Here is a 144,179-nt window from a genome sequence, read left to right as displayed (position 1 = left end):
GACGTGGAAATAATAGACAGATTCTTAGAAAAGTTCAATCTTTCAAGACTGAACTGGGAAGAAATAGAAGCTATGAACAATCCAATTGCAAGCATTGAAATTGAAACTTTGATAAAAAATCTCCCCAAAAACTAAAGTCCAGGGCCGGATGGCTTCACAGGTGAATTCTATCAAACACTTAGAGAAGAGCTAATGCCTATCCTTCTAAAACTCTTTCAAAAAAATTGCAGAGGAAGGAACACTTCCAAGCTCATTCTATGATATCACTGTCACCCTGATAACAAAACCAGGCAAGGACAACACAAAAAAGGAAAATTACAGGTCAGTGTCACTGATGAACATAGATGCAGAAATTCTCAAAATTCTAGAGAAAAAAATTCAACAACACATTGAAAAGCTCATATACCAGAATCAAGCAGGGTTTATTCCAGGAATACAAGAATTATTCTTCAATATATGCAAATTAATCAATGTGATATACCATATTAACAATATTAACAAATTGAAAGATAAAAACCATATGATAATCTCAATAGATGCTGAAAAATCCTTTGACAAAATTCAGCATCCATTTATGATTAAAAAACAAACAAACAAACAAAAAAAAAAAACCTCTTCAAAAAATGGGAATAGAAGGAACCTACCTCAACATAGTAAAGGCCATAGGCAGTGCTAAGGCACAGTGTTAAGGCATATGCTAAAACCACAGACAGCATTATTTTCAATGGTGAAAAACTGAAAGCATTCCCTCTAAGATCAGAAATAAGAGATGTGTGCCTACTCTTACCACTATTATTCAACATAGTTTTGGAAAGCAATCAGAGAAGAAAAAGAAATAAAAGGAATCCAGATTGGAAATGAAGAAGTAAAACTCTCAGTGTTTGCGGATGACATGATATTATACATAGAAAACCCTAAAGATACTATTAGAAAATTACTAGAGCTAATCAGTGAATTTATCAAAGTCACAGGATACAAAATCAATACAGAAAAATCACTTGCATTCCTGTACACTAACAATGAAAAATCAGAAAGAGAAATTAAAGAATCAATCCCATTCACCACTGCAACAAAAGAATAAAATATCTAGGAAGAAACCTAAACTAAGGAGACAAAAGAACTCTACAGAAAATTGTAAGACATTGATGAAAGTAATCAAAGACAACACAAACAGATGGAGAGATACTCTATGTTCCTGGGTTAGAAGAATATTTCATTATTTTTGAAATTATGAAAATAACTGTACTACCAAATACAATCTACAGATTCAATGTGATCTGTATCAAATTACCAATGGCATTTTTCACAGAACTAGAACAAAAAATTTCACAATTCATATGGAAAAAAAAAGACGCTGGATAACCAAAACGATCTTGAGAAAGAAGAATGGAGCTGGAGGAATCAACCTTCCTGACTTCAGATTATACTACAAAGCTACAGTCATCAAGACAGTATGGTGCTGGCACAAAAACAGAAATATTGACCAATGGAACAATATAGAGAGCAAGAAATAGACCCACACACCTATGGGTACTTTATGTTTGACAAAGAAGGCAAGAATGTACAATGGGACAAAGATAGTCTCTTCAATAAGTGGTGCTGGGAAAACTGGAAAGCTACATGTAAAAGAAGGAAATTAGAACACTTCCTAACATCATACACAAAGATAACCTCAAAATGGATAAAATACCTAAATGTAAGACCAGAAGCTATAAAACTCTCAGAGGAAATCATACATAGGCAGAACACTCGATGACATAAATCAAAGCAAGATCCTCTATAACCCACCTCCTAGAGTAATGGAAGTAAAAACAAAAATAAACAAGTGGGACCTAATTAAACTTAAAAGTTTTTGCACAGCAAAGGAAACTATAAGCAAGGTAAAAAGGCAACTTTCAGAATGGGAGAAAATAATAGCAAATGAAACAACTGACAAAGGATTAATTTCCAAAATATACAAGCAGCTCATACAACTCAATATCACAAAAACAAACAACCCAATCAAAGAGTGGGGAAAAGACCTAAACAGACATTTCTCCAAATAAGACACACAGATGACTAACAAACTCATGAAAAGATGCTCAACATAGTTCATTATTCAGTTCAGTTCAGTTCAGTCGCTCAGTCGTGTCTGACTCTTTGCGACCCCATGAATCGCAGCACACCAGGCCTACCTGTCTGTCACCAACTCTCGGAGTTCACTCAGACTCATGTCCATCGAGTCGGTGATGCCATCCAGCCATCTCATCCTCTGTTGTCCCTTTCTCTTCTTGCCCCCAATCCCTCCCAGCATCAGAGTCTTTTCCAATGAGTCAACTCTTCACATGAGGTGGCCAAAGTATTGGAGTTTCAGCTTTAGCATTACTCCTTCCAAAGAACACCCAGGACTGATCTCCTTTAGAATGGACTGGCTGGATCTCCTTGCAGTCCAAGGGACTCTCAAGAGTCTTCTCCAACACCACAGTTCAAAAGCATCAATTCTTCGGCACTCAGCTTTCTTCACAGTCCAACTCTCGCATCCATAAATGACCACTGGAAAAACCATAGCCTTGACTAGACGGACCTTTGTTGGCAAAGTAATGTCTCTGCTTTTCAATATGCTATCTAGGTTGGTCATAACTTTCCTTCCAAGGAGTAAGTGTCTTTTAATTTCATGGCTGCAATCACCATCTGCAGTGATTTTGGAGCCCCCAAAATAAAGTCTGACACTTTTTCCACTGTTTCCCCATCTATTTCTCATGAAGTGATGGGACCAAATGCCATGATCCTAGTTTTCTGAACATTGAGCTTTAAGCCAACTTTTTCACTCTCCTTCACTTTCATTAGGAGGATTTTTAGTTCCTCTTCACTTTCTGCCATAAGGGTGGTGTCATCTGCATATCTGAGGTTATTGATATTTCCCCCGGCAAACTTGATTCCAGCTTATGCTTCATCCAGCCCAGTGTTTCTTATCATGTCCTCTGCATAGAAGTTAAATAAGCAGGGTTACAATATACAGCCTTGATGTACTCCTTTTCCTATTTGGAACAAGTCTATTGTCCATGTCCAGTTCTAACTGCTGCTTCCTGACCTGCATATAGGTTACTCAAGAGGCAGATCAGGTGGTCTGGTATTTCCATCTCTTTCAGAATATCCCACAGTTTACTGTGATCCACACAGTCAAAGACTTCGGCATAGTCAATAAAGCAGAAATAGATGATTTTCTGGAACTCTCTTTCTTTTTCGATGATCCAGCAGATGTTGGCAATTTGATCTCTGGTTCCTCTGCCTTTTCTAAAACCAGCTTGAACATCAGGAAGTTGACAATTAACATATTGCTGTAGCCTGGCTTGGAGAATTTTGAGCATTACTTTACTAGCGTGTGAGATGAGTGCAGTTGCGCGGTGGTTTGAGCATTCTTTGACATTGCCTTTCTTTGGGATTGGAATGAAAGCTGACCTTTTCCAGTCCTGTGGCCACTGCTGAGTTTTCCAAATTTGCTGGAAAATTTGAGGAAGGCTTTCTTATCTCTCCTTGCTATACTTTGGAACTCTGCATCCAGATGCTTATATGTTTCCTTTTCTCCTTTGCTTTTCACTTCTCTTCTTTTCACAGCTATTTGTAAGGCCTCCCCAGATAGCCATTTTAATTTTTTGCATTTCTTTCCCATGGGGATGGTCTTGATCCCTGTCTCCTGTACAATGTCACAAACCTCTGTCCATAGTTCATCAGGCACTCTATCTATCAGATCTAGTCCCTTAAATCTATTTCTCACTTCTACTGTAAAATCATAATGGATATGATTTAGGTTGTACCTGAATGGTCTAGTGGTTTTCCCTACTTTCTTCAATTTAAGTCTGAATTTGGCAATAAGGAGTTCATGATCTGAGCCACAGTCAGCTCCTAGTCTTGTTTTTGTTGACTGTATAGAGCTTCTCCATCTTTGGCTGCAAAGAATATAATCAGTCTGATATCAGTGTTGACCATCTGGTGATGTCCATGTGTAGAGTCTTCTCTTGTGTTGTTGGAAGAGGGTGTTTTCTCTGACCAGTGCGTTCTCTTGGCAAAACTCTATTAGCCTTTGCCCTGCTTCATTCCATATTCCAAGGCCAAATTTGCCTGTTACTCCAGGTGTTGCTTGACTTCCAACTTTTGCATTCCAGTCCCCTATAATGAAAAGGACATGTTTTTTGGGTGTTAGTTCTGAAAGGTCTTGTAGGTCTTCATAGAACCATTCAACTTCAGCTTCTTCAGTGTTACTGGTTGGGGCATAGGCTTGGATTACTGTGATATTAAATGGTTTGCCTTGGAAATGAACAGAGATCATTCTGTTGTGTTTGAGATTGCATCCAAGTACTGCATTTTGGACTCTTTTGTTGACCATGATGGCTACTCCATTTCTTCTAAGGGATTCCTGCCCACAGTAGTAGCTATAATGGTCATCTGAGTTAAATTCACCCATTCCAGTCCATTTTAGTTTGCTGATTCCTAGAATGTCGGCGTTCACTCTTGCCATCTCCTGTTTGACCGCTTCCAATTTGACTTGATTCATGGACCTAACATTCCAGGTCCGTGTGCAATATTGCTCTTGACAGCATCAGACCTTGCTTCTATCACCGGTCACATGCACAACTGTGTATTGTTTTTGCTCTGGCTCCATCCCTTCATTCTTCCTGGAGTTATTTCTCCACTGATCTCCAGTAGCATATTGGGCACCTACCGACCTGGGGAGTTCCTCTTTCAATAGCCTATCATTTTGCCTTTCATACTGTTCATGGGGTTCTCAAGGCAAGAATACTGAAGTGATTTGCCATTCCCTTCTCCAGTGGACCACTTTCTGTCAGACCTCTGCACCATGACCTGTCCGTCTTGGGTGGCCCCACATGGCATGGCTTAGTTTCATTGAGTTAGACAAGGCTGTGGTCCATGTGATTAGATTGACTAGTTTTCCGTGATTATGGTTTCAGTGTGTCTGCCCTCTGATACCCTCTCGAAACACCTACCATCTTCCTTGGGCTTCTCTTACCTTGGACATGGGGTTTCTCTTCACAGCTGCTCCAGCAAAGTGAAGCCGCTGCTCCTTACCTTGGACGAGGTCACTCCTCCTGACCTTGAACATGGAGTAGCACCTCTCAGCCCTCCTGCGCCCGTGCAGCCACCACTCTTTGGACGTGGGGTTGCTCTTCTTGGCTGCCGCCCCTGACCTCGGGTGTTCATTATTAGAGAAATACAAATCAAAACTACAATGAGATATCAACTCACACTGGTCAGAATGGCCATCATCAAAAAGTCTATAAGCAATACATGCTGCAGAGGGTGTTGAGGAAAAAGAACCCTCTTGCAGTATTGGTGGGAATATCAATTGATACAGTCACTATAGAAGATGGTATGAATATTCCTTAACAAACTATGGATGAAATTACCATAAGACCCAGCAATCCCATTACTTGGCACATACCCTGAGGAAATAAAAATTGAAAAAGACACATGTACCCTCAGTTTTCACTGTAGCACTATTTTACAATCACTAGAACATGGAAGCAACCTAGATGTCCATTGACAAATCATGGATAAAGAAGCTGTGGTACATACATATGATGGCATATTACTCAGCCATAAAAAGGAACACATCTGAGTCAGTTCTAATGAGGTGAATAAACCTAGAGCCTATTATATAGAGTGAAGTAAGTCAGAAAGAGAAAGATAAATAATATATACTAACACATATATGTGGAATCCAGAAGGATGGTACTAATGAAATTATTTGTAGGGTAGCTAAGAGTCAGACATGACTGAGAGACTTCACTTTCACTCTTCACTTTCATGCATTGGAGGAGGAAATGGCAACCCACTCCAGTGGGAATCCCAAGGATGGAGGAGCCTGGTGGGCTGCCGTCTATGGTGTCTCACAGAGTCAGACATGACTGAAGCGACTTAGCAGCAGCAGCGGCAGCAATAGAGACAAAGACACAGAGAACAGACTTATGGACACAGTGGTGGTGAGGGGATGGGGAAGGAAAGAAAGGATGAGATGTATGGAAAGTGTAACATGGAAACTTATATTACCATATGTAAAATAGATAGTGGGAATTTGCTGTATGACTCAGGGAACACAGTGTCTAGCAAACTAGAGGGGTGATGTGAGGAGGGAGATGGGAGGGAGGTTCCAGAAGGAGGGGAGGTAGTATACCTATGGCTGATTCATGGATTCATGTTGATGTTTGGCAGAAACCAACAAAATTCTGTAAAGCAGTTATCTTCCAATTAAAAAATAAATAAATAAAAATTAATCATATTATTTCAGTATAGTGGGTAATTGTTTTCCTTGGCTCTGTTGTGATTTGAAATATAAACGCATGTTGTTTGGGCTTCCAAGTTTGCCATCCAGAAGGTGTCCTGTGCCAAGGGCTGACTCAAGTCCCCCATCCCTTTTCTTCATTTAAATATGAGAAACTTCTCTCATAAGGTACACAGTGACATCACCTGGTCTTCATTTAGCTGAAATGCCTCACCTCTACATTAAATCCTCAACTGTTCTTTATTTTTACACTAGCCTGTAGTCAGGAGACTAGTTCATTATGTTACTCGCTGGCAGGAATTTGTTTCGTATTGTCAAATCGATCTCATTTATTAGTTAATATAAGAGACAAATTGCATGCTATGGAAAATTTTTTAATTGAAAACAATCATTCCAAAGAAAACTTGCATGTTTCTAAGTGGCAAAATAGTTTAATTTGAGTGTAACTGAGAATAAGAGACACGCATTTCGGTTCTGATTTCTGTTCTGATATTAGAACACTTAAGGTCTAGCTACTGACCTTAAATTTTATTTATTTTATTTTATATATTTTTGGCTGTGTGAGGTCTTTGAAGTTGCCCGAGCTTTTCTCTAGTTGTGGTGAGCAGGGGTTACTCTCTAGCTGTGGTGCATGACTTCTCGTTGCAATGGCTTCTCTCCTCGCACAGCACAGGCGCTAGGGCACGTTGGCTTCAGTAGGTGTGGCTCCTGAGCTCTAGAGCACAGGCTCAACAGTTGTGGCACCCTGGGCTTAGTTGCTCTGCTACATGTGGGATCTTCCCAAATCAGGAATTGAACTCGTGCCTCCTGCATAGGCAGGCGGATTCTTTACCACAGAACCTCCAGGTAAGCCCCTGGCTGCTGATCTAAGATCAGGCAAACATGCTTCCAATGCATTAAAACTTAAATGTGGCCACTTAAAATGACTCCTTATGGCTACTGTAAAGACAAATGGAGAAGTAGGAATTAAAACTGCATGATGCTGTTTGAAGATAAAGTGATTGTCTAGATGATAACTAATATGTTTATAGTAATTTTTAAGATCATCATCTGAAAGAAAATATAGACAAAGAATTTGTAGGGAACACGTGAAATTGAAACAGTAGATGACAGTAAAAATGCTACTATGTAAAACTCAGTTCTATTGTTCTATAATAGCCAATATCAGAGTTTTGTTTCTGTAACCAGAAACTGGGATAAAGCATATATACTGTTCAAAAACTGTATTTTTGACAATAAATGATTAAATGGAAAAAGAAAGAGAACTTAAAGACCCCCATTAGTCTAAGCCCCCTAGTTGAGAAACATTATTTCATATGAAAAGAATCAAAGTTTACAAATTCTGATGCTGTCTGGTGACCTGTTCATTCATCATCTGATTCCATTGTCCTTTCCTCTGTGTCCTCTGCTGTCTCGTCCCAGGGCCAAAGTGTACTTTTAACAGGGTCCTTGCTATTGCTCACAGAGATTTTAGGCTTTGCAGCTACACATGCAAAGTCTACTCCAAGTGTTGAGCTAAGAAGACTTGGCTGTCCTGTAACCAATGCTATAAAGGAATAGATGCCAGCTATAGGGCAGGATCACATTCGTCCACATTGGTTTCTGTTAATTATGTTAGTTGCTTACCCTGTGACCTTCTCCTCTTGGAGCTAGAGGATTGTGTGTGTGTGTGTGTGCTCAGTTGTGTCTGACTCTTTGTGACCCCATGGACTGCAGCACACCAGGCTCCTCTGTCCATGGAATTTCCCAGGCAAGAGCACTGGAGTCGGTTGCCATTTCCTCCTCCAGGGGATCTTCCCAACCCAGGGATGGGGGACGAGCATGTTTTGAGGCTCCAACATTGGTAGCTGGATTCTGCACCACCTGGGAAGCAATAAGAGATTTTATTGTCCCCCAAATAAAAAATGCAAAAGAACCAAAGAAGTACATTAAGCCCTTGCCTTTTAAATGTTGTAAAAGCCTCAACTGAAACACTGAGCAGGTTCATCAGCCCTTTTGCTCCCTGAAAGGGAGGGTCTTGGACATAGTTGGAGTAAAGTTAGAGGACAAGCAGAGAGCAAGATGCTGGTGAGGTGCCCTGAACAGGTTTGCTGTGCCCTGCTTCCCTGCCTTGTGGTTAGCTCCAACACTGGGAAGTGGATAGCTAATAGAACAATTTTCCCAACTGTGAGAAGCCCAGAGCAGAGGAGCCAGGGCCTCTGTTTTCTCTCCAGAACCCTGGGAAGTGCTCATTCAGCAGCAGGATCCCATGACAATCTGAGTTAGCCAACAGAGCTGTGATTGCCAAGGGGCTAGGATGTGGGGAAGGATGGATTGGGAGTTGGGGTTAATGGATGCAAACTGTTATGTAGAATAGATAAACAACAAGTTCCTACTGTATAATGCAGGAACTATATTCAATGTCCTGTGATAAGATATAATGGGAAAAATATGAAGAAGAATGTATATATGTATGTGTCTATCAGTTCAGTCACTTACTCATGTCCAGCTCTTTGTAACCCCATAGACTGCAGCACGCCAGGCTTCACTGTCCATCACCAACTCCCAGAGCTTACTCAAACTCGTGTCCATCGAGTTGGTTATGCCATCCAACCATCTCATCCTATGTCATTTCCTTCTGTACCCACCTTCAATCTTTCCCAGCATCAGAGTCTTCTCCAATAAGTCAGTTCTTTGCATCAGATGTCCAAAGAATTAGACCTTCAGCTTCAACATCAGTGCTTCCGATGAATATTTGGGACTGATTTTCTTTAGGATTAACTGGTTGGATCTCCTTGCAGTCCAAGGGACTCTCAAGCATCTTCTCCAACACTACACTTCAAAAGCATCAATTCTTCAGCACTCAGCTTTCTTTATAGTTCAATTCTCACATTCATACATGACTACTGGAAAAATCATAGCTTTGACCAGGTGGACCTTTGTTGGCAAAGTAATGTCTCTGTTTTTTAATATGCTGTCTAGGTTGGTCATAACCTTTCTTCCAAGGAGCAAGCATCTTTTAACAGCATGGTTGTAGTCACCATCTGCAGTGATTTTGGAGCCCCAAAGTCTCTCACTCTTTCCACTGTTTCCCCATCAATTTGCCTTGAAGTGATGGGACCAGATGCCATGATCTCAGTTTTCTGAATGTTGAGCTTTAAGCCAGCTTTTTCATTCTCCTCTTTCACTTTCATCAAGAGGCTCTTTAGTTCCTTTTCACTTTCTGCCATAAGGGTGGTGTCATCTGTATATCTGAGGTTATTGATATTTCTCCTGGCAATCTTGATTCCAGCTTGTGATGCATCCAGCCTGGCATTTCACATTATGTATTCTGCATATCAGTTAAATAAGCAGGGTGACAATATACATCCTTGATGTACTCCTTTCCTGATTCAGAACCAGTCTGTTTTTCCATGTCCAGTTCTAACTGTTGCTTCTTGACCTGCATACAGATTTGTCAGGAGGCAGGTCAGGTGGTCTGGTATTCTTGTCTCTAGAAGAATTTTCCAATTTGTTGTGATCCACACAGTCAAAGGCTTTGACATAGTCAATAAACCAGAAGTAGATGTTTTTCTGGAACTCTCTTGCTCTTTTGATGATCCAATGGATGTTGGCAATTTGATCTCTGGTTCCTCTGCCTTTTCTAAATCCAATTTGAACATCTGAAAGTTTACAGTTCACGTACTGTTGAAGCCTGGCTTGGAGAATTTTGAGCATTACTTTACTAGCGTGTGAGATGAGTGCAACTGTGCAGTAGTTTGAGCATTCTTTGGCATTGCCTTTCTTTGGGATTGGAATGAAAACTGACCTTTTCCGGTCCTGTGGCCACTGTTGAGTTTTCCAAATTTGCTGGCATATTGAGTGCAGCACTTTCAAAGCATTATCTTTTAGGACTCAATTCCAGTTGAAATAGCTCAACTAGAATTCCATCACCCCCACTAGCTTTGTTTGTAGTGATGCTTCATAAGGCCCACTTGACTTCACATTCCAGGATGTCAGGCTCTAAATGAGTGATCACACCATTGTGGCTATCTGGGTCATTAAGATCTTTTTATGTAGTTCTTCTGTGTATTCTTGCCACCTCTTCTTAATATCTTCTGCTTCTGTTAGGTCCATACCATTTCTTTATTGAGCCCATCTTTGCATGAAATATTCCCTTGATGTGTCTAATTTTCTTGAAGAGATCTCTAGTCTTTCCCATTCTATTGTTTTCTTCTATTTCTTTGCATTGGTCACTGAGGAAGGCTTTCTTATCTCCCCTTGCTGTTCTTTGGAACTCTGCATTCAAATGGGTATATCTTTCCTTTTCTCCTTTGACTTTTGCTTCTTTTCTTTTCTCAGCTATTTGTAAGGCCTCCTCAGACAACCATATTGCACTTTTGCATTTTTTGGGGGGTGGGGGGATGGTCTTGATCAGTGCTTCCTGTACAATGTCACGAACCCCTGTCCATAGTTCTTCAGGCACTCTGTCTATCAGATCTAATCCCTTGAATCTATTTGTGTATGTGTATATAGGAGATATACAAACTGAATCACTTTGTTGCACAGTAGAAATTAGCACAGCATTGTAAATCAACTATACTTCAAGAAAATAAATTAAAAATGAATTGAATATAAATAAAACTGAATCACTTTGTTGCACAGTAGAAATTAGCACAGCATTGTAAATCAACTATACTTCCTTCAAGAAAATAAATTAAAAATGAATTGAGATGGCTGCATGGGGAGCAGGGCTGGAGAGTCTCTGGTAGTCATAGCAGCTTCCCCCCAACCCATTTAGCAATGAGAAGGATTCAGAAGAAGTTGAGAGGAAAGCGGAATTTTTCCATACTCCAAGAAAAGCACAGAAACCACCTAAATGCAAACTGGCAAACCAGAAGTTGTTGTATCAATTCCAAGGGGATGTCATCAAAAGATCTCAGAGGATAGTAGGTCTAAAAGTCATGGAGAATGTGACCTCTTAGAAGATGCTGGCATAAAGTGTTGATGCCATAACCAGGTGAGACAATGGCCATGGTAATGAATGTCAATGTGGACAGGTGTCTAACAATAGATGCCTCCCCTGATGCTGTGATGGTACCTGAGCCCCAACATAGATGCCACCTCAGGAAAAGGAGGGCAGAGGACAATCCCCAGTGACTGACACTGAGATGACTACATGTATCTAGAACTGACTAATCATATTTTTTATTATTTTTCAGCATCTAAATATGGCAGCAATTCAAAAGAATTGAATCATAAATTGAATTAATGAGTTCTCTTCTATAAAAATATTTATCAAAGAAATATATCCTGAATGAAGGCAAAAAGGTACTATCTCTCTGGGCGAGATGGCGGGGTGAGAGGGGTCGGGGGACGAGGCTGGTATGAATTTGGGGCAGCCGCACTATAATTAATATAGGTATAGTTCATCATGTAGTTCATGAGAAATCTATGGTTGTAAAGCTATTTCTGTAATTCACACTGTCCTGTTCAAAAATTAACTGGAAAGAAATATTGCAATAAAACTTGACTATGCTAAGATTTGGAGAGGGCAATGGCACCCCACTCCAGTACTCTTGCCTGGAAAATCCCATGGACAGAGGAGCCTTGTAGGCTGCAGTCCATGGGGTCACTAAGAGTCGGACACGACTGAGCAACTTCACTTTCACTTTTCATTTGCATGCATTGGAGAAGGAAATGGCAACCCACTCCAGTGTTCTTGCCTGGAGAATCCCAGGGACGGGGGAGCCTAGTGCGCGGCCGTCTGTGGGGTCGCACAGAGTTGGACATGACTGAAGCAACTTAGCAGCAGTAGCAGCAGCATGCTAAGATTTATAAACTTGATGACCTATATTGTCCTTCACCATATTTCTTTTGTTAGGGCTTCCCAGGTGGCACAGTGGTAAAGAATCTGTCTACCAATGCAGGAGAGCAGGAGATGAAAGTTTGATCCCTGGGTTGGGAAGATTCCCTGGAGTAGGACATGGCAACCCACTGTAGTATTCTTGCCTGGGACATCCCATGGACAGAGGGGCCTGTTGGGCTGCAGTCTGTGAGGTCGCACAGTGTCTGACATGACTGAGGATGCACACATGCATGTTGCCTTTGTTGACTGCCCTGGAATATTACGATATTGCGATGACCCTATGCTGAACAATGCCTCAGTGATGGATGCCGCTTCTCTGTTGATAGCTGGTAATGAGTCTTGCCTTTTTATACTATTCATGGTCATCTCAATGCAAGAATACTGAAGTGGTTTGACATTCCCTTCTCCAGTGAACCATATTTTGACAAAACTCTCCACCATGACTCGTTTGTCTTGGCTCTACATGGCATGGCTCATAGTTTCATTGAGTTAGACAAGGCTTTGGTTCATATGATCAGTTTACTCCAACACTTTGGCCACCTGATGAGAAGAATTGACTCATTGGAAAAGACCATGATGCTGGGAAAGACTGAAGACAGGAGAAGGTGGCAACAGAGGATGAGCTGGTTGGATGGCATCACCAACTAGATGGACATGCGTTTGAGCAAGCTCCGGGAGTTGGTAATGGATAGGGCATGCTGCAGTCCATGAGATCGCAAAGAGTCGGACACAACTGAGTGACTGAACTGAACTGAATGAGTCTTGTTTTCAGCCTCAGACTTCTGAACACTTGACTGCTATGGAAATTATGAAACTGAAGCATATTTTGATTCTACAAAGTAAAATTGATTTTTTTTAAAAAAGCCAGACTAAAGAATGGTATGAACAGATCCTTGCATTTGTACAAGGTACAATAGCATAGAAAGAGCTCCTATTATTCCAATTTCTGCTCAGCTAAAATACAATATTGAAGTTGTCTGCAAATACATAGTAAAGAAATTTCCAGTGCCCCCAAGAGACTTCACTTAAGAACCCCAACTTACTGTTATTAGATCCTTTGATGTCAACAAATCTGGATGTGAAGTTGATGACCTTAAGGAGAATGTAGCTGGTGGTAGTGTTCTAAAAGGAGTATTAAATGTGGGTCAGGAGATGGAAGTCAGACCCAGTGTTGTTTCCAAAGATACTGAAGGAAAATTCATGTTTTCATCACTTTTTGCAGAGCATAACGATCTTCAGTATGCTGCTCTGTGTGTGTGCTGAGCCGCTTCCGTTGTGCCTGACTCGTTGCAACCCTGTGACTGTAGCCCAGCAGACTCCTCTCTCCATGGGATTTTCCAAGAAAGAATACTGGAGTGGGTTGCCATGCCCTCCGCTAGGGGATCTTCTCGACCCAGGGATTGAACCCATATCTCTTATATTTCCTGTATTGGCAGGCAGGTTCTTTACTGCTAGTGCTACCTGGGAAACCCTAATGTGCTGCTCTAGGAGGTCTTATTGGAGTTTGAACAAAAATTGACCCTACCTTGTGCCAGGCTGACAGAATGGTGTGGCAGTTACTTGGTGTGATTGAAACTTTACCTGAGAGCTTCACAGAATTGGAAATTTCCTATTTCCTATTTAGATGGCTCCTAGGTGGATGCACTGAAGGAGACAAGAAAGCAGCAAAAGTGCCAAAGCCATCAAAGAATGAAGTGCTTATGGTGAACACAGGATCCCTGTCGACAGGAGGAGGAATTAGTGCAGTCAAGGCTGATTTGGGCAAAATTGTTTTGACCAATTCTGTGTGCTTGGAAGTAGAAGAAAAAAATATCGGCCTTAGTCAAAGAGTTGAGAAACACTGCTTGGGGTCAAATAAGAAGAGGAGTGGCAATCAAGCCAACGATAGATGATGACTGAAGAATTAAATAACAGATATGGATGAAGTCAGAATTTCTCTTAACACCCTAGGGGTATATTTTCAAAGCAATAGTAGGGAATTAATTTCACAGTTCATTACCTTAGTAGTAGCTGTAAGGTTATTCTCATTTTTGAGTGATGAAAATTTAACCTTTAGTACTGAGACAGGGTCTACAATAAATGTAAAAGTTGGCATAATGTTGGATTGAATCTACATTTTACCAGAAATTAATCATTTCTAAACAATGTCCAATTTATACAGTGCAGGTTTGAAAGTAAACTGCTTGCTACAACGAGACTTTGCTGTAGCATACATTCCAATGAACCTGTTCAAAATAAAATCTTTCTTCTTAAAAAAAAAAAGATGCTATCTGAGAAAATATCTGGGCTTCTAAATTTTGCTCACTTCAATATAAAACTATTGAATTAAGATTTGAATTAAGAATGGTTTCAATTTAGCATTTCCTCTGAGCTTCCTGTATACATTAGCGCCTGCAGAGATTTTCTCAGGTGGATGAAGTTTACAGAACAGGATTATTTGAAAGTATTAATCATTTCAAACCTATTAACCACAAAATGTAAATCTGAGAAATATTTTAGGCATAACATTTCATAAACACCTTATTCAAAAAGATAAATTTGTCAAATGATAACAAGGCATGATAACTAGAGATAATAATGCTAAGAAAGGAATTAAAGCTCATGAATAAATCAAAAATGAATAATTTTTACATGTCTTTGCAAGGAACAGATTTAATTTCAAATTTTACTTGTGAGTAACATAAATATAGACATGAGCAAATTTAGAGTTACATAAACTGAAACCAGCAGCCAGCTGGAAAAACAGGCACTCCCAGGACCCCAGAAGCCTCCCTGAAGTTCCCATCTACCCCTCTCAGAGTACCCATTCTCCTAGCTTCTATCACCATAGATTAGTTTTGCCTATTCTATTCTTTAGTGTCTGTCTTCTTATGCTTAGTATTATATTTGTGAGATTCATCAGTGATTTTGTGTGTAGTTATATTTTGTATATTCTTGTTGCTTTGTTCCTCTATTATAAATATACTATGATTTTTTTATCCACTCTACTGTTGATGGATGTTGTGATGTTTTCAGTAGGGGAACTTTTATGAGGAGTGCTGTAAATGAATACATTCTTATATGTCTTTTGATAAATAAATGTACACGTCTATGTTGGGTCTATTCCCAACACAGAATCTATGGGTCTATGAGCGGAATTACTGGATCATGTAGTATACATATGGGCTTCCTAGGTGGCACTATGATAAAGAACCTGCCTGCCAATGCAGGACACCTAAGAGATGTGGGTTCAATCCCTGGATTGCAAAGATCCCCTGGAGGAGGGCATGGCAACCCACTCCAATACTCTTGCCTGGAGAGTCCCTTGGACAGAGGAGCCTGACAGGCTGCAGTCCATTGGGTCACACAGAGTTTGAAAGGGCTGAAGTAACTTAGCATGCACACACAGTATACGTATATTCGGCTATAGAAGATGCTGCCAAACACTTTGCAAAGCACTGGTACCTTTATGTCCAGGTGCTGCATCAATAGAGCCCCAGATGCTGAGTGTATCCTTATTAACATTTGCCTTTCTTCTCCTACTTCTTCCTTTCCTCTGTCAGAAGAAGACAGTCTTCTCTGTCTTCCCCGCTCCTTCTCCTGCTTCTATCCCCTCTTCCTTCTTCTTTCTCTTCCTTTCCCCCGCCCCCTCTCTTCTCTTTCTCTGCCTCCTTCTCCTTCTGTTTCTCTTCCCTCTCCTATCACCCATCCGAGCACTCCTCCTCATCTTCTTCCTTCTTTTTTACCCTTTCCGTCTGGTGGATGTCTACCGGTAACATATCGTGGATTTAATTTGCATTTCTTGGTATCTGAACTTGAGCGTGTTTCACATTCGGAGATTCCCTTTTGTGAAACACCATTTAGAAAAATTGTGTTGCCTACCTGTTTCTTATAGATATGTAGTTCTTTGTAGATTCTGGATATGAGCCGTTTGTCGTATACATGTATTTCAAATATATTCTCCCACCTGAAAATTACTATTAAATATGTGATATATATTTTAATTTTAAATACTCTACAAGAAAACAAATTTTCTTTGTCAGTCCTAATCTGCTAAAAGTTTATCATAAAAGAGCATTACATTTTATTAAGTGCCTTGCATCTTTCAAGTTGAACACATGCTTTTTCTCCTTTATTCTGATAATGTGGGTGACATATTATATACTGATTGCATTTGAAATGGTAAACCAGTTTCAAACTCTGGAAACAAACTCAACTTGTCCTTTTCTTTACACTTCAGAATCTCATTTGCTAATATTTTGCTTAAAGTTTTTGCATCTACCGAGAAAGACTGATCCATAATTTTCTTTTCTTTTGGTGTCTTTTCCCAGGATTAATATCCTCATACAGTTCAGTTCAGTTCAGTTCAGTTGCTCAGTCATGTCCGACTCTCTGCGACCCCATGAATCGCAGCACGCCAGGCCTCCCTGTCCATCACCATCTCCCGGGGTTCACTCAGACTCACATCCATTGAGTCAGTGATGCCATCCAGCCATCTCATCCTCTGTCGTTCCCTTCTCCTCCTGCCCCCAATCCCTCACATCATCAGAGTCTTTTCCAATGAGTCAATTCTTTGCATGAGGTGGCCAAAGTACTGGAGTTTCAGCTTTAGCATCATTCCTCACAACATGCCAGTAAATATTCTCTTCTTTTCTCTTTTCTGGAAAAAAATTTTAAGATTAATTATTTTTGTTTCCTAAAATGTTTGGATGAATTCATGCGTGAATCCAGCTAGATCCACAATTCTCTTGTGGAATGTTTTTAAAATGTAGATTTAATATCTTCAATAAATAAAATATTTTTTACTTTCAGTGTCATTTGGGGGAAATTGTATATTGACATAAATTATATATAATGTCTTTTTGTGATTTTAATTATCAGTAATATCCATAATGTGGTCTCTTTTCCATTCCTGATATTGTAATTTGTGTTTTTTTCTCCTTTTTCTTGACCAGGCTTCTTAAGACTTTATTCTTTTCATTAGTCTTCAAAGAACCTCCTTTGGATTTATTGAATATTTCTATAGTATACCAGTTGTAGAGCATTGTTACTTTATTAATTTTTTTCTCTTTATTATTTCTTTTTTCTATTTCCTATAATTTGCTATATTCTTAACTTCTCTTTATGGATACTATTAATTTAAACCTTTTGCCTATTTGAATATGTGCATTTAACACAATAAATTTCCTTAAAGAGCAGCAGTAGCAGCCTCCCACGTGTCTTGATATCCAATATCTTTACTAGCCTTTAGTTTAAAATATTTTCCAGTTTCTATTGTGATACATTCTTGATCCATATTTAATTTCTAAGCATCTGGAGATTTTTAACTTATCTTTTGTGGTTAATTTTGAGCTTAATTCCACTGTGTTATGAACATAACATATGAATCATACTTTGTATGATTTTTATATTTGAAAAGTTTTTGAGGCCTTGATGGCTCAGTTGGTAAAGAATCTACCTGCAATGAGGGAGACCTGGGTTCAACCCCTGGGTCATATATACCTGTATATATATGTATGTATATATAAGGAAAATTTTGTTAATCTCTGTTTGTTCAAATCTCTATGTCCTTTCTGATTTTTAATCAATTACTTAGAGATTCCAGCTAATATTTTCCATTATGTTTATGGATTTATCTATTTATCCTTTAATTAAAAGGAATTATTTTAAGTTTTATTTCTACCACCACATGAACTGACTCAGAGTATCCTACTGGAGAATGAGTATTTCGCTGTCATCCCAGTCATTCCAGCTAAGGTCTGAGACATGTAAGTGAACCCAGGCATAAATAGATGATCCTGGTCCATACTAGAATGACCACCCAGTTGTTCTCAGTCTAAATTGGTAACTACAGACTCATGAGCTAGGTAAATATTTTGTTGCTTTAAGCCACCAAGTTTTTGGTTGCTATGTTATGAAGCAATGAAAGTGAAAGTCTCTCAGTCGTGACTCTTTGTGACCCCATGGACTATATAATCCATGGAATTCTCCAGGCCAGAATGCTGGAATGGGTAACTTTTCCCTTCTCCAGGGTATGAAGCAATAGATAAAATTAATTAGCAAATTTTTGTAATTTGGGGGCCATGTCAGCATTTCCTTCCTGGGTTTGACACTCTAATTGGTCTCCTGGGGCATGTTGGAATGTAGTTAAACATCTGAAAGCAACAAGAGGTGGTATAGATGGAACATGAGGAGACTTTGAGCAAGAGCTATTTCAGACAGAGAATGAGAAGATGATTTTATTGTCAAAGAATGATCAGTAGAGTTGGGGAGATTCAGAATCATCTCATTCACCATTTTAATTTTCATGGTTCCACTCTTTCTCCGTCTATGCTCTGCTTTCACATGAAGTTGTAAGACAGTTTTCCAAACAACATGACACTCCACATTTGAGTTTTGACATATTTTTCTTGAGATAAAGAAATTCTCTTGTGATAATCTGAGAAACTGCCTGTTTCTCTGATCATGCCTTGATGTAAAAACTTACAAAATCGAGCATTGGATTTCCTTTCTTTAAGCTTCAAAGTATATTAGAAGCATCCAACCCTCAGTACCTCTCTTGCATTTCTTGTGCCTTTCACACTGTGCTGTGGAAGTAGCCCCTATCTGCCAAAAGTGCTAACAGACACTTACTGCATACAGCTTTAACGATGGTTTAAGTAGCTTTTTGACATTGCATGTTGTGAATGACAAATATTCCATTCCTTAATGGCAGTTGGATCTTCACTACCTTCCATCCACCAAATCAGAGAACTGGTCCCTATCAATTGAGGTACCCCCAGTAAAAATTCAGTAGAGTCAACTGAATCTATTCAAGCCAGTTTAAGCAGGAAGACATTCAGTGTAGGAAATTAGATGCTTTTTAAAACTTTGAAGGCTTAAGCTGAGCTTCTAGGAATGACTCCTTAAATGGTCTTGAAGACCTGATCTCTAAGTGAGCTTCTACGTTGATTACAAGCAGGAAGCTCAGAAAAGAAAAAGCTGCCATCACAACTACTGGTTCTAGGATGACTCCCACCCCTGCTCTCTTCCATGACATGGGCAGGTAAATGGATCCCCTTGCTCTCAGTACTCATAAAGCCAGAGATGGTCTTAAAAGACCAGCATCTTCTCTATCTGACAAAGAAATACCCCCATGACACTGTTTTCCAGAACTAACAGAGCAGAACTTTTCGCTTTCTAGATACCCTAGAATTTGAATCGTCCAAATCTCATGCAAATATATTTGTTGGCCTGAGCTCTGTGACTAGTTGAACTCCAAGGAATCAGGGACATTCAGCCCCTATTTTCTGACTGCACAAAGTGTATCTGTAGCCCTATGGCATCAGCAACATTTGTGAGGGAACAGAGATAAGCAAGCCCATTGCAGAACCTGACACAGGGGCCAGAGATATGCATGATGCTCAATTTATGTTAATTGTTACTGTTATTGGCCTGGCATTGCTCATCACGGGAATAAACAGAGGATGGAGTAAGGAAGCCTGAGGCTTCTTCAGGCCAGAGTAGCAACAAACCTTTATTTTGTTTCTCTTTTAAAAAATTTTTAAATTTAATTCTTACTCTTTTTTTAACTTTATTTATATTTTTTGGCTGTGCTGCATGGCTTGTGAGATTTTACTTCCCTGACCAGGGATTGAACCTGCAGCCTTTGTATTGAAAGTGCAGAGTCATAACCACTGTACCCCAGGGAATTTTTTTTGTTATGAGTGTCATGCTCTGATAAAAGGCATTCCCAAAATAGTGATGCTGAAAGGGGGCAGTTTTTGATGAGTAACTTTTCAGACTGTTTCTCTCTCATCATGAACTTCCTTCATAAATTAACTTCCCTATTGAAAAAAATTTTCACTTCCTGTCTCCCCTTTCCTTGTTTTCCCATTTCTGTTTCTTGGTTTTCAGCTCTCCCTCCAACTCTTTCTTGCTCTTTTCCTCCCTTTTTCTCTCTCTTTAATGACTTAAAGTTTTTATGTTATTAGAAACATTTTATTGTTTTTCTTCAGTAAGGCCTTTTGGATTTCACTAAAATGAATTAATATTTGTAAAGCATTTAAAATAGTCCAGACACACAGTAAGCATTGTCTGAATGTTCACTTTTATTTATTTACTGGCTTAAAAGAAGACCTGCTTCAGGCATACTCTGGGGTCCGTCTTTCACAGTAGGGTTTTTTTTTTTAAACCTTCAGGAATTAAACCATTTTGGATAGGATCCTACTTTTTTACAGCTATAAATAATATCTGTAGATATAATCAAAGCCTAACATTGTATTAGTTTGTGTACAACATAATGATTTGATATACGTATGCATTACAAAGTGATCACCTTAATGAACTTATCCATCACCTCACATAGTTACAATTTCTTTTCTTGTAATGAGAACATTTAAGATTCATTCTCTTTGCAACTTCCAGATACATAATGCAATATTTTTAACTGTAGTCACCATGCTATATACCATATCTCCAGGACTTATCTTATAACTGGAAGTTTGAACCCTTTGACCACCTTTACTCATTTTGCCCCGTCTCCCACCCACAGCATCAGCAATTGCCAGTCTCTTCTATCTTTGAGTTCAGCTTTTTCAGATCCCACATGTAAGTGACATACAGTATTTGTCTTTCTCTGACCAACTTATTTCATTTAGTGTAATGTCCTCAAGCTCCACCGATGCCATTGCAATTATTTTATACTAAATCTTGCTCTCAAGTGAAACACGTAAGACGGTGACTTCAGGGTTGCCAGGACAAAGTTTCTAAGCCTCTAGCTAATACATTGTAGGGAGAATAAAATGATGCTGAACATTTGGTCTAATTTAATGTGATTAAACCACATTTTATGAATAAAGATAACTCAGTTGCTTTAGGTGCTCAGTTTTGCATTTGTTTAACACCTTGTTTCACACCCACTTGCATGACTGCTTAACAAGACTGGATACTGACTTTCAAGAGAAACCCAATATAAATTGAAAGGAAACTACATATCTATTCATCATAGACATATTTATATATTGGACAATTTTAATTATAACCTATTTTTTTTAAAGGACTCTGAAAACGTCAAGAAAATAGAAGTACAGTGACAGTGAATAAACACTTTTGAGCCTGAGAGGATGTAGCAGAAACTGAAGGGCCCACATCATATCAGGGCAAACTTTGCCTGTGAAGATGTCCTTCAGATTTGTGGGAGACAGAGAGAGTGATTGTGAGTGGGGACCCCTGAGTCTGGCTCACTTGAGCCCTTACAGCAACTAGCTGATTTGTTTTCCTGCATTTCAGGCACAGTTGAGGTTAATGCAGTTGTTGCATGGTCTTTTCATCTACACATCCTTCCTTATGTTTTCCTCAGCTGTGACCAACCCAAATGGACACTGGGTGCCCCGCTTTCAGCCTCTGAGATAGCAATTTTATCTTTTAAGTCACTTGAAAGGAGCATTTTACAACCCCTGTCTCAGTTTCTTTAAGGTGGGGAAATGATCATTTTAAACAGGGTTGCAGTAGACCTCATGTTTGGCACCTTCTTTGTTAGATTTAGCCACTTTGGGAATAAAAAGAATGGCAGAGGAGGAGGTTCTCGACAAGAACAGTCATTAACAGAGCCCAATTCAAGAACTAACAGATCTTGATGTTTGCAAATCACCTCTTACATGAAATTACATAAATTCATCAGAATGTAAGTTCTTCAACAATGATGATGAAACTCCATCGATGACTTGTGGCCAAGCAAGGATCCAGCTGTTTTCTCCAACGTGACAGGGCTCTCTCCAGCATAGTCAGTGTGACTGACAGATGGCTACGTTATGATCATTACAGATGATCATTTAGCCCCATTTTCCAAGAGAATCCTGGTTTAGGCATATTGTCCCTGCACTCATCCAGTTAATAGCCCCATTCACTCTCATGTGTGTACAGATTTGGATGATACACTGTATGGACAACTTCTTTAAAAAACAAGCAAGTGGTCGGGAACAAGTCACACATGTGTGCATTATCTGCTCTTGTCCTACAGGGTTCCTGGAGTTCTGATAAACTGTGGTTTCTGCTAACTGAATCGGGAGCTTAATGGAATCTTCAGTGACAGGTGTGGGGAAAGTGCTCCCCACTCACCTGTACTCCCCCTCCAGCCTTCCATTAAAACTGTACAAGACAAGACCATTGGCATCATTTTTCTCACTTCCCATGTCCTCACTTCTGTCCTTTATTCCCTTTCTGCTGCTATTCCTTTTCTCTTTCTCTCCCTCCTCATCCCCCTCTTCTTACCTACCCTCCACTCCCCCTCACCATCCTCCTTCTATTTCTCCCTCTTTTTCTTCTCCTCCTCCTCCTTTTTCTTCTATTGTTCCAGATTATTTTAAAATCGCATTTTCTATTTTAGGAATCTTTGCTCAGCAATTGTAATACATATTACAGCTGCAATATAAGAAATTATTTGTCTTGATTACATGCTCTCCTGGTTACTTTTTCTATTTCTCCTATTCTTGCATTTTTTGTATATCTGTCATTCTTCTTCTTGGATTACATTTTTATTTTGGGTAATATTTTTCAGAGGGGTCTGTGGGTGGCAAAATTTCTAAATTGCTTGCGTGTTCAAAATTATCTTCTTTTGCTTTCAGACTTGAATGGCAATTCAGCTGGAAAAAATTTACAAACCCTTTTCCCTCAGAATATTTTGGTTATTTCTCCATGATTTTCTGACTTCTTCACTTGCTAATCAGAAGTCTGGTGCCAGATTCATTATAACTCCTTTGTGATATTCCTTCCCTTCTACCTTCTCTTTTTAAAAAATTTCTTCCACCTTCTCTTTTTTAAAAGTTTATAGAATTTTTTTTTTATCCTTGGAATTCATGAAAATCATCAGAATGTGAGTTTTCTTAATATTTGTGTAAAACATGCTAAACCCTTTTGATCTGAACATATGTCTTTCTTTAGCATATAGAAATTTCTTCCACTGTTTCTTTGATTTTATTTTTCCCTCCATGCTCTCGGTTCTCTCATTTTATTGGGTAAATATTTGAATGTATATTTATCTGGATATGGCTCCAAGTTTATTAATTTCTCATAGTTTTCATTTTTATTTTTTGAATTCTTAAAAAAGCCCTTAGCCTAAGCTTCCAGGTTGCTAAGTATGCCTGTAGTCCTCTCTGTTTCTGCATTCAGTTCTTCTACTGAGTTGTTAGCAACCAGAATTTTAACTCCCAAGAATTACTTTGTGTTCTCTTGCATTAATTTTGCTTCCCCTGATGATTTTTTTACTTCTCCCATTTATTGCTTTTCTTTCTGTTTTCTCAAATGGTGTCTGCTTCTATAGTAAGTGGGTTGATGTGATGAGTGGGCTTTTTCTGAAGTCCAGAGAAGCTTACCTTTAAGTGTGAGGCTGCATGTCCTCAGAGAAGCCAGAAATGACCTGGGACATTACACCACTTCTTTCTCTAGCCCAGTGGTTCATGCTGGGCACTTCCTACAAGTAAATCTATTGTCTAGAGAGGTATTTTTAGGACTTTAGACTGGGGTGAATGCTACAGGCAGTGACCTCAAAAGCAGATTCCCATATCCTGTTAGGTTTTGCGAACATCCAAGTCTAGTCCATCTGCTTTATACGATACAGAAATTACCTCATACTCTGGTCTGCTAACATCAGCTTTTTGGTTTACTAGTGCTTCTAAGGAGAAGGCAAGGGCACCCCACTCCAGTACTCTTGCCTGGAAAATCCCATGGACAGAGGAGCCTGGTAGGCTGAAGTCATGGGGTTGCTACGAGTCAGACACAACTGAGCGACTTCACTTTCACTTTTCACTTTCGTGCATTGGAGAAGGAAATGGCAACCTACTCCAGTGTTCTTGCCTGGAGAATCCCAGGGATGGAGGAGCCTGATGGACTGCCGTCTGTGGGGTAGCACAGAGTTGGACACGACTGAAGCGACTTAGCAGCAGCAGCAGCAGTGCTTCTAAGGATTTGGTTTTTATCCCTTCTATGGTATTGAGGGGACAGCAAGTAAGTAAGTAGTCCACCCATTTTTAGCTCTAAGGCACACCACTTCTCCAACTATTCTCATCCCAAAGATTTGCCCAATCTAAGCCATATAGATTGTATGGTTGATAAAGCTGAGCATAAAACACCTCTTATTATGTGCTTCTATTTACTGCTTTCTAATTATGGCTCCAATTTTGCATTTTTTCCCCCAATTTCTAACTCATTCATGCTGAAAAAAATCCTACAGTATGCTTCAACTGTATTATAAGGACATTATTACTAAGTTGAGCCAGTCACAAAAGACAAATATTGCATGATTCCACTTACACAAGGTGTCTAAAGTAGACAAATTCAGAGTGTGGTTGCCAGGGGCTGTGAGGAGGGAGAAAAAGTTGTACAATGGATACTGTTTTAATTTTGCAAGATGAAAAATTGCTAAGATGGTAAATTTTACATGTTTGTTAACCACACACAAAAAAATCATAGCTTTAAATCTCAGTTTAAGAGAAGCTTTAAATAATCCAGTAAGAGGGAAACAATTGGCTTGAATTTAACCATAGGTGTAAGAGACCAGTGTCAAGCCCTGTTCTAATAGCAGGTTTGCATAGCAGGAAGGGCTTCCCCAGTGGCTCAGTAGTAAAGAACCCACCTGCCAATGCAAGAGACTCAGGTTTAATCCTGGGGTCAGGAAAATGCCCTGGAGAAGGAAACGGCAACCCACTCCAGTGTTCTTGCCTGGGAAATCCTATGGATGGAGGAGCCTGGCAGGCTAGAGTCCATGGGGTTGCAAAAGAGGTGGACACCACTTAGCAGCTAAAACAGCAACAACAAAGGATGGTTGATAGCTGGAGGCTATGGGGCTTCTGAAGGGACAAAGTAGGCATAATGTGTTGCCAAAGGGTTAGAGAAATGCTGACTGTTATCCTGGAAAGTCAATGGCTGTTCTGATTCTGACACTTAGGGATTGAGCAACACAATGTTGAGTTGGTAGATGGCATTTCTGTCAAATGCCTTCAAGGAGTCAAAGGATGTTTGGAAAATGAATCCTATGGAATATTGTATGTTGTTCAGGAAGTTATGAGCTTCTTTTGAAGATTATGTGTGTATATGAATATGCTATGAAAAGTTAAAAATATACAAGGTAAAAGATTCGTGGAGACAAAATCAGCAAAATGGTTTTGACCTGCTTTTCCTTTTTAAGCCCCTTTCATCTAACTTTCCCTAGTCATCTAATTTGCTAAAAGCTAAATTTAAAACGCCTCTGTGTTACAGGACAACTCTTCACACTGCTGTTCTAATTGCATGTTTCCAATTTCATGGCACTGACACCACACTGAGTATCAAGGGGAAGTTATGAAATACCAAAATTCCAAATGACCTAACTAATATATGAAAATCAAGAAATACTAATGTTATCTTTTGATGAAAGATCATGAAAGCAAAAACAGAACACTCAAATTTCTAAGCTGGAGCCTTATTTGGAGCAGGAGGATTTTTGCTATGTGAAGTTAATGATTTTAAACACCAAGTTCAGTTCAGTTCAGTCACTCAGTCATGTCTGACTCTTTGAGACCCCATGGACTGCAGCATGCCAGGCTTCACTGTCCATCACCAACTCCCGGAACCTACTCAAACTCATGTCCATCGAGTCGGTGATGCCATCCAACCATCTCATCCTCTGTTGCCCCCTTCTCCTCCTGCCTTCAATCTTTCCCAGCATCAGGGTCTTTTCCAGTGAGTCAGTTCTTTGCATCAGGTGGCCAGAGCATTGGAGTTTCAGCTTCAGCATCAGTCCTTCCAGTGACTATTCATGACGGATTTCCTTTAGGACTGACTGGATCTCCTTGCAGTCCAAGGGACTCTCAAGAGTCTTCTCCAACACCACAGTTCAAAAGCATCGATTCTTTGGTGCTCAACTTTCTTTATAGTCCAACTCTCACATCCATACATGACTACTGGAAAAACCATAGCTTTGACTAGACAAACCTTGTCGCAAAGTAATGTCTCTGCTTTTTAATATGCTGTCTAGGTTGGTCATAGCTTTTCTTCCAAGGTGCAAGCGTCTTTTAATTTCATAGCTGCAGTCACCTTCTGCAGTGATTTTGGAGCCCTCCAAAATAAAGTCTCTCACTGTTTCCATTATTTCCCCGACTATTTGCCATAAAGTGATGGGACTGGATGCCATAATCTTCGTTTTCTGAATGTTGAGTTTTAAGCCAACCTTTCACTCTCCTCTTTCACTTTCATCAAGAGGCTCTCTTTATTTCTTCTTCATTTTCTGCCATAAGGGTGGTGTCATCTGCTTATCTGAAAGGGAAAACTAATCCAAAAGCCACCTTTTATTTCAGGAGGGTCTTGCTTAAGTGATTTTTTTTTGTCCTCCTATCTTCTCATTATTATGAATATTTGCTTATAAATGTATTCTCCCAAGTAATCAATATCAAAGTATCTGCAGATTTAGCATCTGGTGAGAGCCCTCTTTCTGGTTTGAAAGTGGCTTTGCCTCTTCATGGCAGAAAGAGAGAGAGAGCACACACTTGGCTCTCTTCTTCTTTGTATAAGGGCACCAATCCCATCATGAGAGTCTCACCCTCAGGACCTCATCTAAACTCAATTACCTCCCAACAGTTTTACCTCCAAATAAGCATCAGATTTGGAGATAGAGCATCAATGTATGACTTTGGAAGGGGTAAAAACATTCATTCCATCTCAGTGTGTGTGTGTGTGTTACTGATGAGAGAGAGCTACATGGGGCTGGGATGTGAAGAATTGCATAAGCCAGGAAGCTATGTCCTGGTCCTCTACTTTAATGTGAGATTCTGCCCAAACTTTTGGGCAATCTGTCTTTCAGGGAGATTTTCAAAGTATCACGGGAATTCAGCAATTTTGAGACTTTTACTTGGTAAGTTTTCCTCTAAGTTTTCCTTTAACTGAAGTCTCCTTCGTAGACTCAATGGGTCTCTGGTTCAGATCATTTCGTTTAATCAGTCCACCAGATGAAGGGCTTTGTTGCAGGGGGGTCTTTCCCAGGATCCCCTGGCAAGGGCTGGTAGCTACCACTCAAACCTTCGAAGCCTCACTTCATTTTTCTACTCTCCCATCAGCAGAGTTGGAGCTGGAGTTGGAAATAATACAATATAATTCAGTTAACTCTTATTCTAAACAAGTAGTGAAAATAATTACACAAAGCTCTACTAAATAATACTTCATTTCATAACATTATTAAACAGAAAATGATCTATGTGATGAGTATCCTCCATAAGTAAATAATTATTTGATGAAATAGTCTATCTTCTTTTCATTTTCTTTCATAGCAAGACATAAACTATTGTCATTTAAACAGCAGCTATATCCATTCAGCAACCCATCCTGGCCAAGATTTGTACCTTTAGGAAAAGAGAGAGATCCAAAATGGCAACTATTTTTAATCCTCTTTAAGTTGCTGAGTTAGTATAGGCTGAAAGAAATTCTGATTATTCATCTGAGGACAGAGGTTTGGTCTGTAGACCAAGTTTAGACAATATTTTACTCACAGAGTGAAACTTGGTGATTTTCCAAAGTTTTAAGGTGAAAAACTGGCAATAACGGAAAAAATATGCCCATCACTTTATGGAGAGCAATCAAGTTTTCCTTTGAGATGACAGTACCAGGAACAAGATCATAGAAGAATCAGTCTCATGTAGCTTATTCACAAATAACCCTGATTAAATTAGCCACAATCCTGTGCCAGGGAAGCTGAGCTATGAACAGCAAAGAATTGGGGTTCTGGCTTTCTCCCTGCACCCCCAGGGCTGGTGGAAATACTCCAGCTTAGTGACAGTTTCACTTAATGTCAAACTAAGAGTAAAGATTGTGGTCTACGAATCTTGTTGTTGGAGCTATATACTGTGTGATCCAGGATTGAGAATTACAAAGACCAGGAAGGCCAAGTGCAGTGTGGAGATGTTTTCAGTATTACCCCTTCATTCCTGGGCCCTCAATTTCCCTTTTATAATATTTTCTTCTTATGGGTCTACTAACTAACGAGTTAGATCAAAATAGGTCTGATTTGGAAAAAATTCATATTGCAGTGAGTTCATGTTTCATATGGTTACCTTCTGTAACCTTTCTTTGGCTGGTCTGGCCCCCTGCATCCTACCTCCAAAGCACACACAGACACACACACACACACATCACCACCACCACCATCATAGAATTAGAGTGGTACATGGTGGCAGTAATCAGACCATTGTGTTCTACCATGCATAGGAACTCTAAAAAAAAATGGAGCCTATGTCCTTTTTATCAAAGAATGTTAACAATGTTTTTTACAAAAGATATATTTTATTAAAGTTAAGATGTTTTAAAATTTTAAGATACACCATTATTTTATGAACCACTAGAAAAGGAAAATTTCTGTCAAACTAAAACACAATGCTTTATATATTTTCTCTTTTTATTTTGTCAGTCTTGGTAGAAGTTTATCAATTTTCAATTTTCCAAAGAATCAGTTTTTATCAATTTTCCTGTTGTTTTCTCTTTTTGTGTTTCCCTGATACATGCTCTTACCTTTGTTGTTTTTCTTCCTTCTGATTCCTTCTGGTTTATTTTGTTCTTTTTTTCTCCTGTTTCTTAACTTAGGAATTTAACTTATTGACTTGAGAGCTTTCCTCATTTCTAATGTAAACAATTTAGTGCTGCAAATTTTCCTCCCAGCACTGCATTAGATGCAGCCCACATCTTTTGATATGTTGTTTTTAAAAATTTTAGTCAGTTCTATGTATTTAAATTTTTCTTAGACACTTTTTCTTTGATCCAAGGAGGAAATAGAAGTGGGCGTTTAATTTCCATATCTTTCTGTTACTGACTTTTAGTTGATTCCATTAAGGTCAGAAAATACACTTGGTATGACTTCAACCCTCTTAAATTTGTTGAGGTTTGTTTTATGGTCCGTGATATGGTTTATCTTGGTTGGGGTTCTGTGAGTGCTTGAATGAAGTCTATGTGTTCTGTGGCTGGTGATAGCGTGTTTCATATGTACCAGTTAGAACCTTTTGGCCGACTATGTTATTCAGATGTCTATCTTTACTGATTTTCCGTCTAGTAGTTCTATCAGTCTCTGAGAGATGAATGTGGAGGTCTGCCACTGTAATTGTGGATTCATATTTCTCCTTCAGCTCCATCAGTTTTTACTTCATGTATTTTGAGGCTCTGTGGTGTTGGAGAAGACTCTTGAGAGTCCCTTGGACTGCAAGGAGATCAAGCCAGTCAATCCTAAAGGAAATCAGTCCTGAATATTCATTGGAAGGACTGATGCTGAAGCTGAAACTCCAATACTTTGGCCACCTGATGTGAAGAACTGACTCATTGGAAAAGACCTTGATGCTGGGAAAGATTGAAAGCAGGAGAAGAAGGGGGCCACAGAGAAAGAGATGGATGGAAGGCATCACCGACTCAATGGACATGAGTTTGAGTAAGCTCCAGGAGTTGGTGATGGACAGGAAAGCCTGGTGTGCTACAATCCATGGGGTTGCAAAGAGTTGGACATGACTGACTGAGTGACTGAACTGAATTGAACTGATTTTGAGGCTCTGCTGTTTGTTTTGTGCACACTTAGAATCGTATTTTCGGCCGCATTGATTATTTTATTGTTATTTACATGATAGGGACAAAGGGACATTGCTTTGTCTCTATTATTTTTCTTTCCTCTGAAATCTATTAGATATTGATATAGTCACATTTCTATTATTATTAATTTTTTGCATGTGTATATTTTTTCACCCTTTTGCTTTCAACCTATGTCACTGAACGTGAAGCAAGTTTCTTGTAATCAGCATGTAATTGAGTCATAATTTTTATTCATTCTTCTAATCTTTTTTAGATTGGTGTACTTAGATCATTTACATTTAAAGTAATTACTGGTATGTTATTGCTTCAGTCTGCCACGTTATTATTTCTTTTCTTGCTGTTCTTTCTGGTTCTCATTCTTCTATTTCTCTTTTATTGGCATCCAGTGTGCTAAACATTTTTGAGGAATTCATCTTGGTTTAGTTACAGTGTTTTTGAATGTGTTTGTTTGGATAGTTTTTGTAGTGGTTACTCTGGATATTGTAGAATACATATATGATTTATCACATTCAACTGGTATCAACATTTAATCATCTTGAGCAAATTGTGATTCACCATTCACCTTTTTTTAATTCACCTTCACCATTAAAAAAAGATATTACCTTGAGTATCAGATGGTATTGTAATTTTTTTTTCTCACAAAAGGTATTGACAAAACTCATGAAGAAAAGAAGCGTCTATTGTATATATACATATTTCTGGTCTTTCATTTGTTTCTTCTTTACTGATGCTCTAACATCTGTTCTTTTATCATTTGCTTTCTGTTTGAAGGATGTTCTTTAATCAATTTTTAAGACTAGGTCTGGAACAATTCGTTCAGTTTTCCTTTTTGGGGGGAGTGTTATCTCCCTTCATTTCTGAAGAATATAGAATTTGCAGTTGACAGTTCTTTTTCTCTCAGCACTTGAAAATTGCTGTGCTGCTTCTTCCTGATCTCCATAGGTTTGGTAGGAAATCCTGTAAGATTTGAACTGGTATTCCTCTGTAGATAACATTTTGTTTCTCTTGAAATGCTTTCAAGACTTTTTCCTCATCTTAACTTTTTAGAAATTTGACTATTATTTGTTGTGGATTTTTTTTTAATTTATCCTTTAGAGTGTAGCTTTGTATCTTTCACCAAATTTGGAAAATATTTAGTCATTATTTCTTTAAGTTGACTTTTAAAAGCCAATTTCTTCTCATTTTCTTCTAGAATTCCAATAGTACAAATGTTGACTTTTTGTTTTCATCACATACGTTCACAGCCCAGTTCTCTTATTTCCTTCTCTCTCTCTTTCTCACTCTCGTCTCTTCCCCTCCCTCCTTGCTCTCTCTTTCTCTCTTTCTTTCTTTCCCTAGTGCCTCTTTCCTTCCTTTCTTTTGTTCAGATTAGATGAAAGTGAAATGAAAGTGAAAGTGTTAGTCGCTCAGTTCTGTCTGACTGTTTGCAACCCCATGGACTGTAACCCTCCAGACTCCTCTGTCCATGGAATTCTCCAGGCAAGAATACTGGAGTGGGTAGCCCTTCCTTTCTTCAGGGGATCTTCCAAACCCAGAGATTAAATCTGGGTCTCCTGCATTTGCAAGCAGATTCTTTATTGTGTGAGCCACCAGGGAAGCCCTCAGATTAGGTGAATTCCATTGCTATTTGCTCAAGTTCACTGATTATATCCTTCATCATCTCCATTCTATTACCAAGAACATCAATGAATTTTTCTTTAAATTTCTGTTATTGTATTTTTCAGTTTATGATTTGCAGTTGATCCTTTTTTGAACTTCAGTTTCTTTGTTAAAATGTTCCATTGTTTTCCTCTGGCTTCAAGAGAGTTTATAATTGACCACTGAAGCATTTTTATGATGGATGCTTTAAAATCCTTGTCAAATAGTTCCAACATCTGATTTGTCTCAGTGTTGGCATCAGTTAATTATCTTTTTCAATCAAATTGTACTTTCCTTGGTTCTCGATATGACTAATGATCTTCAGTTGTGTGTCAGACATCCTGTCCATTTAAATCTTTTACTGTAGCAGGCTGTCACTCTCTTTCAATTGGACACATCGGTCCTGGTCTACTTTGTGACTGTAGTACTAGGCACAGTTTAATTTTAAGAATCTTTGTTGTTTTATTTGCTCTGCTTGATTTGTATGATTCTGCTGGAGCTTCTACTGATTCCTGCTGTTGCTGTGGTAAGATAAGAAAGGATATTTTTAAAGTCACTAAGTGTGTGGCAATTTATTATAGCAGTAAAAGGAATCTAATACATGGTTTGTGGAAGGCATGTGCATACATGTTTATGTGGGGAATGGGGAGGTCAATGAGATGAATCATGTTCTTGTGCATAATACTTGCTATTCCACTCCATCTTTTTACCTGATAACTCCAATTTATTCTTTAGGATTCAATTTATGGGGTATCTGTTGCCAGAAACCCATGACTACTCCTCTTCCCCAAGGCTGACTTGGGCACTCCCTTTAGTGGTTCCAGGGAATCCTGGGTATATACTAAAGCATTTTCCATTTTTTATTGTAACTATCTGTATACATGTTTTCCCTCCTCAAGAGCCCTTAAAACTCCTTGAAGATGAGTACTGTTCTGTATTCTTGTACCTAATGTGGAATCTGGCATGTTCTTCACTGAGTAAATGTTTATCCAGTAAATTACTCAACCTGAGCAGCAAGGCAGAGTTTTCCTCTGAAGCATTTGCCGTATCTGCTCACTTCCAGGACAAACTGCTGAAATTGTTGTTGCAATGTATGCTTTGTAACTTTCCCGTTGGAGAGAGTTCTTCCAGCACTCATTTGTGACTACTGCCAAATCTTTGCATTAAAGATATGATTATGTTATAAGACAGAATCTTCTGACATTTCCAGTGATTACAAGCTAAATGATCTTGGGAATTACATTATACAGAAATTATTCCAACAAATATGAGGAAACTAAAGCTCAATAAAATTAAATGACTTACCCAGAACATGGATATAGGACTCAAAACTTGGTCTCCTGGCTCTGCTACACTGTTTTCTTCAAGTCATCCTTTTCTCATCCCAGTCCCACCTCTGGTCAAGGTCTGTCCCATCCTTTGAGGGTCTGCTCCAGTCATTAACGACTATTCCCTAATTATGAATTGCACATTCATTTAATTATGCCTTTAGACTCAGCTTAAAATATAAAAATGTATAGAAATTGGCAGCATGGTTTATTTTCCAGAATAGAATTTGGCAGAAAGCCTTTTCTATTTCTGAAGAGTTTTTTCCTAATGATAAAAGGAATATATAATCTTCAAAGAAAATTTAGAAAATAATAGAAACATATGAAAATGAAAACTAACATTGCTAATCATTTTTCTACTTACAAATATCTACTTTTAACATTAGGTCACTTTCATTTCTTTTTTCTATTTCATGCTTTTATAATATATAAAATTGGGATAAGAAAGCTTTTATTCTTTTTTCACTTAATATTATACCATAGTTTTTCATTTTATTAATGAAAATATTTTTATTAAAATACTTTTGATGACTGCATCATAGTCCAGCCTATGAAGGTACTAGAATTTATTAAATGATTCCACAATTTTGTACATTTGTAATATTTCAGAACTATAAGATACTATACGTTGAAAGAAGACAGAGTATGTAATAGTCAATTCATTTTTCTGATTATTTCCTGAGAACAGAAATTAGTTAATCAACAGACATGAATATTGTATTCTATAGTTTCATATTGCTGTCATAGCCAAGTATCACAAGTTTAGCAGCTTAAAAAGGCACTCATTTATTATCTCACAGATCTTTAGATCACAAGTCTGGCTGGCTCAACAGAATATTCTGCTTAGGCTCTCCAGGCTCAAATCAAGGTATTGGTGCCCTAGGCTCCTACTTGGAAACTTAGGAGAAGAATCATCTTATTGTCTTATTTAAGTTGTTGGAAGAATTCATTTCCTTCACACGGTTTACACGTGGTCTCCTCCATTTTCAACTCAGCAATGGCAAGTTGAGCCCTTCTGATTTAAACATTTTTGACTTTAGCTGAAGAAAGTTCTCTGATTTTAAGGGCTTATGTGACTAGGTTATTCAGCATAATCTTCCTATTTTAAGATCTGTACTTCAATTCTATTTGCCAAATTCAATTTCCCGACATATTTTCATGTGCCAGGGATTAGAGTGTGAACATCTCTGAGGAAACTACTACAAGCATTTATGAGGATCTGTATAAGCATGGCCAGAATGAGCTCCACATAAGGCTAGCAAAAGAAAGATTTCTGTCACCAGAATGAGAGTGATTAACTCCTCACAGTCATTAAAACAGAACGTTGTCTTTTCTTTATTTTATTACTCTGACAAAGCAATTTTTTTAGTTATGTTTTTACTTGCCTGCAGTTGATTCATAGTGAGATCTAATTATTTGTGAATACGCATTCACCATTCATTTCTGTATAGATTTCATGTCTGTTGTCCATTCTTCTAATAGATTCTTGATAGATCTGTATTATCTCTTCAAACATTGAGGATATATTGGTCTGCATTTTGTAGTAGCTATTATCTTTGTTTATTCCTTAATGGACAGAATTATATTTTCCTGCTACATACTTATGTCTAATCATCATTGACTGCCTTTGTGCTTTTTGCCATTGTGCTTTACTTTCCCTGATGGCTCAGATGGTAAAGAATCCACCTGCAATGCAGGAGACCAGGGTTCAATCCCTGGGTCTGAAATATCTCCTAGAGAAGGGCATGGCTATTCACTCTATTATTTTTACCTGCCTTGCCTAAAGAATTCCAAGGACAGAGGAGCCCAGTGGGCTACAGTCCACAGTTGCATCACAAAGAGTTGGACACAACTGAGTGACTGATACCTACTTTCATATCCAGCTATCAAACAGTTTTTCCATAGATGTCTCCTCATTACTTTTTGGCTTTCATAATGATTTTGTTTCATTTTGGTGTTTGGTGTGAAGAAAAGCTCTAAACTGATTTTATTAAACTAATAATTTGTGCAACATTTTTTATTGAAAAAAAAAGACAGTCATGAGGATGCATGCTACAGAAGCAAAAACTATACAAACTGCTTCTGTACATGAAGGAAAATACAGAGTCAAGAGAAAATGGCAGGACTTCCAAGCTGCTAAATGAGAATCGAATAAACTAATTTCTCTTGTTTCCTCTATATGTGCCTATAGCAAGGGCTGAGGGATCTAGTAAAGTTGACTACAAGTAGCTGAAAAAGATGTTGGATGTCCTGGGCCTATATAGGCAGTACCAGGTTTCTGAACTAAGATTTAAAGTGACTTCAGGTCAGGTAAGATCAGGTCAGTTGCTCAGTCATGTCTGACTCTTTGAGACCCCATGAATCTCAGCACGTCAGGTCTCCCTGTCCATCACCAACTCCCGGAGTTCACTCAGACTCACGTCCATCGAGTCAGTGATGCCATCCAGCCATCTCATCCTCTGTCGTGCCCTTCTCCTCCTGCACCCAATCCCTCCCAGCATCAGAGTCTTTTCCAGTGAGTCAACTCTTTGCATGATGTGGCCAAAGTACTGGAGTTTCAGCTTTAGCATCATTCCTTCCAAAGAAATCCCAGGGCTGATCTCCTTCAGAATGGACTGGTTGGATCTCCTTGCAGTCCAAGGGACTCTCAAGAGTCTTCTCCAACACCACACTTCAAAAGCATCAATTCTTCAGCACTCAGCCTTCTTCACAGTCCAACTCTCACATCCGTACATGACCACTGGAAAAACCATAGCCTTGACCAGACGGACCTTTGTTGGCAAAGTAATGTCTCTTCTTTTGAATATGCTATCTAGGTTGGTCATAACTTTCCTTCCAAGGAGTAAGCATCTTCTAATTTCATGGCTACAGTCACCATCTGAAGTGACTTTGGAGCCCCAAAAAATAAAGTCTGACACTTTTTCCACTGTTTCCCCATCTATTTCCCATGAAGTGATGAGACTGGATGCCATGATCTTCATTTTCTGAATGTTGAGCTTTAAGCCAACTTTTTCACTCTCCACTTTCACTTTCATCAAGACGCTTTTTAGTTCCTCTTCTCTTTCTGCCATAAGGGTGGTGTCATCTGCATATCCGAGGTTATTGATATTTCTCCTGGAAATCTTGATTCCAGCTTGTGTTTCTCCCAGTCCAGCGTTTCTCATGATGTACTCTGCATATAAGTTATTATAATAAGCAGGGTGACAATATACAGCTTTGACGTATTCCTTTTCCTATTTGGAACTAGTCTTTTGTTCCATGTCCAGTTCTAACTTTTGCTTCCTAACCTGCATATAGGTTTCTCAAGAGGCAGATCAGGTGGTCTAGTATTCCCATCTCTTTCAGAATTTTCCACAGTTTATTGTGATCCGCACAATCAAAGGCTTTGGCATAGTCAATAAAGCAGAAATGGATGTTTTTCTGGAAATGTCTTGCTTTTTCTATGATCCAGCGGATGTTGGCAGTTTGATCTCTGATTCCTCTGCTTTTTCTAAAACCAGCTTGAACATCTGGAAGTTCACAGTTCACGTATTGCTGAAGCCTGGCTTGGAGAATTTTGTGCATTACTTTACTAGCGTGTGAGATGAGTGCAATTGCGCGGTAGTTTGAGCATTCTTTGGCATTGCCTTTCTTTGGGATTGGAATGAAAACTGACCTCTTCCAGTCCTGTGGCCACTGCTGAGTTTTCCATATTTGCTGGCATATTGAGTGCAGTACTTTCACAGCATCATCTTTCAGGATTTGAAATAGCTCAACTGGAATTCCATCACCTCCACTAGCTTTGTTCATAGTCATGCTTTCTAAGGCCCACTTGACTTCACATTCCAGGATCTCTGGCTCTAAGTGAGTGATCACACCATCATGATTATCTTGGTCATGAAGATCTTTTTTGTACAGTTCTTCTGTGTATTCTTGCCACCTCTTCTTAATATCTTGTTTCTGTTAAGTCCATACCATTTCTGTCCTTTACCGAGCTCATCTTTGCATGAAATGTTTCCTTAGTATCTCTAATTTTCTTGAAGAGATCTCTAGTCTTTCACATTCTGTTGTTTTCCTCTATTTCTTTGCATTGATCGCTGAGGAAGGCTTTCTTATCTCTCCTTGCTATTCTTTGGAACTCTGCATTCAGATGCTTATATCTTTCCTTTTCTCCTTTGGTTTTCACTTCTCTTCTTTTCACAGCTATTTGTAAGGCCTCCCCAGACAGCCAGTTTGCCTTTTTGCATTTCTTTTCCATGGGGATGATCTTGATCCCTGTCTCCTGTACAATGTCACGAACCTCCATCCATAGTTCATCAGGCATTCTATCAGATCTAGTCCCTTAAACCTATTTCTCACTTCCACTGTATAATCATAAGGGATTTGATTTAGGTCATACCTGAATGGTTTAGTGGTTTTCCCTACTTCCTTCAATTTCAGTCTGAATTTGGCAATAAAGAGTTCATGATCTGAGCCACAGTCACCTCCTGGTCTTGTTTTTGTTGACTGTATAGAGCTTCTCCATCTTTGGCTGCAAAGAATATAATCAATCTGATTTCGGTGTTGACCATCTGGTGATGTCCATGTGTAGAGTCTTCTCTTGTGTTGTTGGAAGAGGGTGCTTGCTCTGACCAGTGCGTTCTCTTGGCAAAACTCTATTAGCCTTTGCCCTGCTTCATTCTGTATTCCATGGCCCAATTTGCCTGTTACTCTAAGTGTTTCTTGACCTTCTACTTTTGCATTCCAGTCCCCTATAATGAAAAGGACATTTTTTGTGGGGGGGGGGGTGTTAGTTCTAAAAGGTCTTGTAGGTCTTCATAGAACAGTTCAACTTCACCTTCTTCAGCATTACTGGTTGGGGCATAGACTTGGATTACTGCGATATTGAATGGTTTGTCTTGGAAACAAACAGAGATCATTCTGTTGTTTTTGAGATTGCATCCAAGTACTGCATTTTGGACTCTTTTGTTGATCATGATGGCTACTCCATTTCTTCTAAGGGATTCCTGCCCACACTAGTAGATATAATGGTCATCCGAGTTAAATTCACCCATTCCAGTCCATTTTAGTTCGCTGATTCCTAGAATATTGACATTCATTCTTGCCATCTTCTGTTTGACCACTTCCAGTTTGCCTTGATTCATGGACCTGACATTCCAGGTTCCTATGTAATATTGCTCTTTACAGCATCGGACCTTGCTTCTATCACCAGTGACATCCACAACTGGGTGTTGTTTTTGCTTTGACTCCATCCCTTCATTCTTTCTGGAGTATTCCTCCACTGATCTCCAGTAGCATATTGGGCACCTACCCACCTGGAGAGTTCCTGTTTCAGTGTCCTCTCATTTTGCCTTTTCATACTGTTCATGGGGTTCTCAAGGCAAGAATACTGAAGTGATTTGCCATTCCCTTTTCCAGTGGACCACATTCTGTCAGACCTCTCCACCATGACCCGCCCGTCTTGGGTGGTCCCATACAGCACGGCTTAGTTTCATTGAGTTAGACAAGGCTGTGGTCCTAGTGTGATTAAATTGACTAGATTTCTGTGATTATGGTTTCTGTGTGTCTGCCTTCTGATGCCCTCTCACAACACCTACTGTCTTACTTGGGTTTCTCTTATCTTGGACGTGGGGAACTAGATTAGCATACATTAAATGAAGCTAAGTACAAGGCAAAAAGATACAATAACAAAAAAGAGAGAAAATTCTTGTACTCTCCAAATTTGAAAATCTAAACAATTATGACAATTAATTGACCATTCCAATTAATCTCATCCTCATTAAGACAGGAATTGCAAAACACATTTAGGAAAATGAGTAAGCATGCCATAGACTGGGAAAATACATTTGCAATCTGACAAAGGACATGTATCCAGAATATATAAAGAATTCTGACAAATACACAATAAAAAGACAACCTAATTTTAAAAATGAGCAAGTGATTTGAACAGACACTTTACAAAAGACAATGTAAATGGTCATTATATGCACGAAAAGTTTCCCACACTAGTCATCAGGGAAATGGAAATGAAAATCACGGTGAGATAATTTTCCACACCTACTTGAAGGGCAGCAAAGTACAAAAGACAATGTCAACTGCTGGCAGGGATGTGGAGCAACTAGAACTCGTGTATATTACTGGTGAAAATGAAAACGGTAGAACCACTTTGGAGAATGACTTGGAAGTTTCTTAGAAAGTTAAGCATACACTTAATGTATGACCTGTCAGTCCCACTACAAGTTCATTTCTACCCAGTTCTCAGCACTCCCATGTTGCTTTCCCTTCTCCCAAATATTTCAGATCTTTAACTATTTTCATCCTTCTTCTATTCCCTCTTTTTCCATCCCAGATGAATTCTTCATTAATTCACCATTAAGAGAGTCATTTCTTCCACATTCATTCTAGGATGATACAAAACAAGCATGATTTCAAATTAGCTGTGTATTTTGCCAGAATAAGATGGCAACTATTTTCTGAAAGCTATAAATATTAGTTTTATGTCAGAGTAACAATAAAAATGGAACATATACCAATATAAAAGAGACAATATTAAGATTTAAAATATGTTTTCACTTATAAATAATATTTTTCATGCCTTCAACAATAGAAAGAAAATTACATCATAGTCATTTGAAAAATTCATTTATTATATACCAATATACACTTTCTGTAATAAAAAAAAGCCTCCCAATATATTGAACCATCCTGTAAATGAAATAAGAAAATAAAATTTTCATCTGTTTATAAATGGGGCTAAATTAACCAGTACAATATACCATATGTATGCCTGTCCTGCAGTCTATGTGAACTCTAATCCTGAAAATGGCCATGAGGAAAAAACAACGCTTTATTATTTGGCGCTGTAGTATTGCTCTTGAATATTTATATAATTTTACATGTTGATACTTTCAAGTGAGTCATTTCAAATGTAAAGCATTTAAAATATATACAGATGTTACAGCTTTTCAGTTTTTTGGATCAGTCCATTGTATTTACATTTAAATACATTCAGATCAAACATTTTTAACACTCAGAAGGCACCTCTTTCCCATTTTCTATTTTGATACTCTCTTTAGATGAATTGAAAATAGAAATATATCTTAAAAATGCTATTTGGTAAATAATAGTAAGTGAGAAGTCGTGATAGTTTCTAGTAATGCTCAATTTCCCTAATAAAGTGCACCATTTTACAATATTATGCCTCTAGAGAATAATACATAAAACAAATATATATTTAAGTAAGGCACATTCCAGCAAAAACTATCGAAATATGATTTAATATTATCATACTAACATAACACCTGTATTTCATACTAGGCTATACCAAAATATACAACAAATGTGCTTGCTACTGATTGAGAAAAAAAGGAGCAAATCTAGAAATTCTAGGCAATGAGTACTAATTTTTAAATCCATTTCATGTAACTGTGTTGTAAAAGTGAGCGAGAATAGTAATTTGCATCTCTTTGTAGTGTTAGCACTTTTGTTTTTATAGACAATAGCTCAAGACTGTATTAAATGGCAAATCAATGTTAGCAAACACCTATTCAAGCTAAAATGAACTAAATCCTATTTTAGACCTGCTAAATTAAAAGAACTACCTTAGTATTGATAATTATTTGCAAATAGGACACTCATTTTCTTGTAGATGATTATGGTAATATTGTAAACACTGAAGAAGAGCATTACCAAACTATTGAATATATCACTCAGGTTTCAAATTTAACATATGCCCAATAGACAGATACATACATGGGGATTTTTGAGCCTATCAACTCAATTCCCTACCCCCACCCCCCATAACATAAATGTTTGACTGTGAAGAGAGAAAACTACACATGTAAAAAATAAAAATCAAATGTACCATACATTAAAACTCTGATAACCACAGAATAAGATTATATACATAAACATAAAGCAATCACAGTTTCCTGCACTGAATGTTTATCAAATAAAAATGTATTAAACAATACTGGGTAGTGTAGCTCCACATGAATAGTGGTATTCTAAAAATTCTGAATGAAAATGGAAGACGAGAGGGAGGGCATTGTTCAGTGACAAAAGTATGACAAGAGGACTGCGAATAACATTAATAAATGCTTCCAGAACATTCAGTATAGCAATAAGCATTGTTTTGCTGGTGCTCTATAATTTCAGTAAAGCCCCTCTCTATGTTTCATAAGATGTTTTAATATTTACAGAAGAATGATTGAATGAAGAAGTCATTAATTTAATGTCACAAGTGGGATGGGCAAAATTTTTTGTTAGTGTTGAGCATAAAATGCTCCAGCCTAGTGTCTGATCACTCATGTAACTTGTAGAGACAGTTCACAATACATGTCTTTAAATAGACCTGGAGTATTTGGTGCAAGATTGAGGGAAGGCATTAAATGGTGATAGCTTTGCCATCAGGGCATTTTTGCTTGATGTTCTGAGAATACAGAAATTTGGTACTTTTGCGGGGAGAGGGAAAAGAGTATTATCTGATGATCATTACATGCAGCTACTCTTATTCTGCATACGCAAAAGCAAAAATACATCATCACACACTGCTCTAGTAAAACCTGGGTGGAAATGTGCACCACAGATTTTAAACATATAAATAGCCATTTGTGACAAAAATGATGATTTTCTCTTCTGTAGGTGCTTGGTAATATTGCTGGTAAACATCTTTGGAATCCTCCTGTTACTTCCTATGAATAACATTCCAAACAAGATAACTAAAATGTCTTTGGGAGCATAATTGGTAACCATCTCCAACAGGAAAAGATAGTATTTTTCCTTGGGTTAGTGATGCTTGGAATTTGGAGGATCATAAATCCAGTCAATTATAATGAGTGCCATGCTTCCCATCATGAAGATGATGCCAACCACGAGGAAAATTAAAGCCTGTAAGTCAGAAAGAACTTGTTAGGGAACACAGAAATTATACTTCCTTAGTGCAGTTTGCTTTCATAAGCTGTTTACTTAAGACAGCCATTTGATTTGCATATTGAATTGTATTATTCTTATAGCTGCCCATGCCTAGCAGTTAACCAATTTAGAACCCTACCTCAGGAAAGAGGGAAAGAATACGATAGTAGAGAGATTTAATCCAAATGTTCAATACAGAAAAATGGTTAATTGATTTGGTACATAAAATAATGGAATACCCTGTAATCCTTACAAACCAAGTAATAGAAAAAGATTAAATGACTTACGGAGGGCTCACAATCTTTTAGGTGAAAAGGGGCAGGTTATAAAAGAGTAGCATGTATGATATGATTAAATTTTTTTAAAAGCAAACAAAACAGAGCCTAGTGGCACTAGTGGTAAAGAACCCCTGTCAATGCAGGAGACATAATATGAAATGCAGGTCTGATCCCTGGGTCGAGGAGATCCCCTGGAGCGGGGCATGGCAACCTACTGCAGTGTTCCTGCCTAGAGAATCCCCAGAGGACAGAGGAGCGTGGCGGGCTACAGTCCATGGGGTCACAAAGAGTCGGACATGACTGAAGAGGCCTGAGCACACACACAATATAATGTGCATTGCATATTTCTTGAAAAAAAAAAAAGCCTCAAGGTATATGTGTGTGTATTAATACGTAATTACATATACATATACTAGTTTATCCAGTAGTCATGTATGGATGTGAGAGTTGGACTATAAATTCTTCTTCTGAGTGCAGAAGAATTGATGCTTTTGGAACTGTGGTGTTGGAGAAGACTCTTGAGAGTCCCTTGGACTGCAAGGAGATCCAACCAGTCCATTCTAAAGGAAATCAGTCCTGGGTGTTCATTGGGAGGTCTGTTGTTGAAGCTGAAACTCCAATACTTTGGCCACCTGATGTGAAGAGCTGACTCATTTGATAAGACCCTGAGGCTGGGAAAGATTGAAGGCAGGAGGAGAAGGGAACGACAGAGGATGAGATGGCTGGATGGTATCACTGACTCAATGGACATGAGTTTGGGTAGGCTCTGGGAGTTGGTGTTGGACAGGGAGGCCTGGCGTGCTGCAGCTCATGGGGTCGCAAAGAGTCGGAAACAACGGAGCGACTGAACTGAACTGAACTGAACATATACATATATGCCTATACTTGTAATATACCTGTAATTACATAAACATATAAATATTTCACAAATTTAACACTAAAAGGGGCCTTATAGACTACCACATAGACTTCCTAATTCTACATAAAAAGAAACAGCAACTGAAATCTTTTTTCACTAAGAAGGATCTAGGATATAATTTTACTCACTTTTATATCCAGTCAAACTGAAAAAGTGATTTACCAAGGTCACAGTGCTATAAAAGTCGAAGCAGAATGGACTACAAAGAGTGGAAATCTGGGGGCAAGATGATGGGAGGAGCTTTTGATACCAAACTTTCCTAAAGTCCCCAAACCATCCTGAGAGGAGAATGACTCACAGGCAAAATTCAGGGTCAGTCAGTCAGAGGCGCTTTTCAAGGCTTAATACAAGACTTTATTAAGCAGTCATAGATAATATTTAATATTGAATAATTATTTCTAGTATACATTTTTGTAGTACTATTGTGGGAAAAACATATATACTCCCCAGGTTAATAGGACTATAAATTACACGGAAAGAGACTAACTGGACAACAGATGGTTCTGTTCTTAGTCCACAGGGGACAACAAGGCACTGAGAAGGGAAAAAGAAAAGCAACATTTTTGGGCCTCACCTAGTGACTGTGACCAAAATGTTTATATTTTTTCATAACGCTGCTAAGGAGCCTAATTCCTTCCTGCATATTTTCCTGTGGATAGTGCAACAATAGCTTGGTGGTAGAAACTGTTATAAATGTATGCCTGTGGGCAAACTCCATTAGCATTTGACAGGTAGGAAGGACTTAGCACAAGCTATTTAATATGTGAAGAGAAGAAATCCCAGAATCATCTCAGGGCTAGAAATCTACACCTCTCTTTTTTCCACCAGAGAGTTCCAGCCATCTTCGATTTTCAGTTCTTGTACATCAACTCAGTTTTTGGAACATGTGCATACATTTCCTGGTTTACTCTAAATAGTGGAAACTTAAAGGGAGAAATTGTAAACCTTACTTACCCCGACCTTTTGGGGTGACCTAAAAGGTTCTTTCTTGACAAGTTTAAGATAGAAAACTGCTGGAAGGATGAAGATCAGCATAGTGGCAGAAGAAGCCCCTGAGGAAAGACACAGGACAAGTCAGTCTTACTCAACAGGCAGAGATGCAAGGGCATACACTCAAAAGAAACCAAGTCTAAAACTACCCTTAGCAAAGCACAAAAAGCACTATAAGCTCATAGTTTGTTGTTCAGTCACTTAGTCATGTCCAACTCTTTGTGACCCCAGGGACTGCAGCATGCCAGGCTTCCCTGTCCTTCACCATTTCCCAGAGTTTACTCAAACTCATGTCCATTGAATTAATGATGCCATCCAACCATCTCATCCTCTGTCGCCCTCTTCTCCTGCCCTCAATCTTTCCCAGCATCAGGGTCTTTTCCAATGAGTTGGCTCTTCGCTTCAGGTGGCCGAAGCATTAGCCCATGGATGTTTATTCAAAACAAAATATATTTATAAATAAAATTAAAATGCATCTAACATCATAGGTGCCTAGTAGAAATACATAACACATGATAAACAACAAAAAGGCCGAGTGTTGTAGGTTTAAAGGAAATTAGTAATATAAACACATACTGCTCTGCTAAGTCACTTCAGTCGTGTTCGACTCTGTGCGACCCCATAGACAACAGCTCACCAAGTTCCCCTGTCCCTGGGATTCTCCAGGCAAGAACACTGGAGTGGGTTGCCATTTCCTTCTCCAATGCATGAAAGTGAAAAGTGAAAGTGAAGTCGCTCAGTCGTGTCCGACTCCTCGACTCCATGGACTACAGCCTACCAGGCTCCTCTGTCCATGGGATTTTCCAGGCAAGAGTACTGGAGTGGGGTGCCATTGAACTCCTCACACACCCTTCTGATCCACTTCTAACTTTTCAAGTTGCTTACATCTGTGTTTTTATATTGTTTTATAAAGTTTTATATTGTACTTAAAATGTGAGTAAACCCTCAAATCAGCAGAATGGAAAATTAAATATATTAATGGGTCACCCAGTTAAAAGAAAAAATATGTTTACAAAGTCAATCTCCTCTTTCTCCAAAGATATCCTTTAATCCTAATCTGATACTCACAGACCATTTAAGTAGAATCTACCTTCTTTCCTCTTTTTTTTTTTTTTCTTGATGCAGAGTTAAGACCTCAGTCCAAACCCTGGGTTCACTCCAACATGATTTAACTTCTATAGGGCTAAGCTGCATTGTTTGTCAGAAAATGCAGCTAGATTAGATGATCTATAAGGTAGGTTTTAGCACCAACACTTTCTGGTCCTGTCCATCAAGTCCAGTGTCACCTAGGAGGAAGGGATGGTGACCAACTGGAGCCCAGTTGGGCTACTCGGAATTCTAAGAGCCTGAGATGGACTGGGATCCTTGACCTCCCATCACTGGTTCCCTGCTCTCCATTTATGGACAGCTCGAGTTGACTAAATAAAAGCCTTTTGGAAACTTACCTATGAATCCAAAGATGTATTTTATAGTTGGCACAAGGATGACCAAAACATTATTAAGAGCAATAATTATGGCTGCAATCAGGAAATGCCTTATCCAGCTGAATGGTCTTTTGGGAAATAACAGTGTGGTCACTGATGTGCGAATCTGCAACAGGAAAGTTCAAAGGCAAGGTCAGTGCTTTGTGTTGTTTTTTTATTGAAAGTTCAGTTACAATGTTATGTTAGTTTCAAGTACACAGCAAATTGATTCAATTATACATATATATTTTACATATTTATACATGTAAATGTATATTACATATATTTATACATATATTATACATATTCAATTATACATATAATTATACATATTTATGTATGACTATATATATTGTCTTTCAGATTCTTTTCCGTTATAGATTATTACAAGATATTGACTGTAGTTTCCTCTGCTACACAGTAGGTCCTTGTTATCTATTTTATATACAGTAGTGTATATATGTTAATCCCAAACACCTAATGTATTTCCCTTCCCACTCCCACTATCACCTTTGGGTCACTGCTTTGTTTTCATCTACTTTTTCAAATATTCTCATCCCTCTAAAGCATTTTCTTTGTTTTTCTTTTCCCCCAGAACAGATCTTGATGCTGATATTTTTCCAAAAATGTAAAAAATTGTGGCAAAGTACAGATAACATAAAATGTATCATCTTAACCATTTTTAAGTCTCTAGTTCAGTGGTATTAGGTGCATTCATATTGTTGTGTAAGTTTGATGCTGATTTTTGATGTTTGGGAGGGAGTCACTTTTCCTTGGTAACCTATCTTGTGCTCACTTTCTCAGTTTTCAGAATTTTTTTCTTTAAAACAATCTCAGTCAGAAAGAGATAAAAGAACAGATAAATAAGATATATAATTCAGAGACACAGAAAAACCCCTGTTGATTTCTAATTATGTCTCATCAGCCTGGATTAAGTATGAAGGGCAAGCACTGAATTTATTTGCATATGATTGTGAGCAGAACTTTTACCAACCTAGCATCTCTTAAATTCACACTTTAACATTTTTATCACCTGGTATTTTAAGAAACATGATACTTTTTGTGTTTACTTCTTTCTTTCCCACCCCCCCTTCCCCGCCCCAGTATAGATTATAAATGCACAAAAGGCAAAGAACAAGACCTAGCAATCTTAACATTCCTCAGAGTTTCTATCTTAGTGTCTCACATGCAGAAGGCACCAATAAATGTTGATGAATTGAACAGAACAAATCTTTCCCCTCCCTTCAGGATTCTTATGAGATTTCAGTCCTATTGCAGCAGCTGAAATAACTAGGTAAAGGGTCAGGGAGGCTCCAATTGTAGCATCGGCTCAAGTTACCCTGATGTAACTGGATGAAAAGATCCTTGTGGGTAGAGGGAGGGAGAGCCTTTTATGTTTGTACAGCTTAACAAAGTTGAAAATATTCTTATCTTTGGAATCTTTTAGGAGACACTTTTGGACTTAGTGGAATTAGTTTATTGGCTTTGCAATAAATGAGCACTTCAGTTAAGCTAGGACTTCTTATTTTTAGAAATGTGGAATTGATTTTCACTTTAAACTTTTGCTTCTGAAGTCTCTTAATAGTGCAAAGATTGGAATTCACTGAAGAGAAAAGTAAAATATACTTTGAAACACACATGCAAATAACAAAAACTTTGAGTTGAATTGCCTCAGTTTCTAATGTAGCATTCTTTTCATGCCAGTCCACCAAAAATTAAAGCCATCTGTTTAGGTTTAAAAAGCAGTTTCATTTCCAGAATGGCAAATCTGTATAGTCTCTGGAAACAGTTTAAGAGTGAGTTTGTAATGGATTTTAAAAATTGGATGAGTGAAAATTACACAACTCTGAAAAGTAGACTGAGGAAAACAAAAGGTTTGACTTTGTTTTTCCTAATAGTTTATTAATTCTACATTATGTCTGACAATTCGTGCTTATTCAATGCTGTCCAAACTTAACACACTTAAAATAAGCTTTCTGTGGTTTTAAGGATTTATTTGTCTGAAAGTGATAAAGTTATAGCATAAACAAGTAGAATACAGGTTATTTTCAGGCAGGGGGTCACATGTTTGTGCTTTTTATTCCTTTGTTGTAATAATGTCTTTAACTGTTTAAGCTAAGTTAGAGACAAGCCTAGAGAAGGTAATGGCACCCCATTCCAGTACTCTTGCCTAGACAATCCCATGGATGGAGGAGCCTGGTAGGCTGCAGTCCATGAGGTCACTAAGAGTTGGACACGACTGAGCGACTTCACTTTCACTTTTCATTTTCATGCATTGGAGAAGGAAATGGCAACCCACTCCGGTGTTCTTGTCTGGAGAATCCCAGGGACAGAGGAACCTGGTAGGAGGCTGTCTATGGGGTCGCAGAGAGTCTGACACGACTGAAGTGACTTAGCAGTAGCAGCAGCAGAGACAAGCCTATGTGTACTGGGTGTCTGAATGTAAATAAATACAGTTTCCTAAGATCTCATGGCTCTCAGAAACATTACAATTTGGCTTAATGATGTAAGAGTACAGAAAGCTTACAGGAATAATGGTTGAAGTAAATGGTGAAAGCTTGTGCTTCAGAATGAACAAGGAATAACAAAATCCCCAAAAGGACTGAAGACGTATAGAGTTGCCCAGTTATTCCTAAAATGGGCGACAGGGCAAAGAGGGAGATGGGAGATTGCTGGTGGTGGTAGATGGTAGAAAAAAATAGAATGAAACTTGCTAGTCGTTCCACATAAGAACACTGCCTTGCGGGGTGAGCCTGGAATCTTGAGGTCCCCAGCAGCTTTACCTATGTCAGGACAGAGGTGACTCTGGCTTATTACTGACTTATCTCAGTGTCCTTTTCTCTACTGACACAAACTGATAAGAACCTGGAAATGTGGGTCAGATACTGTGGGGACACAAGTCCCCCAGAGTGATTCCAGTCACGTTCCATGCAGCTCTAGAGAAAACATTTCCAGATTTAATGTTCCGAACAGGAGCCTATTAGGAGGTACTGTGTTCTAATATGCAGGCCCAATGGGAAAGTGAGAAATGTGGAGGCCAACTGGAAAGGGGGAGACTTCATTCTCAACTCAAAAAGAAAAAAAAGCCATTCTATTGCTTAGAAGTGAACCACACTTCACTTTACAGGATTGTGTAGGACAAAGAGTGTAAGAAATACCGATGGTCACTGTGCTATTCCAGACATAGAAACATCTGCCATATTTCTATGCCTACATCCATATTCACTTCAAAAGAGGAAATCTGAAGGCAACATAAGTGAAAAGAATGGTTTTACTAAAATAAAATGAAATAGAAGTAGCTAGAGGATCCGATTGGGGGCAGGAAGAGAGGAAGATGACAGAGGATGAGATGGCTGGATGGCATCACCTACTCGATGGACATGAGTTTGAGTGAACTCCGGAATTTGGTGATGGACAGGGAGGCCTGGCGTGCTGCGATTCATGGGGTCGCAAAGAGTCGGACACGACTGAGCAACTGAACTGACTGAACTGAACAGAGGATCTGAGACATGATCTCTCTTTTGTCTTAAAGAGAAAAAGGTGCAGTGAGTAGAATTTGAGTTTTTGCTGAAAATGTCAATCCCATAATAGACAACCCAGCTGCATATCACCTCTCCAGCTAAGAAAGAAAAAATGTTGAGCAGCTTGTAGAAAAACTAACCTTAATTCTCTTTATTTGTTCAATAAACACTTTGTGCCTTTTCTAAAAAGGAAAATGCTATCTGGGAAAAAGAAAGACAATAAATGGAGAGACAAAAGGAAAACCCAACCACAACTGACAACAAAACCCTTGTTATCTCTTCTTGGGCTCCTAAGAAAAATGACCAACAGATTTGTTGAAAAATGGAGAACACCAAAAATACCTAAAACTGATAGATTTTAATCCAGATTAAACCTAATCCATTTTAGGTTTTGCTTGTTTTATTATTTATGTGTGGGGATATCAAAACAAAGTAAATAAACTTATTGGTCAAGAGTTTCTTAATTCAAAGAAATTCATCAGAAGAACCATGCTATTTGACTCAGCATGCGACACATGGAAAATTTTGGGTTGAAATTGGAAGAAACAAAGAAATGCAGCACAACCAATTTCTATCATTTTGGGAGAGAAGTGACTAAATGCAGCCTGAATGTATTTGACTGGGGCAAGGAGGCCAAACTTGTTTTTATGTCACCCATCAAAGCATGGAGGCTTGGTTCAGGTAGCCAAGATCCTCACTCAAACTGAAGTTCATGGCAGATGTTGGCAAGGGGGAGAGTCTATGTCTTTTTTGCTAGAAAAGCCAGTTCATACAACTTAAGAAAAGGCAAGCTTCATTTGGAGATCGTCTTCCTTAGCAAATACGTTGAGCTCATCCTATGCCGGTCACCGTGCATACGCCTAACCTCTAGGGGAAAATGTGGACAATTATATAGACCATCTCAATGTAACATTGTAAGGGTGAGGCAGATTTACAAACAAAATGTTTCATAACCGCACAGTTGCACTCATCTCACATGCTAGTAAAGTAATGCACAAAATTCTCCAAGCCAGGCTTCAGCAATACGTGAACTGTGAACTTCCTGATGTTCATGCTGGTTTTAGAAAAGGCAGAGGAACCAGAGATCATATTGCCAACATCTGCTGGATCATGGAAAAAGCAAAAGAGTTCCAGAAAAACATCTATTTCTGCTTTACTGACTATGCCAAAGCCCTTGACTGTGTGGATCACAATCAACTGTGGAAAATTCTGAAGGAGATGGGAATACCAGACCACCTGACCTGCCTCTTGAGAAATTTGTATGCAGTTCAGGAAGCAACAGTTAGAACTGGACATGGAACAACAGACTGGTTCCAAATAGGAAAAGGAGTACATCAAGGCTGTATATTGTCACCCTGCTTATTTAACTTCTATGCAGAGTACATCATGAGAAATGCTGGGATGGAGGAAGCACAAGCTGGAATCAAGACTGCCAGGAGAAATATCAATAACCTCAGATATGCAGATGACACCACCCTTACGGCAGAAAGTAAAGAGGAAAGTGAAAGTGGAGAGTGAAAAAGTTGGCTTAAAGCTCAACATTCAGAAAACGAAGATCATGGCATCCAGTCCCATCACTTCATGGGAAATATATGGGGAAACAGTGGAAACAGTGTCAGACTTTATTTTTGGGGGCTCCAAAATCACTGCATATGGTGACTGCAGCCATGAAATTAAAAGACGCTTCCTCCTTGGAAGGAAAGTTATGACCAACCTAGGTACCATATTCAAAAGCAGAGACATTACTTTGCCAACAAAGGTCCATCTAGTCAAGGCTATGGTTTTTCCTTTGGTCATGTATGGATGTGAGAGTTGAACTGTGAAGAAGGCTGAGTGCCGAAGAATTGATGCTTTTAAAGTGTGGTGTTGGAGAAGACTCTTGAGAGTCCCTTGGACTGCAAGGAGATCCAACGAGTCCATTCTGAAGGAGGTCAGCCCTGGGATTTCTTTGGAAGGAATAATGCTAAAGCTGAAACTCCAGTACTTTGGCCACCTCATGCGAAGAGTTGACTCATTGGAAAAGACTCTGATGCTGGGAGGGATTGGGGGCAGGAGGAGAAGGGGACGACAGAGGCAGAGGATGAGATGGCTGGATGGCATCACTGACTCGATGGATGTGAGTCTGAGTGAACTCCGGGAGTTGGTGATGGACAGGGAGGCTTGGCGTGCTGCGATTCATGGGGTCGCAAAGAGTCGGACACGACTGAGTGACTGAACTGAATTGAACTGAACTGAATGTTGAATGAAAATACATATTGAAGGATAGCAGTTACTTATGTGTTCTGAAATTTGGTTCTAATGGTCAATTTTGATTTTAATGGGCATTGGATGGGAAATGCTTCCAGACCACAATGGGAAATACATCTAATGGGAAATATGTTGCCATTCTTGATAGTCAGATTTGTGCCAACGCCTTATCTGTTAAACAGGGGAAGAATTTCTATGGTCAATCTGGATTGTTAATGTCAAAGTGAAATGATCATCATCAAATGAAAGGCTAACTTCTACTTCCCGTGATTATGACTGCAGCCATCAGTGTCATCTGTAAGTAATGCATTAGCTCAACCGTTACCAGCTAGCTGGGTAACCCAACCAAGTCCATTAATCTTCCGAGACCTTGGCTTGAAAGCACCACATATAGGGCTTATGAATAAAAAATAAAAAACAATGCAGAAGCACATAACAGATTTCTTTTATAAAATGCTTTGATTCAACAATGATATGAGTGCCCACTGTGTGCCAAAATTTAATCAGTAATATCTTTACACACAAAAAGAAGGGTTCCAGATATTCTTTTCTTGGCAATGCTGTCTGCTTGAAAATTTTACCCTATGGTACAGTTTCTAAAGGAGATCAGTCCTGGGATTTCTTTGGAAGGACTGATGCTAAAGCTGAAACTCCAGTACTTTGGCCACCTATTGCAAAGAGCTGACTTATTTGAAAAGACCCTGATGCTGGGAGGGATTGGGGGCAGGAGGAGAAGGGGACGACAGAGGTTGAGATGGCTGGATGGCATCACCGACTCGATGGATGTGAGTTTGGGTGAACTCCGGGAGTTGGTGATGGACAGGGAGGCCTGGCGTCCTGCAGTACATGGGGTTGCAAAGAGTCGGACACGACTTCATGACTGAACTGAACTAACAGTTTCTGTCTACAGCTGTCTTCTGCTTTATACCTACAATGGGGCTGATTTTAGGCTAAAGCTGTGTGCATGACATTTGAAATACTTTCAGATAAATGAGAGACAAGACATTATTTAAAAGTAAACTCTTAGCTGCCGTTGTAATAAAGATCTAATTTCATGCACTCATGAAAAAGGAATGTGCCAACAAATATTTCAGCACACAAGCTGCATTTAAAGTGACCACAGTGTCATTATGTGACTAGCCCTCATGTGTTTGGCCCTGTATGGAACATTCTGTACAAGACAGTGCTGACTACTGTGCTGCTAATTTTCCCCCTAAAATGAATGGTAAATTCAGTGTTTATGAAAGGAAGGAGAGTTGGCAGGCAAGTGCAGACTTGTGTTTCTCCATAGGTAGTGGTTTTAAATTGTAATTCAAGTCTCCACAACCAGCCCTGCTCTATGATCCCCTAACAACTGACCCCAATAGTAAATGCCATGAAGGGACTGTCCCAATACCAGTCTGGCAAGAGGGTATGTGTCAGTCTTAGAAGCATTAAAAAGATATATGATGGATAATATGACTATTTTTTTAAAGGAAATTTGGTTGTAGTGTGTCATTTACTTAACATGAATCTCTTTCTCATTCACCTTCAAGAATCAGATTAAATAGGGTGACTTTTGAATGTTAAGGTAGCATAATAGCACTAGGAGGCAAAAAAATGAAATATCTTCAGAACTGTGGTGAAAATGCAATATAATCTGAAAGTGAACGTGGTTTTGGCTTTCAAACTTCAAAAGTTATATGAATTACTACTCATTTCTACTAATCTATGAGAGAGAAGCTCAAGATCTGCTTTTTTAAATTTTAGTTTAAAAATAAATTTCAATCTCAATAAAACCATAAAACAAATAAATATATAGAAATAAATGGAAAAATACCAATACAGTATACTAATGCATATATATGGAATTTAGAAAGATGGTAACAATAACCCTGTGTACGAGACAGCAAAAGAGACACTGATGTATAGAACTGTCTTATGGACTCTGTGGGAGAGGGAGACAGTGGGAAGATTTGGGAGAATGACATTTAAACATGTAAAATATCATGTAAGAAATGAGTTGCCAGTCCAGGTTCGATGCACGATATTGGATGCTTGGGGCTAAGTGCACTGAGACGACCCAGAGGGATGGTATGGGGAGGGAGGAGGGCGGAGGGTTCAGGATGGGGAACACATGTATACCTGTGGTGGATTCATTTTGATATTTGGCAAAAATAATACAATTATGTAAAGTTTTAAAATAAAATAAAATTTAAAAAAAAAAAGAGGAAAAAAAAAAGAAATAAATTTGGTGATTTTTTTCCCTACATTTGAAAAGTACTTCAGTTCAGTTCAGTTCAGTCGCTCAGTCGTGTCCGACTCTGCGACCCCATGAATCGCAGCACGCCAGGCCTCCCTGTCTATCACCAGCTCCCGGAGTTCACCCAAACTCATGTCCATCAAGTCGGTGATGCCATCCAGCCATCTCATCCTGTGTCATCCCCTTCTCCTCCTGCCCCCAATCCCTCCCAGCATCAGGGTCTTTTCCAATGAGTCAACTCTTTGCATGAGGTGGCCATAGTATTGGAGTTTCAGCTTAGCATTTAAAAATACTTGCTCTATGGAATTCCCTGGCAGTTCAATGGTCAGGTCTCTGTGCTTTCACTGCTGGGGAGATGGGCTTGATTCCTGGTCGATGAACTAAAATCTGCCAAGCTGGGTGGCTTGGCCAAAATTTTTTTTTAATTTTAATAAGTAAATAAATAATAAAAACTAAAAATACTTGCTGTATCTACATAGTACATAGTCAGTAGGTTCAAAAGGCTATATAAAATACAATGTTCTCAGGAATTGCATTTGAATTGAATCAACATCAAGTCAGAGCATATGTACTAATCTATGTGGTCAAGCAGCATTCTTTTACCAAACCCAGGTACTTACAGGGAATAGCACTATGGGCACAGTTAGTGTTACTGCCATAAGAACAGCCAGGCGTACCATGAGGAGAGGGGTGTCAAATGTGTACACTTTGCTGTAAGCATGAAGCAATTCATCTTCAACTTCTCCTGCAAAGAGGAAGAGGAGAATGAGTCCGCTAGTGTAGTCAAATCGGCACTGCTCACCTTTGACAACATTTTATAGGAAGAGCACAGTATAGCAGGAAGAACCCAGATCTGAGAATCCAGACACCTCTGTTTTTATCCTGTCTCAACTTATTAGTTGTGTGTGTGTGCTAAGTCACTTCAGTCGTGTCCAACTCTGTGTTCCTATGGACTGTAGCCCACCAGGCTCCTCTGACCTTGGGATTCTCCAGGCAAGAATACTGGAGTGGGTTACCATGCCCTTCTTCAGGGGATCTTCCCAACCCAGGGATTGAACCTGCCTCTGCTGCGTCTCCAGCATTGCAGGCAGATTTTTTACTGCTCGGCCACCTTGTGTGATCTTTATTCAAATGAACAAAGGGTCCTGAAATTTGTAAAGTTGCAGATTTAATATAAAATTGGTAAGGCTCTTCTCTGAGTCACTGACATTGTGGTAAATCTCTCTGCTTTACAGAAGCACCACAAAACAGGACAGGCTGAGGTCCTCTGGTTGAAAGGGATGAAACGACTAAGCCTTATCAGACTGTCACTTACATCTTGCCATCTCCTTCGACTCCCACCTACCTAGTGAGCCCTGATGCAGCTTCTCCAAACCCAGTATGGAAACCCTAGGACAAATAATCTCTTAACACTTTTCCAAGCTCAACAGTTATGACCCCATCATTACTCTCATAGACGTATTCTTGGACTTTGTCAAGTTTTTGTTTGTCTCACTGAGTTGAGACTCATTAGACTAAGTAACTGCAAGGAAATCAAACCAGTCCATCCTAAAGGAAATCAGTCCTGAATAGTCATTGGAAGGACTGATGCTGAAGCTGAAACTCCAATACTTTGGCCACTTGATGCAAAGAACTGACTCATTGGAAAAGACCCTGATGCTGGGAATGATTGAAGGCAGGAAGAGAAGGGGACGACAGAGGATGAGATGGCTGGATGGCATCACCAACTAGATGCACATGAGTTTGAGCAAGCTCTGGTAGTTGGTGATAGATAGGGAAGCATGGTGTGCTGCAGTCCATGGGGTCACAAAGAGTCAGACACCACTGAGCAAGTGAACTGAACTGAGACTAAGTAATAATGCAAAGATGAAGTAGTATGATTGCTATAGAGTCTTTCAGTGAATAATGCCCTAAGTTTAAGATGCTGCCCTCCTGGAAAACACAGTTCATTCAGGATTCCAGGCACACATGATAAGGAAATACTTATAGAATCAGATGTATTCTGATTTTCCGACTCCTTCCCTCGAAATCAAAGGAGGATAAAAATACTATCAATGACATTGTCCTGACTTTCATTAATTTACAACCAGCAGAGTTTATGCCCAATCTAAACCAGAGCTTGGTTAAAAACCAAATATTAGTCAAAAAGAAAAAAACCCAAGCAAATGGTGCCCTCTCCAGCGTCTTCCTCCCCAACTTGTCTTGCAATCAATTTAATTTACTGAGTCAGTCAGAAAAAAATACAAAACTATAGACAGTTTTATTTTAAAAATATATGTAAGTTGATAACATTGGTTAATATTAATGTTTGATTCCCTGAGATTCATCTCTAGGGCCAGTGCTTCAGGGAAGAGAAGAACAATCCTGCTCCTTTTGTATCCATAGAAGAAATATTTTCAGCATAATCCAATGTGACCAGAATCACTTTGTTTTTTGACAGTATGTCCCCAGATTGAAAGGAATGCTGTCATGTCCCTTTCACTTAGAAACCAGTCACTATAATAGAAGAATGAAATTAGCCAGAAAATGTGTCTAATGCTCCAGGCCTCCAGATCTGACTTGACTGGTAAACAAGAAGCAGGTTCTAACTCAAGGACTTTGCACTTTTTCTGCCATTTGTTTGTTAATTAGTTATTCTACCCAAAGAGCTTTGCAACATACAGCTGAAATACCCTTTATCCCTTAAGAAAAAGAATTATGATTGAGAGGTTTTTTTTTAATAAAATATGAGGGAGTTCACAAATTATTGTAAACTGTTAGGCAGCCTAATTCAATTTTTCTTAAGTCATTTTCTTAGGTCAAATGAGGAGGCTTATATAGCATGCTAATTGAGTATATGCATCTATAGATCATGCTGTTTATTGAGAGTAATTAAAAGAATTATACCTACAGGTTAATGATCTGTCCAACTAGGATTTGCACAAAGAGAATGACTTTGACAGAGTGACCTACCATAAAAGGTTAGGTAACCAAAGAGGGCAGCAAGCAGATACATGACGAGCATCCCTGTGATGGAGACATTCGACACTGTTTGCATCTTCCTCCGGGACCGACTGAAAAACATAAAGGACATTGAGCTTTGATTTTCTGAACTGATGAAAATACTACATTTTTGCCATTTAAAAGCTAAGAACACAATATACGTCTGTGTTGTTCATTTTAAAACCACATTTTTAGTGCAGAAACATCACTTTTTAAAATTCGCCTTCGAGAATTATGGAGGATTTGCTTCCATTTTTCTTAAATGTTACCTCTTCAGTCTTAGAAATAACTATTTTCCTAGAAAAGGATCAGCTTATTTTATGTTGATAAGTACATTTGTCTATTGCACATTTGAGAGTGTAATTGACACAAGGGTCAAGCTGGCTTCTAATGCAGAAAGACTTCATACTTCACAGTGAGATAGATTTGAGGGCAAGAATCCACAAGAACCAACAAAACACTCCTTCTAGGAGTCCAGACTACCTGAAAGCTTGATATTTTTACCTGGACAGCTTCTGGAAACCATTCTGGAGGCACTTGGCTGCTTAAACCATCATCAGGCCTCTAGGGTAATTGCTATCACTTCTCTTTGAGCTAAGATCAAGTGTAGATGAACTACTACATAGGACTTTCCAAGTAAATGGAAGTGCTCTAAAAGTTTTTCAAGAAGTATATCTGAATATATGGGGCAAGTTATTGTTGTTTAGTGAGAACTGAGTATTGAAGTCTGGGTAAAGAAGATGAGAATTATTATATGACACCTTCCCCTCAGGGTAAAAGAAGAAGCTGCTTAGCCAGGCCACCCTAACCATAATTTTTGGTCTGCATAGGTGTGGGTCATTTCCAGCTCAGGTGACATCTTCTTCCCACCAATTTCAAATTCCACATGCCTGCCAAAATCCTTGCAGACATGGGCTCCTCCTCCCCCTGGACCCCTCACCTGGATCATTAGGATGAAGGAGTAGGAGAAAAGAAAGTAGCGAAGGGGCTGATTCATACCTTTGTGGTTAAAACATGTTACTGATGAGTGGTTACAGCATAAACTTTCTGCAAAGACAAAGCTGTAAACTATGCTTCTGTATGAAGCACCTTTGAACATATAAGCACATTTTCAAAGCAAGTTTAAATGTTAAAATGATGGCTGCCTTACTCTTTAAGTTCACTGTAGATAGGAAGGACCTCAGGGTGGCATACAAAAGCAAATGCTAGGATGGGAATTGCATAGGCCGTCTGAAAAACAAAAATAACACCTCATATTTAGCATTCCAACACAGAGGGCTACCTCAGGCCATCTCAGCTTCTGAAATAAAAACTCAGAGACTCCATTGCTAGGCTCTTAGAGGTCTCTGGCTCTCACATACCCTGGAGTTGAAGACAAAGTATTTGGGCTGACACTTGTCATCACTGTGTGCTTCAAACTCTACTCCACTGCCATGAAGAGAGCCCTTGGCCTGGTTCTCATCGAGTCCGGCAGCATTCTGGTGGGTGTAATCCATCATGAAGTTCACACCACTACTCTCAGTGTTGTTGAGTAACATCACCACGTGCATTGGAACGGTATTGTTGAAAGTCAGATTCCCAACACTGTGATCCAGAATGGGCAGAGGACAGGGTATTTGGAATTTCTTGTAAATCACCTAGACCAGATCATTAACAACAACAACAAAGAGTCAGCCTTTTGAGGAAAACAATGAAACAAAAATCCATATGGTTGGTTTATGGGGTAGATATGAGGGAACTCTGCTGATGATTCCTCTTAGACTAATGGATGATGGAGACTCCCTATAGCCTCTGTTCAAAGGAAGGAGCTGGAGCTATGGCTGGAGTTGGAGCTATGGTTGGCAACAAGACAGCATTTTGTGTGAATCCATCCTAAGCTTCATGCATACTCTTCCATGAGAAAGATGATCATTTTCTTGCTGCATTTCATCTCTTTCATCTCTTCAAACTAATGAAAATAGTCATCAGAAACTCTTCCTTCCTCCTTTGCCTCTTTGGAGAAATGCTATATGAATGTTGGCATTCATGATATTTGCTGAAATTCCTCCTTTTAGAGGGGAGTGGGATAGGGTGGGAAAGGATTTCTTTCTTTAATTCCCCTTTGGTCACCTTCTCTTCATGGGTAGAATGAGTAAGAGAAAATGGCTGATTCATGCAAATAAGGATAATTCTAGAGTCTATTCATTTATTTTCTGGGTCTCTTCACTTCTTCTTCCTCCACCTTTTTAAACACTGAGTTATTGTCACATTCCTGCTGAAGTGTTCCTTTTGTCCAACTATAACATCTAGTGTGCCTAGAACATACTATTAGCAATGGTCTTGACATTCTAATTCAACTATATTTAAACTCATGACTATTCGTCTCTCATTCCAAATGAGAATACAAGAAAATCGCTTGTGATGCAAGAACTATTTCATGCGAATGATGTGCTTTAACAAAAATTAGGATACCATTTCAAGCGCTGAAAGCATCACATGCCTACCAAGTTACAAGGATCATGTCAAAAATCACTTACCACACTGACAAAAAACACCATGCAAGTAAGAGAAAATCCGCTGGTATAACCAAGGTAACCTAGGAGTTAGGAAATTCCAGAAGGTGAATATGGCATCTACAGTCAGCTTACCTCTTAAAATATGAAATTAAAACCAAAGTGGAAAATGACTTTACCTAAATTTTTAAGAAGAGAAAGTGGAAGAATTATTCCAACAGACACAAATATGACGAGGTAGTTGCCGTTGAGATACCATTCTCTAGAAAAGAAAGACCAGAATATTAGGATCAGAAAAGACCAAGTAGAATGAGTCTATCGAAGTTACAGAGAAAACAGAAGACATACCCAGTATTTTCTTCGAGTCCCATGAATGCTCTGATTACTTCAGGTAGTTCATATTTAATGATAAAGAGGTAGCTTGACATGGCTAAAATGGAAAACGTGACAGCTTAGTGGTGTTCATGGCACCAACGTCACAGGCAGTTGTGAGAAGTCCAGGCACTGGGGACATCCCAACTTCTCAGTACTTCCCAAACCGAAAGAAAAGCCACCCACTGTGTATCCTGTATGCCTTCCAAGTTCTTCTCATAAATGGATATTGGGCCCTTTGGCTCTTCCCGATGGACGTTTGCCGACAGTATCAATGCTGATGCTGTGTTAAATCCAGCTCTGGGGTTTTCAGTGAAGCTGCAGTTTTGAAGCTTTCCTGTTAGTAGTCGTCATGGCCTTACACGTATGCCTGTTTGTATCTAAAACTCAGGCAGAGGTTTGACAACCAAAGGTGTCAACCACAAGAGAGGGGGGTAGAACTGCAAGGTGGAGTTGGGTAGAGTACGTGTCACTCTGCCCTCAGTAGGTGGACACCAGTTTAGTCCTGTGTGATCTCCATGAGGGCACACAAAATCTCAGACTGCTGATTCTCCAAATTGGAGTCATACTGGATTGATAAAGAAGAAAAGTACAAGAGAGGATAGCTTCTCTAACCTTTATCAGTGAAGTGTTTTTCTGTATCTTTTGTCCAAATAAGAAATCATAAAAAAGTGGCAAAATTTCTTGAGCATCTCTATAAGTGATGCACGTGTGAGCATGTACTCTTCTGAAAATTTGACCTATGAAAATGTGCAAACCCTCTCTCTGGAAAAACATTTATATAGACATGCACAATAAGATACAATTTGGGGGTTTTATGCAACATCCCTTTCCAAAGTCCATCCACTCAGTGAAGAATAATACTAATTTGCTATTTCACACATGGTCAAAGGGCTCAACTGAAAATAACACTGACAAGTTTCACATCGCAAGGTTTAAGGGTGTGCTACTTCCTTCTAGTGAAGTTTTGCTAACAGACATTTCAAGCAGCGATCCAAGTTGCAAATTGAACTATTAATAGTTTAAAATATTTCCTTAACCTCAAATAAAAGCAATAATAGTGATAATAGTTCCCCACATGGTTTAGCTTTTCATGTGGCCAGCTGAAAAGCCATGTGAAAGAGGAAGATGCCTCTTATCGTCTTCATTCCACAGCTGAGGATATAATGATTATGAGAGCTTAAATGACATGTCCAATATCACACAGCTTGAAAAACGACAGACCACATCCAAAATATAAGCTCCCTAATTTCAGGCCAGTGTTTCTTCTCTATTGTGAAATGAAATGATTTTTACAATATCTGATGTGTCTTCTGTAAACATGACTTGGTTAATCTTTACAAAGACCTTGGCCAAAGCTAAATCTTACAGAGGGTAAACAGAGGAGATATTTCTGATTAACTAGTTCAGTGAGGTACCATCAATTTTAGAGCTGTTAATTGCTGACTTTCAGTGATGTCACCCCTGTTAATGTGTTTGGTCTTCAAAAATTCAGAATGATCCAGACCTGTCTGGATAATGTCAACATTATTCTGCTAATATTGAAACATCCATGGTCAGTGTTAATTTTTCAGGGGATTGAGGGAATTAAATGTTCTAAATGTGGAATTGCCAAATACAGAAATACAAGTGATTTCTTTTAGGCTACAATAACCATTAATCACATAGAGTAACCAAAATGAGAGATTTTCAGGAATGCTGTATGAAATTTCATCTTACTCCTTTAAAGCCATACTGTGTGTGTCTGTGGTGGGGCTTGATTGAGAGACCAAGCTATAGTTTATCCCATTGTTTAGAAGCATACTAGTAGCTACACTTGGAACAATAGACAATGCTGTTGTCACTCAGCCTGTTGGGATCAGTGCTAAGTATGTGTATGTCCAGTTAGTTCTATGGGCCAAATAAGTATATTAGAATACCTGCAAAGGACTCCCATGAAATCCTTAAATTTAAATTTCCTACTATGAAATGCTTGATACTTAAATCTTCATTGTACCTGTTCAGTCGCTAAGCCATGTCCAACTTTTTGTGACCCAATGGACTGCAGCACACCAAGCTCCCCTGTCCTTCACTACCGGAGTTTGTTCACACTCGTGTCCATTGAGTCAGTGATGCCATCCAATCATCTCATCCTCTGTTTCCCCCTTCTTCTCCTGCCCTCAATCTTTCCTAGCATCAGGATGTTTACCAATGAGTCACATCAGGTGGCCAAAGTATTGGAGCTTCAGCTTTAGCATCAGTCCTTCCAATGAACTTTCAGGGTTGATTTCCTTTAGAATTGATTGATTAAATCTTAATAAGGCTGAAAATTTGAACCAAATGTAAAGCAATTTATTTGGTGGAGGCTGGGGGACTTTTATGCTTGGGGCTCAATGCCAGTAAAAAGAATGAAACAATTACTGCCAAATTCTACCTGGGATTGTACTCTTAATATATAAAAATATGACAGGCATAAATACAAATCATTATGATATGACTGGATTTTATTTATCTTCTTACTAACTATCCATTAGTAGGAGCAGTTATAGTTAAAGGTTTTTAAAGAAATTGCTGCATTTTAGAAATCCCAGATAATTCCAGTGATTTTATTAATCAGAAAGAATGGCCTCCTTGCAAGCTCTCTATAGCAGCATTGTTTGCAATAGTAAAAAACTGAAAACATTCCAAAACTGTTCATGGAGTGATTCAGTAAATCAATTACTGTGCATTTGTACAATGGAAAATTCAAAAACCATTATAAAGAGTAATATGCAAAAACATTCAAGGCATATTAGTAAATAAAAAGCAAGCTATAAATCAGTGTTATAAGATGATCTTATTTTAACAATAACACTATATTTGTTAAATTTGACAGAGAGGAAAACCTGAAGTGGTTTTTTCTAAGAGTGATTTACATAAACATTTCTTTGTAATCTGTTGCTGCTACTAAATCACTTCAGTCGTGTCTGACTCTGTGCGACCCCATAGATGGCAGCCCACCAGGCTCCCCCGTCCCTGGGATTCTCCAGGCAAGAACACTGGAGTGGGTTGCCATTTCCTTCTCCAATGCATGAAACTGAAAAGTGAAAGTGAAGTCGCTCAGTCGTGTCCGACTCTTAGCGACCCCATGGACTGCAGCCCACCAGGCTCCTCCGTCCATGGGATTTTCCAGGCAAGAGTACTGGAGTGGGGTGCCATTGCCTTCTCCATTGTAATCTGTATATTCATGTAATGTTTTAGTTTTTCACAATTAGTATGTATTTGTCTTATAATTGTAAAAATCTCATTTAAGAACAACCAGAAAACTGGGGAGGAATTAGGAGGAATTATGCACTGAACCCGTATTATTATGACCTTGTGAGAATAAACTACTACTCTCATTTACATAGATGGAAAAAATGGACGCAGATATGTAAAGTGATTTTCCCAAGGTCATAGACAGTGACAGAAACAAACTCAAATTCAGGTGCGTCAGGATCCAAAAGTCTATTCTCCACTCAAAGATTTAAAAACCTCTTGAGATGGTTAGATAGCATCAGCGACTCAATGGACATGAGTTTTAGCAAACTCTGGGAGATAATGAAGGACAGGGAAGCCTGGCATGCTGCAGTCTATGGGATCAAAAAGAGTTGGACACAACTGAGTGACTGAATAGCAACAACATATCGGTTCTATATAAACAAGGTTAAAGGAGCCCAGAGGTGCTAGTACCTAATAGCTTAGAGAATAGGGGATCATGGGAACAATCAAAGAGGGAGAGAATGCATGTGTGGTAAGGCTGGAGGATGATAAAAGTAGGGGAGCTGAATGTAGTTAGTTATGACACAAAACACATAAGGAACGATGATAGATGAGTAAGGAGAGAGAGAGAGACAGATCGATAGGGGGTTTTTCAGGAAAGGTAGACAAAGGAAAGATGGCTAAGACCTTTATATGTCAGACTAAAGAGTTTAAATTTTATCTTGAAAATAATGAGGGCATGCTGAAGAATTTTACGCATATGAGAAGCCGGGGTAGATCTGGATTTGAGAAAGTTAATTTGGAGGATGAATTACAAATGGAAGAGGGGAAACTCAAGACAGAAAGATCAGTTAGATGTCTACTGCAACAATTTGAAGTGTGGTGATGAGACTAGAAGGAGAAAGATTCAAAAGATAAACAAGAGAAAGAATAGTTCAGTTCAGTTCAGTTCAGTCACTCAGTTGTGTCCGACTTTTTGTGACTCCATGGAGAGCAGCACGCCAGGCTTCCCTGTCCAACACCAACTCCCAGAGCTTACTCAAACTCATGTCCATCGAGTCGGTGATGCCATCCATCTCATCCTCTGTGATCACCTTCTCCTCCTGCCTTCAATCTTTACCAACATAAGGGTCTTTTCTAATGAGTCAGCTCTTCATATCAGGTGGCCAAAGTATTGAAGTTTCAGCTTCAGCATCAGTCCTTCCAATGAATATTCAGGACTGATTTCCTCCAGGACTGACTGGTTTGATACCCTTGCAGTACAAGGGACTCTCAAGAGTCTTCTCCTACACCACAGTTCAAAAGCATCAATTCTTTGGTGCTCAGATTTCTTTATAGTCCAACTCTCACATCCATACATGACTAATGGAAAAACCAAGCTTTGACTAGACGGACCTTTGTTGGCAAAGTAATGTCTCTGGTTTTTAATATGCTGTCTAGGTTGGTCATAGCTTTTCTTCCAAGAAGCAAGTGTCTTTTAATTTCATGGCTGCAGTCACCAACTGCAGTGATTTTCAGTTCAGTTCAGTTCAGTCCAGTCCCTCAGGTGTGTCCGACTCTTTGCGACCCCGTGAATCGCAGCATGCCAGGCCTCCCTGTCCATCACCAACTCCCGGAGTTCACCCAGACTCACGTCCACTGAGTCAGTGATGCCATCCAGCCATCTCATCCTCTGTCGTCCCCTTCTCCTCCTGCCCCCAATCCCTCCCAGCATCAGGGTCTTTTCCAATGAGTCAACTCTTCACATGAGGTGGCCAAAGTACTGGAGTTTCAGCTTTAGCATCATTCCTCCTAAAGAAATCCCAGGGCTGATCTCCTTCAGAATGGACTGGTTGGATCTCCTTGCAGTCCAAGGGACTCTCAAGAGTCTTCTCCCACACCACAGTTCAAAAGCATCAATTCTTCGGCGCTCAGCCTTCTTCACAGTCCAACTCTCACATCCATACATGAGCACAAGAAAAACCATAGGAGCCCCCCAAAAAAAGTCTATCACTGTTTCCATTGTTTTCTCATCTATTTGCCATGAAGTGATGGGACCAGATGCCATGATCTTAGTTTTCTGAATGTTGAGTTTTAAGCCAACTTTTTCACTCTCCTCTTTCACTTTCATTAAGAAACTCTTTAGTTCTTCTTTGCTTTCTGCCATAAGTGTGGTGTCATCTGCATATCTGAGGTTATTGATATTCCTCCTGGCAATCTCGATTCCAGCTTGTGCTTCATCCAGCCCAGCATTTCACATGATGTACTCTGCATAGAAGTTAAATAAGCATGGTGATAATATACAGCCTTGATATACTCATTTCTTGATTTGGAACCAGTTCCATGTCCAGTTCTAACTATTGCTTCTTTACCTGTGTACAGATTTCTCAGGAGGCAGGTCAGGTGGTCTAGTATTCCCATCTCTTTCAGAATTTTCCACAGTTTGTTGTGATCCACACAGTCAAAGGCTTTGGCATAGTCAATAAAGCAGAAGTAGATATTTCTCTGGAACTCTCTTGCTTTTTCAATGATCCAGTGGATGTTGGCAATTTGATCTCTGGTTCCTCTGCCTTTTCTAAATCCAATTTGTACATCTGGAAGTTCATAATTCACATACTTTTGAAGCCTGGCTTGGAGAATTTTGAGCATTACTTTGCTATCATGTAAGGTGAGTGCAATTGTGTGGTAGTTTGAACATTCTTTGCATTGCCTTTCTTTGGGTTTGGAATGAAAACTGACCTTCTCCAGTCTTGTGGCCACTGCCGAGTTTTCCAAATTTGCTGGCATATTGAGTGCAGCACTTTCACAGCATCATCTTTTAGGATTTGAAATAGCTCAATTGGAATTCCATCACCTCCACTAGCTTTGTTCGTAGTGATGCTTTCTAAGGCCCACTTGACTTCACATTCCAGGATGTCTGTCTCTAGGTCAGTGATCACACCATCTTGATTATCTGGGTCTTGAAGATCTTTTTTGTATAGTTCTTCTGTGTATTCTTGCCACGTCTTCTTAATATCTTCTGCTTCTGTTAGGTCCATACCATTTCTGTCCTTTATCGAGCCCATCTTTGCATGAAATGTTCCCTTGCTATCTCTAATTTTCTTGAAGAGAACTTTAGTCTTTCCCATTTTATTGTTTTCCTCTATTTCTTTGCGTTGATCACTGAGGAAGGCTTTCTTACCTCTCTGTGCTATTGTTTGGAACTCTGCATTCAAATGGGTATATTTTTCCTTTTCTCCTTTGCTTTTCCCTTCTCTTCTTTTCTTAAGAGCTGGTATTTAATGGAATGGTCAGGGTTAGGGAGAGAGGGAAATGCTCAGGTTGATTCCCAGATTTCCGGCTTAAGAAATCTGCTGGTATTGTTTGTTCACCAAGATGAAAGAACAGAAGGATGGAATAACCAGTTTGGGGACTGGGTAGGAGGTGGGGAAGTAAGTGCCACTGTGTGATGATATAGTCTGGATCATGCAAGAGGACATAGCCACAGGACATCAGAAATATGGATTAAAATGTCTTTAGAAGGTCAAAGACATGAGAGGACCAGTGAAGTTGGTGGGCAAGTATAACCTGGAACATGATTAAAAATATATGCTTCTCAGCTCTCTCTGGAAATGATCATTCAGGAGGAATATAAGAATCTGTTTTACAATGCTTTTGATGCCTCACCAGCATTTTACTTTAGCACAACTTCTATGAACAATGCCCAGTGGGCTGACTGCATAAGATGTGTCTCAATGACCTCAAAATTTACCACGTGCCTCAGATACTGAATATTTCCTTTTGTGAAATATGCTCAATCATATATATTTATATATATTTGAAATCAAGAAAGGTTTTATTCTTTATTTTTGTTATAGAATTTATTTCATAGGGTTTATATAGTATTTCATTTCAATATAGATATCACTGTTTTGGGTTACAGAGAGATAGCAAATCTGTCTAGAAAACTTTACTTATTAAATTTAAAAATGATAAAACAGGTATTTCTATTTAAATTCCTGTTCACTGCCATTAAATTTTCTTATTTCTTGAACCTCCTTTAGAAAGTTTAAATGGTTTGTTGAAAGCTAGAACCTTACCTCCAATGTTCTGCATTGTAATGGAGATAAAAGCTCCGATTTTCCCAGGCCATCCAAATGCCTTTTCACCTAGTTTTTCATAAATTAAAGACCCTATAATCAGAAATGAAAAGAACCTTGTTAAGAAACTGCTTTAGTGATGAAGATATTTCTATAATATAATTCTGCACTGGAACCTCAAACATGTAAATAACAGCATATAGAAATCACAGATCTCAGGTTCAGTCCCTGGGTTAGGAAGATCCCCTGGAAAAGAAATAGTAAACTGCTCCAGGATTTTTGCCTGGAAAATTCCATGGACAGAGAAGCCTAGGGGGCTATAGTTCATGGGGTCACAAAGAGTCAGACATGACTGAGCACGAGCACCTAAATGACCTAAGTGACCACCTATAGAAATCATAAACCCCAAATACACAATCTCAAAAGCCATTACAAAATATGGTGTATGTTCTCCAAACAAGGAGTGATGGCTTCATTCACTTTGGCTCCATGCAGCAAGTTAGAACTGTTACTTCCATCATCCACCAAAAGCCTTTTTCTGTATTTGGCTTGAACCTGAGCAGGCTGACTTTCACTTTCACTTGATTTTTCACTTGCCTAGATAACTAAGAACACGGAGAGGCCATGTGATTGGGATTAGAAGAAAATTAACTGTAAAATTGATTAACACCATCTTATAGGTATGGAGCTAGAGACTGAAATGCCTTTAACCAGAATCAAAATGGCATGTCTGGTGTCTAAGGAGTAGCATACCTCCTTCTTTGGCAGTCTTTAATAAAAGATGAACTGAATAAAGAGATAGGACCGCCACAGCAAGCAGCATGATTCTGTGAAAGGAATAGAAAGGAGACAATAAGATTTATGTAAAAAATAAGACATAATAATACATGATGTTACAATACATTATTACACTGGTCTTTTCAATCATTAACTTTCCAACAATATGTGGATTTGGGGAAGCTGGAAAATTCTTTTTCAGAATGTCACAAATACTCTTTAATGCTTCAGAACTGGATTGGCTTTATTTTATGGGTCAAAATGTACTACTGGAAGTCCCTAACCCACCTTTTTTAGTGTGTTACTACTAACAATAGTAGAATCTGGTTTAAAATTTGGATGCCAAGGTACAGCAAAATTAGCAAATACTATGTATACTTACTCAGTATAAGGGGCATATGTATATGTATATCATATTTGCATGATATTCTCATGAATATTTATAACTGAAGGGCTATTCAATGACCGACTAAACATTCATCTAAAATCTAGAAACAGAGAAGCCAAAGCAAACTCTGAGTTCCATTACTACTGTCTGTGCATTATATGAGAGTGGTCAGAGGTGTGAACCAGAGGGTCTGGCAAATGCCTGTATAATAGAAAAAACAGAAAAAGGTAAGTCTAGGCTACAGGAAAACCTTTGTTGTACTCAGAAAAGAATCGTTTCTGGTTCAGGGCCCTCCACATGTTCACAGGCATATATGGTTTCTTTATGTATTCAGTGACCAGTGCTTTCCAAAAACAAGAACTGAACAGCAAAAATCGAGTGTAGATAGAAGCAATTATATAATAAATTAAGGAATAATAGTAATCTTTACCTGAAACTGAAAAAAAAAATCTTATTCTGTGTCTGTTTCCTATGATGAGAGCACACTAAACATTCTCTCCACAACTGATCTAATTCTTTGGTAATTCCTAGGAAAGTTAAGTTTGCAAACATAGATTTAGACAATGAGGTACAAATATTCTAACAATTCTAGCTCTATTGTGCTCTTATTTATCACAAAATATGTTCGCCAGAACTGTCTAATCAATGTCTTATTAATCTGTTGTTCTATGGAATTGACCTGTTTTTAAGAATTATGCAATTCAGATTACATAATTTTATTCCCTGGAAAAATGATGAGAATACTCTATATTCTAAACATATACTTGCTTTGGTAGAAAATACTAAAAGTAAACACCAATGAAATCCTGTGTCACTTGTTGGGAATTAAGGGAAATTGCTGAATCCATTTTGGGCTACTTGGATACACAAAACACATCTCATGATCTCTAATGATTTAATTGCTTCAGCCAAATTAATCTGGTAAATGTTTACAGGCCTAAAATGAGGCTCTCAGTTTTAAAAGTGGAATATTCTCCTCCCATGAAGATGATCTGCAGCTCTAGAATTGGAGAAAGTATCTCTTACTTCTAACTCATCAGTGATCTAGGAAAATTTCCTAATTATTTTAATGGTATGTGTAATTAGTACAGAGAAGGCAGTCTGTTTCAAAGGCAGAGTATATTACAAAAGTATACAACTACATATATGACTATACTTCTGGTCATTAAGAATCTGAGAATTTTTTAAAACTACTTTATTTCAAACATGGCTTAGAAAGGTAAAGGTGACATAAAAACCCATTCAGCTAAAAACTATAATCTAACAGTTCAATCAAAGCACTGACACAATGTCAATATTTATAGTCCAGCCTGATCCTTAGCCCCCAAATAGCTATGTGGTTACCTAATCATATGTGATGTTTGGAACATAAATAGCATATATTTATAATATAAATGTTACATTCTTAGACAGTTATTCAAGACTCCAGCATTGCATTAGGGATTGTGATCTACATTCACACTGATGCCTAACTTTATTCTTGTGAAGTATTTCACTGCTGCCAACTGTGTCTTTGAAAATATCAGGCTGCACATAATGACAAATGTCTGTGGCTGTCTGTCACAAGTGGTCTCCACCCTCCAGGTTGGCTCTGTGATGCTGCTGCCACCAGGCAGCATTTGACCAAGTTTGGATAAAGTGCATTGGTTTAGGAATAAACTTTGGCCACTATGCAAAAGTTCCCCATGCCAAGCATTGTTACTAGGTCTTGGTGATACAAACAAGAGGTGAATAAAAACAGGATTGAGCCATCTCCAAAGGCTTAATGCTTTGGAGACGACAGTCTAGCCAGGGAGAGAGCCATTAAACAAATGAATCAGACAACTGCACTAAAATACTAACACTGTGATGAGACTATAAGGTGGTTTGTCCCAGTCATGGAGACTGGAGGAAGGCATAACTGAGGTGTGGCTGAACTGAGTTATGGGGAGTTAACTAGATGTAGAGGAAAGGGAAGACAGTTCCAAGATTATGTGCAAAGGCCCTGTGGTAAGAGGGGATGGCACCTTTAAGGGATGGAGAGAAGACCACTGTGCCCATTGTATCTGGCATACAGAGCAACAGATGATGGGACTTGAGATGGGATCAAGGCACACAGGACCCTGCAGGTCCGGTTTGGGAAGGGATGTTTTTCCTGAGTGTCATAAAGTCAGATTTGCTACTGGGAAAGATCTTTTAAACTATTAAACACCATATTACTTTACGATGAATAATTTTGGACTGGTAGGGCTGTTCTAGCGCTTTGGGGGAAGGGGGTTCAAACATAAACTTTCTGCCATTTGAATAGAGATGGCTGGTTGAACAAGTACCAGGATTAGACTGCTCTGATTATTTCTCATTGCTGTTTTGTTTCAAAAAGAGAGAGAATATGCTAGTACTTTCTCAGATGATTCTTATTCACAAAGATCAAATTTTGTTAATTGAAAGAGCACCAGGTATGCACAGGCTTTAAACTGAGTGTAGATACGACCAGGCACTTACATGAAAAGTATGATCCCTGTGTTGGCCATGGCATAGGACAGGCCCAGGATTCCACTGCCCATGATGGCATTACTCAGGTTGAATGAAGACATTCCAAAGGAGGTGGTCCCAGGATGCTTGAAGAAAAAGGGATGCATGATAAGCAAATACCCACCAAAGGATGAATCTTTTTTGGATTATTCTTATCCTATACCATCTTTTTTTGGAAGAGACTACCACCAAAAATTGAAGATTAAAGTAAAATCACAGCAAATAAAACCATGACTCAACTTCAGTAAAAGCATGTAATTTTCAGTGGAATGTGGTACTTGATTTCAGCAGAGGTCTCGGTAAAAATAAAAAATACAGGTTGAGTAATAGAAAGAAGGGAAAACATGTACGACTGCAGATCACATTTGAGTTAGAATGATTTCTCCAAAAAACAAATAAATTTCATAAATGATTTATGCAGCCATATGGCGAACAGGAAAAACAAGCCCTTATTCCAGTAAGGGCCTGAATAAACAGAGAATGTGCTGATCAAGGCTTGGAAAATTTCAGTCACATTGCTTTCCTGCAGAGACCCAGGTAGATCAGACATCCTCAAGTCCTGTTTACTGCCGGAAAGCAGAGAATCACTTACATGTTCATCGTCATAATCTGCCAACTTCTTTTTCCCCAAAAATCCATTTGTCAGGAATTTCTGACTTTCAGCATCTTCATTAGTAAACTGACTGAACATACATACAAAGGAAAAGAAGACAGTAGAAACAGCTAGTGAATGCTCCGATTTGTATTAATGTTTCCGGTGATCTAAGTCACTGAATCAGGGGAGGAAAACAAGGCATTAAAGCTTTTATTTTTCTCTTCTCCTCTTCATACTAGTGTTCCTTCCAGAAAAAAGGACTGAGCCCTATTTATGAGTATACTTTGGGAGGGAGGGGGAAAGCTCTGAAGGAAGAAAATATTTTTTAGTTGAAATCTTTTTAAAGCCACATTTTTCCTCCCACATTGACTATGCAAAAAATAGAATAATTAGAGCTAATTCCCTTTCTCTCCCAAAGAAAGGGGACAGAGCAGTGACTGCGTTTTCTCAACTGTTAATACACCATGACCACAGGATCTTATTAATTCAATAAGTATTTATTAAGTGCTTTGGCACTGTGATCTCATCTCTCTTCGTGCTAAACTGTCCTCATAAGGGAAACTTCCATGTCTGATATGAAGCAACTATGGCTCAGAAGAGTAAGACAGCATGTCCAGCCCCACCAGATCCCGAATCTAGGGTCTCCTACAGCACCATGCAACCCTAGACGGAGCCCTTAGCTGGCATTTTCCTCTTTTTTGATTCCACATTTGATACGCATATCTCTTGCTGGAAAGGAGTTCAAGGGTAGCTCTGTGCTGTGTTTGGTTGTGTGCAAGAATGTGTATCTTAATTACTCTGAAAATGTACTTGGTTGTGTTAGACAATTAATGAATGAAACTAAGAAAACCTTTTAAAGAAACCCAATGAATTAGCAGAAGAGTTGAGAGGGCTGTAAGATGCAGGATTAAAGAGCAGGACTTTAAGACATCACTGTCCACACAGAGCAGGTGGCTCAGTCAGTAAAGAATCTGCCTGGAATGCAGGAGATGTGGGTTCAACCCTGGGTCGGGAAGATCCCCTGGAAAAGGGCGTGGCAACTTCTGTATTCTTGTTGGGAGAATCCCAAGGACTGAGCAGCCTGGCAGGCTATAGTCCGTAGGGTCACAAAGAGTCAGATATGACTGAAGAGACTGAGCAAGCACAAATCCACTAAACACTGTGATAGTGGTCTACTTGGTCCAGGCTGGAAGCTGCACATCCCACGACAGCACTGGTTGGCAACTGAAGCTGTGTGCCAGAGATATGAAGGATATGAGGATATGAAGATTTGAGGATATGAAGCTAGTACCAGTCACGTTTCTGAACGTTTGACTAATAAGTTCAGCTGCCACCACTGCATTTTGATACTGGAAAATGTCACAGAGGCTTTTGATTATAGGAAATGTTCAAATATGCATGCTTTTTAAAAGTGCTTCATTATTAGATAAATTACAACTTTTAAGGCATTTCTTGCATGAGAGGGTAAGGTAAAATGATTGGAGTGTTTTTTTAAATAACCCTTAGAAATAAAAAAGGTAAAATAATTATTATAGATCTGTGCAAATTATCTCTTAGAAGTTAAGCCTGAAAATATCTTATGAGAAAGAGGGACAATAAGGCTACTTTTTGAGAACAGAGAACAATATAAAGTGCAGATAGAACTAGACAGATCACGAAGACAAAATCACAAAGTTTCATGTGCTTTTCTAAAACCCAGGAAGTGGCTTTTCTTCAACCATGTGGTGTACAAGTTAGGAATATTCCCTGTCATTTTTCTCCTATCTCTTGAAGGAAGAATAAGGCCCTCAGAGGCTATCTTCCTCCATCTCTGTACTCCTTCCTCCCTTTTGTGCTTTATTTTAATAGTCTGTAGTTAATATACTTGCTATGTGGAGACTGGTACATAATGTTCATAGCTGGAAACGGAAAAGATAAGATGAAACAGAGCCCCAAATGGGCCTAATGATAATAAAAACAAAGGTTTCATCTAGATTTAAACTCTGGAATATCCAACATTCTATTTTTAACCTCAATCAATAAGCTAGAATCCTTTAGCCCATGAGTAATTTTAAAGTTTTAAATGTAAAAGTAAATAGACTTTCTCTTTTGAGGCATTTGCATGTTCTTATTTTGACATGAGATGAATTGTAGTCATAAAACATGTCAAGATTGTATAAAATATATGAGAAATGTCCCCAGAATCTTCAGTGATTTAATATCAAGCCCAGCATATATTGAAAACATAAGTATAATGAATCCAAATAAATGTATTATGTTGAATTTCCCCCAAAATTTACATTTAAGAGATCAAACCAAACATAAATAAACCCATCTTTTAAAAATGATCATAAAATTGCAAAATAATGACCCAGTAGAGACAGGACTTACAAGCTAAGTCCTTGTAAGTATTCCAGAACACACTGTCTGAAGCTGACAAAAGCATTCTTGCTCTTTTCATGCTGGCTTTCAGAGGACCAAATCTAATGACTCTGTAGGACTCTTCTTAGGACCCTGTCCCTTTCAGCTCTGGCACTTCCACAGAGCTCATATCTGTATGCACCTTTCTCAGAAACAAAAGAGCCCTTGGATTTGATCAATTTCCTGAGTAACAAAGTGCAGGGGAAAAAACAACAGTTCACTGAGTATCATCTATCTCAAAGGCACTCATTTAATCCTCAGCAAAGTAGGTGTTGGTTTGCCATTTTGCATTTTCCACTGAAGCTCAAAGAAGATAAATACCTTCTCCCAAGTCAGATGACTCCTCTGCTGATTCCAAAGCCCTGGTTCTACCATGCTGTGCCTCCTCAAGAGTAAGTCAGAAAGAGAAAGACAAATATTGTATACGAACATACATATACATACATATGGAATCTGGGCTTCCCATGTGGTACTAGTGGTAAAGAACCCACCTCTCAATGCAGGAGACACAGGAGAACTGGGTTTGATCCCTGGGTCGTGAGGATCCCCTGGAGGAGGGCACAGCAACCCATTCCAGTATTCCTGCCTGGAGAATCCCATGAACAGAGGAGCCTGGTGGGCTATAGTCCATAGGGTCACAAAGAGTCAGACACGACTGAAGTGACTTAGTATGCACACACATATGGAATTTAGAAAGATAATACTGATAAGCCTACTTGTTAGAGAACAAAGGAGACACAGACATAAAGAACAGAGTTTTGGACACAGTGCGGGAAGGAGAGTGTGAGATGAACGGAGAGAGTATCACTGAAACCTATATATTACCATATATAAAATAGACGGCCAGTGGGAATTTGCTGTATGACACAGGGAACACAAAGCCGGTGTTCTGTGACAACCCAGAGGGATGGGATGGGGAGGGAGGTGGGAAGGGTTTCAAGAGGGAGGGGACATATGTATACCCAGGGCTGATTCATATTGATGTATGGCAGAAACAACCATGATATTGTAAAGTACCTTCTAATTAAAAAATTTTAAATATATTATGCTGAAAAAAAAGAGTCACCCAACCTACAAAGAGTCGTGTTGACATCTCCATGGCCTCTCTTATCCAACAACACTAATGTTTACTGGGCTGGCTTCCTGGAGGAAGAACAGTGCTTCCTCCTGACACCCTTCCTGGGTGTTATGAATGCAATAAGACATCCTGATTTGAGGATAATATTCTCTACTCCAGACCTAGATTTAATAAAAAATTCACTTCTGAATATCTTAAATCATGAATAATTGGTGTTACGTAATATTTTATAAGAAGTTACTAAACTTATTAAATAACAGTTGTGCAGCTACTCTGTTCCAGGCATCATGAACATCTGGGTAGGGAGAAGGTGCACAGAGCAGGTGATCACTTCTAACTGGGGGATGGCTTCATAGGAGACCTGATATTGAGCTGAGTCTTGAAGAAAGAGTGCAGCCAGTAGAGAAAAAGGGGGAAGGTGAGTGGGTAATATTTAAATCAGGGCATTCCAGGCAGACAGAGCAGAGTGAATGAAGGAACAAGAGTTTTAAGTGGCTCAACAAGGCTAGAAGACAGCACATAAACAGGGAACAGGGCAAGGGATGAAGAGGAGAGCTAGGTGAGGGCTAGATCATGAAAGGCCTCATATGCCAAGCAATGTGTAGTATAATCTTTCTCTCATAGCTACTGAGGAAGCACTGAAAGGGTTTACCTTAGGATAGGACATGAGTCCATTTGAAATTGTAAAATATTACTTTTGCAAGGAATGTGGAGGTCTAGTTGGAAGGGAGTAAATTGTAAGATGGGGACTAATCAGGGCTGTTCTAGTGGATGAGTGACAGATGATGAGGAACAAAAGCAAGATGGCAATAGAATGGATATAGACAAGTGGGTGGACTTGAAACATTAATGAGGTAGAAGCAGCTGGATATAGTCAAACATTGTACATGCAGTTCGGCAGAAGGGATGAGTCAAAGTTGATACCAAAGGCCCTTTGATTGAGTTGCTGAATGATGCTGATGACTTTCACCAAGATGAAATTGCTAGAAGAAGGGAAAATTTTGAAGAGGATGACAAGAGTTCAATATTAGACACTCACAAGTGTAACTGAATCAAGGAGGCAATTCAGACACATGAGTCATCCAGTAGAGATGTGTAGTAAACAGTTGGATATGATAATCTGAAATCCAGTTGAGAAGTTTAACAGGCTGAAATGTGCCATATGTTCAGTGGGTGAAGCCATGATGGCTGTGAATAAGCTGTCTCAAAGGACACTTTTAGCCAGAGAAGAATCTCAGCAGAACTCTGGAGATGTAGAAACACTTAACAGAGCAGTCAGAAGAAGAGGAACCTGAGAGAATAACCCCAAAGGTAAGAGAAGTGGTGTGTTAATTATAATTTAAATTATTATATATTATTAATAGGAACAAGAACACTGTAACTGCAACTTTAAAGTAATCATACAAAGGACTGACATACAATAATGATATACCAATGTATACTTCAGGATCAGAGAGTTGATGTGTTAACATCAAGATCATTGTTAGCTCTCAAATAGGTAATAAATTCAGTTCTTCCCAACAAAAGTTTTGTTTTCCATGTCCATAAACCTCTCATTTTTCCATGGAGCCTGATCATTTTAACCCCATACCTGCTCATTGCTGCCTTTTCTAAATTTCCCATCCCGGTGTAGCTATCTTGAATACTTTCTCCACTGATGCTCTCATCATCAGGCTCGATGTTGACATTGCTCAGTTCCATGGGATCCATTTGAGTTGTCAGCGCTTTCTTGTCCACACACAAGCTCCTTCAGTGTAAACAAGATACTGTACCTTCAGCTTGAGGCTCTTCTACTTGGTGTTATTATGTTCAGAACACTCTGTTCTGCAAACAGAACACAGAATAAATCTTTATAAATTTCTTTAAATTAGATCAATAAGTCCAAACCACCTACTTGTGTGTGTTCTCTGTAAAAACATGAAAAGTAAATAAATTCCTGAAAAATTCACAAAGTATGTCTCCAAAGTTTCCATTACCCAATACAAAAAAAAAAAAAAAAAGAAAGAAAGAAAGTGAAAGAGAAAAAGGAAAATTCTTAATAAATTGCCAAATTAGCTGGTATTTATAGAATGTTTTTTCAGTGGCAGGGGCTTTAATAGTCACTGTAGGAAGAAAAAAATAAATCTTAAGACATGGTAGCAGTCTTCAAGAAACTTTAGGTATTTGTTAGCAAATTGTATTACTTAAATGGGTGACAGTGGTAACCTATTGATAAAGAAAGATCTGCCAAGGTAGAATCTACCAGTGTCTCCACCAACAGTAACACAGAAAATGACTGTGTTAATTTTTCTTTAATCTGTTAATCGGGCATGAAAGAATTAACCATCAAAATACTTAATAACAGGCAACACAAGGTAGTGTCAGGCTCAGGGAGCCCCTTTTCAGGCACTTGGGTCATGAAACCAAAGTTAAGAACAGTAACAAAAGTAAGTACAAGTTTATCTTTGAATCAGCCTCAGTCACCATCTATGCAAAGTTGAAATGCATTTTAACAAGAAAGGGATCGAGCTTTTAGGCTTTGCTCTGCCTTTAATTCACTGGATCTCAGCACATTTAACTTTTTTTAACCTCATTTTCCTCAATTAAGTGAAAAGGGGTGGACTGCTACTTTGCAAAAAAATTGCTACAAATCCATTAATGTTAATATTCTGAAATTTAATTTTTACCATTAGTTTCATTCAATTCTTATTGAATCAATATATTGGGCAAAATACTATCACTCTTGGAAGGTGTGGTTCTGAAACATACACTACCATTTGGTAAGGAAATCCTGAGCAGAGAAACTAACATAAAAATTGCTCCAGTATGCTCAACATCACTCATTATCAGAGAAATGCAAATCAAAACCACTATGAGGTACCATTTCACACCAGTCAGAATGGCTGCGATCCAAAAGTCTACAAATAATAAATGCTGGAGAGGGTGTGGAGAAAAGGGAACCCTCTTACACTGTTGGTGGGAATGCAAACTAGTACAGCCACTATGGAGAACAGTGTGGAGATTCCTTAAAAAACTGGAAATAGAACTGCCTTATGATCCAGCAATCCCACTGCTAGTCATACACACTGAGGAAACCAGAAGGGAAAGAGACACGTGTACCCCAGTGTTCATCGCAGCACTGTTTATAATAGCCAGGACATGGAAGCAACCTAGATGTCCATCAGCAGATGAATGGATAAGAAAGCTGTGGTACATATACATAATGGAGTATTACTCAGCCATTAAAAAGAATACATTTGAATCAGTTCTAATGAGGTGGATGAAACTGGAGCCTATTATACAGAGTGAAGTAAGCCAGAAGGAAAAACATCAATACAGTATACTAACGCATATATATGGAATTTAGAAAGATGGTAACAATAACCCTGTGTACAAGACAGCAAAAGAGACACTGATGTATAGAACAGTCTTATGGACTCTGTGGGAGAGGGAGAGGGTGGGAAGATTTGGGAGAATGACATTGAAACATGTAAAATATCATGTAAGAAACGAGTTGCCAGTCCAGGTTCGATGCACGATACTGGATGCTTGGGGCTAGTGCACTGGGACGACCCAGAGGGATGGTATGGGGAGGGAGGAGGGAGGAGGGTTCAGGATGGGGAACACATGTATACCTGTGGCGGATTCATTTTGATATTTGGCAAAACTAATACAATTATGTAAAGTTTAAAAATAAAATCAATCAATGCAAAAAAAAAAAAAAAATTGCTCCAGTATGCATGGAATCCATAAATTTCCTGGCAAGTAAGAAACAGGTACACGATAATGACTCCATAAATCCAGTGCTGCAGCAGCCCATCTGTGGAGGACAACCCTTGATTAAGACGATTTCATACTCCAAATCACAAAAGTTGCAAATTACATACGGAAACTGAAACTCACTAGGAGAATCAGTGGGCACAAGAAGTAATAATTCACACCTGAGTGACTGACTACAAATTGCAAAGTAATTTAAAACGGACTTTATGATAAAAGAAAAAATAAAATGGACTATAAAATTAGTATAATAAAAAGTAATAATAGATTTGAAATAAGAAATAACATCGACAGATTATGAACACAATAGAAGATCAGACTGGTTTGAGAAAAAGGCAAAAAGAATTCTAAAAATAAAATATATAATCAAATTAAAAAAAAAAAAAACTCAGCTGGAGGGAGAGTAATGAAACTGGAAGATAGATAGGTGGAAATCACTCAAATTATACCACAAAGAAAGAAAGAAAAATATGAAGTTAAGAGACATGGGGAAGAAAAACAGAGGTAAAAAGTTAAACATGTCTGAATAGTTATTCTAATATGAAAGAATTGTGAGATGAGAGACAAAAAGGACAAAGAATTGTTGAGAACTCAAGGAAGAGAGGAGTTCTCAGGATTCAAAAACACCACACAGTACTTCCAGCAGGAGGAAGAAAAATGAATATTTTCATTAATAAAAGGTAGTGTAAGTGTATAACATCAAAGATAAAGAGGGAAATCTTAGAAGCACCAGAGAGAAGCATACAATTAAAAAAAGTAGAAACTTGTATTAACTGAGTACACACTTGTCTCAACATCCCACAGTATCCCAGAGTATCGGTTTCACTTCCCAATAGCAATCACTAATGACAGCTGCTGTTTTTACTTCTTCATTTACAGTTAGTCATTCTAAACTATTCACTAAAACCTCGATGACTTGGTTTATCAACTCTAAACTGACACTTAGGAAAGATAAGGAAATTAACATACTTCTTTCTATACTCCTAATTGCTTCCTCCACACTCCTAATTGTTTCAGCTCATGAAATACTTCTACAATGTTGAGATTCATGATAATGTCATCTATTCTGTAAAACAAATCTCTCATAATTTACCTAAAAAATCAGCATTTACAACATTGCTGTGCTATAATTTACAACATTCAGTTCAGTTCAGTCTCTCAGTCGTGTCCGACTCTTTGTGACCCCATGAATTGCAGCACGCCAGGCCTCCCTGTCCATCACCATCTCCCGGAGTTCACTTAAACTCAAGTCCATTGAGTAGGTGATGCCATCCAGCCATCTCATCCTCTGTCGTCCCCTTCTCCTCCTGCTCCCAATCCCTCCCAGCATCATAGTCTTTTCCAATGAGTCAACTCTTCACATGAGGTGGCCAAAGTACTGGAGTTTCAGCCTTAGCATCATTCCTTCCAAAGAACACCCAGGACTGATCTCCTTTAGGATGGACCGGTTGGATCTCCTTGCAGTCCAAGGGACTCTCAAGAGTCTTCCCCAACACCACAGTCCAAAAGCATCAATTCTTCAGCATTCAGCTTTCTTCACAGTCCAACTCTCACATCCATACATGACCACTGGAAAAACCATAGCCTTGACTAGACGGACCTTTGTTGGCAACACGCAGCAGTGGCCATAGGACTGGAAAAGGTCAGTTTTCATTCCAATCCCAAAGAAAGGCAATGCCAAAGAATTTACAACATTACAATTGTGTAAATAGTATGCCCAAAGAACCAAGTGGTATATTTGACTACATAATAAAGGCAATATAATCCTATACTACTAAAACTTTCACTTCCCAGGTGGCGCTAGTGGGGAAGAACCTGCCTGCCAGTGCAGGGGACATAAGAGACATAGGTTCAATCCGTGGATTGGGAAGATCCCCTGGAGAAGAGCGTGGCAACCCACTCTAGTATTCTTGCCTGGAGAATCCCATGCACAGAGGAGCCTGGTGGCCTACAATCCATGGGGTCGCAAAGAGTCAGACACGACTAAAACGACTTAGCAGGCATGCACTAGAATTTTGGAAGCAAATTATCCACACTCTTTTACTTTCTGAAGGGCTTCCTCCTCCCTCTTCTGGGTCTTATTCAGCTGCCCGTGTTTCTTGAATACCAAGCTATCTCCTTTCTTCAATTCATTTTGCATTGTGCTGAAATACTCCCTTGAATAACTTTTTCTCACAATAGGTCCAGAAATAGAATTTCTGAGCTGTTTCATGTTGGAAAATGTCTTTACTTTATTCTCAAACTTTTTTGATTGTTTGCATTCTAGATTCAAAATCATTTTCCTTTACAAGGCTGAAAACCTTTGTCTCTTGACTTCCAGCTTCCTCTGATGAATCAGATTTTCATCTCTTTGGTTTTTTTTTTTTTTCCCTTCTGAACGGTTTTAGAATTTTCCTCCTTAACAAAATCTGAAATTTCTCCAGGATGTAACTAGATACGAGTCGTTTTAAAAATTCATCTTAATCCACACGTGAAGAGCCCATTCACTTAAGAGACTTGTATCTTTCTTCTGATAAAAATGTTTTACCATTTTAAAATGTTTCCCTTCCTTTGAAACTTGTATTAGTCATGTACTGGCCCTCTTTATCTCTATTGCCAAGATTTTCTCTTTATTTCCCATTTTGCTACTCGATGTTCAGGGATAGTTCCTCAATTTCCAGAAAAACAGATTTGATTTTCAGCTGTGTAACACTGTGATATAATAATACATATACATTTGGTCTTCCTTCTCATTTCTGGCACAAAGCTCCAAATGTAATTATATAACTAATATTTCGGTTTTGTACCCAGTTCCTGAAACAGTTCTGGAATGATAAAGATGTTTTTGTTGTTGTTGTTGTTATTCATACCAAGACCCTTTTAACCACACCTGAGTTTATGATAATGAAGTGGCTTTTGTAAAGCCCTTGGGATGGAGGCTGGTTGCCAGGGGAACCAACCAATTGATTAGAGAGCTGGAACTTCCAACCCTACTTCCAATCAACTGAGAGAGGACAGAGGGTATGGGCTGAGTCAATCACATATGGCCAATTATTTAGCCATGTCTAGATATGGATGGAGGAGCCTAGTAGGCTGCAGTCCATGGGGTTGCGAAGAGTCGGACAGGACTGAGTGACTTCACTTTCACTTTTCACTTTCATGCATTGGAGAAGGAAATGGCAGCCCACTCCAGTGTTCTTGCCTGGAGAATCCCAGGGACGGGAGCCTGGTGGGCTGCCGTCTATGGGGTAGCACAGAGTTGGACACGACTGAAGCGACTTAGCAGTAGCAGCAGTAGCAGATATTAAACACCCTAACTGAAGGGGTTTGAAGAGCTTCTGGAGTGGTTATCATACAGAGGTGCTGGGAGAGTGGTCCACAAGGAGAGGGCATGAAAGTTCTGAGTCCCTTTCCTCGTACTTTGTCCTGTGCATCTCTGCCATCTGGCAGTCCCTGATTATATCCTTTTCTAATAAACCAATAATCTAGTAAGCAAACTGTCTTCCTGAGTTCTGTGAGTGATTCTAGAAAATGATTAAATCTGATTTATAGCTGACTGGTCACAAGTACAGGAGGTCTGAACTTGCCATTGCATCTGAAGTTGAGGCAGTCTTGTAGGACTGAGCCCTTAATATGTGGGATCTGATGCTAATTCCAGGAAACAGTGCCAGAATTGACTAACTTGCAGGACTCCCTGCTGGTGTGGGAGAATTGGCTGGTATGGGAAAAACTCATACTTTTGGTACCAGAAGAAAGTATTGGGGGTAGAGTAGAAAACCATTGTTTACTTTTAAGCTATACCCGTTTTCTTTTTCAACCTGCCAGCTAATTATTTTTCACAATCATGTTTTTAATTTCTGATCATTTGTTTATTCTCTTCTTTTTCCATACCATCTCTTTTGTTCGTTTTATAGATGCAGTATTTACACAAATCTTTCTAAGACTATTGATTTCAAGTTTCCAAAAGCTCTTGTTGTTCCCTAAATTATGTATTTTTTCCTGGAGTTATTCTGTTTGTTCATCTTGGCTCTTCTCTTCCATTTGCCTGGCTTTCCTGAAATTCTTAATGATCCTAGGTTGTCTGTTCATATTTATGAGTGAAGAGTATGTTGGTTAACTTAGAAAGCTAGTACTTGGGGTTTCTCTGAAATCTTACAGGCTCATTCCACTGACGGATTGCTCCCTTGTAGGTATCCTGTAAGAATCTGCCTGCAAATGCAGGAGTTGCAGATTTGATCTCTGAGTGAAGAAGATCCCCTGGAGAAGGGGATGCCTGGGAAATCTCTTGGACAGAGGAGCCTGGCAGGCTGCATTCCACAGGGTTGCAAGAGTTGGACATGACTTAGTGACCAAACAGCAAACAACAGGTCTGGGTAAGTGGCGTCTATGCAGTCAGTCTGTCTGCAGAGCAACTCCAGGACTCCACTCCCAGACATAGCTGGTGCTGTAGACAAGGTTCCTCAGGGAGCAAAACACAATGATGTATATTCCTCTTGGTGGAGCTTCCATTTGTGCTTGTTATCTCTCTTTGCCTGCTGTGGAGGTCTTAATATTTATTATAAAGTCCATTCTTAGGCTCTCTTTACAGACTAGATTGCAGCCTTATTTTTTGACCAAAAGAGGCAACCCAAACAGATGAAGAGTCCAAATCAAAGTTCCTTGGTGAACACTTGGTCATTGGTTGCTCGTGAATCGTGCCTCCTCTTTGTGTATATAGACTTAACTTGGAACTCCTACTGGACTGCCTCTGGAAAAAGCCCAATTACCTGGTTTACTCTGGTTCCTTTTCTCTTTCACAGGTTTTCCACCCCTATCTGCTTCCTGGCTTGTAGGAATTCTTAAAACTTCCATTTGTTGCTGATCAGTTCAGTTCAGTCACTCAGTCATGTCTGACTCTCTGCAACCCCATGTACTGCATCACTCCAGGCTTCCCCGTCCATCACCAACTCCCGGGGCTTTCTCAAACTCATGTCCATCGAGTCGGTGATGCCATCCAACCATCTCATCCTCTGTCATCCCCTTCTCCTCCTGCCTTCAATCTTTCCCAGCATTAGGGTCTTTTCAAATGAGTCAGTTCTTCGCATCAGGTGGCCAATGCGGAGTTTCAGTTTCAGCATCAGTCCTTCCAATGAATATTCAGGACTGATTTCCTTTAGGATTAACTGGCTTGATCTCCTTGCAGTCCAAGAGATTCTCAAGAGTCTTCTCCAACACCACAGTTCAAAAACATCAATTCTTCAGCACTCAGCTTTCTGTATAGTTCAACTCTCACATCCATACATGACTACTGGAAAAACCATAGCTTTGATTAGACAAACCTTTGTTGGCAAAGTAATGTCTCTGCTTTTTAATATGCTGTCTAGGTTGGTCATAACTTTTCTTCCAAGGAACAAACTTCTTTTAATTTCATGGCTGCAGTCACCATCTACAGGGATTTTGGAGCCCCGCCAAATAAAGTCTTTCACTGTTTCCATTAATTCCTCATCTACTTGCCATTAACTGTTGGGACTGGATGCAATGATCTTAGTTTTTTGAATGCTGAGTTTTATTATTTTACAGATCTCTTGTGATTTTGTTCCTTTAAGAAGGATCATTTCATTTGAAGTTTCTTTGCTTGAATTCCTCAAGGATAGGTCCTAAACTCCCCGTGTTTCAATCTACTCCCAAGACTTCATACACCATGAACTCTCTAAATCACAGTTCTGGCCCAGGCCTTCCTTCTGACCTCCAGTTGCATATCTCCAGTGCCCTAATGTATATATATTTGTGTATCTCAAAGGCAGTTCAAATTCAACGTGCCTAAAATCTAACTTGTGACAGTTCCTCCTTCTTCCAGTATTTCCAGTCCAAAGAATGTTGTCACCATTTATCCAGATCTTCACATCAGAAATATCAGTCTTCTAATTTTTTATCCTTAACATTTACTCCTTTCTAAAGTCTAGTTGATTTTGCAACAATTAAAGTATTTCTCAAATTAGTCCACTTCCTTCTATTGCTTCCACCATTGGTTTTGTCCAAACTTTCTTACATTGTCAACTGCTGCTGCTGCTGCTGCTGCTGCTGCTGCTAAGTCGCTTTAGTCATGTTGGACTCTGTGCGACCCCACAGACAGCAGCCCACCAGGGTCCCCCGTCCCTGGGATTCTCCAGGCAAGAACACTGGAGTGGGTTGCCATTTCCTTCTCTAATGCATGAAAGTGAAAAGTCAAAGTGAAGTAGCTCAGTCGTATCTGACTCTTAGCGACCCCATGGACTGCAGCCTACCAGGTTCCTCCGTCCACGGGATTTTCCAGGCAAGAGTACTGGAGTGGGGTGCCATTGCCTTATCCTTTTGTCAATTGCAACAATCATAATTGATACCTTCATCCTTTCTTGCCTACCCTCCCTCTCCTCATCCATTTTCTACAAATAGTCATATTGATCTTTTAAAAACAAAACTTAGATCATGTTGTTTGTTTGCATAAAATCCTGTATTGTCTTCCCTTTACTCTTAGGATAATATATAAAATTCTCCACATGCCCACAAAGTTCCACATTGTCCCTCTACTCCTGATTTCACTCCTTCCACACTCTTCCCACCTCACTGTTCTAGGTATTCTGGCCTCCTTTCAGTTTCTGGGTCTCCCTGAGTTCTCTACCACCTCAGGCCATTTGCCTGATAAGACAGATTGCATAAAGAATGGCCCCTAATCCTAATTTTGGTCCTGGTCAAGGGACATCTTCTCACCAAAGTTGGAACACAGTTTCACAGCTCATATCTTTAGCTCTGAAGATTCTATTACTGATCTATTTTAAGGGAACAACAGCTAAAAGCACAATTTTAAAAGAATTAGAACATTACAAGAAACTAGATACACTGAGTCATTTGCCTGCTGCACAAAGTAGGTCCTTTGAAGCATTTAGACTACAGCATAATTGCTAAACCTTAACACATGATTAATCAACATGGAAGTGTATAAAGATGGTATTTATTTATTTATTCAACAAATACTGAGAATGAACTATAAGCCAGAAACTATGAAAGATAAAGCACGAATAAGACAGAATCCCTATACCTGATGAATTCTGTTTAGTAGAGAAAATAGATTTTTGAACAAGCTCTTATATTATAATCTTTACTTTTTTCTCTGAATAAATACTTATTAAACTAATCATTGAATCACTCCCTGGAGAGACTAGAAAAGAACAATGCTGTGACTGAAAAATATAATAACATAATACGTGTGTGTGCTCAGTCGCTCAGTCATGTCTGACTCTTCACGACCTCGTGGACTGCAGCCTGGCAGGCTCCTCTGTTCATGGAAAACTCCAGGCAAGAATACTGGAGTGAGTTGCTATTCCCTTCTCCAGGGGATCTTCCTGACCCAGGGATCAAACCTGGGTCTCCTGCATTGCAGGCAGCTTCTTTACTGTCTGAACCACCAGGGGAGCCCTTTTCATAATATAATATATAATATATTAGTTTTCATAGCCATAGATTCTTCTGCTGCTCCCTATCTCAGTACATGGCACTTCATAAGAAGTGCTCACAGTGAAACAGAGCAGGACCCGATAGTCCTTGCCCTCCTCCCCTTGTCCTCTGCCTGCCTTCTGCCTGTGGAAAACCTTAGTTAAAGAATAAGTTTAATCAGAGAAGTGAGAAATGCAGAAACAAAGGAAAACAGTCAAAGGAGACCAAATAATAATAATAATAATGTAGCCATTAAGCATAGTCAAGGACCTTCAGTTCTTTCTCAAGGGCTATAGATAATATTCTGAGCCATATCCTGTGAGCTGTCTTACAGATACTCAAACACCAGGTGGAAGAATTAACTAAACAATGACTAGACTGTACCCAAGACACGAGCGGCCACAATTCTGAGAACTGGCCAAAAAAAAATGGGAACAAATGGACCCTGGAACTGAAGATTAACTATACCTACAACAACCAAGATAAGACTGACCAGACCACCAAGGATCAATTTGAAGATGACTGTCAGAGCTGACTGTGCTGGTTTTGCACATAGCTCCCTCTGTCTATAAAAGCTCTAATCCCCTGCTCTTCAGGGATGGTGGGGGCGGGGGCGGGGAGTTGGCCTTGGGACAGATGTCCGCCCTCCCCCATTCCATCCCAGTTGCCAGCATCTGAGATAAAGCAAACTTTCCTTTCCACCAACCTGCCTATGTATTGGCTTTTGGGGGGTCAAGCAGCCGGATCCCATACACCTTTCGGTAACAATAGGAGGGATCTGGCTGAACTTCCCAGGTGGTCCAGTGGCTAAGACTCTGTGCTCCCAGTGCAGGGGGGCCTGGGTTCAATCCCTGGTCAGGGAACTGAATCCCACATGCTGCAATCCTGTGTGTCGCAACTAAGACCAAGTGAAGCCAAATAAATAAAATAAATATTAAAAGAAAAAGAGGAATTTGGTTATCATTATAGGTACTTCCCTTTCTCTATACTGTGCCCCCTCTCCCATGTTCAATCTATCACCATGTCAATCTTTCTTGCAACATTTATTTAAAATTAATTTACTTTTCTCTCCATGACAATTATGTTAATCCAAATGACTACATGTTGAAGAACCCAAAATTATTTTTCTCATTACCTTTCAGAATAAAGTCAAATTTCCTAACATGCTATATAAGGCTCTACATAGCTTAACCCAGACAGAGCTCTTGAGTCCTGCATTGAATCACATGCCCCCCTTACTCACTAGATTCACTGGACTTCTTTCATTTCTTCATTGCCACCTCGAGACCTTTTTGACCTGCTGTTCCCTCTGCCTGGAATTCCCTTCCCCACATTCTTAACAAAGTGTCTCCCACAGTTAACTAAAAGAAACTAAAAATCTTTAAATGCCACACGGTCAGAGGGGCCCCATGTCTAAATTAGATTCTCCCATGGAACATGGTCTCCTCTTCCTTACAAACTCATCACACTTTGAACTTACATTTTTAGTTGTATGACTATTTGATAAATATTAATAACTGTCTCCTCTGCTAGGCAAAAAAAATTCATGAAGGTGGGACAAGGTCAGGTTTCTAGACTACACATATTTTCCATTATCTAGCACAGTACCTGGTGACATATTCTTCGAAGACCAAGGCAATTTTATATGACCTCCTTTATAAATGCAAGTACAATTCTTGTTATAGCTTTATAGGTTAACATTTCAAAGTGAAATAGAAATGTTCCCTTCCGGTTCCCAAGAAGAAGAGCAGCTTTGCTGTACAAAGAATGTTCAAAATTCTTTTTTTTTTTTTTAATTTTATTTTATTTTTAAACTTTACATAATTGTATTAGTTTTGCCAAATATCAAAATGAATCCGCCACAGGTATACATGTGTTCCCCATCCTGAACCCTCCTCCCTCCTCCCTCCCCATACCATCCCTCTGGGTTGTCCCAGTGCACTAGCCCCAAGCATCCAGTATCGTCCATCAAACCTGGACTGGCAACTCATTTCTTACATGATATTTTACATGTTTCAATGCCATTCTCCCAAATCTTCCCACCCTCTCCCTCTCCCACAGAGTCCATAAGACTGTTAAAAACCAGATTTGATTTGACAGAACTTTCTATAGTCTAGCCTTTCTCGCTAATGAAGTTAGGTTTCTCTGCAATAGAGATTTTGCCGAAACAGACTGGATATTTGAGTCCAGTGATCTTCTGCATTGCCATTTTACTTTACTCATTCATTAAGGTGAAAAATCAAAATTTGAAACAAAAGTATTTGGAACACTCTCACCATATAGAAGTCTTTGTTTCATCATACTTATTACATTATCTGAATGTCCTAAATAGCTGATTCCTTATATTTTTTAGTTATTAAACATTATATATAACATTTCTTTGTAGTATTATTTATAAACATTTATTTTACCTGATAAATGAAAGCACAAAAGGAGCTAAATTTCCCACCATTGCTATTTGTTTTTCATGCCAGTCCAGTTCTGATGAATCTACTCTGAAATCTAGGTTCAGGTAGCAGATTTTACCCTTCGGTTGGATGAGCAGGAAGTTGCTGATCTTACAGCAACTCACTCCAGTATTCTTTCCTAGGAAATCCCATGGACAGAGGAGCCTGGCAGGTTTCAGTTTATGGGGTCACAAGAGTTGGACATGACTTAGTGACTAAACCACCACCAATCACAACTTCTAAAAGCCAAATTATCTTGCATCAAAGGAGCTGATTTAAATCCACATCCAAAATATATCTTGGATAAATGAATATAGATTTGACAATGAAATGAATCTAATATTACCTTTATGTAAAATTCTCTTAAACAATTTCCCCAACAATGTCATTATAATCACATGTTGATACTCAAATGACTCATTAGTCTATGGCATGATTTCTCACAGAAATCAGCTTTCATAAAAGTGTTCACTGTCAGTCTGAAGTACATCTTACAAAAGAAACTGCCAATAATAGCAAAACTGTATTCACTTGACTTGGGCTTCACTGGTGGCTCAGATGGTAAAGAATCTCCCTGCAAAGCAGGAGACCAGGTTTGATCCCTGGGTCAGGAAGATCCACTGGAGAAGACAATGGCTATCCACTCCAGTATGCTTGCTTGGAGAATGCCATGGACAGAGGAGCCTGCTGGGCTATAGTCATTGGAGTCTCAAAGAGTCAGACATGACTGAGTGACTAAGCATGCACACATTCGCTTGACAACTTCGTATTGCTGGTACTAATATTTTAGCATTTTCATTCCCTTCCTCTACTTAGACATAGCTTAGAAATAATATCAAGGGAGAACTGTAAAGTTAAAAGAATTTACCGTATGTTGAAGTCTTGTCCCTTTGCTAAGAATATTACATGTTTGCTAATATAAGAATTAAAGCAGCCTTTTGATGAAGTATAAAGGACTATTCATAAAATCCATATACATTATTTTACTTAAAAATTTTCTAGCTCTGCTCTTAGAAAAAGACATAGATTCTCTAGTCATCTTAAATATTAAGAAATAGCTTAAATTCCTGCATAAATTTTAGTTCCTATTTTCCCAAACAGTAGTTTGTTTCCAGAAGTGCACCTCAATATGTAGCATATTTAATATTACACAGTGAACTCCTTATGCTATCCATGTTAATGTGCAATATTTAATAATCTGTCATAAATTATGGATATACTAAATTCTAAATGTCTATATTCTATATAATAGATACTAGACCACCTGCAGAGGTACTTATTTCCTTCTGAAATAAACTATTTAACTTTTTAAAAGTTAACTCATATATTAAAAATAATAGCTTCCATAACCCTTAAAGCACACTGTATAACATAGTTTAAGAAAAGTCAAGAGTTGAGCTCTCAAAACTACATTTCTCAGCACTTAAATGTTACTGATATAATTCTTAGAAGTAGAAAGACTTTCCAGAAAATCCCAAAACACTATCTAAATATAAATCTGAAAAAATGGCAGATCTTGTCTTGTAAAACAAATGGCTATCTTTTCTAGGAAACATACCTAAATTTTTTTAGTTTGTCAAGAATAAAACTTAGTCAATGAATTGTCCATGAATATGATGTATATCATCATTTAAAATATTTTTTCACTGAGTTATGAAACAGTTTCATTATCACCTAGACATTTAATTAAAATAATCACCATATGCTCTATAAAAAGCTCAAAATACATTGAGAATTCTCCCACTGTCTGATAAATACATTTGAGGAGTACAGATCTAATTTTTAGATATGATTCCAGCCTTTCTATATCTAAAAGCTTTGCTTATATTCTACTAATCTGTCAGTTTCTTCCAGTAAATTTGCTGTAAAAATACTCCTTCACTAAAATGGTTACCTAAAAACACAAGCTAAGACACAACATTTTTTTTTTTCTTTTGAAAATGAAGCCACCCAAACACTTAGCCTTTCACATCTGCTATAGTGGTATGATGTTCCTTCTTTGAGCAAACTAAGTTTTGGTGGGTGTTTTTGTTTTTAAGATAAAGAAAGTCTTTAATAACACTAAGCGTGTACATCTCAAAGGTTATACTTTTCCCTAAGACAAACTGTGTCAGCTTTTCATTCCAGAGCCTCCTCCCAGGATCTGGGTAAATAATTTCAATATTTGACAGTATATTGAATCGATTTTTTATAAGAAAAGCAATAAATAATCAATACCATAAAAAGAAGAAATGAAGCATTATTTCAACACTGTAAGTTTTCATGTAAAATCAGCTTTACCTTAATTATTTATCCAGTCCTGTGCAGTCTTTCCAAAATTGTTTGGCATAGCAGACCCCTGTTGCAGAGTTGACTTATGTGAAATTTTGGGGACCTAGACAATGATTTAAAGACCAGTGGGAGTGATCTAGGCAAGCCAATCACCACCAACCCCTCACCCCAACACCTCCCTCTGTTCAACTTGCGTCAGCTCTTAAAAAAATAGAGAAGCTAAATCAGTTTACTGTTGTACACTTGGATTAAACACCAGTTACACCGATTTCTGTTTGCTTTTAGAATTTTGGCTTTTATACAACAAAACAGTCACTTACTGAAAGCTTTACCTTGACCGGTATCTTTCTGTATCAAGATTCTACAGCTTGGTTGACTGATAAATCTGAAATGTTAATTTTTCTAGAGGTTTATGAACTGAAGTCTAATTAAAGTAATACCATAATAATGGAATCAGACTGCTTAAAGAATTATTACAATCAGAAAGTGTAGAAAGTATTAAATAGCAGAAGAGTTATTTTCTTTGGAATCATTGATTTTATTCAGAGGAAATGTTATATTAGAATAACAGACACTCGCAACAGCACCAAGTTACTCAAGGTGACATGAGGCTGGAAAACATAAGCCCCTTCAGACTCTGCTACCATTTCAAAGGTAGTGTGCTGAGTAAGCAAAACATTATTTGGAGTTTTTAGAGAATTTCTAAATAGACATTTTCTCCCTTTCAAAAAAATCTACTTGACTTTCCATATATCAGAAGAAGAGTTAAAATGTGTTGGCAAATAACTCATTCTGTTATGAAAATGTATAAAGCAGACAACATTCTGAAAGTTCAGTGAGAAAACAGATTAAAAAATCAGTCCAGAATTAAGAGTTCTTTGCCTCTTTAATATTTATAACATCGATGGGCTCTCCAGTAACCAATCAAAAGAAATGCTAGATGCTAGATTGCAACAGTTGTGTCAATTTCCTATTTCTGGGGGAAAAAAAAAGGACTAAACATTGTTCTTTAAGAAAATCTTATGTTGATGCAAGAAATTAAACATTAAGCAAAGTGTCCAATTATCCATTTCTCTTTTCCTTTTCAAATAGGCTCATTTCGTCTATTAACTTTAACATGGTATGTTTACTTTCATTTGTCTTTTAGTTCTGCTTCTTTATTTTTCAGAGTTACCTTGTAACTTTGTCCATGATCGGATGAAAAGTATTATGGTCTAGGGGAAAAATGATAACAAATACACTAATTTGTTGTCAACTGAAGCTCCAATACTTTGGCTACCTGATGCGAAGAGCCGACTCATTGGAAAAGACCCTGAGACTGGGAAAGATATAAGGCAGAAGGAGAAGGGGACAACAGAGGTTGAGATGGTTGGATGACATCACCAACTCAATGGACATGAGTTTGAGCAAACTCTGGGAGATGGTGAAGGACGGGGAAGCCTGGTGAGCTACAGTCCATAGGGTTGCAAAGAGTTGGACATGACTGAGCAACTGACCAACAACAACACTAATTTAAATTTCAGATGAATTTAAAGAATATTTCTTTTCAAGTTATTTCCATCATTTAATTATCTTTCCAACTGAAGATTTTTTTCTGTTTGCAAAGTTATCAGATGAGTATAAAATTAAGAAAGCAAAAACCTGTGCTAATTGTTAGAAAATGAAATATTTGTGTTCTAGCAAAATTTAATAGTACAATTTTATTTCATAGTATATCTTCATGCAAAATAGAGTGGAGATAAATGAATAAATACCAACAGTTTTACCTCTCAAATTTTAAGTCTTGGCATCCATATAACTCTTATGTTCTTCAAGTTCACTAAGTAATTATAGCAAATTAGCATGCTGAATTAAAATGAAAAGTACACATAAGAGACTTCTATGAAGAGTTTTATATTTTTTTAGAACCTACTCTAATTGCAAAATTCTTACCAGAAAACTTTCCTGACATTGACTCAAAAGTCAAATATACATAGATAAAAACTAACTTGACAAAAGTTGGCTGAATTAAAATGACTTAGGAACATTTTTATTGTTCAATTATTTCCCCCTAGATATCTGACATATTTGGACGTGCAAAGATTAACAAAGAAATGTATGGTTTGGTCTTGACAAAACTCATAGTAACTTTCCTTTCACAAGGAAAATACAGACTTAAGCATTATAGTTTTATGTTCTGAATATTTCTTAAATCATATCATTATGTAATTTCATATACATTTGGCAGTAGGTCTATTCTCTTTTGATTTTTAAAACATGAAAATGCCACATAATCTGATAGGATCTAATTTGGTACAAGCATCAGTGTACAAAGAGGTAATGAACCAGAATATGTACAGACTTTTAAAAAAATGAATAAAATGAAAAATATGTGGATAGTGAATAATGAAGCAAGTCTGAAGAATGAAATGACAGATATTATGATCCTTTTCGTAAGGAATTCATAGAAGTGCCACCAAGAACAGAGGTGGTTGAGGTGGGAAGTTGGTGAGACTTGGTTGAGGTGGGAAGTTGGTTTGCAAGGTGAAATATATGTCCACTTAAAGAGATACCCAGCTTCCAGATTACAATATGATTAATATTAGCAGAATTATATCATATACTCCAGGACTCTAGAAGAGGAAAAGTCCCCAGGGGGCTAAGATCATCCAAGATGACTTGAGGGAGGCTACTGATCTTGAAGAGGGCCTTAAAGTCTGGGTGAGACTCCAATGGGCAGAGATGAAAGGGAGAGCCATTTTGGACACAAAAGGTAGAAATGCTAGAAGCATATTCTGGCAACAGTGAAAACTAGTCTAGCTGCAGCAGAGACTTTTCAGAGAAAAACAGATTGGAATGGAATACTTTAGGCTATAAAAGGCATTAAATCTAGAGAACTCAGATTTCTGTGATCAAGATCTCTTGAAAGCTTCTGAAGAAAATCATAGGATCAGCAGGGAGGGATACAGGTGGGATGATAGGGTAGAGATGGAGAAGAGTTCAAGAAGGATGCTGAGGAGGCTGACTGCTGGCTTGGCTTTGGTGATATTTACCTATCTGAGAATAATGGCAGAAGAGAAGGCAAATGGAAAGGATTTGAAGTGGGGTCAATGGTAGTTTGACTCTTTCTTGTACTACTGTTTCTATTTATCACTTTCACTAGCTCACAACACATGGTGTGAATTTTATGTGATACTTCTCTTAGAAATAAGAAACTTGTAATGAAACCTTTATATTTCTTTATATAGAGAAAGAGAATATATGGTGGTAACTCATCCACTTCAGCACCCCATCAATCTGTGGTTCTCATTTTCAAATAGTACAGAGAAGATCCTAGAATGTATATACCAATATGTTATCTAATAAAAGCACAAACTTTCTGACTCAAACTGATTCAGATCATACCCATGCATTAAATCAGATTTTTTTTTCTTGCCTGTATTTAAAAGCACTACTCATCTTGTTTCAAATTTCTACCTTCATCAATGTCTTTGAAGGAAAAGTTCCAGCTAGATAAAGTTAAAAATTGATCAACAATATATATATCCTTTAGCCAGACTATGGCATTTTGCAATGACATAAGGAAAGATAACATCTTGTTCTCATAATTGCACCCAAATTTCTAATTTTAGTCACTGAACAAAATAATACTTGGAAATACAATGTGGTTATAGCCAAATTGGAAGAATATGGGTAGAAACAGTAATGACTAAGAAACAAAATCACCTAATCTTTAATAATTTTGTATTGCCTTTGTATCTGTATTCAAGTGCTTTTCTTTGCTCCTACTTTAATTTCCCTTTAGGTCACCTACCTTTTTCCTTGCTTCTGTTTCTTTTTAACTTTTCTGTGCTACATTGTATTTTTTGTATTCTATTTTTAATTGGAAGATAATTGCTTTACAGTGTTGTGTTAGTTTCTGTCTTGCGACAATGTGAATCAGCCTTAAGCATACATATATCCCCTCCCTCTTGAACCTCCCTTCCACCCCCTCTATCCCACACCTCTAGGTTGTCACAGAGCACTGGGTTGAGCTCTCTGGATTGAGCAACTTCCCACCAACTATTTATTTTACATATGGTAATATATATGTTTCAAAGTTATTCTCTCAATTGCTATACTGTCTTTACGAGGCCTTATGCTTCAATAAGTTATCTTTTACAATTTCTAGGTTTTAGATTTTTGAACCCAAAATTGAACACGGTTGATCAGTTGCCAAGATTATAGATCTGTCCTCATCCTACAATATTAGTGCTTCCAAACACAGACAATATGTGAATTAATCCAACTGTTTTTTACAGTATTGTAGGTAATCAGCTACAATGACCAAGCCATTCCTAGAAATGGAAGACACTAGCATAACTGCAATTAGAAACAAGACTTTGATTACTTCCTTTTAACTTAGGATTTATTCTCTGGCTTTTGAGTTTCCGGCTTCCAAGGACAAAGAGCATTTGTGATCTTTACTGATGTCACTCTTTGGCCCTCCAAATTCTTCATCTTATCTTAGTATGAATACATTTTTTTAAAAAGAAGAAAAACCATATAGAAATGTTGCATAATTCTTCCTAAATCATTCAAATTGCAGAATTCATGTTATCTTGGAGGTGATCTGAGTACATAGGTCCTTTGATTCATCTGCAGAGAGAGGGAAGCATAGATGTGCTATAGGTCTCTCTCTTCATAGTTATGAAATTATTAATCTCAACTTACAGAAAAAAATAAGGACTACAAGAAGAAAAAACTGTAAATATGACCCTCAAAAGCCACATATGAAATTAACTGTTAACATAGAAATACAAATGAATAATTTTCTTATTCTTCTTCGGCAGAGGATTCAAAAATGCTTTTTAAATTTTTAAAAAATCCAAAAGCGGATTTCTGAACTGTCATACATTTTTCAATGTTCCTATTTCACAAAATAACACCTCAACACACATATAATACAAGTGACTTTATGAAGAGCCTTATTTGATGATACCTTCTAAAAGTCTAAATTTGGGACCCTCTCAAATGTGAGTTCTCAAAAGGCTGCCCAGCCTGGCCCCAGGGAAAGGCTCTGCTTTTCTGTTCAGAAAAAAAAAAAAATTCCCAGACCAAGAGAACAACAATGACCCACATGTGCTGAGGAAATTGCTTGATGGATGGCGTCCCCCTGTCTTGAATCCAGCCTAAACCACCTTTACAGTTATACAATGGAGCATTCTGGAAATGTTTGAATAGTCACCGTGTTGCAAAATTAGCAAACAAGGTTGGGGCAGGTTGACAAATTTACTGACTTGGCCACAGACCTAAATAAAAATTCCTTTAGTCTCAGCTGATGAAAAAAAAAAAAAAGACTAGTTAGAAGACAGCTTATGTTGTTCATGTTTTGTTTTCTTCATTTTGCCTTTCAAGCAACTAAGATCCTTCTGGTCCATTTCATTTCTTGATCCCACATTGAAACGATGCAGAGAAAAGGGTATCTCAAGTTCATTCTAGGCTTCTGCCTGAGCGGCTACACCAAAGTGAAGAAAGATAAGATCTGTGGGGCCTGTGGATAATTATAACTTAAATAACGTACTGAAATTCTAAGTGTTAATTGTTGTTGTTTAGTTACAAAGTTGTGAACATGAACTGCAGCATGCCAGGTTTCCCTGTCCATCACCATTTTTTCCTAGAGTTTGTCCAAGTTCATGTCCATTGAGTCAGTGATGCCATCCAACCGTCTCATCCTCTGTTGCCCCCTTCTCCTCTTGCCCTCCATCTTTCCTTGCATCAGGGTCTTTTCCAATGGGTTGGCTTTTCACATCAGGTGGCCAAAGTATTGGAGCTTCAGCTTCAGCACCAGTCCTTCCTTGTTTTATATGATTCCTATCATGTAAAATGCCTGCTTGAGAAAATAGCACTACTAGGAGATAGTGATTAAATTATAACAGCACTTCCTAAATAAATCACCTTGATAATTTAAGTTTTTCACACAGAATACAGTGTTAACATTGTGCTAAGACTGCCTTTCTAACAAACAGCAATTAATGTTTTAAAAACTACATACTATCCGGGCGCAGCACATTAATTTTCCTTGCTTTCTCCCTTCCCTTTCCTTTCAAAGCAAATTCCCTTCCAAAACAATTTCTGGGCATTTGGATTTTGTAATTTCATCAGTGATTGGACTTTGTAATTCTGACGTCATCTTGCCTGGATTGGACAACCAATAGTTTCTTAAGCTGGGACCCGATAGGCTGCCAGGCTAAACTGGGAGGAGATAGACAGCAAAGGAGACAAAAACAAATCACCCAGCAGGATTATTAAAGGGAAGGGGCTCTCCAAAAAGGGAATGACACAAATCCATCCTGTACGAGAATCAGTGTCCCTAATAACAAAAGATATGCTTAAGCTGGCCTCTCCAGAATTTTGAAACCAGGCAAGCAAGTCTACGCTAAGGTGTTCTTCAAAGGAATTTGAGCTGAGTGAGACTTATAATAGTGATGTTGACATTTCTTAATGGACTTTTCTGGGAATGCAGATGATTTCCTGAGTCAGATCTCAGTAAGCGAGGGGGCAGCTTTCTCTCTCTGCTGAGCTGTAAGCAACCCCCAGGGCCAGGTCATGGTGAGGTCAGAGCTCTTTGCAGCATGTTGACAGATGTGCTGTCCTCTGCTACAAGGGTTAGCAGGAGCCAACATGGCAAGATTCACTGAACTATTTGTACTTTATGGGTTTTAGGAGTTAGGAATTATACTTCCTGGAGGGCTGGGTAACACCAGACTTTACTTAAATATAGGAAAGCTGACTCAGAAAAAGTAAATGTCTTGACCTCATTCAGCAGGACAGCAGTCAAGAGGGACATTTGGGCAGATGGTATACTCAGGAGGTTTGGGGATAAATTCGAGTATGTCTAGACAGCCAAGTTAGATTAGTTGTAAATAATTTCTTTTGTTTGTTTACCTTAATATTAGACTATGCCTGTTCACAGCAGGTATTGCATAAATGATGAATGAGTGAAAGTCCTTATTAAAGGTGCTGTCTCAATGTGTGCATCCAAAACAATTCTTTAGAACTTATTTAAGGGTTGCAACGAGAAACATTATAATTATTCTAAATGAGGATCATGCCGCATATTAAAAGGGAGTAGTTCCTTCTTGTGCTCAGAGACAGTTGTGAGATGGTATGGTGAATGTCCATACTACATGCAAGGAGCCATTAGTCCTTTTATAGAAAGCTGGATTCCTGGAATATTAAGCAGTAATCACCAATCATGTGTTCAAAGAATATTCAAATAATAATAAGAGCATGAGAAAATTCTAATTATAATAAGTTTTGAAAAGCAAGATACAAAATCTAACAATAATATGTTCCCAGTGTTGTTTTTAAAATTATACATTAATATATAAAAACATACGATATATATATTTTCAAGGGAAAGGGAAAAATGCCTTAGAGAATACATATCAGAATATAAAGAGTGGTTATTTCCAGATTGTGAAAATGTTGATAATCTTTCTTTTCTCATCTATCAGATCAGATCAGATCAGTCGCTCAGTCATGTCCAACTCTTTGCGACCCCATGAATCGTAGCACGCCAGGCCTCCCTGTGTATGGATTACTTTTACTATGAGAAAAACAATAAATACTATTAAAATACTAGGTTTTGTAAAAATTGTTAATCAATCCCAGACATTAGCCACAAACTAAATCTCTATTTTTAGTGAGAATATTTTGGATGCTTGACCAGAAACAATCAACTCTCTTTAAAAAAAAAAAAAAAAAAATTCAGTTCTGAATGGGCATTTCAGTTATTTAAGGTATAGATAAAATTATCCATGTCCAGTGTATTCTGGAGGGATAGATTGTTTCTCTTCCCAATCAGCAAGAGGTACTGTAATAACTCTCAAAATATTATTGAGAAAAATAGAGATATTTAAATATATTTGGAGCCTCAATGTTTTCTCATAATGCTGTGAGACAGTCAGTTTCTGTTACAGCCTAGTAAGTAGTCATCTTCATTTATTCATTCAGTAAGTATTATTGAACACCTATGTGCCAGGCTTTATGGTAGGGGCTAAGGCAAGATAGCCCCTACCATAAAGCCTGGCACATAAGTGTTCAATAATACTTATTGAATGAATAAATGAAGATGACTGCTTAATTTAAAGGCTCAAGAGACAGTTTTCTATAACAGTTAACCTGGGGTATGCTCTAATGCACAGTAATGAAGTCTCCTTTATGTACAGTTGGGAAGGGCCCCTGGAGGAGGAAATGGCAACCCACTCCAGTATTTTTGCCTAGAGAATCCCATGGACAGAGGAGCCTGATGGGCTACAGTCCATGGGGTTGCAAAAAGTCGGACACGACTGAGCAACTAATACTTTAATAATTAATAATAAAGCAAGATAGACAAAAATATAAGATCCAGTCTCTGTTCTCAAGAAGCCCTGGTCTCTCCAGGGAATCTGCTTAAGTAGGTCAGGATGCTATAATGAGGTATGTGAAGTGCCCAGGGGAATGGGGAGGGGAGTCAAAGAAGTGCAGCACCCAACTCAGCTTGAAAAGGACAGAGAAGACTTACCAGAGAGGTGACAGCTGGGCTTAGACTGAAAGAATAAACAAGAGCTGGCTAGGATCGATGGCGTGGGGAGCAGACTGCAGGTAGAGAGACAGCACAAGAAAAAGCAAGAAGGCAAGAAGCAGCTCCCAGCTGTCTGGTGTCCCTGGAATGTTAAAAAAAACTTGACTGGCAAAGTCACTGGTGGGATCACAGGGGGTTAGGGCTCCATGTTTTTTCTCTATTCTGTTCAGTTCAGATGAGTTCATTTAAAAAGACTAGCCCAGCAATGCCACATGGAGCTCACAATTTCAGATATGTGAAGAAAATGTGCTTTGTCAGGAATGGTGATAGTTTAAGGCTACTGCAAACAGTAATAACAGCCACCAGGGTAGCGTGAGGCAATTCTTTCCTGCACTGTGTGAGCTGGGGTCACTGCTTTGTGTTTGCACCATCAGGGCTGTTGTATTATAATTTTCCTAAGAACAGAAAAATTCACGTTCATGAGGTATTTTGCTTAAAATGATGTAAATACATTATTTGTTGTTGAGTCACCAAGTTGTATCCATCTCTTTGCAACCCCATGGACTGCAGCACGCCAGGCTTCTCTGTCCCTCACCATCTCCTGGAGTTTGTCCAAGGTCATGTCCGTTAAATCGGTGATGCTATCCAACCATCTCATCCTCTGTGGTCCCCTTCTCCTCCTGCCTTCAATCTTTCCCAGCTTCAGGGTCTTTTCAAATGAGTCAGTTCTTCTCATCAGGTGGCCAAATAACTGGAGATTCCGCTTCAGCATCAGTCCTTCCAATGAATATTCAGGGTTGATTTCCTTTAAGATTGACTGGTTTGATCTCCTTGCAGTTCAAGAGACTCTCAAGGGTCTTCTCCAACACCACAGTACAAAAGCATCAATTCTTCAGTGCTCTGCCTTCTTTATGGCCCACCTCTCACATAACTACCATAATTATAAGACTTACAGGAATTGAATTTTTAACTATAGAAATCTTGACCCTTTCTTTAGTTATTCCTAGATATTTGAAGATTATATTTTAAGTTGCAATCTAAGGTTCAATCTATTTAAACTTCTCTCTTTTTTCCTTTTTCAAAGTTTTTATTAATTTGATTGCAAAAAATGTATGTCCGTCATGGTAAAGATGGTATATTTTCTAAGGCTATCAAAACAGAGAGAATTTTGTATCAAAGATGGCCAGAAAGCAGACATAAACTTTTTAATATGGATAAAACTAGGGCAAATTGTTTTGGTCAAAAAGAATTCCTACCATCTTTTAAATATTAAAACGGCAGGAAAGTATTATTACTGTGTTTTTGTACTGTCCTGGTACACTTTCCTTAATTATTTTAAAATACATCTAAGTGAGGATTGATAACCAAGTAAATTATATATGAGTAATATACTTAGTAATATTAATGTCCTAACTTTCAAGTGTCTACAGTCTCTAATTCTTTTTTTTATAGTATCTAGTATAGTGTAATAAATAACAATTGAAAGACTGATACTTGCTTTTTAATGATGGGTGATCTGATTTTTACATGCACATAAGACAATCATGGTGATGCAAATAATTTTGCTTGTGGCCTTTTTTCAATTTTAAAAGACTGATGACATTTCCTTTGAAACTTATGACTTTTAACAGCTTTTTCAGAGGAAGCCTCAGAGGAGTTCACATTTTCTGTCTTGAAACAGTCTCTCTTCATCCCTTCTAATCTTTGACACCCAAAGGATTTGAATGGCTAAACAAGGTCTCTCTCTTTTGTTATGCTAACATTTTCCATTGCACTTGATTCTAAAGATTTGGGTTCCTGGTCTAACTCCATCATTTACTAGCTGTGGAACTATCAACTCAGTAAACTCTGTGGGCCTTTGTTTTCTCATTTACAAAGAGTATATAATTCCTGAGGTGACAACAAGACCACCGGAAGAAGTAAATGAAATTCACCCGTTCATCTATTGAGGATCTACTGTGTGATGGAAAAACACTTATAAACATAACTATAGTTCATACTGGCAAAACAGTTATTTCTTTCTTCCCATAGAGTCCCTTTTGCCACCATTTGAACAACAAAACTTAGAAATGTAAATAGATGGTAACTATATTTATATAACTGTCAAAGAAATAGCAAAGTGGTTTTCCACTAGAGACTCTTTGGATGTAAAATTCTGATCATTGACATAAAATTCCTATCCTAAATATTTAAATAACTCATCAAAATTTTAGCAAGCTAAAAGGTGAATAACAGAATGAATTGTTTTTAATCTTTTTTTTTTTTTTTTTCCTTTTCCTGTTTTCTATCAGTCAATTAGCAATCACTCATTTAGGGTGTAAACACTGAACACCTCTTATGTATGCTCCTATAACCGTGCCCATCAGTGTTTCCCTGTCTTTAGTCTCTCCTTCTACTTCTGAACATCTGGCTGTTTCTTCTGACAAACCCCGAGTCACAAGAATGACTGGAGAGCTTTACAGTTGGGTTGAGATATACAAGAGTTCTGTGGCTATCTATATATATCTTTTAAATTATATATTCTACATTACATATACGAAAGATCTGTATCTATGTTTACATTTATATCTATTAGGATTCACAGTGCTTTTTTCCCCTTTTAAAACAAACTTAGCTTTTGTCCTTTGGTTCATATGCTAGGGCACTATAAGTGCACTGTTGTTTTCTCACTGTAATTCCCAATTCTTCTACCAAACATGGAGTTGCCCTATGAAATGGAGAGCACACTGACTCTGGAGTCCAAATTCAAGGATTCAGATCTAAATCCTATCCTGCTGCCTACTAGTTGAAGGACTTTACAAAGCAGAGTTATTCCCTCCCTCCTCTGTGCTGTCTCTGCTTTCTAAAAGTTTTGCTACCATGCCAACATGCTCTCTTAGTATATTTGTCTACAGTAGCTTCTAGGCTTTGAAGTCCTCAGGAGCAGACACTGTGTCTCATTTAGTGTAGTTGAATCTAGTATAGGTTCTGGACTTTGACTGCCTAGACTTTAATCTGATTCTTATCGCTTCATAATCGTCTGACTTTGGGCAAGTTGTTTTTTATCTCCATGTCTCAGTTTCCTCTTTTGTAAAAAGGAGATAATAATGCCTCCCTCACCCTGCTGTTGTGGAGATTAACAAGTCCCTATTTGTAGAACATTTAGAAGAGTTTCTGAAACATAATAAATATTATGTATTTGTTATATGTGTATGCTTAAAGAATTGTCTCTAACTTCGAAAGCTAATATGGCACTTATTTTCTTTGTTGAAAAGTAGCTAAAGAAATTTAAATATTCTAGAACTCAGTCTTTAAAATTGTGCCTAATAAGAACCATTATGACCGTGAGGATGAAATGAGATAATGGATATTTAAGCATTATAGACATAAAAAGTATTTTTGTGGCTGTTTGGTTATAAGGGCAATGTGACATTAGCAAAATCATTCGTAGAATTAAATTGGTTTCAACACCTTTTGGTTTGAAAGTATTCTCCCTGTTTATTAGAGTATTATTTCATCTGTTAAACTATTGATTAGTGCTGTTGAAAAGCTAGAAAACGGCAGGTTTTGACCCTGACCCGTGGAATCTCAGAAAGCAACCTCATAATAAGATACCGTTTGCAATACATGTTTTTGTTTAACATTAACCAACCTGTGAAGCTGAACAGTACCACGGTACATATTTACCTCTGAATGTGTCCTCAAGAGACAGTGTTTAAACATGCAAATGTGCTGGTAGATCTAGGGAGGTTTGATTTGGCTTGCTTTAGATTTTTTTTTTCCTATAAGATTGACAAAACACGAAGACCCCCAAATGTACCAAGACACGTGTTTCAGATGCCACAATAAATGACTGACCTTTTGCTTACACTATGGGATTTGAGATTGCTGGCCTTCTTGTACTAATTCTCAAATTGTCCACCCACATAGGTTTGTCTAATCAGGACCAGTTGATTCAAAGGTAAGACCTTTTTAATCATTATGAATCAGTGTCTGGATAAGCTGGCAACATGAATGGATGACTGGCTCTCTTTGAGGCAGCTTCTTGATCAAAGAAGGACCCTACAACTTCCATTTCCTTATCTCTTAAATGCAGGGAAGTCTTATAAGCATGCTCATATGCTACTTCTCACTAATTTCCAGTTAACTTGTATAAGACTGCTTAGATTTGAGTTGAAGTTTAAATGACTAGCACGTCAAATTTTTTATTTTTTTATTACCTCCAGGTCAATTTATTCTTGGAAATTTAGAGATAAGGAAACATATATGCAGGTGTTTTCATACAGAAAGCATTATAGAAACGAAAAACAACATTAAAAATCTTTAGTAGTCTTATCAAACATTCTTATGCTTTTTGGGAAACAGGACATTTTTTCCTGGGTGGTATGGGTAGAAATGGAAATAAACACAATGCTGGTAAAAGTTGGTGCTATCCATCCTGATATTTTACTTTCTGTCCATCTTTTCCTCTTTCAAACAGTTGGTCTTCCAATTGCTGACATAATGAACTGTTCTCACATGAGTGTACTTGTACTGACATCAAGTCCTGTCTTTCTCCTAAACAGAATAATGTTGAAGTATATTTATTATATCAATAATGTCTCGAGACTTAATACTTATCTAGACTACTAAGACTCATGGTCTCAACGATGCGGTTTAATTTTCAGAAGATAAATTTAGTTGTTTTTTAAATCTGCCCATTTGGTGGTAGGATAACAATAACTAGTCTGTTGTACTGCTCATTGTCCAATGTGTCACCATGTAGACTGGTTTTCCTGGGGCAATTGTTAAGTAAACATGATTTTTATCACTCCCATGCCCGATTATGAAAAGCATCAACAGGAGAGAGAGCTACAATATGAAACAGAAAAAAAAATGAGACTGCAGTGAGTTGTTGAAAGTATCTCCCAAAGATTTTTCTCCATGTTTTTTGGTCATGTATTTGTCATAGGAAATACAGCTTAAATATTTCTTTTATATCTGGTATAGATAGTATTTACTGCACTAATATAAGGATTTTGAAGTATGTGGCAAAGAGATGAAACACATGTTTAGATGTCTTCTCACTCCAGCTAAAATGAAAAATATGAGACTCTTTTTATTTTTTTCTAGGATTTTAGTGAATAAAAGTGTTCAGTTTCCATATGCATTGTCACCAAATTTAGACCTACCCATGAGGAATGTCTAGGTATACGTACAGGTCATTTTCAAAGTGTAGAAACAGATGCAGTCATATGGCCTCCTGAGTTTCCACCGCAAATGCTTAAGAAACAATTTTCTTTCAAAGCTTTGCATTATCTCATCTAATCATACTTAGTTATTCTCTGTTGTGACCACTAAAATTATATTTGAGAATAATTGTACATCAGATAGTATGCCTACATTGAGCAGATTTGGTAGGGGAGGAATAACTTTTCAGAGATTCTATTTATAAAAAGTTAAAAAGCACCTATCTCGATCTCTGTGTATAGCTCTATGGATCAAATGGAAATGGTCTTTGTTTTGTATCTTGGATAGACTGATAAATTAAGACATTTTATTTTCTATTATATTGCTTTTTCCTTCTTTTTTGTTCTTATTTTTGCAAGGAACACAGTAACTTTGGGTGTTCATTTGAAGGACTGATGTTGAAGCTGAAACTCCAATACTTTGGCCACCTAATGCAAAGAGCTGACTCATTTGAAAAGACCCTGATGCTGGGCAAGATTGAGGGCAGGAGGAGAAGGGGACGACAGAGGATGAGATGGTTGGATGGCATCACCAACTCGACAGACGTGGGTTTGGGTGGACTCCAAGAGTTGGTGATGGACAGGGAGGCCTGGCATGCTGCAGTTCATGGGGTCACAAAGAGTCGGACACAACTGAGCAACTGAACTGAACACAGTAACTTATTAAAGAAGATATATGCATTTGTTACTTACTTTTCCACAAATGGGATCATATATGTACAGATATATGCCAGGCTCCTCTGCCCATCGGATTTTCCAGGCAAGAATATTGGAGTGGGTTGCCCTGCCCTCCTCCAGGGGATCTTCCCAACCCAGAGATTGAACCCTCAGTCTCTTATATCTCCTGCATATGGAGGCAGATTCTTTACCACTAGCGCCACCTCTATAGAAGTAAGCAAATATTAGTTGTTGCTGTTGGTTGTATATTTTTAAGTACTTGAACCATATGAAATAGCCTAGGAATTTAATGTTTTTATGAGAACCCTCTTAAACAGTAGATTATTTTTGACTCAGAAGAGCAATTATCATGTACTAAGTGAAGTCACTCAGTCGTGTCCAATTCTTTGTGACCCCACGGATTGTAGCCCACTATGCTCTTCCATAAACATTTCATTCTGTATTCTTGGCTGAAAACCAGGTGGCAAATTTAATTCCTCGGCCTACTAGCAAACATTCCAGGAATAGCCTCCAAACTTTTGTTACTTGCAATATTCACAGATCCCCAGGAGAAATAACTTCCTTTCGTGGGCTCCTTTGAGAGAATAGCATTGAAACATGTATATTACCATATGTGAAACAAATCACCAGTCCAGGTTCGATGCATGAGACAAGGCACTCAGGGCTGGTTCACTGGGATGACCCTGAGGGATGGGATGGGGAGGGAGGTGGGAGGGGGGTCCAGGATGGGGGACGCATGTACACCCCTGGCTGACTCATGTCAATGTATGGCAAAAACCACCACAATATTGTAAAGTAATTAGCCTCCAATTAAATTAATTAATTAAAAATAAAAGTCAGCCTTTTAAGCATTAGCATTCATTGTCTTGTGTTAACTTGCCTTGGAGTTAACATTTCAAACATAGGAAACCCTGAAAACATATATATTCATAAGAGAAATACTGACATGCTCTCGATGCTTCCAGCTACCTCTGCCTGCTGTGATGTCTGTTTACTCTGGTCTGGTATTTATTAAAATATACAAATTTGCCATAGCAACCATTGCAACACAAAGCCTATATGTGTTTCTAAGATAAGGAGAACCTTTTTTTTTTTTTTAAAGAAACATACAAAAATATGCTAGTTGTCCAAGTACAGATTAGATATTCTGCAAAATGGAAATGTGTATAGTAATAACATTTTTATATAGAACCATAAGAATATTTTTAAATACTTAGACTGTTTCTAAGTACCTATTATTGCTACCACTATTATTTTTTAAAAAAGAAATCTGAAAGTTGTGGTGTATTTGGATATATAACAGTGAATCTGGCAAAGAAGACAGACACAGCAGTGTAAGAATTTGAGTTAATGGCTATCATTTTACAAAAAATACATGATTTGTAAATATAATGTCTTATTTTTATTTTCCATGACATTTGACATTTTGTTTTCAAGTTTATTTGTTAAAAGTGAACATTGTAGAGCCTGAAAAAATCCACTCTATATCTTTTTAAAGAACAAGTAAAAAACATTCCTTCTCTTTTTATGCTGAAAAAGTGATTTGTGCTTTATTGTCAGGAGAGCAGGTGACTGGGCCTTCCTTTGGCCTCAATATTTGGTATATTTGTTGGCTTAAACCCCATGAAATTTGAAGCCCAACACACTTGACTATTTCCATGCTTTCCCTATTCAAAAGTGGGTTGCCTCCATCTATTTTTCTCACTTAATTTTGGTAGAGAATAAAGGAATAAAAAAAAATATTCACAATGTATTCACATAGGTTATTGAATCATTTTTTTCTAATTTTTTTATAAAACTTAATAAATCTAGAAACTGAGGACATATACCTATATTAGTTTTATTGAAAGAATTACAAAGAGACACAAGTTAGCTTTTTATTTCAATTCAGATCAAAATTCTTAAAAAGTAAGTAGGTAGAAAGCAATAGCTCAGAGGGATTGAGGAATCTGGGTATAGAATAACTTCTCACCAATTGAGAGCATTAAACTTCTGAAAAGTCCATGAGAGGAGAATTCCAGGTTGCATAATTCAATATCTTAAGGGAAGATATGTTTTACAGGGTTAGGGCCAAGCCTGAGTGAATCCGCAAAATATTTTTACACTCATATAAGTAAAAATATCACCGATGATATTATTACATATTTTAAATTGATGATGATAAATACAGTTAAATTCCAACTCCTCACCTTTTGCCCATGAAAATGTCCCTAGAATCTTAAATTTTGCTGTTGCATAGCAGATTATAACAAAAAATTAACTATTATTTACCCTGGTGGCTCAGTGGTAAAGAATCTGCCTGCCAATGCTGGAGATGCAGGTTTGACCCCTGGGTCTGGAAAATCCCCTGGAGTAGGAAATGGCAATCACTCCAGTATTCTTGCCTGAGAAATCCAATGGACTGAGGAGCCTAGAGGGTTATAGCCCGTGGGGTCAAAAAGAGTCAGACACGACTTAGTGACTAAACAACAAAATCAATTACTTAATGAGATAATAGAAACTTATTATGAATAGAAGCTAAATGTCCTTTGAAAAGTATTTTCTAGTATATATGGCTAATATAAGCATAAGGTGTTAATTCTCTTACCTTTTCAACAAATAGAACAAAGGGAAATCAAACTAAAGTTAAATGTTGATAGGTTTTGGGAAAGTTTTGCTTTTGACCTTCACCTTGGAAAATAAAACCTGAATTCTCATCTGGCATAATAGCAGGGAAAGCTTATAAGTATGACTGTCATAATCCATCTGAGCATCTTCTCTTATGGGATAATCAAAGGGTTTGGGTCATTCCTCTTCGGGGAGTCTTTTGTCAACTATTGGTAGACTGTAGGGGCATGTTGATGGGTTCCACCACACTAGAGTGTTAAAGAAGGCAGCTTAGTCAAATCACAAAACCAATGAATCACCTCTGCACAAGTCACATTTTCAATCGCTCCAACCCCATTTCTCCATTTTATTTAAATATTATTTAATATTGATTTTTTTAACTTGAAAACTAACTTGTTTTTAGACAAACCAAAGTGCATTGTTCCTTAGACATGACGTTTTTAAATTGGAGGATAACTGCTTTACAATGCTGTGCTGTTTTCTTCTGTGCAACAAAGTGAATCAGTCATAAGTATATTTATGTGAATCAGCCATAAGTATATTTATATCTCCCCCCTTTTGAACCTATGCCACAATCCCACCCCTGTAGGTCTAGATGATTTTTTAAGTGTCCTTGGCAATAAAGTTTCCCAAAATGGAATGTTTCATTACATAACTTAGCTTATATACTGTATTTCATCTTTATTTCTTACTAAGGAATATTTCAAAGTTATACAAATGTTGGTGGAATAATATACAGAAACCTTACATATATGCACTATCAGCTTCAACAATTATCAGCCAGGGTTAATCTCATTATGTGTAAACAACCACTCCATTATTTTAAGGCAAATCCCAAATATGTTAACTTCCAAGTAAACATATCTTTGTGTATCAGTAATAGAAAAGTACGCTTCTAAAAATGCAGTCACATAGCAGAGCTTTTAAAATCAAAACAACCCCTACTATTTACTGGTGATGTCTTGCAATCTTAGAGAAAGTTGAGCAAGCACCTGGGTTAGTAGATCAATACACATTTTGAAACCATACTGAAAGGGCACTCCAGGTTGGCCAGATTCTATCTGGAAGAAATGTTCAGTAAATTACAGATACTATGAGGAAGGATATTTGTGCAAAACTGCACAAAATGTAGCCAGCAGGACAGGACCCTCAAGGAAACAGGCAAAGAAATGACAACAAAGTGCAATTTTTCTTTAAAACAGAAGCAATTTACAAGAGTTAGATTGAAGAAGGCAGAAGATTAGAGTTTTAGGGTGACATTTTTAAGGTTGTATAAATTAACAAAATTCAGAATATTGAAAATTCTATCAGACATATGATTGGGATTTATCATCAAATAAATTACATGAGGTTAAAAAAAGAGAGAGATAAAGTGTGGTTGAACCTCTGGGTTAAAACAGACTTAGGAGAAATATCAACCAATGAGTGTGTTCACCTGTTTCATTCAGATTCAAACACAGTAAGGGTAAAACAAAAGAGAGAATCAGGTATTTGAACACTGCCTGAATATTTGATAATATTAAGGAAACATTGGTTTACTTAAGGTGTGATGACATTTTAGCTATTTTTAAAGACTTCTTATCTTTTTGAGATACATCCTGAATCATGTATGGACCAAATGGTATGATGACTGAGATCTGCTTAGAAATAACCTGGTAATGATTATGGAGAAGGCAATGGCACCCCACTCCAATACTCTTGCCTGGCAAATTCCATGGACGGAGGAGCCTGGTAGGCTGCAATCCATGGGGTCTCTAAGAGTCAGATGCGACTGAGTGACTTCACTTTGACTTTCCACTTTCATGCATTGGAGAAGGAAATGGCAACCCACTCCAGTGTTCTTGCCTGGAGAATCCCAGGGATGGGGGAGCCTGGTGGGCTGCCGTCTATGGGGTCGCACAGAGTCGGACACGACTGAAGTGACTTAGCAGCAGCAGGGAGGAAAGGCTTGGGTATAGGTGAAATGCAACAGACAAGTATTAACAATTGTTGAAGTTAGATAGAGTTACAGAATATCATTCTCTACTTTGAAATATGTTAGAGATTTCCATATTAAACATGGTTAAGTTTCCTAGTTCAGAACTACTACATGTATTTCCCTTGATATTTCTCCAAGAAGTTTAAAAGCAGAAGGAAGACACTGTAAAGTTCTTCAACCAACCAGAAATTTCTATTAACTGGCACCTTTGAATTTGGCCATTACAGATGAAGTTCATGATGGTGAGCCCAGGGCACTCTGAAACATTGAAAGATTAAATTACATTTGATAAGACTGTGATTTAAAAATGAATCTTGCTATGTTCTAATTCTTTGAAAATCAGCAATCCATAGAAGGTACAATTTCCCCTTAATCAGAACACTGTATTCCTCAGTCATTTAACAGAGGTTTTCCTGGTGGCTCAGACAGTAAAGCGTCTGCCTGCAATGCAGGAGACCGGGGTTCGATTCCTGGGTCGGAAAGATCCCCTGGAGAAGGAAATGGCAATTCACTCCAGCACTCTTGCCTGGAAAATCCCATGAACGGAGGAGCCTGATAGGCTACAGTCCATGGGGTTGCAAAGAGTCGGATACGACTGAGCGACTTCACTTTTCACTTTCCATATCCTTAGTTAGACTAAGGAGACTTTTGAGCAAATGTTCTTCCTCTGTGACTGTGAAATTTGTACAGATCCATGTACATATGTGCACTTCACCTAATATTGAGAACTCCTTTAGAAGATGTTGTTATTCTGAAACAACTCTAGAGTTGTTCCAATAGAGTTTCAACCACTTAATAAAAGAGTAATTATTTACGGTGTGGCCCTAAATAGGAAAAAGTCAAAATTTGTATGGGACCCTTTATTCCAGACTCAGTATATTTTGCTATTTATTTAAAGTATAGCTGTTCTGTTTGTAATTGCATGCTATGGTCTAAACACATCCTTTTTAGGTCTGTAATTCAAAACACAAAAGGAGTTTGTTTAGACATAAGTGTAACCAGAAAAAGAGCTAATAGTTAGGGCCTTGATTTGATTGAAGCCATGCTTCAGTAAAATATCAACCAATTTGTAGGCAAGCATTAGAACTCTAATAATTTGGTATTATGTAGCTCGAATAACCAGTTAATTCATGGAAATTTTCACTTGTCTGAGGCTACAGGTTGTGTTTGTGAATAGCTTCAAGGATAGATGATTCATCATGAGACTATTTTAATTACTCTTTGTAGCTAATATCTAGGATTTGTTCCCTTCTTTATAAAAATTCATCCATCACTTGATTATTTCTTACTAAAACTAAAATCTGTGCCAAACCACACATATTTCCATAGATTTAAGAAGGGAAGAATCATTCTGTTTCCATTTGTTTGTATCCAGTCTCAGTGGGTGGGCCACTGGAGACTCTCTCTTCCTTGCTGACAGGCAGAGAGGGACTCTGTTCCTCCTTGTGATATCGATTAGGGTTGAAAGATGCAGAGAAGTCTAAACAATCAAGTTTTCTTCATCCTCCACTCACATCATTATCCTGTTAATTTTGTAAAGTCTGAAATCTCTTATTTAAGTTCTCACTAGTAATAAACATATTCATGACAGCCCAACATTATGCCAGGGACTTGTATCAAGTCAGTAATATCCTCACCTTTGTTCTTGTTCAGTCGTTAAGTCGTGTCTGACTCTTTGTGACCCTGTGGATTGCACCACGCCAGCCTTCCCTGTCCTTCACTCTCTCCTGGAGTTTGCTCACATTTATGTTCACTGAGTTGATGATGCCATATTATCTCCCCATTTTTCACGTGGGGCAACTGATGATCAAAAAGATGGAGTAACTTATCCAAAGACCAAAGCTGGTGAAGGACTGGCTGAGCAGGACATGCATACCCCCATGTCTGACTGCAGAATCCAGTTCAATGTCCATGGAGTACCTACTCCATGTTGAACACTATTTCTAATAGGGTCCCTGTCACCAAGTAATGGACCTAAACTGGAGGGCTCAGCAAGAGAGTTGGGGCAAATAGAGCAGGTGTCATGGAGGAAAAATGGTATGGCTTCCGAGGTGAGAGGGGTCCAGGCAGGAGTAATGGTTTCAGAAGTTTGGACCCAAAAAAGCAAAATGACTACAGTCTACTTTATCTCAAATGTAATGTTCGTGCAGAGTCTGTCTGAGGTTGGCCTTGACCACCAGTTAAGGAGTTTGAACATTCTGTAATTCTGGTATAAAAAGTAATGTAAAGCATTGGATTTTGTTTCATTCTTCAAAGCGTGGATACTGCTATAGGGTTACAACATTGTTTGAAAGTAACTGTACAGCTAGTACATGATTTCTATGTACATTAATATAATACATGCAGTATTTATATTTCATTTTTCTTTCAGAAAAGCTCTACTTCTTTTCTTTAAAGAACAAAAATTCGAAAACAAACAACCTCCCCATCACCCCTTAAAAAAAATCACTACAGTGCTGGGAACCACAGTTTATGTATGTGCTTATATTTTGTGTCTGCCCCCCTACGCCAATGACTGTCATCATTAGTCACATAAGTAAACAGCATTAGTATAAGAAAAGTAAACTACATTCAGTGGGCCTTTTGTTCAGTCTTCCCATTGACAGCCAAGTGTTGGCTCCTTCAAGATTGCAGGGTTGAGTTAACTGCCCTACCACATGCTGTGACCATGTGGTCCAAACACAGGAGACGTGACCCAGAAGAACAGCCTGTAAATCAATATGAGATATCTAACATTTACACAAAATAAAAATAAATCATAAAGACAGTACAAACAATTCTATTTCATTTTGAAAGATTCAGAAAAGCAGATTTGCCTATCAAAGAAGTTATAAGTTATTTTAGCTATGACATGCCTGGTCCTTTCTATGTTTTAGGCTTTGGAACGAGCATCCTGTATCTACCTTCCATCCTCAGGCAGAGGATGTGGGATAAGGAATATTTTTCTGGTAACATAAAGCATTAAAATGGAGATTTAGTGGGCAATGCCTTCAGTTAAACTTTCTTCTAGTCAGGGTTCCTGAGTGATAGTGTTATGTTGTGAATTGTTGTGACTCAGAAAGCCCATAATGTAAAATTCTAAAAACTTAAAGGAGTATTTACACTTTCAGATCGTAGTGGATATTTCTTTCTTTCCTCTGCTTGGAGGCATGGTAGTATTAGGGTGGGAAGTTGCCTAATTAGGTGCTGACTGATGGAGGGGCCAAGCTTACCTCTTCCAGTCCTACAGAAGTGATGCACTCCCTTACTCATTACAGCCACCAGCGTCCAGGTTTGTGGGCATTCAGGTGAGCGGTAACATCCTCTCTTAACACTTAAGTGACCCCTAGGGGATGCTCCTCCCATTGGCCGGAGGGATGAAGCAGAGTAAGGTAACACTGACTGTCTCTGGACCCTTGATAGTTGCCCTGGGGCCAAAGATGCTATTTTGACTCTCAGTGACCCTGTCAAACTAAAGTGCCATTTGCTGGCATTTCCAGTCATGTGCCTGTCCCTGAGTTATCAGCTATGTGACTGAGCATAAACTGGCAGGGGATTTCCTACTACAGAGGCTTTGTTTTTGTTAGTTTCAAGAAATTGGAGTTGTCTAGACTAAATGTAAAATCACAGAATAGATTATTAAATGGGTGTGGAAATTTTAACAGATTCTAGATTTTAGAACTTACTGTCTGAAGACATACTTTCTCTGCCCTATTCCTTTTCTCCTTTCCATCCCTCCAATGACCTCCATCTTAAATGGAGATGTAGTTCATACACCTTTTTGCCCTACCATACAAATGTCATTTTTAAGAGAAACATTCAAATTTTACCTTCACATTTCACGTCATCAAGTTTCTTCAGCACCTCTTTAATCCAACTAAAGTTCTAAATAAGTATATCAAGTGAGAGGAAAAAATACAAAAATATACGAGTAAGTACAGTCAAACAATTGGAATACTACTTGCCAATAGAAAGGCCCCAACTATGAATCAGATCAGATCAGTCGCTCAGTCATGTTTGACTCTTTGCGACCCCATGAATCTCAGCACGCCAGGCCTCCCTGTCCATCACCAACTCCCGGAGTTCACTCAGACTCAAGTCCATTGAGTCAGTGATGCCATCCAGCCATTTCATCCTCTGTCGTCCCCTTCTCCTCCTGCCCCCAATCCCTCCCAGCATCAAAGTCTTTTCCAATGAGTCAACTCTTCGCATGAGGTGGCCAAAGTACTGGAGTTTCAGCTTTAGCATCATTCCTTCCAAAGAAATCCCAGGGCTGATCTCCTTCAGAATGGACTGGTTGGATCTCCTTGCAGTCCAAGGGACTCTCAAGAGTCTTCTCCAATACCACACTTCAAAAGCATCAATTCTTTGGCGCTCAGCCTTCTTCATAGTCCAACTCTCACATCCATACATGACGACAGGAAAAACCATAGCCTTGACTAGATGAAACTTTGTTGGCAAAGTAATGTCTCTGCTTTTGAATCTGCTATCTAGGTTGGTCATAACTTTCCTTCCAAGGAGTAAGCGTCTTTTAATTTCATGGCTGCAGTCACCATCTGTAGTGATTTTGGAGCCCAGAAAAATAAAGTCTGACACTATTTCCACTGTTTCCCCATCTATTTCTCATGAAGTGGTGGGACCGGATGCCATGATCTTTGTTTTCTGAATGTTGAGCTTTAAGCCAACTTTTTCACTCTCCACTTTCACCTTCATCAAGAGGCTTTTGAGTTCTTCTTCACTTTCTGCCATAAGGTTGGTGTCATCTGCATATCTGAGGTTATTGATATTTCTCCCAGCAATCTTGATTTCAGCTTGTGCTTCTTCCAGTCCAGCGTTTCTCATGATGTACTCTGCATAGAAGTTAAATAAACAGGGTGACAATATACAGCCTTGACGAACTCCTTTTCCTATTTGGAACCAGTCTGTTGTTCCATGTCCAGTTCTAACTGTTGCTTCCTGACCTACATACAAATTTCTCAAGCGGCAGATCAGGTGGTCTGGTATTCCCATCTCTTTCAGAATTTTCCACAGTTTATTGTGATCCATACAGTCAAAGGCTTTGGCATAGTCAATAAAGCAGAAATAGATGTTTTTCTGGAACTCTCTTGCTTTTTCTATGATCCAGCGGATGTTGGCAATTTGATCTCTGGTTCCTCTACCTTTTCTAAAACCAGCTTGAACATCAGGAAGTTCACGGTTCACATATTGCTGAAGCCTGGCTTAGAGAATTTTGAGCATTACTTTACTAGCGTGTGAGATGAGTGCAATTGTGCGGTAGTTTGAGCATTCTTTAGCATTGCCTTTCTTCGGGATTGGAATGAAAACTGACCTTTCCCAGTCCTGTGGCCACTGCTGAGTTTTCCAAATTTGCTGGCATATTGAGTGCAGCACTTTCACAGCATCATCTTTCAGGATTTGGAATAGCTCAACTGGAATTCCATCACCTCCACTAGCTTTGTTCGTAGTGATGCTTTCTAAGGCCCACTTGACTTCACATTCCAGGATGTCTGGCTCTAGGTCAGTGATCACACCATCGTGATCACTATGATCAACTATGAATACAACAACCCATTTCCCAGGTGGTGCTAGTGGTAAAGAACCCACCAGCCAATGCAGGAGACAAAAGAGATGCAGTTTTGATCTCTGGGTCAGGAAGATCCCCTGAAGGAGGGCATGGCAACCCACTCCAGTATTCTTGCCTGGAGAATCCCTTGGACAGAGGAGCCTGTTGGGATATGGTCCGTAGGGTTGCAAAGAGTTGGACACAACTGAAGTGACTTAGCACGCATGCATGCATGGATACAACAACTTGAATGACTCTCAAGAGCATTATACCAAGTGAAAAAAAAATTGATCCCACAAAAGATCCCATACACTATGATTTCTTTTATGTAACATCCTCAAAATGATAAAAATAAATAAAGAGATGGAAAATAGCTGTTTGCCAAGGGCAGAGAGAAAGAGGAGGGTGTGACTACAAAGGTTCTTCATCTCGGTAGCATGGAAGCTCTGTCTCTTGGTTGTGATGTGGTTGCATAAATCTGTGCATGTGATAAAATGACACAGAAAATACATACACATATTGCACCAATGTCACTTTCCTGGCCATGATATTGTAAGAAAATTATGTCCCAGGTAACCACTGGAGGAAACTAGCTTTGAAAGGTACATGGGGTCTCTCTGTGTTAACTTTGCAACTTCCTGTGAAACTATAATGGCTTTAAAATTATAAATTTATACAAATCAACCAACAGTGCGGACTCCTCTGCACAGCAAGTATAAATACAGCATAGCTAACGATGCCAAAAAAGTATCAGATCTTTTTCAAAGGTGTGCTGTCACTAAAGAGCTGCATCAAAGGCAAGAAGAAATAAAATCGTGCTGAACTGTGTTCTCGGGGCTGTCACAGCGGCCTCCATTTCTGCAGAGCTCTGAACCATCTGTTTTCCGGGAATGCACAAAGTGAGGGTGGAAGCACAAACCCCTTTAGTTGGATCCCACCAACAATCAAGGTCGGTTTGGTCGTTTGGTCTATAAGAACATTCTGCATCCAGGTACCATATTCCTCTGTCCCCTTTGGAAAAATTCCAGAAAATAAGACCATAGCATGTAGCCCCATGTAGCATGCAGGAAACGTTTCTTCACCGTAGCCTCTCCCTGTAAAGAATGCCTCTCTCTCCCCACCTTTTTCAGTTCTTTGCTATGTCTCCCTCCAAGTTTGCCTGACTTATTAGCCTGATCTTTCTAGTGAAGTTGTATTAATGGCAAAGCAGGCAAACCTGTGAACGATGTGGCAACCCCAGGCGGTGGCCTTCTGCGGTCCTCCCTGTGCATAGCGACCCAGCTCATGCTCCCCACGAGCCGGCGGGACCTGAGCGTTACCTGTGAACCACCAGTTGCCCCTGGAGAAGCTGCTGGGCAGCCCTCACCAAGTACCAACACTGCGAACACAGCAGCCTGATCAGCTTTTGGCCAAAGTTGCCTCCTGGTGAATTACACCTTTTTTTCTTTTTCTCATTTAACATTTTTATAGTACTGTGAGTGTACCCAATGTTATAAAATTATGCCAAAACAAAGAGTAAAGTCCTGGTCTTGAGGAGTATGTGGTGTAAAAGGCACGAATGACGCAAGGAAAAATAACAGCAAGAACACACAGAGTGGGGAGGAAATGTAAGGTAGAATCAATAAGACTTTCAATGAACCAAAAATGGAAAGGCTACGGGCAGGGCTCCAGCTCCTCCCCATAAAACAGAAATACAATAGCAGTAGCAACAGTAACATTTGGGGGTGTTTATTGTTATTAATATGTATCGTGCAGTATTGTCGAATTAATTCTGTAACACAGGTACTTTTACTATACCTACCTGGAAATAAAGAGTTTCTTTTAACTGTTAACAAACACCTCTAATGCTTACAAAGTGCCAAATATGCTTCTGAATAAACTAACTCATTTAATTCTCATAAAATCCTTCTGAAATAGGAACTGTTTCACTCACTTTACAGATAAAGAGAATGAAGCAGTCAGGTTAAGTGACTTGCTCAGTGTGGCTCAGGTAGAAAGTAAGGGAGCCAGAATTTAAACCTGAGAAGTCAGAAGGATGGAGCCAAGATCCAAATCCAGGAAGCCCAACTCTGTGATGGCTCCAGGATTCATATCCACATGCCCTGACTCTCAAACCTGTGTGTTTCCTTATGTGCAATGAAACACAATGAAAAAATAATTTAATTTTAAAATATTTATATTGATTATTCACAATGCAGATTTATTTTGTAAAGGCCTTTAATATTGTGACGAAAAAGTGTTTATTTGAAGAATAAATATTGTTTTAAAAAAAAAAGGCATGGGATTCTCCAGGCAAGAGTACTGGAGTGGAGTGCCATTGCCTTCTCCAAAATGAAGTGTTGGGAATAGGTAAATATAGCAAGTAGATGATTGTTCACCTAGGACTAGAGTTGTGGGGCTTCCCTGGTGGCTCAGTGGTAAAGAATCTGCCTGCAGTACAGAAGACCTGTGTTTGATCTCTGGTTTGGGGAGATTCCCTAAAGGAGGGCATGGCGACTGACTCCAGTACTCTTGCCTGGACAATCCCATGGACGGAGGAGCCTGGCAGGCTGCAGTCCCTGGGGTTGCACGGAGTCGGACACGACTGAAGTGACTAAGCAGCATCAGCAGCAGAGGGATTGTGAGAAAATGGGTAATGACTGCTAATGAGTATGTGGCTTTTTTGGGGGTAGGGGTGATAAAAATGTTCCAAATTTGATTGTAATGATGGTGGCATAACTTTCCAAATACACTGAAACTCATTGAATTGTATACTTAAAATTGATACATTTTTTTGTGTATGAGTTATATCTCAATAAACTTCTTACTGAAAAAATAAAATAAAATAAAATAAAAATAAAAAAAAGGGAACATGTTTTCCTCCTTCCTTCCTTCATTCAATAAACATGCATGAGTGTCTGTTTACGCCAGACACTATGTGAGGTACCAGGGTGACAGCAGTGACCAAAAGACAAAAATGAGAGAAAACAAGGGAACCAGACATGATGTTCATTTTAATGATGAATACACACTAGATCAGGAGCGCTGGGGGCAAAGAGCCAACAGGAAATAAGGGAACATTTCGATCTTATTATACAGGGAATGACACTGATCTGGGCTGGACTGTCCCACATGAGTATTATTTAGTCCTCTTTTCACTGCCTCCCTTCTGTTTCCCTCATTGTAGTTACAGCACTTCGAGGAGAACACGTTATCAAACAACACTTAGTACAGACATTTGTTAACACATCAAACAGTGCTTTGGGTGACAGAAGGAGTAACATTAATGATAAGAGCTATCACATATTAAACGCTTCTTATGTGTTAGGCATTGGTCTAGAATTTTACATATGTTAACTCATTTAATAGATCATGAGATTGATTCTATTATGATCCAAATTTTATAGACGAAGAGATTGAAACTCAGAAAGATTAAGAAACTTACCCAAGGATCTAATGCTAAAATGTGGAGGTTTTAATCTGTTAACGGAAATTAGGTTTGGGATTACTTATAGGTTTCAGTCACTCTTTGAATTCCCTTCCTCATGACAGTGTGAGTGAGTGTTTTACAAGTCTGGAAATGGTGAAGTGGCATGCAGACCTCTGAACCTGCAATGAAAAACTAGTATAAAAGATCCCTAAAGAAAAACGAGATGCTGGGAGTTAAGTTTTCAAAGTCTACTATCAAAACCTAGAATTTTAATTGGCTTAAACCTCTATTTTGGAGATAAGAGAGTGAAATTTATTACTGTCTTCTCATTTCATTTTTTTAATAAATTTTTTACTTTCTGATTCTTCTTTAGCATGCTAAAGTGAAAAATAAAATCAACAAAAACTAAAATAAGAAGAGAAATCCACATCCCTCCAAGCTACCTTTTAAGAAAAGCATAATAAAGCATTAGCTAGGAAGTCTTTTTCATGATCATGTGGATTGTACCTATACCAAAATAAAATGTCCCCTTGAGAACGAGAAAAATAATTTGGTTTTCCCGTACAGAGGACAACAAGGTCTGGTCTTCCTATCTGAGCTTAGGTTTTAAAACACTAACATTATAAAGAGTTATAGTCCTCTATTATAGGGCCATAATAAAATGATAAAATAGTAAAATGTATCACTAACTCTTATTATATTCAGACATTTTGTTCCCTGTTAGCACAGTTCACTTCCGACATTCAAGAGAGAGGCAGAGCTATGGGACATTTGCAGAGAAAGCATGTTAGGACCCAGACCACATACTCACCCAACCCCCACATCCCCACCCATCCCCACCCCCACCCGCACCTCCTCCAGCAATCTCCATTGAACTCTTAAATTCCCCATATGGTCTCTACCTTCTTTCTCTGCTTAGGCCAGTCTTTCTGTTGAGAATCCTCCCCTACTTCCTTCACTTCTTTGCCTGGCTGACTTTTATTTCTGCTTCAAAACCCATCTGAGGTATCATCTGGTCTAGAAATGTTCTCTGACCCCTTTCCTAAGCCAGATTTGGTGGCAGAGTGCTCAAATCTGATTTTTTCCCCCTGGCCCTTCACATGCTGTTAACACAACTGTTTGCTTATTTATTCTTTCCTTCACTAGACTCATCCTTCTACTCAACAAACATTTTTTGATCACCTAGTATTCGCCTGGGACTCTGGTAGGTGTTAGGGAGACGAGGAGAAAAGAAACTCCCTAATACTTCCTGGGGGATAATGATATTCAATGATTGTTTGCAGAATGAATGAATGAAATTAGGTCACTACAAACAGTGGAAAGAAGACCAGAAGATTAGCAGGCACGTGAAAGTGATTTGTTTTTCTTCATTCTCCCGTTTCTCACAGCCCATTCTGTTGTATAACACCTCTCTAAGCTTCTTGATTTAAGTTTTTGCTCTCCTCGTGGTCTTCATCTTACTGCTGTCTTTATAGGAAGCAGGAACCTTGGCATAGGAGGGACCACAGTTCTGATGCCAGCCCTGTCGCTTACTATCTCTGTGATCCTTGGCTCTTTGCTTAATTTCTCTGAGCTGGAATCTCCTCCTCTGTAAAATGGAAATTACAAATATCTATACAGTGGAGTATTCTGTGGAAAATTCTGAAAGAGATGGGAATACCAGACCACCTGATCTGCCTCTTGAGAAATTTGTATGCAGGTCAGGAAGCAACAGTTAGAACTGGACATGGAACAACAGACTGGTTCCAAATAGGAAAAGGAGTATGTCAAGGCTGTATATTGTCACCCTGCTTATTTAACTTATATGCAGAGTACATCATGAGAAACGCTGGACTGGAAGAAACACAAGCTGGAATCAAGATTGCTGGGAGAAATATCAATAACCTCAGATATGCAGATGACAGCACCCTTATGGCAGAAAGTGAAGAGGAACTCAAAAGCCTCTTGATGAAAGTGAAAGTGGAGAGTGAAAAAGTTGGCTTAAAGCTCAACATTCAGAAAACGAAGATCATGGCATCCAGTCCCATCACTTCATGGGAAATAGATGGGGAAACAGTGGAAACAGTGTCAGACTTTATTTTGGGGGGCTCCAAAATCACTGCAGATGGTGACTGCAGCCATGAAATTAAAAGACGCTTACTCCTTGGAAGGAAAGTTATGACCAACCTAGATAGCATGTTCAAAAGCAGAGACATTACTTTGCCAACAAAGGTCCGTCTAGTCAAGGCTATGGTTTTTCCTGTGGTTATGTATGGATGTGAGAGTTGGACTATGAAGAAGGCTGAGCGCCGAAGAATTGATGCTTTTGAACTGTGGTGTGGGAGAAGACTCTTGAGAGTCCCTTGGACTGCAAGGAGATCCAACCAGTCCATTCTGAAGGAGATCAGCCCTGGGATTTCTTTGGAAGGAATGATGCTAAAGCTGAAACTCCAGTACTTTGCCACCTCATGCGAAGAGTTGACTCATTGGAAAAGACTCTGATGCTGGGATGGATTGGGAGCAAGAGGAGAAGGGGACGACAGAGCATGAGATGGCTGGATGGCATCACTGACTCGATGGACATGAGTCTCAGTGATCTCCGGGAGTTGGTGATGGACAGGGAGGCCTGGCGTGCTGCAATTCATGGGGTCACAAAGAGTCGGACACAACTGAGTAACTGATCTGATCTGATATGATCTGATACAGTGGAGTATTGTGTGAAGATTAAATGTGATTCACACATTAAAAGGGCTTGACTCTTAGTCTGACTTTGAAGAGTCTTCCTTTCTTTTGGCTCTCCCCTTCTTCTATCCCTCATCTTCCTACAAGACATCATCAGGGTAGTAGTAGTATGCGAGATGGTTTCATGTGACACATGGAATTTTTTAGAATAGTAATATTACTTTTATATATATTATACATTTTTAGAATAGTAATATTACCTATACATATTAAAATATATGTTCATTAAATTTCATTAAATTTTTGTTTTCTATAGAAATTATTGCTTTGGATTTGCAAGAAATAAAACATTTAAGTTTTTTTTAAATAGGAAAAGAATCTGAAAAAGAATGGAGATATATATACTCCAATATAAAAAAAAATTTTTTAATGAGAAGAAAAAAAAATAGTTACAAAAATTATTGTCAGTACAAAGGATGGGGGGTGGGGGGGAATATGCCTAAAAACCACTGCAGAAATGAACAAAAATGATAATATAAAAGAAGAAAAACCTTTAGCTCAGAAGTTCACAAGCTGCTATATTATGCTTGTCCTGAGAGCTTGATAAACTGAGAAGCCTCTTAAAAGTGAAAGGGAGAGTGAAAAAGTTGCTTAAAACTCAACATTCAAAAAACTAAGATCATGGCATCCAGTCCCATCACTTCATGACAAATAGATGGGGAAATAATGGAAACTGTGACTTTATTTTCTTGGGCTCCAAAATCACTGCAGATGGTGACTACAGCCATCCTGTTTTTAAAAGATGCTTGCGCCTTGGAAGAAAAGTTATGACCAACCTAGACAGCATATTAAAAAGCAGAGACATTACTTTGCCAACAAAGATCCATCTAGTCAAAGCTATGCGGTTTTTCCAGTAATCATGTATGGATGTGAGAGCTGGACTATAAAGAAAGCTGAGCACTGAAGAATTGATGTTTTTGAACTGTGGTGTTGGAGAAGACTCTTGAGAGTCCCTTGGACTACAAGGAGATCCAACCAGTCAATCCTAAAGGAAATCAGTCCTGAATATTCATTGGAAGGACTGATGCTGAAGGTGAAACTCCAATACTTTGGCCACCTGATGTGAAGAACTGACTCATTGGAAAAGACTCTGATGCTGGGAAAGACTGAAGGCAGGAGGAGAAGGGGACAACAGAGGATGAGATGGTTGGATGGCATCACTGACAAAATGGACATGAGTTTGAGCTAGCTTTGGGAGTTGGTGGTGGACAGGGAGGCCTGGCATGCTGCAGTCTATGAGTCACAAAGAGTCGTACACGAATGAGCAACTGAACTGAACCATAGTTATGCATTTCTCAAATGTCACTTGTAAAAAAAAATCCAGTCCTGGGTCTGACAAATATTAATTCTTAAGCTGCTTTTGGCTTTCTTAGGATAGAATTAGTCTCTAATAGACTAGGAAGTCAGTCTTGGGTCTCCAGAACCTGTCTAGTTCTGACTATGATTAAATATAAAGTGAAAGAAGATTGTTCTGTACACTTAAGAATAATCAATGCCTAAACAGAACTTCCAAAGATGTTCTATGTCCCCCACACTGTGTATCTCCATTTCTTGATCTATAATATAGCTAGAATAATAGAATCTAGCTCAATAGGCTAGGGTCAGATGAGGGTCAAATGTTAAAAGAAGCACTTAGTAACATATAGGGAATATAGTAATTGATATGTATGCGTGAGCCATTATTATGATGAATGGAGCAGAAACTAGCCTCTTTGGGGCACCTAGCACTGCATACTCTGGCAGAAGAGCTGACCTCCTATGCCCACAGCCTTGAAAGTTATTTATCCCTTTACCCCAGTCTTCCTGTTTTTTGAGGTTTTGTGATAAAATCAGCCCATTAGAAGCTTTCTGTCTCTGAACACATATGTGTTGTTGTTTAGTCGCTAAGTCATGTCTGACTCTTTGCCACCCCATGGTATTCTGTAACTTGGGGAGATCAGACACTGTCTTCAGTGTCTCTGTGCTTACAATCTTCTACCTAAAACACAGATTTTCTGTAGATTCATTTGTTAGAATTTGAGACTGTATCACACACACACAAACATTTCTTGTGTTCCATATGAGAGAGTCCACCAGTCTCACCCACTCCTTAGAGCCTTATCTGCAGTGTGGAGACAAAAAAAAAAAAACAACCCACAGGCGAATTTACACCCCCTCCCAGCAAAAGTCAAGGTAATGAAAAGTTTTAACCAATGCTGAAACAAACCCAGGCCCTGGAAATGTGATCTGGGTGTAGGATCCTCTCTTTACAACATAAGACAATTTAGTCATAATGATGTCATAATGCTTATGTCTGCACTGCCTAGGGAGCGAATAAAGATGAATATAGGAAATCAGGAATTTGGGAAACAGACCATTCATAGTGAAAGGCTGGCCACTCCCTCCTTTCCTTAAGGGTACCAAAGTGCACCACTACCCAACCAATAACAAAGAAAGCAGGTCCAGCAGCCTTGGGGGATGGGGCACCTGACCAGGAGGAGGTGGAGGTTAAGTGCAAGACCAGGTCTTCTTACACCTCCAGCAGAGGTTACCCTTCGCTTCTCCTCTCTTCTCAGGGTCTAAGATCCCTCTGAGACAGGTAGAAATACACCTTTTGCACTAAGAGATACACATCAAGAGCCAACCTGGCGTCCTCCGGTGAAATCAGGCCCAGGTATTTAAAGGCTCTGCGGAGGACTGCAGGTGGGGATTTCTGGATCATCCCTGGTTTAGTTTACCCAGTTCCTCTAACCAAGTCGGCAACCTGGTACCCACTTCCTGGGCTGGTTCGGTGCACATGGAAGGGACACTCGCAACCTTTCCCTGCTGGTTCACTAGGGGAAGCTGGGGGACGCGCGGTTCTCCACTTCCAGCCAACGCCCACTAGGGCGCACGCCCACCTGTGCGAAGAGCCCCTCCCTGAACCTCGCGGCGCTCTGGAGCTGGTCCCCGCGCTCACCCCTCTCCTCTCCCGGACTCCGAGGTGCTCCCAGCGTCCCCGCTCTCTTCCTTCCATTCTTTCTCTCCCTTTTCTCCATTTTCCTTCCTACTCCTACCCCTCTCGGGGTCTGGACCCTTATCGCTCTCTCCTTTTCTCCTCCTCCTTGGACTTCAACCCTCTTCCCCGACGGCCCCTCTCCGTTCCCTTGGTTCCACTTGTCTTTCCTGCTCGCTTTTCTGCGCCGCTCTTTCCCTGTTTTCTGCGCGCCCCAGTCTTCTCAGTCCGACGGCAAGGAACGCGCTCACCGCCGGCAGCCACGGTCCCCAGATCCAGCGCTGATCTCGCCTTCTTCCTCCCCTACAGGAGCCTCCCCGGAGTTTCCTCGGCCAAGCCCGAACTCCCGACCCAGGGAACCGCGCTGGCCTCCCAGGGGGCCCAGCTGTCAGGGAAGATGGGTCTATTTTAGGTCCTGCATCCAGTGTCCCCACCCCGAGGACGCGGGCACTGGTCCCGCGACTCGGGTAACACCTCTCCAGCACGATCCTTAGCTAACGTGGAGCCAGTTCCTCCAGAGGGTCTCGGATCCCCTGGCCAGGCAGGCGGCGGCGCCACGGCTGTGGATGGCGGTCTCAAAACAAGCATCGCGAAATTCGAACACCCAGGGAACCCGGGCTCGCGGGCGGGGCGTTCCAGCGCAAGCCAACCACTGCCAGCCCCCCCAGGAATAGGCCGCCTTGGCACAGTCACTTCTCCTGGCATAGAGACTCACAGGAGCTTTCCCAGCCTGTGCCCTTTACCTCGGTTTGCCCTGGTTTACTTAATTTCTAGTCAGTCCGGTCATTAGCCTGCAGTAACCCACACGCAGTGGGATCCTTTGGAAAATGATAAGGATTTAGGACCATCAACAAGACACGAGGAGCCATAACGCCTGACCTAAGCCCCAGAAGGTTGAGAGACCACGCTGCAGACGTGTGCCTGTCCCCATGCGCACACGAGCGCGCGCGCGCACACACACACACACATATCCCAGTTGGGATCCAGCCACAGGTTTGCACACTGACAAGTCTTTAAGTCAACGGAAAATATAAACAGCTTCACTCACCCGCCTTTTTCTTCCCTCTCCCGATTGGGATCCAGGGGAAAAGGGTGGATTGAGAGACCCTTCTTTCTTTTCTTTTCGCCTTTCTAAAGAGTGGAAATTTCCATCATGTGATAGGGGGCAGCATCCCCAGTGTCGCGTTTCCTGTGGACCCTCCCTTCCAGCCCCAGCCACCAATCGTCAGGCGGCAACCTGAGATGTCAACGAAAGCATCCTCCCAGGTGGGGCTGAGCTGTCCAGCTGTCCCCCAAGAGTGAAGCCTGGGACCCGCCAGCCCCTGCTCCAGCTTTCCTGGACCCACGACAACAGAGGATATCGTGGTGTGAGCTGAGCTTTTCTGTGGGTTTTTTTTTTTTTTTTTTTTTTTAACAATTAAGTTCCTTCATTAGTCAAGGTTGCATTTATTGTATCTGTCCTATATGTGGAAATACATGTCCATGCTCATTTTGAAGTCTGTAAAAGAGTCTTTCTTTCAGTAGGTGGCCCTAAACTTCCTGTAGGTTTGATGATGTCAAACCTGAATCTGACATAAAGGAAAAAAAATTGAGGAAGGGTTGTAAATGAAAAACCTGGCATTCACAGTAAAAATCACTTAATGCAAGAGCAGTGTAGAAGATAGCTTTCCAGCCCTTAACCATGGCTAGGGGTCTTTTGTGGTCATTTCCCACCCACTCCAAGATTCCACTGTAAGCATAATCCTCAGTATATATGAAGAAGGAATTAGGATTTAATAAATAGCACTACAATTTCAGTTCTGCTTGTTAAAGGCACCACTTACCATTTTAAGGAAAGCTGTTTACATTGAAACTTTTCTGAGGTTAACCAAAATTCCTGTTTCCAAAAAGCCTATGCGTGTAACAAATATGTTCACAACCTCCTGTTTATTTAATGCTCGTTTGTCATTCTTTAAGGGAGAAAATGTTCTCCTGTAGAGATCTGAGCCCCACAGTTTAACAAACTTATCAGGCAACACAAATTACTTTTTAAATTATCATATACCCAATTTAACTTTATCCAGAATGGTAAGGTTCACTGTTCAGACTGTGAATATCTAGAACCGTCTTATTTTACAGTTCCCATTACCTAATACATCAGCAGCATCTCAGCACTTTAAAAAAAAAAAGGAAAAAAACAAAAACAAAAATCCATCCACATAATGCAGATATATAATAATCAGGAGGATTAAAAACTCTCCATTAACACACATACACACACATCAGTTCAGTTCAGTCAGTCAATCATGTCCGACTCTTTGCAACCCCATGAACTGTAGCACGCCAGGCCTCCCTGTCCATCACCAACTCCCGAAGTTTACCCAAACTCGTGTTCATCCAGTCAGTGATGCCATCCAGCCATCTCATCCTCTGTCGTCCCCTTCTCCTCCTGCCCCCCAATCCCTCCCAGCATCAGAGACTTTTCCAATGAGTCAGCTCTTCGCATGAGGTGGCCAAAGTACTGGAATTTCAGCTTTAGCATCATTCCTTCCAAAGAACACTCAGGACCGATCTCCTTTGAATGGACTGGTTGGATCTCCTTGCAGTCCAAGGGACTCTCAAGAGTCTTCTCCAACACCACACTTCAAAAGCATCAGTTCTTCGGTGCTCATCTTTCTTCACAGTCCAACTCTAACATCCATACATGACTACTGGAAAAACCATAGCCTTGACTAGACGAACCTTTGTTGACAAAGTAATGTCTCTGCTTTTGAATATGCTATCTAGGTTGGTCATAACTTTCCTTCCAAGGAGTAAGCGTCTTTTAATTTCATGGCTGCAGTCACCATCTGCAGTGATTTTGGAGCCCAAAAAAATAAAGTCTGACACTGTTTCCACTGTTTCCCCATCTATTTCCCATAAAGTGATGGGACCAGATGCCATGATCTTCGTTTTCTGAATGTTGAGCTTTAAGCCAACTTTTTCACTCTCCACTTTCACTTTCATCAAGAGGCTTTTGAGTTCCTCTTCACTTTCTGCCATAAGGGTGGTGTCATCTGCATATCTGAGGTTATTGATATTTCTCCCGGCAACCTTGATTCCAGCTTGTGCTTCTTCCAGTCCAGCATTTCTCATGATGTACTCTGCATATAAGTTAAGCTGTGAAAAGAAGAGAAGCAAAAAGCAACGGAGAAAAGGAAAGCTATAAGTATCTGAATGCAGAGTTCCAAAGAATAGCAAGGAGAGATAAGAAAGCCTTCCTCAGCGATCAATGCAAAAAAAAAAAATAGAGGAAAGCAACAGAATGGGAAAGACTAGAGATCTTTTCAAGAAAATTAGAGATACCAAGGGAACATTTCATGCAAAGATGGGCTCAATAAAGGATAGAAATGGTATGGACCTAACAGAAGCAGAAGATATTAAGAAGAGGTGACAAGAATACACAGACGAACTGTACAAAAAAGATCTTCACAATCAAGAAATTAGAATACATCAGAATAATTTTGATGTCTCTTTAAACTTGTTGAAACTAGATTATCTTCACATTATTACACTTTTCCATCGATTCTTGTTTAATAAATATAAGCATCTTTTATAAAAGTATTAAATTGTCAAAATTGGTAAAATTGGAAGAGGATTAATGAGATCATGATAGATATATATTTCTCTCTACCTAAATTAGTAAAAGCAAAATCCAAGTTTCTAAAACAAAAGGTCCTTTCAGAGAAAACACAAATAAAGATGGGATCAATGCAGTCCTAAGACTGATACTAGTTCACTATGCAGCTACTCAACTTTTTAATGAATTGCTTTAGTCATGATGCTGTGAAAGTGCTGCACTCAATATGCCAGCAAATTTGGAAAACTCAGCAGTGGCCACAGGACTGGAAAAGGTCAGTTTTCATTCCAATCCCAAAGAAAGGCAATGCCAAAGAATGCTCAAACTACCACACAATTGCACTCATCTCACACGCTAGTAAAGTAATGCTCAAAATTCTCCAAGCCAGGCTTCAGCAATATGTGAACCGTGAACTTCCTGATGGTCAAGCTGGTTTTAGAAAAGGCAGAGGAACCAGAGATCAAATTGCCAACATGCACTGGATCATAGAAAAAGCAAGAGAGTTCCAGAAAACATCTATTTCTGCTTTATTGACTATGCCAAAGCCTTTGACTGTGTGGATCACAAAAAACTGTGGAAAATTCTGAAAGACATGGGAATACCAGACCACCTGATCTGCCTCTTGAGAAATCTGTATGCAGTTCAGGAAGCAACAGTTAGAACTGGACATGGAACAACAGACTGGTTCCAAATAGGAAAAGGAGTACGTCAAGGCTGTATATTGTCACCCTGCTTATTTAACTTCTATGCAGAGTACATCATGAGAAACGCTGGACTGGAAGAAACACAAACTGGAATCAAGATTGCCGGGAGAAATATCAATAACCTCAGATATGCAGATGACACCACCCTTATGGCAGAAAGTGAAGAGGAACTCAAAAGCCTCTTGATGAAAGTAAAAGTGGAGAGTGAAAAAGTTGGCTTAAAGCTCAACATTCAGAAAACGAAGATCATGGCATCCAGTCCTACCACTTCATGGGAAATAGATGGGGAAACAGTGGAAACAGTGCAGACTTTATTTTTGGGGACTCCAAAATCACTACAGATGGTGACTGCAGCCATGAAATTAAAAGACGCTTCCTCCTTGGAAGGAAAGTTATGACCGACCTAGGTACCATATTCAAAAGCAGAGACATTACTTTGTCAACAAAGGTTCGTCTAGTCAAGGCTATGGTTTTTCCTGTGGTCATGTACGGATGTGAGAGTTGGACTGTGAAGAAGGCTGAGCACCAAAGAATTGATGCTTTTGAAGTGTGGTGTGGGAGAAGACTCTTGAGAGTCCCTTGGACTGCAAAGAGATCCAACCAGTCCATTCTGAAGGAGATCAGCCCTGGGATTTCTTTGGAAGGAATGATGCTAAAGCTGAAACTCCAGTACTTTGGCCACCTCATGCGAAGAGTTGACTCATTGGAAAAGACTCTGATGCTGGGAGGGATTGGGGGCAGGAGGAGAAGGGGACGACAGAGGATGAGATGGCTAGATGGCATCACTGACTCGATGGACATGAGTCTGAGTGAACTCCGGGAGTTGGTGTTGGACAGGGAGGCCTGGCGTGCTGCGATTCATGGGGTCGCAAAGAGTTGGACAGGACTGAGCGACTAATCTGATCTGATCTGATCTGGTGTCCATATCTTAGCTAGTACATAAAAATAGTGGTTCATTGCCTAATTTTGTAGAGAACTATAGGTTGTTCATTTCATATGTGCTACTTACTTTAATCATACATGTATTGAAATAAAATGAATTGCATTGTCTATAAAGCCACAAACTGATGAGCAAAATTCAAACTTGTCATCTTTTGTAGCTATTTTACATTCTTAGAGTTTTAGAAGAGCTCTGAGCAATGTCTAGGTGATATAATACAACTGGCATGCCATTGTCTTTCCGTGATATAATCAAACTCTTGTTATGCTGAATATACTTAACCATCCTCAAGGGCTTGTTTTAAACCAGCGTTCGAAAGAGAAGGGAATGGCAGTCCCTGGAGAAGGGAATGGCAATCCACTCCAGTATTCTTGCCTGGAGAATCCCGTGGACAGAGGAGCCTGGTGGGCTACAGTCCATGGGATCACAAAGAGTCAGACTTGACTAAGCGACTAACACTACTACTACTACTTGTGAGGTTGGTGTTTTTATCTTTACTTTTCAGATGAGAAAACAGAGTGAAGGAGTTAAGGGACTTGCCAGAGGCAGAATCAGAGGAAGGATTAAGCTATATATGATTCCAAAGGTCTCCCCCTTCTGTCCCATTGTTAGAATTCTCCTCATTTGGGCTCCAGAAGCACATCATAACACACGAGTATAGGCCCCAGTAGACTTCAAGCTCCCGAGCAACCATTCTCCGTTTATTCTCATCAGTGTTCCCAACATTTGCTGTAGGGTAGCTCTGTAGTTATTTATTGGATGAGTGGATGAACTAATGAAGAACACCCCTACAATTTGTGTACTGTCACACACTCTGTGCCTGAGTTATTTGTTAAATAAAGTGATCTGTGATTTATCCCTAGTGATATTTTGCATCTTCTCTCAATTTTTTCTCTGTAGTTAAGAAGAACCATAATTAGGTGGCCAGTTAGAATCTTGGTGCCCAGAGAGACAGTCGCTGATTCAGTCTGCCAGGCTACCAGTTACCCTGACATGCTTTGCATAACTGGTGTTTGAACAGAGACTGACATTGATTTGCTATTGCCAGGTAACACAACAGCATGGCAGCTTTTAGAAAATACCAAATTACTCTCAAAGCAAATTTTCCCCTTTGCAACATTCCTCTGAGAGCTAGAAACATAGTCTTACTTACTTACTCTTTCCTTTATTTGGAAAAATAAAATGAAAGAACTTATCACTAATCTCCCAAAACTAGAGATGTTTAATGAGAATGACCACATTTAAAATAAGTATTAATATATACATGTATGTTTTGCAAATGAATAAGATGTAGAACATGTAAAGTTAAACACTTGGTTTCTGATTTCTGGAACCAGAATCCTTCCTGGATTTGAATTCTAACTTTGATATTTACTAGCTGGTCATTAGTTATTAGTTACATAATAATTAGGTAAATTATTAACTTCTCTATGCCCCAGTTTCCTCATCTGTAATTCGGGGATAACATGGACTTCCCAGGTGGTGCTAAAGAACCACCTACAAATGGGAAAGAACCCACCTACCAATGCAGGAGACTTTAAAGACTCAGGTTCAATCCTTGGGTTGGGACGATCCCCTGGAGGATGGCTTGGTAACCCACTCCAGTATTCTTGCCTGAGAAACCCCATGGACAGAAGAGACTGGAGGGCTACAGTCCATAGCATCACAAAGAGTTGGACACAACTGAAATGACTGAGCATGTATTTTTACCTATTCTAGAGTTGTTCCAAAAAATCAAGTAAATCTCATAAGGCACTTAAATCATCCTTTTTCACATGGAAGATACTGATTATAGTTGTATCATCTGTTACTGAAAATTTCTTCTAATTACCCTAAAACTTCATTCTATTCTCCTGGGCCTGTTCCCTCATTCTTAGTACAAGAGAGCAGACTATTTGATCCTTGCATCCTGTGTGATCTTAACATTCTACAATTGCACAGCTTATGAATATTTACTTCTTTTATTCCCTTGTTACCACAGTAAAATCCTAGTTCCCTAAAATTTGCCTTCTGAAGTAATGGAGAACAGGAAACTATCATTAACCTATTACTTAAATTCTTAAGATTGAAATGTAAAGCAATACAAAGTTTGCAGTTTAATTTTGAAACTATGAAAGCATTTAACGTCTAGTCTTCAAATATAAGAGATAGATGTTGTGAAAGAGGTCAAAATTGTGTGCTTACTTTTCCATGGCCCTGTTCCAATGCTGCAGTAGGTTTCATTCTTTCTCATTGTATGATAAATTGTTTACATGGTTCCTCTTGAGACTGTAAGTTCTGTAGATGTGATATCAAAACGTAATTGCTGAATAAATAAATAAGTGAGTCAATCAATTGATGCTTCTGTTTTACAAAAAGTTGAAAAGCTAAGTGATAATTTTCTTCAAGATAAGGATGGAATTTAATCAAACAAAAACATTTCAAATTCAAATACCAGTATGAAGACACTTTTGGAACTCACTGATTTAAAATTATAATCTGGCTTTGTGTGCTGTGCTTGTCACTCAGTCATGTCTGACTCTTTGCGACCCCATGGACTTCAGCCTACCATGCTCCTCCATTTATAGGTATTCTCCAGGCAAGAATACTGGAGTGGGTTGCCATACCTTCCTCCAGGGGATCTTACCAACCCAGGGATCAAACTCAGGTCTCCCACATTGCAGACAGATTCTTTACTGTCTGAGCCACGAGGGAAGCCCTGGATGAGGGCATGGCAACCCACTCCAATATTCTTCTCTGGAGGATCCCCATGGATTGAGGAGCCTTACAGTCCATGGGGTGCCAAAGAGACATGACAGAGTGACTAAGCACAGTACACAAAGCCTGGTTATAATTTTATTTTATTTTTTTTAACATAACATCCCCTTTTTTATTTTTTTATTTTTTGTTTCATATATGACATACATGTTTCAATGCCATTCTCCCAAATCATCCCACCCTCTCCCTCTCCCACAGAGTCCAAAAGACTGTGCTATACATCTGTGTCTCTATTGCTCATCTCGCATACAGGGTTATCATTACCATCTTTCTAAATTCCATATATATGAGTTAGTGTACTGTATTGGTGTTTTTCTTTCTAGTTTACTTCACTCTGTATAATAGGCTCCAGTTTCATCCACCTCATTAGAACTGATTCAAATGTATTCTTTTAATGGCTGAGTAATACTCCATTGTGTGTATGTACCACAGCTTTCTTATCCATTTGTCTGCTGATGGACATCTAGGTTGCTTCCATGTCCTGACTATTATAAACAGTGCTGTGATGAACATTGGGGTACATGTGTCTCTTTCAATTCTGGTTTCCTCGGTGTGTGTGCCCAACAGTGGGATTGCTGGATCATAAGGCAGTTCTATTTCCAGTTTTTTAAGGAATCTCCACACTGTTCTCCATAGTGGCTGTACTAGTTTGCATTCCCACCAACAGTGTAAGAGGGTTCCCTTTTCTCCACACCCTCTCCAGCATTTATTGCTTGTAGACTTTTGGATCGCAGCCATTCTGACTGGCGTGAAATGGTACCTCATAGTGGTTTTGATTTGCATTTCTCTGATAATGAGTGATGTTGAGCATCTTTTCATGTGTTTGTTAGCCATCTGTATGCCTTCTTTGGAGAAATGTCTGTTTAGTTCTTTGGCCCATTTTTTGATTGGGTCGTTTATATTTCTGGAATTGAGCTGCAAGAGTTGCTTGTATATTTTTGAGATTAGTTGTTTGTCAGTTGCTTCATTTGCTATTATTTTCTCCCATTCTGAAGGCTGTCTTTTCACCTTGCTTATAGTTTCCTTTGTTGTGCAGAAGCTTTTAAGTTTAATTAGGTCCCATTTATTTATTTTTGCTTTTATTTCCAATATTCTGGAGGTGGGTCATAGAGAATCCTGCTGTGATTTATGTCGGAGAGTGTTTCACCTATGTTCTCCTCTAAGAGTTTTATAGTTTCTGGTCTTATGTTTAGATTGTTAATCCATTTTGAGTTTATTTTTGTGTATGGTGTTAGAAAGTGTTCTAGTTTCATTCTTTTACAAGTGGTTGACCAGTTTTCCCAGCACTACTCGTTAAAGAGATTGTGTTTTCTCCATTGTATATTCTTGCCTCTTTTGTCAAAGATAAGGTGTCCATAGGTGTGTGGATTTATCTCTGGGCTTTCTATTTTATTCCATTGATCTATATGTCTGTCTTTGTGCCAGTACCATACTGTCTTGATGACTGTGGCTTTGTAGTAGAGCCTGAAGTCAGGCAGGTTGATTCTTCCAGTTCCATTCTTCTTTATCAAGATTGCTTTGGCTATTCGAGGTTTTTTGTATTTCCATACAAATTGTGAAATTTGGTAGCTTGATAAGGATTGCATTGAATCTATAGATTGCTTTGGGTAGTATACTCATTTTTGCTGTATTGATTCTTCCAATCCATGAACATGGTATATTTCTCCATCTATTAGTGTCCTCTTTGATTTCTTTCACCAGTGTTTTATAGTTTTCTATATATAGGTCTTTAGTTTCTTTAAGTAGATATATTCCTAAGTATTTTATTCTTTTCGTTGCAATGGTGAATGGAATTGTTTCCTTAATTTCTCTATTTTCTCATTATTAGTGTATAGGAATGCGAGGGATTTCTGTGTGTTGATTTTGTATCCTGAAACTTTACTATATTCATTGATGATTAGCTCTAGTAATTTTCTGGTGGAGTCTTTAGGGTTTTCTATGTAGAGGATCATGTCATCTGCAAACAGTGAGAGTTTTACTTCTTTTCCAATTTGGATTCCTTTTATTTCTTTTTCTGCTCTGTGCTGTGGGAAAAACTTCCAAAACTGTGTTGAATAGTAGTGGTGAGAGTGGGCACCCTTGTCTTGTTCCTGACTTTAGGGGAAATGCTTTCAATTTTTCACCATTGAGGATAATATTTGCTGTGGGTGTGTCTTATATAGCTTTTATTATGTTGAGGTATGTTCCTTCTATTCCTGCTTTCTGGAGAGTTTTTTATCATAAATGGATGTTGAATTTTGTCAAAGGCTTTCTCTGCATCTATTGAGATAATCATATGGTTTTTATTTTTCAATTTGTTAATGTGGTGTATTACATTGATTGATTTGCAGATATTGAAGAATCCTTGCATCCCTGGGATAAAGCCCACTTGGTCATGGTGTATGTTCTTTTTAATGTGTTGTTGGATTCTGATTGCTAGAATTTTGTGAAAGATTTTTGCATCTATATTCATCAGTGGTATTGGCCTATAGTTTCCTTTTTTTGTGGCATCTTTGTCAGGTTTTGGTTTTAGGGTGATGGTGGCCTCATAGAATGAGTTTGGAAATTTACCTTCCTCTGCAATTTTCTGGAAAAGTTTGAGCAGGATAGGTGTTAGCTCTTCTCTAAATTTTTGGTAGAATTCAGCTGTGAAGCTGTCTGGACCTGGGCTTTTGTTTGCTGGGAGTTTTCTGATTACAGTTTCAATTTCCATGCTTGTGATGGGTCTGTTAAGATTTTCTGTTTCTTCCTGTTTTAGTTTTGGAAAGTTGTACTTTTCTAAGAATTTGTCCATTTCTTCCAAGTTGTCCATTTTATTGGCAAATAATTGCTGATAGTAGTCTCTTATGATCCTTTGTATTTCTGTGTTGTCTGTTGTGATCTCTCCATTTTCATTTCTGATTTTATTGATTTGATTTTTCTTCCTTTGTTTCTTGATGAGTCTGGCTAATGGTTTGTCAATTTTATTTATCCTGTCGAAGAACCAGCTTTTGGCTTTGTTGATTTTTGCTATGGTCTCTTTTGTTTCTTTTGCATTTATTTCTGCCCTAATTTTTAAGATTTCTTTCCTTCTACTAACCCTGGGGTTCTTCATTTCTTCCTTTTCTAGTTGCTTTAGGTGTAGAGTTAGGTTATTTATTTGACTATTTTCTTGTTTCTTGAGGTATGCCTGTATTGCTATGAACTTTCCCCTTAGCACTGGTTTTACAGTGTCCCACAGGTTTTGGGTTGTTGTGTTTTCATTTTCATTCGTTTCTATGCATATTTTGATTTCTTTTTTGATTTCTTCTGTGATTTGTTGGTTATTCAGCAGCATGTTGTTCAGCCTATCCAGGAGAAGGTTTCGTGTGCACTTGAGAAAAAGGTGAAATTCATTGTTTTGGGGTGAAATGTCCTATAGATATCAATTAGGTCTAACTAGTCTAGTGTATCATTTAAAGTTTGTGTTTCCTTGTTAATTTTCTGTTTAGCTGATCTATCCATAGGTGTGAGTGGGGTATTAAAGTCTCCCACTATTATTGTGTTATTGTTAATTTCCCCTTTCATACTTGTTAGCATTTGTCTTACATATTGCGGTGCTCCTATGTTGGGTGCATATACATTTGTAATTGTTATATCTTTTTCTTGGATTGATCCTTTGACCATTATGTAGTGTCCTTCTTTGTCTCTTTTCACAGCCTTTGTTTTAAAGTCTATTTTATCTGATATGAGTATTGCTACTCCTGCTTTCTTTTGGTCTCTATTTGCATGGAATACCTTTTTCCAGCCCTTCACTTTCAGTCTGTATGTGTCCCCTGTTTTGAGGGGGGTCTCTTGTAGACAACATATATAGGGGTCTTGTTTTTTTATTCATTCAGCCAGGCTTTTTCTTTTGGTTGGGGCATTCAACCCATTTACATTTAAGGTAATTATTGATAAGTATGATCCCGTTGCCATTTACTTTATTGTTTTGGGTTCGAGTTTATACACCCTTTCTGTGTTTCCTGTCTAGAGAAGATCCTTTAGCATTTGTTGGAGAGCTGGTTTGGTGGTGCTGAATTCTCTCACCTTTGCTTGTCTGTAAAGCTTTTGATTTCTCCTCCATATTTGAATGAGATCCTTGCTGGGTACAGTAATCTGGGCTGTAGGTTATTTTCTTTCATCACTTTACGTATGTCTTACCATTCCCTCCTGGCCTGAAGAGTTTCTATTGAAAGATCAGCTGTTATCCTTATGGGAATCCCCTTGTGTGTTATTTGTTGTTTTTTCCTTGCTGCTTTTAATATTTGTTCTTTGTGTTTGATCTTTGTTAATTTGATTAATATGTGTCTTGGGTGTTTTGCCTTGGGTTTCGCCTTGAGTGTTTGGGACTCTCTGGGTTTCTTGGACTTGGGTAATTATTTCCTTCCCCATTTTAGGGAAGTTTTCAACTATTATCTCCTCAAGTATTTTCTCATGGTCTTTCTTTTTGTCTTCTTCTTCTGGGACTCCTATGATTCGAATGTTGGGGCGTTTAACATTGTCCTGGAGGTCTCTGAGATTGTCCTCATTTCTTTTAATTCATTTTTCTTTTTTCCTCTCTGATTCATTTATTTCTACCATTCTATCTTCTACTTCACTAATCCTATCTTCTGCTTCCATTATTCTACTATTTGTTGCCTCCAGAGTGTTTTTTATCTCATTTATTGCATTATTCATTAAATATTGACTCTTTTTTATTTCTTCTAGGTCCTTGTTAAACCTTTCTTGCATATTCTCAATCCTTGTCTTCAGGCTATTTATCTGTGATTCCATTTTGCTTTCAAGATTTTAGATCATTTTCACTATCATTATTTGGAATTCTTTATCAGGTAGATTCCCTATCTCTTCCTCTTTTGTTTGGTTTGGAGGACAGTTATCCTGTTCCTTTAACCTGCTGGGTATTCCTCTGTCTCTTCATCTTGTTTATATTGCTGTGTTTGGGGTAGCCTTTCTGTATTCTGGCAGTTTGTGGAGTTCTCTTTATTGTGGAGTTTCCTCGCTGTGGGTGGGGTTGTACGGGTGGCTTGTCAAGGTTTCCTGGTTAGGGAAGCTTGTATCAGTGTTCTGGTGGGTGGAGCTGGATTTCTTCTCCCTGGAGTGCAATGAAGTGTCCAGTAATGAGTTAGGAGATGACAATGGGTTTGGAGTAACTTTGGGCAGCCAGTATATTGAAGCTCAGGGCTGTGTTCCTGTGTTGCTGGAGAATTTGCATGGTATGTCTTGCTCTGGAACTTATTGGCCCTTGGGTGGTGCTTGGTTTCAGTGTAAGTATGGAGGCGTTTGATGAGCTTCTGTCAATTAATGTTCCCTGGATTCAGGAGTTCTCTGGTGTTCTCAGGATTTGGACTTTTTAAGCCTCCTGCTTTTGGTTTTCAGTCTTATTTTTACAGTAGTCTCAAGACTTCTCCATCTGTACAGCACCATTGATAAAGCATCTCCTTTTGAAGACAATGGGCTGCTTTTCTGGGTGCCTGATGTCCTCTGCCGGCACTCAGAAGTTGTTTTGTGGAATTTACTCAGCGTTTAAATGTTCTTTTGATGAATTTGTTGTGGAGAAAGTGGTCTCCCCATCCTATTCCTCTGCCATCTTAGGACCGCCTCCAGGTTATAATTTTAAACCAATGAGTTTCAAAAGTGTCTTCATAGTGGTATTTGAATTTCAAATGTTTTTGTTTGATTAAATTCCATCCTTATCTTAGAGAAAATTATCACTTAGCTTTTCAACTTTTTGTAAAACAGAGAAGCATCAATTGATTGATTCATTTATTTTTTTCATCAAATGGTTTTACTGGGGGTCTTATTTTATTCCAGCTTGGATGAAGGTTCTTCCTAACCTGGAACATTGGAAGAACTGAGTCTTCTTGGGGTTTTCTGTGCCACTCCATATAGCTGTCGCTGACCAAGGGGGATTCCTCCTTCTATGTCACCTAGGGGTTCAATGCTTTTCCAGATCCTTCTCTGATGAGGCTGTCAGCAAAGCAGAATATCCAGACCCTTCTCTTTCATGTCATCCTGCTTGGACAGCCTTCAGTAGCTCACCAGTGCAGGACTTTGTAAATATGCTAAGTTCTGAGGAGTGAGGCACATCTCTGAAGGGTATCCCAAGGTAGACGATTCAGGGTTGAAATTCTGACTAATTTGACTGCACAAAGGAAGGCTCTGACATGAAGCCTCATGTAGTTGCTTTCACTTGAGATATCTCTCCTCTCTGGACTTTACCTGCCCACAGGTAGTCCCCTGTTTAATGCTCATGACCCCATGTCCTTCCTCAGAAAATCCAGTCCTGTCTGCATTTGCTCATCTTCTGATTTAAAAAACATTTACTGGGTACTTCCTAAGTTCTAGCTATGAGTGACAAAATGGGGAGTCAAAACAGACACAATCTTTGTTCTCATGGAGTTTATAATTTGGTAGGAGAAAGCATTTTAATCAAAGTGTTAAGTGTTAGTCACTCAGTTGTGACGACTCTTTGGGACCTCTTGGACTGTAGCCCTCCAGGCTCCTCTGTCCGTGGAATTCTCCAGGCCAAGAATACTGGAGCGGGTAGCCATTCCCTTCTCCAGGGGGTCTTCCCAACCCCGGGATAGAACCCTGGTCTCCTGCATTGCAGATTCTTTACCATCTGAGCCACCAGGGAAGCCCGAGAGCGAGTCAAAGCAGACACAATCTTTGTTCTCATGGGGTTTATGATCTGGTAGGATAAAACAATCAAAGTGTGACACTAATACACATAAAATGACAAAGACTGCAGTGAAAGATGGATGCACTGATCATAGGGACAGACTTACCTGAGGAAATGAGTCGTGAAGATGAAGGTGAACAACTTTAATGTATTCCCATGCATATAGGAAGCCCATGCCTGTGGGGGAGGCAAGGCAGCCTGGTGCTCCTGAGATGGTGGAACATGTGGATCCACCTCAGGTAAACGGATCACCTTTGGTAGCAAGAGGGATACCTTCTCCCTCTTAGTTTTCTTTACTCATTCTCTCCGGAGGTGGACAAACTCCTGTCCCCATAATGGGTTAAATGCAAGAACCTGATTCTAGTTCTGTCTCCCTATCAGTGACAGCTGTGGGCTGGCTGGTCTGTGTTTCTAGATCCTCTGCAAATCCACACATTTCACAGACACATGATTTACTCATCTAGAGACAACCAGAGTTACTCCTCTTTTTGTCTGATCCTTTAGTAACCCGATAGCTAAAGAATCCACCTGTAATGCACGGGACCCCAGTTCAATTTCTGGGTGGGGAGGATCTGCTGGAAGAAGGGATAGGCTACCCACTCCAGTCTTCTTGGGCTTCCCTTATGGCTCAGCTGGTAAAGAACCCACCTCCAATGTGGAAGACCTGGGTGAAATCCCTGGATTGAGAAGATACCCTGGAGAAGGGAAAGGCTACCCACTCCAGTATTCTGGCCTAGAGAATTCCAGGGACTGTATAGTCCATGCAGTTGCAAAGAGTTGGACACGACTGAGCGACTTTCATACAAACTCATACTTAGGAATCCGAGAGAATCCCATCCTACCCCTAACAAAATCCTTCCAGCTCTTTTTATGTTCTTCCTTAAGCCAAGCACATCACACTAAACATCATGGTACACTAGTTATCAGTTATCCCTTTGCTTTCTGGAAGCAATGATCCAGCTTGATGGGATATTTTTGATAAGAGACCCTCTATTGATGCTCTATCAGAAAGGATGGAATGTTAGTTCAGTCTGCCATAGAGAGTTCAAGGTAAAAAAGGGTTCTGGCTTTTATAACAAAGCCAGACTGTAAACTGGCAAGAGCATCTGAGTGGGATGGTAATGAATGAGTCTCAAACTCAGGAACCCTGAACACCATCGTTTTGAGGAGGGTCTGGTACATGAAACAGTTTCCTTTAAAACTTAAAAAAAAAAATGAAAGGTCAATTTAAAACTAAGATTTACAGTCAGTGCATAAATTTTTCTTAAATCTATGTCGACACATTGCAGCATGTAACATGTTAGGAAAGACCTGTTGCAATATTTAATGTGTAAAGGACAAAGTCACACCTCAAGCTTCTGGGCTCTGTGTTTTTTAACATAACCCATTTTTATGTTAGCAGTTCCATTTATAACTTACAGGGAAAATGCCTCCAGATAAACTTGGCCATCCTTCTTCAAAGGTATGAGCTAGTACACAAGAGTGTCAAGGTGATCATGACAATTGGTTTCCAAATGTAAATTTCAAGTATCCTCATCAAACTGAGTCTTCTGTTCATGAACCTAGTATTTTGTTACCTTTGCTCTCACTTTAAAATCAGCTCGCCACACAGGGTCCCCACTCTTTAGGCTGGCCTTAGCCAGAGGAGTAAATGTGATGGAATGTGACTGACATTTTCTCTTACTTTCCATTTTGAGTATCCTCTGGTCCCTGCCTGAACATGTCCTATTTCCTATCTTTTGCAGGACAAGAAAGAGCCTTCTGTCCATTTAGGAAGGCAAACTCCCTACTTTGATCCCTGAGGTAGTGTCCTAATCTCTGGATACCCCATAAAAATGTAAAGCTGTTTCTCTCATTTTATTCAGAAGCTTGTACTTCTTTAGGGCAAGCAGACCTTTAAGCATCCAACACACCAAAATCCTCAGAATCACCCACTCTGTGAACAGGCCTTGAAAAGAACTGCTTGATGACAGCCTAAGAGGTGTCCTAATATGAGGGAGGTAGCACCTATTTGGGTTTCCCCAGTGGCTCAGTGGTAAAGAATCTACCTGCAATGCAGGAGACACAGGAGACACGGGTTCAATTCCTGGGTCAAGAAGATCCCTTGGAGGAGGGCATGGCCACCCACTCTAGTATTCTTGCCTGGAGAATCCCATGGACAGAGAAGTCTCACAGGTTACAGTCCATGGTGTCACGAAGAGTCGGACACAGCTGTAACTGAACACATCACACACCCACATCACCCATTTAGGACTGACCTCAGCACAAAAGCTGACAGTTTGATGTACGTCTAATGCATCTTCAGCTTTCTCTAGCCCCATGGGATGTGTTGTGGGAGGAGTTCCCACGCCCTCACATTCTTATCCTTCTCCATGTCAAGATCTGCTCAGTTGACAGACACAAGTTGTCAACTTCTGTGCTGAGGTCAGTCCTAAATAGATGATGTGTGTGTGTGTTCAGTTACAGCTGTGTCTGACTCTTTGGGACCCTATGGACTGTAGCTTGCCAGGCTTCTCTGTCCATGATTCTCCAGGCAAGAATACTAGAGTGAGTGGCCATGCCCTCCTCCAGGGGATCTTCTCAACCCAGGGAACAAACCTGTGTCTCCTGTGTCTCCTGCATTGCAGGCAGATTCTTTACCACTGAGCCTCTGGGGAAACCCAAATAGGTGATACCCCCCCCATATTAGGACACCTCTTAGGCTGGCATCATCGGCATTAAAGTGTGAGGATTTGAGGTACTATCTTCTGTCTATTTAGCAACATTTATTAACATGCTGGATAATGTCTAAGATGCAGATACTAGTTAGACATTCGCTGTTCTTAAGAGGCCTTCCCAGGTGATGCTAGTGGTAAAGAACAAGCCTGCCAATGCAGAAGACACAAGAGAGGCAGGTTCTATCCCTGGGTTGAAAAGATCCCCTCAAGGAGGGCATGGCAACCCACTCTAGTATTCTTGCCTGGAGAATCCCATGGACAGAGGAGCCTGGCGGGCTTTGGTCCATAGGGTTGCAAAGAGTTGGACACAACTGAAGTCACCTAGCCCACCCACCCTGTTCTTAAGAATTAGCAGTCTAAGGGAAAGGGGTGCACAGGTAAAAATAATAATTCTAAAATAATTTTGGAGGTGAGTGGAGGACAGTGTTGAGAAGAACACACAAAGGAATGTGGAACTAAGCAACCTCAAGGTTCCAGCTGGGTCATGGTTGGAAAACATCTCAATACCCTCACCCAAAGCAACATGATGGTGTTTAATGTTAATTATCCCTGTTCTCCAGCACTTAAAGGGACCCTCTTTCCTTGGAATGTTTGCTACTGATAGAATAACCAAACAACCTTTAGTCTAAAGGAGTGAATCTCTAAGTGTGGAATTTCAGGAACCAGAAGAAATGTGCTATATCCTAATTGTTTCTAATTGCTGACAGGTCCACACACAGATTTGTACCAGATCTATCTGAAGCATGGGGTTTATGGAAACTCCAAAACTGTATTCTGAGGAAGTTGATTTGGTGACATCAATTTGTGTCCCTTGAATCTACCTTTTAATGGTATACCTTGGATCATCCTAATGTGTGGCCAGGTTTGAAAACTACAATGCTATCTCTTGAAAACCTGAGATTATACTGGGTCAGATGTTGTCTTTTTGTAAGGTCAACTCTCACCCTTCCCCAGGGTCCTAACTTGATGTCAGAGAATGACTTAGGTCCCAAACAGATTGGAGTCTTACTATTTCAGTGTCCATATCTGTTATATGGATCATACGGGCTTTGGAATCCAGGTCCATAAACTTTACCTGGATAGGGCTCATTTTCCTGGGCCTGGAACCAGATGAAAAGCATGTGTGAGGCAGGGTCCCTAAATAGCCACCTGAATGGGAATTCCCCAGAATACTTGTGAAAAATTCCCTCATTCCACCCCAGCATGCTGAACCAGCATCTCTAGAATGTGAGGCAAACCATATTTTTAACACATTCCTCAAGTGATTCTCACTCCCACCAAGACAGAGACTATCTAGACAAGATGCACCCACTGATGAGACAAATTTGAGGATGTGCTGGGAGGGTGGCAGGTCCAGCAGTCTAAATACAGTACTTACAGGGTCTGGTGACAGCTCACTATACTATCTCTGATGCAGCTTCTTCCATGGAGAAGTGAGAGGGCCAGGCAAGTGGAGATGCTGAGCAGGCAGTTCTAGAGGGTGGGACAGGAAAGGTGGAGAGACGCCCTGAGTTAGGAAATTCAAGAAGCACTACGATCATGAGCAGAAGGACCTTGGTTATAACACTGAGAACTGGGAGCTGGTGGCACTTGAATTTGCATGTGAATTTGCTCAGTAAGAATGACTAATCTCTGCTCTACAGAGCATCAGCTGTGAGAATTCACTTCCAAGACAACTCATTCACATGGCTCACAAGTTGGTGATGACTGTCATCTAGTTTCAACTGGAGCTATGACCTGAGAGCTTCAGTTATTCTCCACGTGGGCCTTGCACATGGAATTGCTTGAGTGCTCTCATTGCCATGGTGACTGATTTCCAAGAGTGAATCTTCCAAAGGGTAGAAATTGGAAATGCTCTCTACTTAAGTCAGGGCCTAGAAAAGGGAATGTAGCACCTCTACCATATACTATTGGTCAAGCAGTCACAGAGCCTGACCTCATCCTCATCCTCTTAATGAAAAAATGTTAAAACTTTGAGACCTTGTTTAATCTATCACAATGAGAATGGATTGAGTCAACAGAAATAAGAAATATGATCAATTACAATATTGTGTTAATTTCAGATCTACAGCATAGTGATTTAATTTTCTGCAGATTATACTTCATTAAAGGTTATTGTAAGATATTGGGTGTAATTCCCTGGGATATTTCAGTAAATCCTGTTGCTTATCTATTTCATATATAGTAGTTTGTGTCTGTTAATCTCATACTGCACATTTTCCCCTCCCCCAATCTCTCTTCTATTGGTAACCATAAGTTTGTGTTCTAAGTCTGTGAGTCTGTTTCTGCTTTGTATATAAATTCTTTTGTATTATTTTTCCGATTCCACTTGTAAATGGCATTATGTAGTGTTTGTCTCTCATTTCACTAAGCATAATATTACCTAGGTGCACCCACATTACTGCAAATGACAGTATTTCATTCTTTATTTTATGGCTGATATTCCACTGTATGTATATACTACATCTTCTTTATTTATTCATCTGTTGATAGGCACTCAGCTTTCATGTCTTACATACTGTAAATAGTGTTGCTATGAACAATGGGTGCATGTATCTTTCACAAATTAGTGTTTTTGTTTTTTCTAGATATATACCTAGGAATGGAATTGCTGAATCATATGGTAGTACTATTTTCAGTTTTTAAAGGAACTTCCACACTGTTTTCCATAGTGACTGAACCAGTTTACATTCCCCCCAACAGTGTAAAGGGTTCCCTTTCCTCCATATTCTAACATTTTTGATGATAGCCATTCTGACAGGTGTGAGGTGATATCTCTTTGTTCTTTTTATTTGCATTTCCCTAATAGTTATGAACATCTTTTCATGTGCCTGTTATCCATCTGCCTGTCTTCTCTGGAAAAATATCTATTCAAGTCTTCTACTCATTTTTGTTTGTTTGTTTTTTTATATTGAGTTGTATGAACTATTTGTACCTTTTGGAAATTTAACCCCTTGTCAGTTGCATCATTTGTAAATATTTCCCCCATTCTGCAGGTTGTCTTTCCATTTTGTCATTTTGCTGATGGTTTCTTTTGCTATGCAAAAGGTTTTAAGTTTAATTAGATATCATTTGTTTATTTTTGCTTTTACTTTCTTTCGCCTTGGGAGACTGACCTAAGAAAAAATTGCTATCATTCATGTCAAAGAATGTTTCAACACAACATTGTAGGCCAACTATACATGAATAAAAATTTGTAAAAGAATGTTTCACCTA

At 39.0% G+C, this 144,179-nt stretch overlaps 1 protein-coding gene across 2 annotated transcripts; it reads right to left on the bottom strand.

The window, feature by feature from the left end:
• Nucleotides 1-39,221: 39,221 nt before the first annotated feature.
• On the bottom strand, nt 39,222-124,756 carry SLC38A4 (solute carrier family 38 member 4). Of its 2 annotated transcripts, none has more exons than XM_019960738.2 (16): nt 124,635-124,756; nt 75,633-75,865; nt 70,561-70,651; nt 69,939-70,054; nt 67,046-67,119; nt 66,293-66,385; nt 58,992-59,073; nt 58,823-58,905; nt 58,668-58,726; nt 57,513-57,788; nt 57,302-57,381; nt 56,122-56,222; nt 53,790-53,914; nt 45,142-45,286; nt 43,661-43,758; nt 39,222-41,485 (listed from the first exon to the last, which is right to left on the bottom strand). In XM_019960738.2, exons 2-16 carry the CDS (start codon nt 75,749-75,751, stop codon nt 41,384-41,386), a joined length of 1,644 nt encoding a protein of 547 aa, XP_019816297.2. In that variant the 5' UTR covers nt 75,752-75,865; nt 124,635-124,756; the 3' UTR covers nt 39,222-41,383. The 2 variants fall into 2 exon arrangements, with proteins under 2 accessions (XP_019816297.2, XP_019816295.2); XM_019960736.2 differs by lacking the exon at nt 124,635-124,756 and adding an exon at nt 89,953-90,109.
• Nucleotides 124,757-144,179: the final 19,423 nt, after the last annotated feature.

The sequence above is a fragment of the Bos indicus genome, chromosome 5 (assembly GCF_029378745.1).
Source record: "Bos indicus isolate NIAB-ARS_2022 breed Sahiwal x Tharparkar chromosome 5, NIAB-ARS_B.indTharparkar_mat_pri_1.0, whole genome shotgun sequence".
Lineage (NCBI taxonomy): Eukaryota > Metazoa > Chordata > Mammalia > Artiodactyla > Bovidae > Bos > Bos indicus.
This window is presented reverse-complemented; position numbering and strand designations above follow the sequence as displayed.

Bases quoted from the DNA above. Each gene is read 5' to 3' on its own strand.
- SLC38A4 (XM_019960738.2), bottom strand. From the start codon at position 75,751: ATGGATCCCATGGAACTGAGCAATGTCAACATCGAGCCTGATGATGAG. The intron at 59,074-66,292 runs GTAAGGTTCTAG...TTTCCATTTTAG, and splicing joins TACAATGCAGAACATTGGAG to CCATGTCAAGCTACCTCTTT. The intron at 57,382-57,512 runs GTATGTGAGAGC...TTTGTTTTTCAG, and splicing joins ACTTTGTCTTCAACTCCAGG to ACGGCCTATGCAATTCCCAT.